Genomic DNA, 144,179 nt, shown 5'->3' with positions numbered 1-144,179 from the left:
ACTGTGCCAATTCTTTGCTGGATCTAAATGGCCTCCATTTTTTTTTTTTTACACTGATAGTCCATCCAAGTAAAACCTCCATCACTCTCAGGCTGCATTCACATTATTCTTAAAGGCATGACTGTGTGAAATGGAAAGTACTAAACCAGATCAGACTGACCCAGTATCCACTCAAGTCAACAGAAAACATTAAACCAAGTCCATTTTGGATCAAGCCTCAACTGCAAGGTATTGTGACTCCTACTCTTTGAGGTCTCCAGTTTAGAGGCTTTTAACATCTGGCTGACTTGATGTTCATTCAATAAACTACAAAGATGATTACCTTCTTCATTTAACAGTCTCTGTGGTTTATGTTTAAAGATCTCTAGAAGCAACAGCATTGATTTTTTAGCTGCCCACTCTTTAGTGATGGCTCAGAAAACTCTCATTTGAAAATCAGGAGGCATAAGGAACTTTTATTCCCCTGTTTGAGTACATTCAGACATTTTTTCCTTAAAAAGTGGTTAGACAAGCCAAAGTAAACTAAAGCACCAAGGCAAAGGACAGTTTCTTATTACTGCTTTCTCTCATGAAGTTATTTATTCATGATATCTTCATCAGGAATAATAATTATGAAATGTCTTCTCTCCCAGCTTTGTTACAAAGATCTTGAGTAACACTGTAGGTTTTCATTAAAAGAATGCTTTCAGCTTTTTGCTCTGCTCGTTTTTCCTGTATACTAAAACCTGTCTGTAAGACGCCCACTAGGACTGGGAAAAAAAGTATCCTTTGTAGGCAGGTGGTCTTTCCTTGAGCATTTTCTGATTAGAAACAGATGTTCATGAGTGTGAGGAGGCTTCTGTAATGGGAGAGTAAAGCGGAGGCCAAGGAACAGGTTGTGCTGCACGGGCAATGAAGTTGAAGCAGATCAAGTTTGTAGTGGAGTTATTCTGCACCTCATAACACATTTATTTTTAATTTGATCTGTTTCAGTTCTCTGCTAAGTACTGTAAGTTATATTGATAGCTGACAGTTTTTGAACTGGCCAGAGCATGTCCCCTCACCCTGAAAACCCTGGATACAAGGATACTGTTGCAGGGGCTGCATGGGGACTCCCGTGGCGTGTCAGCAAGGAGGACCAATGCTCCAGGAGCCAATATTTTTCTCTTTGTTTTCCTAAATCACAGTGGCCTTATCAGGGTGATTGAGCCATATCCATGTACTTAAGTGGGAAATACATTTTCCTGAGAATAAAAAAGTTTCCTCATAGTAACAAATGAGTAAGAACAGAAAAAAGAAAGTTCCCACTCAGTCAGCTGGCCAGCCTCTCCAATGTTGAGATTGTCTCAAAACACCAGAGTGTAGGGGAGCTCTCAGGAGCCCTGTGAGCAGGGTCTTGCACCAGGGGAACATGGGGAGAGGCAGAGGAGCCTGTGCTTGTTCCTGCATTGCTACTGCTGTACCTGCTGCTCTTCATCACCTTCTCACTCTGAACAGCCTCATTCCACTGCTCAGAGCCATCATCACCATCACAGCATTTCCTAGCACTAAGAACAATTAGAAGGAACTCTAAGTTGTGGGGAGAGAGAGCACTGCTGCTCTAAGTGGCCAGAGGCAGCTGTGATGATCCATGGGAAAGCACTCAGGGGCTAAAAGGTGTTGAGCGGAAGCAGGCACTAATGAGGACCACATCACACGGGCATGGCAACTTATAGCTCTGTGTCTAAGGTCTTCAATGAAACAATATGAGGTCTTGGCTTCTCTTTTCTTCCTCTTCAACCTTTCTTACTTCAACACTTAGGTTAAAATGTTTCAGTAGTTCCAGTCCTCAAGTGCCTTCTCTCTGTGTGCCAGAGACAGACAAGCTTTCCTGTAGTTGATCAGGAAAGGATCAGAGAGTGCTCTCACTCACTGTTGCATAGAAAACCACAGGATGCTCCCTGAGAAGTCAGAGGCACACGTGGTTGTATGAAGCATCGAAGGGATTCATTCAAAGGGCATTTTCTGTTAATACAGTGAAGAAATGATATATTGATATATTGGTGGTCAAACTCAGGAGCCAACAACTCAGCCAAAGACAGACTTCATGGCTTTCTGCTTTCTGTTGCTGCAGTGCTGACTTGGAGATGTACAGACCCTGAAGCACTGTTCTCTACGGCCTGGCAATGCTCCTTGGGGCCATTTAAGAGCTAAAAATCAGTGGAACCTCCTGGATGTTGGCTGTGTACCATCTTGTCCTGGGTGTTATATTTGCGAGACATATGAGTTAGCTATTTTTCCCTTACACCAGCTGAGGAATACTCTTTGGCAGATGAATTCTTAGTTGTCCCTAATGTGCCAATATCTATCCTATTTCCATTACTGGGGCCGCACAAAGTACATAGTTCAGGGGAGAAAATGTATCCTGATGTCAAACAAGTAAGTTTTAAGTGACCAATAATCAAATATTAGTAAAAAAAATAATCATAATAGAACATGGTATATGTTATTCATGGGAACGACACATTCATTAAGTTCATGCAAGGATAAGATATTTTGTTCTAGTCAGTAGCAAAACTTCCATTGATTTCAGTGGGAACAGAACCAAACTCCTTGCATGCACCATCAGACAGTTACAGCCATTTATTAATAAAGTCCTGGTGCAGCTGGGCTGATGACACATTTTTGTTGCATTGCCTGGAATAAAGTAATAATAAGCTAAGAAAATTTTACTTTGCATTCTCAAATCAAATGGGATTTCTCATTTTGTTTTGTTATATGTTTGGAGGATGTACTCCCTGATAAAGAGTTTAGTTTCCATTCCATCACACAGCAAAATATACTAAAAGATTGACAGACTCTTGGTGAGTCATGAATTTTCAGTGGAGCTGACCAAAATGTTCCTCATAAACCAGCACAAGCTTTAAGAGCACCTGTTAAAACTAGACTTACAGTTACACAAAGAATCCAGTGGAACAAATTTAGGAACGTGCCAAAACTTTCATGGTTGGTTTCACACTGAAGAAAAGGCTTAAAATCCTTTTGTTGATTTAAGGTTAGTCTGGAGAACATATTTAGGTATTTAATGTAAATAGATGCTCTGTGAGATTTTGTAAAATGTCCAGCTGTCCTAACCGAGGACACTCAAAACCTACTTTAATCACTTCCTTCAAAGTTTGGAGAAACAGTCTTCTAGACTTTCTGAGTATCTCTGGCAACTGTGAGGCCAAATGACCTTTCCAAGCCAAACAGTGTCTTATATGGAACGCTAGTAGCCACCTTAGTGCTGGAAAGGGTTTGCTAACACAAACAGTGACTTGGAGATATTTCCTGTAAATGAAAATACAGATATGTCAGCTTGACATTCACATGATATATCCACAATACATTATGTATTTATTTATTTGTAAAACTGATTTTCTTTTATGTATAGTTATTTCAATTATTTCTCAGTGAAGATACATACATCACACAAATTGACACAAGACATGCAAAAATTGAAAAGATTGTGGTTTTAATTTCAAAGATGCAGTTAATTACTTGAATACAGGAAAATGCAATCTGCTATTGCAGGCATTTTCTTTAATTACGTGATTATTTTGCATTTCTTGCAAAGAATCAAGCAACAGTCTGTGCAGCTTCATTGGACCTCACAGGCTTTTTTGGAACTAGATATTAAATTGTACTATAAAAAGCACAGGTGTTTAATTTGCAAACACTAAACAGATGGTTTATGCATTTATAAACACAGACCTCCTGCAAGAGATGCGCAAAAATTAAGGTTTGGTTCATATGCATCCCATGATTTATGCCCTTGCAGCAAGGAAAATATAAATAGGATCTTCTTCTCCCACCATGATCAACATCACTGCCAGATACAGACAGTTTTGAATGGTGTTTCTGGATAATCTTTAAATTCCATCTGCCTGCAGGAGGACTTCCTGACCTGCAGGGTGGATTTTATTAACATTGATTTCTTACGAAAGCAACAACCAAAAACAACCCACCCCAAAGCAAAACACAAATACCTCCCTGTCTGCAAGACAGGTGGAATTATAAGTCTCTGAGACTTTAACATAATGAAGGCATTTAAATACAGCTAACAAATAACAAACAATCCTGAACCTACAGGTAGGAGCTGAGCATCATTTTCCTAGTTCCCTGAATGCCTTGCTGCAGGCATTATTACAATAATATTGTAATTAACAGCAATTAATACAACAACAATGATGGCAGTAAACAATTAATGTTCATGAGAGCCCTCTGAGGCAAACTGGTGAGTATTTAATGAGAAAACTTACCTGGGGAGAAAAGGCTCTCCCTTCCACACCATCCAGTTGGCACCATCCTCTGCAGCACATAATGCACGGTGCATGAGTGGGGGTGGCTGTTCTATGCAACACTGTTTCCCACCCTCACTGAGGTTGCATCTAGCCCCTAGTATTATCTTAAAGAAAGATCAAAACTAGGCACTTTCACTTGCACGAGGCTAGAAATAGAATCAGAATTGACAGATCTTACCAGTCATTCTTGATCTCAAGTCTAAGTCACTGGACCCACATTGTGGGTGCTGGGACAAAGTCCACTGAATTCAATATAAAGCTTCCTCCTGGTTATAATAAACTTTGAATTAGGCCCCAGCCTGGTTTAAGAATGAACTTAATCAGTGGCAGAGATATGAATAAGCCAAATCATTTGACTCCCATGTTTTGTTCATTGGACTGCCCAGGAGGTTTCAGTCTCTATCAGACCACATTCCAGCCAAAAACCATCAGGCCTAGAAATGAATGTTGGCAACTACCCTCTGTAGTAAAAGCTAAGCAATGTCAAGGGTTAATTTATCCAACATAAAACTATTATGAGAACAGGTACCTATGCTCTCAGATCTGAAGAAGGGTGTAAATAGCTCCATCCAGTACTTTATTATTTTAATTCATATTTTGCTCGTATTTTAAAACACTTAAAAGAAATTAGCAAGTAAATAGTATACAAAGTTAATTAAGGATGATATTACTTGCTTCTTAACAAATGACCCTCTCTATTTCCTGTACCTGCTTAAAATACTAAAAAGCATTGAAATCTCATTACACCAGGATTTGGTAATACTGTAATGAGAAAAATATTAAATACATGACAGAAGAAGGAAGCACCTGGACTAAGTTTGCTACCATGACAGTGAACAACAGAATCATCGAATAATCTATTCTGTCTGCAGGGGCTGTCTGGAGGGCATCTGGTCCCAGTCCTTGCTCAGAGCAGGATCATCTTCAGAGGTGTGTTGGCTTGCTTAGGGCCTTGACCAGCTGAGTGGTGAGCATCTCCAAGAATGAAGACTCCACAGTGTCTCTGGGCACCTGCTTCAATGATACATACGCGTTTCTCTGTAAATACAAGCTCACAAGTGAATGTAATTTCAATGAAAACATTTAAAAAATAATTGGAAGGTCAGAAATAAAGGTAACAGCCCTAATGCTGCAGTGATTTACAGCACTGGAAAAGTCTTTAAGCAACACTACCAGCGCTATGACTCAATAACACAGAAAAACATCCCATAGTCAGGATTTCATTGCTGATGTGTATCAAGGTTGTGGCATCTGGAAAATCCACTATTTGCTTCCCCCCCTTCTCATTCTCCCCTAGAAAGTGCAATGGTTAGAATTTAGAAATGGTTAGTGGTTTGTTGGGTCTTTCAAAGGAAGGACCCGTGTCAATTTTTTCACTCAGACTGTCTATGGCTTTCACTGTATATGGCCTAATTTGTAAAAAACCCGAGTACTCACAAATCTAAGTGATGTAGGAGTGGCAGATACTCAGTCCATTTGGAAGCTGGGCATTATTTCTAGTTGGGTGACTTTGCCTGAACTCACGGGCCTAGCCTCAAAACTCTACAGATAACAATCAGGGATCAAAAGCATGGGATTTTCTTCAATCAGTAGAGGGAAAAGTAGAATTTGAAAAAGTATTTCTGACTATAATAACCCGAAGGATCCAACTTAGTGTAAAAATACATCAAAAGGTGGTGGTTCTTCAGAGCAGGAAGATGAAAGAGTAAGTCTTCAGATGCCAGGGTACAAGCACACAGATGTTTTCTTTATTCAACCAGTTCACAGTTAACAGCATGTAGTGCTGTAACATTGCAGCAAAAGATTTTCAGGAGTCTCTAGGCATTATTCTTTTTTTTTTATAATTTCGTCAGATCAATACACAGTAACAAACGTATGGTCTATACAGAGATGTAGCAATCCAGTTATATGTCATACATATTGTAGCATAAACTATGTGCCTTTTCAGAAGAGTGAACTGAAACTCAATCTACGTGTTCTGCTGAAATCACTAACACAAAAATGAAGACAGACGTACAGTTTCACTCTGGATGTTATACTACAGCAAATGCAAAGTAATGTTTTCTGGGAAATGTTTATTTCAGATACTTTGGAAAAGTTATAAGGGGAAGAAAAAAACAAGGGCGCAGGTTTGTTTTTAGTCTGAGTTAGTGGAAGTGTACTGATACAGACAAGACATTAATCTTGCCATAGAAGAACATGGAAATGCTTGGAGATGCAATGAAAGAAAGTTTGAAAATCAAGTCTACGTCACAGCTAACCAATTCAAATATAATCAAATGGTGATTATGCTTATTATTTGTACATGAAAATATATTTCCCATCTTCACTTTTTCTTCTATTTGCTTATACAAGGAACTCAAGTGAACAAATGCTTATTCACAGTAACTGTAGACCACAGAAGAATCACAGTCAGAAAAATATTTTCCTTGAAAGCTCTTTGGTGGCTGTTTGGAAACATCTTGCTGTTTGCAGGGTGGAAAAGGGAGAAAGAAGCATAGGTTTGTAGGTATAAAGAAATTTTTAAAGGATCTCTTTTTTTTAAAGTATCTCCAGGTTTCTCTTTTCAGCTTATGTCCTGCAGGAAACTATGAGAAGTTGATGACTAAGATATCTAAAATAAGACACCTTTTAACCTCATGTTCTGAAACCCCAAACATTGTTATTAACCTTGTAACTGGGCCCTGTCTCTTTAAAAAAAATTACATGTTTGAAGTCTCCTTCTGGCTGTATAAACTCTGTCTGGGGAGGAGGACATGGGGCAAGCAAAGATTTCAAACAACTAAATAAGAACAAAAACATTTACAGAATGTAAAGCCTTGTGGTTTTTTGACTCAGTAAAAACGTAAGACTTTCAAATATCGAAATTCAAACATTAAACAAAAATTGTGTAAATTTGCGTTATAAGTCATGCACCAGTATCATCTAATTACTGTGAATAATAACTTTATATCTGTTGTCTATAGTACAGCGATACTACTGAAATGTAGGAGTGCCCCTTTTGCTCTTGAACAGTGTTGTTTTCATGTTCAAGAATTTCAAAAGAACAGTCTTACTTGACATGGATGTGCTTGCTAAATGGGAGTGTGGTGCCTATAGCTTTTTGTGTGTACCCTCTGCTACAGTAGTGGACGTACCACTCTTTATTTTTTTAAAAAATAACTAATAATCTAAGTATCTTCCAAGTAACAATGATAAGATTGGCATGTTTCCAGGCTGGCTAACTTGAGGTTAGCCTGAGAAAGAAGGGAATGCATGCATATGGTGGTTCCTCTCATTTTCTTTAAGCGGCTCTAGAATCAGTCTTCCCCTGGAGACAGCAGTCTCATCCCCGTGCTTCCAGAGCTGTCCTAAGCTCCAAGCAACATGGGACAACTGTGAGGTGGCTAATGTCAGGTGGGACTAATCGTGTCTGAAGTCTGTTTACCCAATTGAGTGTACACTGAAGAGAAAGGGGACTTGGTACTCAGCTGAGTTTGCCTGCCAAGCCCCAGTCTGTGGCTGGGGATCCTGACGGATGCTGTGGCCAGCAGTAAATGTGACAGCTTGCTGTTGTACACACGCTTCACCCCAGCACTTTTTTTTAGTGGCATCTGTCTTGGCACTCTTGTGGGCAGAAAAAAGGTAGTTATTTTATTGAGGAGGGCGGGCTGAGCCGCTTGCCCCTGCCAGGCATCAGTACATGCCCTGTGCCCCATGACAGTGTTGTGTGGCTGCAGCCGCTGCCCTCTGGGTGCCTCCTGCCCGGGGAAGCCTCCGCTGCCTGATCCAGAGCTACAGCTTTCCTGTCCTGGCACAAGCATGCCAGTATGTATCCGTGACAGGGCAGGCCACTGTCACGAGGCCACACGCCAGCTCAGAAGGGTTTATCTCTCCATCACTGGGAAAGTCGGGGGCAGGCAACCTTCCTGAGCACTCCCTGCCAGCTGAGGACAAGCCAGTAGCTCCAGAGGAACATCAGCATGTTCTTACATTACCCTCTCCATCCTAGCATTTCAGGGAGACACAGACAGCCCCTTGTTGTTTTACCCCACGCAGCCTGCAGCACTGCTCTCTGGGTTGCTCTTCGCACCCGCTGGCTGTGTGGGAAAGCAGCCACGGGTGGCTGGGGATGGGGGCAGTGGCATTTCAAACCTTGCCAGTGTAATGGCCATGCAAAGCAGGCATTTTCACGTAATTTACTTTCTAAAGCTGCGAGCAGAAATAATTCCTGGGAACAAAAAGTTGCAGGATTTCTCTTTTTCCTCCTGGATGGAGGATGAAGGAGACTCAAAGGAGATAAATTCCTGAGAACGTGTCTGTGAACTGCACATGTCCCATCTTGCCCTCTGGATGTTCAATGCCTGTGCTCCCTGCTCACCTGAAACTCTGAACTGCAACATATTATAATCTCCTCATTAACAAGAAGAAAGACCTGCGTTATTCCAGTTTTACACCTGCACACCTCGTTTGAAATGGCAGTAATGTGGTGATTAATCTAAGCAGAGTGTATTTTAAAGTGGCTGATATGTTCTCTAATGATAGGCCAGGCATATACTTTTTATCACTTATCTGTATCTATCTGCAGTTCATTTAAATTCTCATGCACAATGCTCTCTTTACTAGGAAATATATTCTTATCTCTTTTAACGCTGTGTAAATATCTTCACTTTGTGCCAAGTTATGTCTAATGGCTCAAAGCAAATCTTTACCTCACGTACACTGTGGTAAAATCTTCCTTTCTAATAAAATAAAAAATTAATAGCATATTTGCCATCAAATTTATATTAGCAGGGATAGCATGCAAGGCAGAATGAGTTACAGAGCTCTCCAAACTGTGGGTCTATAAATTAATCATAGTTGACTCCAGCTGTGTTTGCACTGCTTCAGACTCACTGCTACTATTTTTATTCCAATAGGTGGTGCTGTGTTGAAACCTAAATAATTTTCAAGATTTATGCTAATCTATATGCCTTCCTTGAAATTATTATCAAATTACTATTCATACAAATTCTTACGTGCAATCTGAAGGAAATGTTCCTATTTTGAACAATAAAAACAGCCATTGCTAGAAGACAGTTATAGGCAGTTCAGTGAATTTTACCCTTATTTGCAGAGGGTTTTTTGGGTTTTGTTTTTGTTTGTGTTTTTTTTCCCCAGCAGTTGTTCTGATCATGTTTTTAAAACCAAGCAACACGGGCTCCCAGGACAGGAACATTCTTGTCAATGAGGTCCATCCCTTGTTACTTGTGGCTCTGTCATGCAATCCTTGCATGAATTTATAACGACTAATCTTAAAACATATTGTTCCAAAAACCTAGTCCTGCAAGGATAAGAAATATTCTAATCTTCATCCTAAATTTATTCATGGCTTGTTTTTCCCTCAATGGTGTCTATTAAGAAACATCATATTCTGTACAGGCCTTAGATTTACTTGCAAAACTCTTTTAATCACCTTTTTCACCAGTCTTTGATTATCCCTTCACTATGCTGATTCTAGTTCAAGCTCATAGTTCTTGAACACAGAACTGAACACTGTATTTCACACTGCATCAGTAGTTTACAAGAGAAGCGTGCATGTCTTAAGCTTGTATATCTTAACATCACATCTCTTTTTTTATGGACACATCACTCTGCAAGTTCATTGTCATCCTGCCATCAACCTGTAGACCCAGATCTTTTCATCTCAGTGCTTGCTTCTGATTGATTATGGGATAAGTTCACGGTGGTGGCTCCTACAACTTGTTCTGTCAAACTTCATTCTGTTGCAATGTCATGTCCACGAGTTCTTCCTGTTTGCTTCCCTGGTGTTTCCCAAATTAGTGTCCTCAGCAGATTTCATCAGAAAATTTTGTCACTACACTTCTTCCTATTCTGACAGGGACAAAAATACATTAACACCCTCCCAGCCACAAACCCAAGATAATTCTAGCAGTAATTCTTGCAGCAGAATCCTTCTTTCAGATGAAGGTCTCCATACATGCTATGTATTGTTCTTTCCCTTTTAGCAATTACTCAACTACCACTCTTCTTCAAAACTAGAATGTACTTGAATTAAGTGAATCATCTGTTAAAGGAGTGGAAAGATACAAGTCCCCAAAGCTCCCAGTGGGCTACCTTTTTAAGGATTTGAAAAATGTGGTTTCCTTTAAAAACTCCATTACCTCACTGTAGACTTGAACTGTTTTTCCTGGAAGTTGATGAAGGTTTTGTCATTGATTTCAATTGTACCTTAGGGTCTGATGCTGTCTCCAAGGAAATAAACAACAATGCCCAAATGACTAATGAGATTTGCTATGCAGTTCTGAACACAAAGAACATTAGATACTTAATTTGTCTTGATTTAAATTAAAAAACCCCTCAGTTGCTACCTGTTTGCATCTTAGAAACAAATAGGTGCCCCCTCTCCCCTCCATGTTTTGTAAAGCAGACCTGAAGAGCCTATCATTTGCAATTAGGTAACCAAATTAATCTCTGAAGTTTGTAGGACGTTTATGTACAGGATCAAATCCATGTTTTTTCTTTCTTTTGTTCCATGTTGTAATAACCTGTGCAGTTTACAATGACATCAATGTTTCCAAACATTACTGCTTTGGCTTAAAACTTATGTTCACTTTTATTTATTCAATTTTGTATTAACGGGATTTAATGAATTAATTAACTTTTGAAATAATTAAATTAATTAACTGAATTGTGCCTCTATCTCTGAAAACCATATTCTTTATTTTAGGTGTGAAAATGACCAGCAGTTTTAGAAGTTAAAAGGTCTGGATAACCCAAATCATACTCGTTTTCTAAACTGTTGAACATGCATCTTTTTAAAAGCGGGTACCCTTAGGTATCTCTTAAAAAAAATGACAATCAAGTTACTCTGAAACACCATAATACAAGTTCCTATTTACGGTTCCAAAATTTCACTTTGAAGATGGTACATCACTAAACATCATTTGTCATTGTTACTCGGTGGCCCTGACCTAGTTCATAGTGCCTTTATGTATGAAACAGCTGCTCTGTTGTTTTGTCTTTGTTTCTGCAAAGACATAACATTTTATCTTCTATAAGGTACTGGAAAGTTACTCTGTTGTTAGCATAATTTGGACTGTCCTGAATGTTTCAATGTTGGAAAAAAAAGACATACCTGTAGTTTTAATAATAAAAGAAGTGGGTTTTAGTTTTCTTGGCAAAGTGAAAATTATCCAGTTACAACTTAATGCAAAAATAATAACTGTGGGTATGTGAACAGTGGATATATATGAAGAAATCTGTGGGATGCAGTGTATTGTGCCTGACCAATGTAAGGGTGAGAAACTGAAGAGGCTTAGAGGCTTTCAGTCTTGTTTCTATCCATGCACAATGAATTACCGAAAGGTCTTCCTCTTTGTGCACACTGAATAGGCTGATTGCTGCAGTATTACATGGAGCGTCATTGTCTCCCCAGAGAAGGAATTAGTGAGCATTTGCCTGCCCTATACCAGGAGGGGAAAGAGGCCAAGAGCACTGTTGGGAAGGGGAGCACACCTATGGGTATGGCTGAAAGAGCTTCCTCATTTGGTTCTACAGACGTTCCACCCTTGAAGGCTCTTAGGTACCTAACTCTGCTGAAATAATTGGAAATTGGTAGCTTAAACAGCTTTAGGTATTGAATCCATATCTTTGGGAACTTGGGAACTTGGAACATGGGTTTCTTTCACCTACTGCACCTAACACCTGGATCTTCAGTTTCAAGGACATAACCTGGCTAAACCACAGTTTTTTGTGTGAAGGGAAAAACTAGGTTTTTTGATTGCTGTTCATTTGTTTTTCATCTGAGCTCACTAAAAGTTAACCTAAGGAAAAAAAAAAAAAGTTCTCATTGCTAGCTGATTTTCATAGAGCAAAAGCAGGAAGCTCTGGAGGAACCACAGGCTGGGGCAGAAATGTTCCTCACCCAGACAAGGTGGTTAATATTTGCAATGCACATTAGGTTTCCACCATGTGACACCACCTGGTCCTACCCTGGTTGCATCATCGCTGGTGTAGGGAATGGGATGAAGACTGTTCACAAACCACCATTCCAGAAGAAAGTTGTCAACATTCCCAAAATGTGTTTATGAGCATTAATAGTATTAACTTCAATGAATCACTAACCAGAATTGTGTGAGCAAAAGGGTGAGGCTTCAAGAGATCCTGGCTGTCAGATGAATCAGAAGTTGGCTTCATCTGGCCTTTTTGCTTCCACAAACATGAAAGATACAGCAGTGCAATTATTCCTACACAGTCCTTTGGAGTAGTACAATTCTGTGTGCTGAAAACCCCCAAATCAGGGCTGAGTTCTGGCAGATGCCCATGTGGAGGAATAAAGCACTCCTAGATAAGTTTGTGCATAAGCAGATAAAACCACTATATCAGCTTACTCCTGGGCCTTGCATACCCATGTTGCTTTGTATTCTTTCTCTGTCTTTGCAGCTCATCAAGGGTGGCACAAACTAGCTGGAATAACTGGAATGGATAAATATCATCCGGCTTGCTAGGACAAGTAAAAACTCATGCCTCCCAAGACGGGCTGCAGGGAGCTGGAATGCAGAGCTTCTTTCCAGATCTGAAAAGAGCATTTCCAGAGACAATATCCACAGAGAGCCTTGCATATTAATAACTAACACATTTAAGATAATTATGGTCAGATTTTTTAATTTAAATTTTAACAATATATTCTCTTTTATCTACTCAGAGGAAAGAAAGAAATAATACGGTTTGAACTTTATTTTAACTTGAAATTTCTTTAGGCTTCTTGTATGTTACATAGATCTCAGATAATATCATCAATGCTTTGCTCTAGTAAGGTGTTAGTTAAGGGACATTAATGATAAGTTTCATGTCTTTCTGATTTATCATGCATGCATGCATGTTTTAACATTGCTGCATATTTATTCTGTTTTTTCTTGGGTTTTCAGTGGTTGATTTATAAATTTTTTTAACAGTGTCCATGTGTATAGTTCTCATATATTGTATATTCATCTACAGCTATCTTTAATTAAGGTAGCTTCAATATGGGAAGCAAGTGACTGCTGGCAGAACAAGCAGATCCACTCAAATTAACCTGCCATATCAAGGCAGGGCAGGGCAAAAGTAAAATCTTCCCTGAGATCCTTCATTTTTAGCTGAAACTAAGACATAGACATCAGAGAAATATACATATCTGAAATTCTACAGTTATGTGGTGTAGGGTCTGAGTTTCATTGGGATTTAAGTCATGCCTTGGTCATATACTTCTCCACTGAGGGTGAATTTTGCTTCTATGAAACAGAGGAAAGACTAAGCATGCTGAGTGGTGTAATAATGATGTACTGGCAAAGCTGATAACTGTTTGTGGGTTATAGAGTCTCTTTTTCAGTTTAATCATAAATACATCCCCCTGGCATATAACATAGAGCATAGAGAATGCTCTTTTAAATGCAGACTGATATGAACAAAAATAATCAAGAAAAAACCTAATTAACTTATGTCACTGCCATGTGTAGTATTTGTATTTCTACATCTCTGTGATAGATCAGTTATAAGGAACAATAATTAAGCAGACAATTATGGACATATAGCTTAAAGTGATAGTGACAATGCTAAAGTAAGTTACTTTCATTTAATAATATAATCATCACTCTTCTGTCATTACAGTCACTGTGACATGCAATAAACAAAAGAAAAAAAGCTAGGTTTAAAGTGCTTGGGGGAAAAAGGTATGATCTTCAGCTTTATGAAAGAATTTATATTAGGGTTTCTAGCCCTTTTTTTTTTTTTCTTTCCCAGACAAACAATCAAGAATCTAAATAAAAAGCCGCAAAGTAATTCTAATCATGTCTGTTATTACAAATGAAAGAATGAAGGGTCTATTATTTATGTGGGTCTGACAGATTTTGACCGTTTGAATAAATGTGATTTTAAAAGTCACACTGTGTAAACCTTGATCTCAAAGAGGGGAACTGATTGGGGATTTTTTAATATACAGGTTTCTTGACAGAAACTGAGTATTTTTGTTTGGAAAAGAATTAATTACATGGCAAATAAAGTCACTTAGTTCCACCATAGGTTCCTGATAAGAAGTAACATTGACATAGCTGTAGCAGTTTATTATACTGCTATAAATCTGCTGGTGTATTTGCGTATGCAGGCAAGTGATAAGGAAGAGTTATACTCCTAAACTGCTTTGAAATTAATTCAAAGAAGATTGACTCTCCATCAAGATTTGGTAAGTCTGAGCTATGGGACTTATAGTACATAGTACACTAAATAAACAAGGCCTGGGCTCGAAACTTGGATAATATGTTAAAGTATCCTGCTTCTGGATCCTAACATGTCTGTTTCTTTAGGTTCCTAACAGCCTAGTGGATTTGTGGATTTCTTTCAAATGCTGGCTGTTTGAGATTGAGTTGTCAAAGGACTTGCTACACATCACATCAGATCCTCTTGTCATTATCAGCTGTTCAAATCTGAAGTACCTCTAGAAAAATGTTGTTTAAATATCCCATATTTTATAGAAAACTGAAATTTACCAGAAGAACAAGAGCTGGTAACTAAAAAAAAAATCTGAAGGGAAAAAACCCAACCACAAAGCCCAGAAGTGCTGGATAATGAGTATCTCTTCCTGTGCTGAGACCAGACATATCAGAGTTGATATCCATCTCTTCAGGGATCACCCTCTTCCCATATGTATGGTAGAATATGCCCAGTCACCAGTGTGCAGGGAACTGTGTAGTGAGGACAGGTGCATACATACCATGCCACCTAGGCATACATACCACCCTGCTAATGCAGTTATGGGACACAAGGCTTGGTGTCACATCAGTGCAGCTGGTCCTTCTTCAGCTGTCTCAGAGTTGGGGCAGAGTGCAAGGTGTCCTGGGGAGGAAGGGGAGACTCAGTCCTGATCTTGTCCTTGGCTGTCTGCTGGTGGTATGGTTAACAAGAGAAGGGGTGATCCTAGTCAAAGTCTCTTTGGTGAAATTGTGTTTCTCTGACAGGACTGTAGCAGGGAAAGGCAAGATGGGTTTGCTCGGCCATTGGTGACATACTCTGGGGGCAGTGATGTTAAACCAGCTGTGGGAGAAACCTGGGAAGGTCCTGGGAATCAGAACTGCAGACTGGAGACCTCCTGAAGTGGGATGCTTCTCTTGCAGCTCTGGCAGCTAGAAGTGAAGTGACAATGTCGATGTTTTCTAAGTATACAAAGGGCATCCTGCTACAGGATGTGTCTGGCCTGGCTACAGCTCTGCATCCAGGACACAGTGGGAAGCAACAGCAGCGGATGGCCATGCCACTCATAGATCCCAAGCCAGCAACTCTGGTCTGTGCTGAGCCCGGAAGCTCTGTCCCATCCTTTTCAGGGCTAGGCTTATGGTGAAAGCAAAGTAGGACTTCTCAGATGAAACACTCCCTTTGTATTTCTTCTCTACAAATGGAGACCAGTATATGCCATAGAATTTATACCACAGTGGGGACCGGAATTCATACTTGGTGGCCTAAAGGAGAGTGAAACCTCCCATTTGCCAAGCATCAAGCAATCTTTTTCCTATAAATGTAATTTTTTTTCACTTTTCTGGTAGTTTCAGATAAAATGTCAGAGTATTTGTATAAGAAGTTCAAAATGTTAGTGCCATTATGTCATGAAGGGTTTGAATAGTTATAATTACAAGTAGAATCATTCCAGTACTAAGGGGTAGAGTGCAATGAAAGGACATTGAGAACAAACACATTTTTCAAACTAGAGTTTTGCATGCTTATAAATGTGGATTAATGCAAGATACTGTAGTTGAAATTAATATTGAGAAATCAATTGAAAAGAGTATACAGAGCTCTACAGCTTTCAAACACTGTAGTTGAAATAAAGATCAACGTGTACAAGACTATGAATTATTTTAAAAATAATTTGTACAACTGAGTGATTTTAATATGCTAGTGCTACAGAGCTAGTCTACATATAAAACATGTTGGATATTCCCGTACTGCATCTCAGTTCATAATTAAGTACAGTAAGTGTTGCAGCTATAGAAACAGGGTACTCTTTTTCTTCTGGAGGGTCAGATGAATCATAGCAGTAATAGCTTCATTGTTTGTGGTTTGAACTTTTAGAGTCAAATCCTGTACCACTGAGATCAGAAGAAGCTTTGTGTATGTCTTTGGGAGAACTAAATGTCGGAAAGATTAAAAAAAAAAAAAAGATATCTGCGATCCTTATTTTCTCTCCTGTGCTTTATAGTTTTTTTGTTTAAAGTTATGATGCTGTCACAAAAACAGTGGCCAACATATAGGAATATGCTTCTATTATTCTTAGGCATCTTTCCTGCAGATTGCAAAAGTTTGGTTTTGTTTTCTCTACGTGCCTCAATGCTTCTGGTTCCATCTGGAAGCGGACATCAAAGCTCTGCAGTCCCACAAGCAAGCTAGCATTTCTCTCTTGAACTGAACCAGGAAGCACTGGAAGACTTACAGAGAAGCATGCCGTCACAGGCTGGGATCCAGGGTGCTGCAGAAATTCATTGCTCCAACTTACTTCAAGGAGCACTGGATCATGTTTTTGAAGATTGATGTTTATGTACACCATACAAACCTACCTGGACATCTTATGGCCTGGTTTTGTACTCCATCATAATACATATGCTTTAGAAGGAAGGGCCCCTTTTCAAGCACAGTATTATAGTAATCAGACAGAAAGCAGAGGAGAAGCTCATTCAAGTTAACTGGCAACATGCTGTGCACATTATGAGACCTCACTTTCAGTAGACTCATAAATTCCACAGTATTTTGAATGGGGCTGTGTTGAAGAACAAAGCAAAATGGGCTGCCTTTAAACATGATTCAGTTTCTGCGCTTCCTTTCTCTGAAGGTTGGTAACTTCTGAATTAGAGTAATTACTACAGCTACTGGTTTGCAGCAATTAGTCTCCTTCCTGCTTTAAAATACACAGTATTGAAAAGGTCAGGACAGAAACAGAGAGATTCTCTCACAGTGTGTAGCTGCCCACATCACCCTGAGTGTCTGCACACATATATGTCTAGCTATAGATGTATATTTATCTTTATAGAAGGGACCAAATGTGAATATCCCTTTGAAGTTTTTCAGGAACTCTTCAGAAAATGTTTTAAAGATGTACTTAGCTGAACTTCTACATCATTTTGTGCTTAGGAACACAGACTGCATGCAGCCATCATTACTCTTCAGAATGATTCCTTTTTAGAGGTATAAAGAAAGAAACATAAAAGATAAGACATGGCCACGAAATTATATTTTGAGAGTGAAACATTAATTTACCTAATCAGACAATTCCGATTCCTTTGCTACAAAAGCAAAGTTAAAAGACAGAAAGTTTCATCTGATAGGTAAGGGCAGAACTGGGTGAAAAACAGCTTTTTCAGCTCACTCAGGGTTTGGATTAAAGTTGGGACTGTGAGCTGAACTAACAGCTTGCTGCTGCCAAAAGGGGGAAGTCTTGCTCTCCGCACTTCCCTCCTTATGCCTCCCTCCCTTCTCCTTTTCCTTAGCTACCAGCCAGCCACCCCTGCAGCCAGTGCTGGCATCCCTCTGCCCAGGAGAGAAGACAATTTACTCCCTGGCAAAAAAGATATTATTGTTTTTCTTTTGGGAAGGTGAAGGGACTGTTTCTTTTTTTTTTTTTTTTTCTTTTTTTTTGTCATTTTAGTAAGTTGAATGAGCTTCCTCGGCAGGCAGACAAGTGCTAGATCTGGCTGCTGGGGAGAAGGAAGTGGGGAAGATGGGAATGAACAGATTAGATGGATGCCGGGGGAGCAGGGTCTCCTCCTCCCCCTCTGTGGTGCAGAACCATGAGTTCAGCTCTGGCCATTTAAGAAATCATAACCTTATAACACAAAGGGATCAGAACAAACAGTTAGTTTTGGTGGATCCAAATCCTAATTTTTGCTTATATACGACTTTTGCACAAAGACAAATTATTAAAGAAAGTCAGATCTCTCAAAACACTTCCTTTCACATGAGAAAGATGTATTTGTTCTCAAGGAAGTTTTAGGTCTTTATTTTTGAATGAAATGAGTACAGAGTTTCAGATGAAATGTCATCTAGAACCTTAACATAGGAACACTTGTTTTGAGACTGTCAGAATAAAAGATTTTCCCTTAAATTTCAATTTAAAACTTTGGCAGATTTGGTACAAATTCAGGAAACCAGATGGCTTGGCTGAATTTTGTTGGCATCTCCAAATAAAAATTACTTGAAAAATGTAACTGAGATCAAACGCGTCTTCTGGCGTGTGCCCATGTGAGGCTGCAAAGAACTTGTGGAGAGATGCAGGGGCTTTTGGGGTCTTTGTAACATTTACCTTCCTCTCCTCTGCTGTTCTCTCTCTGATTTATTTGAAGCTGACTCTGGGTCCTGGATGAGAGTTAGTTGAAGTCCAACTAAGAACTAGCCTCTTTCCAGATAAAACAGAGATTAAGTACCTGCTGATCTTGATTGCCTGTATAAATTAGAAATGACTCTGCTGAAATTGGTCAGTTGATTGATTTGGCTTTCCTGATTCTTCTCTCTAGTATGCTAATACTTGGACAACCTAATCAGGACCAATCCCTCTCTGTACTGGACGTGGTACAAGTATGTAGTGATGGGCATGCAAACTCATGACTGATTTTCTGTGAATTTCGGCTGCATGCAGTGAATGTCTGCACTCAAAAAAATTGGATTAAAAACAAAAAGTTAATCCCATCTCCAGACTTACCTGTAGCCCAATACAAAAAGAACAAAACTGATCTGTCTGAAGGAATTCTCAGTGGGGCATATTGTATTAACTTCAAATTGGTGTTTGCCTGAGACCTTCTGTCCCTGAGCTCTGGCACAGAGAAGCTGTATCCTGCAGCCAGGCTGTACCCTGTGATTAGACAGGGTCTTTGTAAAAGTCTTGAAGGGGGGAAGGAAGCAAGTGCAGACATGTGACTAAAAACATTTTTACATTGTTTTGAAACTGAAGTGAGGTGATTATTAAATTTTCCATGAGTCATCTGGCATTGCTAACTTACACAAAATTGTGTATAGCACTCTGGTCTTCAATTTACCCCTTCTCACTCTTCCATACCAAATTTTCTGTCCTCAGCAAGATGGGTCATTTTACTCAAAAAGGGATGCTACTAGGAAACAGAGCCTCCCAAGCCCTGTGTCCCTCCCTGGCAGCTTTTTCTCCTGGAAGGCTTGGCTGAGATTTCATGCCATGAGAGGAAGGATTACAGTCTTCCCTCACAGCAATGGTGTAGCTCAGGATTCACAAATGGCATCTGGCCTTACAGAAGGCAGGGAGATACGTATTACAGAGCAAATCTCCACCACTGCTGGTGATGGTGGTTACTGCCATTACTGCTGTGCTAGTGACAGCACCAAGCGGAGGCACCATGGGTACCCCTATTTATTCTCCACTGTTACTAATGAAGGGCCTTTTGTGGCTCAGTATGGGCATACTATTTTCCCTAGCTTGAATGCTTTCAGGATCTCTCCCTTTCTCTTTTTGTCTGCAGCTCCTTCTCTTGAGGCTTGTTGGTTGGACACTAGAGCGTTGGTTGCATCTTGCAAACATGCAACCTCTCGTGCTAGGAAAAGGTTATAGCAAGGCTCCCCTGAGATATGCCATCTAATTTTCCTGCTCCCAGGCTGTGAACATCTTTTTCTTTCCTGCTCTCAGACCAGAACCCGACAGTTAATGAGCTGGGCTTGGGCAGCCGAGCCTCTGCTCTCCCAGATGCAGAGCCACACAGAGCAGAAGCCTCCAGCACTTGTTCCAGAAGAGGTTTCTAACTTCTTCCTAATCCCAGACTACTAATAGTGATGTCCAAGGGCCCTGGTAACCATCTTCCTTATCTTCTTAGATCGCACAGCTAGAAAAGAGATGGGAGAGTATTGTAAACATGATAAGATGGAAATGCAGTGCTTTCATTCAGTCCAAATACCTCCAGATGAGGCTGTACAGAGCTTGCATGTTAGTAGAACCTTTAGTCCAGTCTGTCAATTCATAGATTATACATAAAGGAACAGTGTTGCTGAGACCCCAATGGCCTAAGTATATAAGGGAGGATTTAAGATCTGTAGAAAAAGGTCATATTTTATATTAAAGCAACAGATATAATTGGAAAGAACAAGTTTTTCTTAAATGTCTTTTGATGCTATCAATCCCCTTGAGTGAAGGGGATTGTACATTACTTTGAGTATGTTGGTCATAGCAGTAACCAGCTACAGTTTCCATATGAGCTGGTGTGCTGAGGTCCACTGAGATACTTAATTTTCTTCACAGCAGCCTGTGTGGTGTTATGCTTTGGATTTGTGAACAAAACAGTGTTATAACACACCCATTTTTAGCTATTGCTGAACAGTGTTTGCATAGTGCCAAGGTCTTTTTTTCTCATGCTGCGCTGCCAGCAAGTAGGCTGGTGATGGGCAAGAGATTGGGAGGAGACACAGCCCAGACAGCTGACCCCAAAGGGATATCCCCTACCATGTAACATTGTGCTCAGCAACACGGCTGGGGGGGAGTTTGCCAAGGGTTGCTGTTGAGCTGAGACTGACTAAGCATCAGTCAGCTGGTGGTGAGCGATTGCTTTTGCATCACTTGCTTTTCTTTGTTTAGTTTTGTCTTTATCTCAACCCATGCATTTTCTCACTTTTACTCTTCCGATTCTGTCCCCCATCCCACTGTGGGGGGACTTCGCTGAACTACTGGGGCTGACACACAACAGCTGGGTAATGAGTTCTTATTGTGAACACGACTCTGCAAACTCAGAGGTTAGGCCGTGGCATGGCTCCACCAAGGATGAGGATGTGCTAGTGGGAGCATACCTGAAGTGTGTGTGGAAAGCGTTCAGAGGTGTTTAAGTCATCCAAAACTTTGGTCTAATACATTCGCACCTCCCACTGCATAAACTGAACTGGTACCATCAGGATAAAAAAGAAAGATCTGGGGGAGGAAAAGGTGACAGAGGAAAAGGCAGGCATATCAAACAGGGCAAACCAAAGTAATGCAGAGTTTCTCTGAGGAACTATGGCATGGCCTGTAAATTTCTGAATGATGATTTCAGACTCAAAGGTAATGAGGGACTCTCCAGTGGTTCATTGCCTGGAGAAAGCAATTTTGATACCTCTTTCATTGCACAGCTGAGACCAAATGAATTTGTTCATTTGCCATATACAGTGCAACTGGACACTCAGAAAAAAGCATCAAGGTATTTCTTTGCAAAGATACTGGCTGTGTCATGGAGCTGTGGTAGGTTGTCTTTCCCTTTCTTGCTCAATAAGGCCATTTGCTAAAAACTGAATGCTGGGAGGTGATTGCAGGCTCTTCATGCCTTATGTGTATCCAGACTCACCAATTAACTTCTCCAGCAGTTTGCTGCCACAACTGACCTTGGAAAATGAAGCATTTCCTCATTTAAGAAGTGCTTAGAGAGGACTCTCTGCTGCTGATTCCACCTGCCAGGGAGTGACATCTGTATATCGAGGGAAGAAAAAAGTCCACATAAATTTTGGAGCTTCTGTAAAAGCCATTTCTCTCTTTTCTGACAAGCTGCGTTTCCTCCCATCTGCATTCTCTGCACAATTGCTTCTCGGAACCAGGCCCCCAACAAGGTATTGTTTGAAAGGGATAAACATAGCGAGGCTGGATTGTTAAACTTTTGACAAGTGTTTGTGATATTTCACAGCTGGCATATAAAATACCTTGTGGAAGGACAAGGCTTAAAGCTTGTTAGCAGCTCTCTGTGGAGCAGAAGTCCCCTGTTTGTTCTGAATTTGGCTTCCTCTTTTTGGTCAAGAAGATATTCCCAGGTACTCAGGGAAGGTTACTTGTCATTTTTTCCCTCCTTCATCCACTGTCTTTTTTAACACTTGACCTCTTCCTACAACACATGACTCTCATTCTGCAGCATCTCTCTCTTCCACTCCTGCTCTCACTCTGATCCAGGAAAGGGTTCAGATCACACTAAGTTATGCTGAAGTACAAAACCAAGTGTAGTCAAGAGAAATTAATTTCTCCAGCTGCTCTCAACCATTCTCCTCAGTGTTGGTGCCACTCCAGTGCTGACAAACATAGATAAGGTCTTGTGTCCTTTTAAGTTGTCTTATTTCTCTTCAGCTTCAGCACTGGCAGATGCATGCTGTGCTTGGTACCCTGTTGGCTTTGGAGCCCTGCAACCATATTCTCTCATACTGATCATACCTAACAGCTCTGTAGTGCATCACTTCAAAGTCTAGGTATTAGCGACTTGTAGAGGACAAATGCTGTCACCTGGTTTGCCCTTCTCCTTCTATACTTCTTCCTGCATGGGGAATAATCAAATTCCTCATAAAATGAGCAGGCCAGCTCCTTCTGACTTCAGTGGTCATGGTGACAGCTCCAAATACACATTACAAAGTGTCATGTAGCTCAAGAGCTTCTGCTTTTTTACAAGGACTGCATTTACTGATCAGCCAGAAAACTCTGCTCTTACTCCAGCTTTTGTGGGCCAGGAACAATCTGTCCCTAAGTCCTCTCCTGTGTTTATGATTTGATAAGATAGAGTAGTAAATGGTCAAAAAAGGAAGTTTCCAATGTGTCCATATTTCCACATAACTGGCACATGGCAAGTCCTCTGCCAGAGTATGCCTACTAGCCTGCTAACTAAATCAATCATGAATGTGGATGACTTGAGAGTCAAATATTTATGGTGGATCTGAAACAAAAATGTCCAGGCTTGCTGCCATACAGAAAAAACTGTAAAGCCTTTTTCTTTTTTTTTTTTTTTTTTTTTTTTTTTTTTTAAGTTTTCATGAGTGGAAGCCTAAAAACATACAGTAATTTAACATTTGGGATTTGGCGTGAGGTCATGAGCACCATGAAGGTTTCTTCTTAGTTTCATTAGCAGCAGGAATGCTGCAGAGCGAGTGGTTTCCTTGTTCTCAGCATGCCTGCTATTAGTGCCCATAAAGTCTCTGAAATAACTGCAAGGAGATAAACCTAAGACACAATTTTGCTTCCTCCTACCCTTCTATTTTTCAGGCTGGGCAAGAATCCTGTGGTATTTTCAGTGGAAATACTGAGAGACAAGTGCTTACAGAGGGATTTCCATCAGCTACACCAGGACAGGAACATTGCTTTGGCTATTTATCAACAGAGAAAATAAATTCTAATATCCATGCCAGTCAAAGCACTTGGCGCAGGGCTCGATTAATCCGAGAATCTGTGTTTGTGGGGGCTGGAACTGACACAAGATGGATTTTCTCATTATCATTAGCACTTTGTTTGCTATTCTTGACAACACAAAGAAGGCAGGGGTCATGTACATAAAAAGTCTAAATTACTGTTCATTTGGACTACACGAGCTTCCCTCTTTCATTCAGCAAAGCTGGCTTGCTTTTGCTGCTTCTCTGCTCACTGGCAGAGTGTCAAGGTGGTTGATATGCCTTAGACAGCCATGTACAAAGGCAAGGGCCTTGCAAGAGGCTGCGTGGACTCTGCAGCCTTCCTCCTGCTGCAGGCAGGCTGGGAACCCTGCAGCAGCACGTGCTTTCCTATTAGGCTAGAAAACAAACCAGAAGACTCAATCTCCTGCCCACTGTGTGTCCCATGGAGGAGATGACTGATGGCAATAAATAACATATCAACAGACATAAAGTTGTTTTAGTTAGTAACAGGAAATAGGACAACTGGAAATTGTTCTACCATGAAGAAGAAATTTAGGAATCGTTTACTGTTGTTTTTTTCTGCATGATCCTGTGGTAGCTTGGAAATATATGAAACAAACAGAAGCTTGCCTCCTTGTCTCCTTTGGATGGCTGCTTAAGATTATATTCTCATTCTACTTGTGGCTCTAGTGCTGGAGAAGGCATTTGCAAACGACTTCTATCATTTTAACAGGTGACTCATTTTCCATGAGATTTACTTAGAGGAAAGCCCCAAGAAATACAGTCTTTGAATAGGACAATACTAGAGGAAAATCTACTTCCTAAGGAGAATTTATAGCTTTCCAAATGGCCCCAATTTAAAAGAAATGAAAAGGGAGTATGGTCTATTGGCTACAGCATGAAATTAATGCCAAGGAAATCCTTTCAGTAAGGGCCTATATATCTTTCAGTTAGCTTGGGTTTAGCTTTCTGTCAATGTTGTCTATTTTCTAGCATACTGTGAAGACTACAAGATACATGAGACAGAAAACTTGTAGGAAATTTTGGAATCAGAGTACATGCCCATCACCTTTGCCTGTCAATGCATGTAGTCTGAGAGTCTATGCATTTTAGTTTTCTGGTGTCTAATAAGGTAACAGCTTTGAATAAAACCTTTCCAGCTGTTGAAGTGCTCTGACTGTCTGTTGCCATTTGTGGATTTTCTGGTGTTCAAAAGCAGCTGAGTTTTTACAGTATCATTTGCCCCAGTGGAAGTACTAATAGTTTTGGGGGTTTGGGTTTTTTGTTTTGGTTTGGTTTTCCTGCAGGGCTTCAAGGTTTCAGGACCCTTACAGAAATATTTTGACTTTGAAACTTCTATTGCTCTCCTGATTCAGCCTAGAGAATTAAAAAGGATTGAAGGGAAAACTGACAGAAAAACCACTTTGATACACACGGAGACATGTGATTCATATAAGCTTCATTTCCTTAAGAATCAAGACTGAAGAGTGCTGTATCTATACTTGGTATTATTCTATAGCTGGCAATGCACTTTCAGCTTCTTGTAGTAATGGCAAAATTAGTACTATTTTTATTAATTTTGTTGAAGACTCCCTCCACCTCTTCCCCTTCCCCAAATCTTTCTTACTATTTCCTTTAATCCCCCAAAACCCCCACCAATAATCTGTTCCCCATCCACTTATAAAGCTGATACTGCTTAGAAAAAAACATGGTTTTTTTCCCTCTTTGATTTTTCCAAACTTTCTTACATCAGCAAAAAAACATTGGTTAAGGAGAAATTATCCTAGGCATAGGCCATGCCAAAAAAAGTGCAATGTACCTTCTCATCAAGAAAGCATCCAGAATATATTAATTCCACCAGGCGTAACATGGTCATATGACATTTGGATAAAGCAGACAGACTTTTCAGAGACTGGAGATCTAACAAATATAAATTCACTTGGCTTTGATGGATGAACTCACCTGCATGACAGCACTTCTGGTCCTCCTGGGTCAATCCTCAAAGATATTAGACTGCAATATTCTATCCCCTGTTTTGTAAGAACATTGTGTGAAATTAACTTTGTGATATTACACAAGGAAATTAATGCAACCATAAATAGGTGAAGGTGGTATGTACAGGTATATCCTTCCTCTATGTTTTTTTAAATTTTTGTTTTGGATGCTAACATCTATTGCTGCGAAACAATGGCATTAAGCTTGCAGGATTGGAAACTGGTGCTCTCGCAGCTCTGTCCTCCCCAGGAGAGGCAGGGGCTTTGGTCTGTGGCTGCTGGTAAGGTCGGAAAGCAGCAGAGGTGGGATTCCACTGCACTGCGTGGGGTGAGGATCCAGTTCAGCAGTGAGGGAAGCTGTCTGCAATGCAGAGGTCAGATATTACTGCTCAAGTGATGAAAAACATTTTGCCTGTCTGTGTGAGGCACAGGCATCTGGCATCAGCTGAGTTTGGAAAGACAGCCCTAGTTTTCTTCTCCCACTGTGCTCTGAAAGTACAGGTAGCTGCAGTGTGACTCATGCATGTAACAGGAAAAGTTGTGTCTGTTACTGAAAGTTCAGTTATTTCTGGGTTGCAGTATAGCAACTGTTTAACAGATAAAAGATGCAAGGTAGTTTGTAGTGAATGGAGTTACAGTGACTTTATATGAGCTGAAATTCTACTGCTTAAAACAACAAAGCACCACAAAACTCTAGTTCCAGCTGCTGGAAGGGGAAGAGGCAGAGGAGCATTGTCTGTTCTTCTTCCACAGAAGTCCCTGATGCGGACTTACAACATTTCTTGGGAGTGAGCAATATAACTCGGAGGTTCTGGATGAATTAGTCAGTGGTTTAAAAATTCAGCAGAAGAGCTTGCCATTTGTTTGTTAATCCTTAAATTCAACAGATTTTCACGCTGAAGTTCTGAGCAGCACACCCAAAACAGTTAGGGAACAACATGGCTCTTACCAGGACTCTAAATTTGGAGACAAAAATTTGTTTTAAATGATATTTTGTATTAGCAAGGGAAAAAAGTGTTTCTGGTCTGAAATTTTATATGGCAACTTTCACCTCAAGGTAATGAAAACAAGCTGAGCTATAAACTCTTCAAAACTGGGGTTTATGGAAAGGCTGACAAATCCTTTACTGGAGTGATGTGGCTGGGAGCACTTTAAAAGATTCCCATGAAGCCTTATTGATCATGATCGCACACTCCCAAGCACTAACACCAGGAGGCTGCAGGCAGAAGGCCTGCTGTTTTCAATTACCATGCCGTCCCAGTGGCATGTCCGGCCGACGGAGCCGTGTTAGCGGCTGGTCATCTGCTGGGTGGGGGCCCCGTGAGCAGCCTGAGGTCAGTGTGCTTCCTGACTGGCCCTACAGCCACACTGTGTCCCATGTACCCCCAGCTGGGCCAGCAGTCCTCTGCCACATCATTTCTAATGAAAGATCTTTATCCTATCCCCGTAGGGAAGTAGGTTGGTTTGGGAGAATGTGAGGAAGGGGGAAAAGAAAAACATTCAAATTTTGGTTTTCTTCTTTTTGTTGGAATCAAACATCACACATAGATCACCTAAAATGAATTGGCTTTTAGTGAGAGGATATGGCTTCATTTCTCAGCCTCTTGCCTTTGGGTTCCAACATGAAGCCATCTGACATTGGAAGCACCAGCAAGACATGGTGATTGGACCTCAGGAAACTCACAGTGGTGTTTTTGTGCTTCTAAATGAGCAATGCTGTTGCTTGTAAAGACCTGAGGTAAAATCCTGGCCTCACTGAAGTCCTTGGCAAACATCCTACTGCCTTCAGTGGGGCCAAGATTTTACCCCGGGTCCTGCAAGCCATTAGTCTTTTGAGTTTTTAATGGGTCCACTCCTGCACAGACAGACTTCTCTTGTAAGAAAGGGTTAGCTATATTGGCTTGGATACTACACAATTTAAGACTTAAAGGAAAGCAATTTTGTAGTGAAATTAAGGGACTATAAAAGGAATTTGGCTTTAGACAACTTGCTTCTGTTTGGATTTGGATTAGTCTGCAATCTCCTTGTCTGTATTTAAAGTATATGTCCCTGCCAGCATCAATAATCTATTTTCCTTAGTGCAAGTGAAAGGCTCTGATGGCTCAAAGGTGTAGTCTGGTATCCAGTGCTGCCCTGGATTTCTTCTTTGGTTTAGGAATCAAGCTACAAATAGTCAGAGACTGCATGCTGCTCCTTAACATTTATGTGCTGCCAACAGCCGATTCATTGACACGTGGGCTGACACACTCCTCCTTTCCCGTCACTCTGCTTCCAGTCTTTCCTATATTTTTTCCTGACCCTTGAGCTGATCCAACTCCCCAAACCCTTTCTCTGCCCGTGCAGTCCCTCCCAGCCCAATCTCAGCACTTGGCCTGATTGTGTTTTCTTTGGCAAAATTTATTTTATCCTGTCCAGCAGCGTATTAATCCTCAAGCACTTTCTTGAACTTTTCAGGTTCCCTCATATACCTCTCTTTCCCCCACCTACTCCAAAATAAATAAATCAGGACTTTAGATAATGCACATCAAATATATCATTTCACCTCAGGTCACAGTGTCATGTGCAAGTTAAGCTCAGCAGGACTAGAGGTTGAAGGTGGAGACTGCAGAAAAAGCCAGGGAGGAAGAATGTGTGGGGGCAGCTATTGCTCCAGAGGAGCCCATAAAAGACCCAACAGTAACATTAGGCGAGACTGCATGGGGGAGCCCAGCTCCTACTGACATCTACTGCTGCCCTGGGGGAGTGTGTTCTGCATCCTGCCAAGGCGTGCCTCCACTTGTACTCTCCAAGCAGCTACACTCTGAAGCTTAACTTTGTTCCTCTGAAGGCGTCTCCTCCTCCACCCTGTCAGAAATGTCTTTTCTTCCTTTTTTTTTTTTCCCTTCCCAGGCAAGGGGCTACATTTTTCTCTTATAGTAATTTTGCTTATCCTTGGCTCACGTGCTGAGTTATAAATCTGGAAAGTCTTCCTGGACTTCCTTGAGCCTATGTACGTGCGAAGTCTGAGGCAAGTCCATCAGGTACTTGTCTCCAGTGCTGTGACATGGCATTAAGGACGCAGTGCTGCTTGGAGACTGCCTTGCAGAAGACACCTAACAGCAGACCCCAACAGTCTGTGATAATCAAAGATCCTGTCAGTGTCACGCAACGTAGTTCATCACAAAGTTTTGCCAGCCGTATTCTGTTTTATTTAAACACTGTCTTCTAAGTGGAAGGAGGGTCTCTTGAGGGTGGTCTCTGCTATGAAATCTTTGCTCAGAAGTGGGGTAAAAGGAATATTTTCTTGGTAAAATTAATGAATTATAAAGAAGCAGATCCTACTGTAGTGGCAAAGGACCATCAGTTACTTCATCTATGTTAAAAATAAATAAGGGACTTTTTTGTAACATCCCAGACGTTGCTTCTTTTTCAATGTGGGTAAGCATAATTATTCAATTTGGCCTTGTCTGAAACAGCCATCTGTCTCCTTTAGTGTTCTCAGTGTTAACTAAAGCCACTGAAGCCTGTGACTAAGTATGATGGAAAGTTCCCCCATGCAGGAACAGTAGACTGGGCGAGAGAGAGCTGCAAAGTGTGCTTCTGATGGAACAGCTAAGAGAGGCAGGAGAAGAAAGGAAAGTTGAGGACCTTCATCCATGGGATCCTTCATGTGTTTAAAAGTTGAGATTTAATTACTACACCACGTTTTTCTGTTATAGGAGAGTAACCCATCCTGCTTTAACATCCTAGTGGAGATACACTTGTAATTTTGCTGTCATGGAAACTGCCTGAGTTCCACATAAGTAGGGACTATAGGTGTGATTTTACAGAGCTGACTTGGTACAAATGACAGGTGTTTTTTCTCTGCTAGGATTTTGTAACATGATACTTATTGCATGCTAATTTATAACCTCCCACCTTTTGACAATGCAGGAACATATGGAAAACAATATAAAGTCAAATAGACTAATTACCCTAACATGTACTGCAAAAACCAGAGTGTAAACAACCTACTGAACATGGAGGATAAGCATAGCCATTTACGTGCAAAGAAAATTTATTTTTTGTAAATGCCTCCATGCTAGTCATGCAATAAAAAACATTTGAGCCTACCTCCAGCAATGATCACTAGTATCAGAGAATTCCTAAACATTTATAAGGAAGCTTAAAAAGCATCCAAAGATTTCTGGAGACCAAAATAAGTAAAACATACCACTGCATCAGGTCACAGTTTCTTCAAGATTGATTTTGAATGCATTAACACTCTGTTCTCCACACAGTAATACTCTTCCCAAAGAACCCAAAGCACTTGACATCCAATAAGGTCTCTCTGTGTAGCTATTTGCACCTTGGCAAACCAAGACAAAGTACCTAATAATTTGTAGTTTACACTGACAGGCAGTAGTGTATGAAGATTGAAGAGAATTATGGAGAGTTAACTTCTACTCCAACATTTAAGAGAGGAAGGAAAGAATACTGTATGTGATTTGACCTACTATAATATGCATTAAACTCTCTGTGGCCTTTTTTTTTTTCTTAAATGATGATTAATCCATTTTGGAATGTGTTCACTAGGCACCTTATCTTAAAACCTTTCCTCGTGGTGACAATATTTTTCCTAATGCTTTCAAATGCAAGGGAACAATGTCAGGACCTCAGTGAATGTTGCGGCCACTAATAGACAATGAACCAGGAAGAAAGGCAGTTGTCATGAACCTCCTCGTTCTCCTCATTTGGTCAAGAACTTTCCATCACTGCTGTGTTTGTCAGTACCCCATGGCAAACAGGGAGAATGACTGATGAAATGATGCATGTCCTGGCTTACTCTACAGCTGACTGCTCTGCTTCACTTGCATTTCCTACTTGTGCTGCCTGCTGTACTGTAGTTATATAGATTATATGACAAGTCAAATTTGGGTTGAATGGAGTGCTGCCATCTCTTGGTTATTTTAGGCAGATACACTCACAGATTGTTTTATTTTCCTGCCACTCAAGAATGGTATGAAATAACATAGAAAAACAGCTATTCTGGATTAAAACATTTAGGCACTTAGGAAGCATAATTGTGGTTTTTATATATTTAAGCATGGAGAACAGAGTACATTTGCTGGTGTATTGGATCTCTGTATAACTTCTATTAAGGGTTTTTAACAAAACTATAAACCATGAACAGTTGGAACAGTTTGTATATCATGTGAACAACATGAAGAAGGAAAGTGATATTTTTTATAGATAATTGTAGGCAATAAAGACATTAAAATGCATGCATTGAAGAGTACTGTATTAGTAAGACATGCCTATCATGTTATTTAATTTCAGTCATAAGAGGTCAAATTATTCATACTCAAGATTTGTCAAATAATTTATTTGAAAATTCTTTTGCAATTACAAATGTAATTTTCCTTCCTTCTTCTTTCTGTGACTGGAGCCAAAAGACTTACTGTAAGTACTGTCATGATAGAAATCCAAGGCCACCTTCTTCCTAGGCCTTTCCATGGTTGGAGACCAGAAGTTCATAACCTCCCTTTCTCCAATAATAGCAGAAACCAGATGTTTGTTGCTTTGGTTTTCCTTTTTTAATTGAAATATGGGAAAAAAGAAAGCCTAGTTGAATTCAGAATAAAGGAAAAACACCAGAAACTTTCACTACCACAACTTCTCCAACCCAACCCCCCACCACATTACAAAGAAGACAACATATGACAACGATTTTGAAATAATTAATAATGCAGCAAATTAATATGTAAATAGGGACATGGCCATTATGAATAAACACTAATATTAGACGAACAGGAGATTAAGTTTATGATTATTGTTACTATACTCTGGATCAGGGTGACAGCTCCTCAGGGTCATCCTATAGTTCCCTCAGGGAAGAGTTATCAGAGGCTGACTGCCTCCCAGCTTCTGGCACTGAAGCTAGGGAACTCCTCAGAAGAGCAGAAGGCCCACAGTCTGTTTTTTGGTGAATGTTAGGGATGGAATTTAAAAGCCGTTGGTTTTCTCAGTGTTCCTCAGCACACCACCATTACATCTGTAACGTCATCCTTCCTAACACGAGGGCACAAATCCAGTGGCAAATGCTTGGCAGATTATTGCCTTAGTGTTGCCACGCGTAGGACAGAAAAACATTGACTCTTGTGTAAGCACAGAGCATTCTGTGTCTGAGACCTGGAAAAGTCTCCTGGTTAGGATGTAAAAGTTCTTGAATGAGCCAACATCATTGTCTGCTGTTGCTCCTGCTCATCCCACTGCTGCTGCCTGTCCTGGCTCCCTAGCAGTCCTGTGCAAGGAGCATGAGTTCTCAGTAATGTCATGGACTTGAACTACTTTGGTTCCTTTGTTTGTGTCTTCTGACACTTCTAATATTAGGATACCCCTAATATTCAGCAACAGCCCAGAAGAGTGGCTTAACATACATCTCAAAACAATCAATCCTAGCTGCTGTCAAAGAGTGCTCTTCAAGGAATCCAAGTGAAATGAGGGGAATCACACTTTGTTTTATTTAAACTAGGAAATCATCATCTGAGCAGCAAAATAAAGTGTTTAAAGCTAACTGACTGTATGAGACATATTCCAGTTTTCATCATCATTGCTTCCACCTCTGTCCTGCAAAGACAGGGAGAGGGGAAGATGTCTCTTGTTCCTTATCCTTTCTGTTCCCCTGGGAGTACTGGGGCACCAGTTTCTGGTTCTCTGAGGAGCTTGAGAGGTACCAAGTTTCTCATTTAACAGTGGGAGCAGGAGCATAAATCTGCCTGTTCAGAAGCTGCTCAGCAGAGAGGTCACAGTTATGGCACTGCTATAGTTTCCTGAGGCATCTTCCCCCCTTATCAGCTGGTGTCATCTCCATAGCTGGTGCATGGAGCTTGTGTGCTTCATGTCAACTTTCCAAACTCTTCTACCTAAAACTTTACCTCCAAGCCAACCTAAGAAATACGGCAACTTAATGTCAGCTCCCAAAAGCATGTATGATTCACCTTGGCTGCTGCATAGTCTCCTCATTTTAACCCCCTTGATTCCTTCCTTTGTCCTTAGGCTGACATCTGTGGCTTTTGCAGGTTTGTTCTTCTGTTTACTTTTTTTTTTTTTGCATTTGTAAGTGATCACTTCTGCCTCTAGCCAAGATTTCTAGCCGTGTCAGCCAACGACCGAGTGGCCTGATAACTATCTCTTGCTAAAGGAAGATCATCTAAAAGGGTTGTGATTGTACTATGTTTACAATGTTTGGACACACTGTGGTGCAGTCTCTGGAAAAATAAGCTTTTCTTGTATAGGTTTCATTGTAGCAATCATAGAAAGAATAACAACTAATTACTGATCTGAGTTCTAGGGTCACTCCTAGTCCTAGGGAAACCACTTGCCTTTCAAAGAGCTATTTCCTAACAAGTTTTTTATATATATTGAGAAGTGAATTACAAGGAATGGCCTCAGTGTCTCATACAGTGACAGGCATTGTGGAAGGGGTTCCTGTAACACATTGCACATATTTTGATGCAGCTGCAGAAATCCTAAAGAGGGTGTTACATGGTGCTACTTTTGACAGTTTCTCTTAAAATGAAACCTCACTTTTGCAGGTTTTTTTTCACTGTAAGAAATGCTATGTGTATATATACATACACATGTTGACTGTACATAAGCAAGGAAGGAATGTGTATAACGCCAAAATACTTTGAAAATTATGAGATGACAGATCGCAAGTAGGCTTAAAGCATCCATTACTGACTGACTAACTAAAAAAAGCAGTTCAAGGCACTCCCTCTGAACAAAGCTTTATCTCCTCCTTCAGTGGTGCTGACTGTGAACACTACGGAAATCTCTGGGTGGCAATTTCCTGGACAGCCCTGGAGGACTTGATGCATTTGAATCAGAACTTGAGTGTGGGAGGTAGGGTGGAGGAGGGAACAGAGGTACGTAATATAGCTGCACTTATCTTCATAGCTATTCATCCACCAAGGCAATGACAGCATATAAAAGTGGCAATGTGATTTCACAGTTCTAATCTGGTTTATCATCATTTTTTCCAAGTGGTGCCTCAAAGCAGTCAGGGAGGGGAAATACACATTAATGCTCTGTACTGATTCATGACTAACCATGTTCAAAATGTGTAGTGTTTTCCAGAAGTGAGGGTTTTAGGCCTTACTATCTTTTCTGTAACTGTACATCATTATCTACAACTAATATACAGAGAAGTTTGGGGTTTTTAACATGATGAAGATGTGCTTATTCACAGGAAGAAGTGATCCAGACACACAGAAATACAGTGTTCTGCCTTTCTGTGCAGGAAATGTACCTTTATTTATGAAATTCATGGTTGTGTCTAAACCCATGGATAGTGTAGAAAAGAAAATCCATTTAATAGGGCAGGGTTGGAATAATGTATTCCTGTGTGGATACATTTGATCAGCACTGTATGGTCTATCTCAGGATAAGTGACAAGATATACTAAGGCAGGTGTGGGTTTTGGCTGAAAACTGGTGCTTATTTGTGATGGAAGTTGTTGATAAATGTTTTGCAATGAGAAACAGATCTATAGCTTTAGAAGCAGATATGATTTGTTTATCCTGTAGCCAACTCCCTCATGCTCAGCTTGCCAGCTGTCTTTTCCCTGTCACAGATAAATAGTTGAAATCAGGAAGACTGTGCTTTCATGGATTGACTGTTGTCAAGCTGAGAGCCAGTTTGGTCCAGATTTATGGCTGGATCAATCAAGTTGGTATTAGTAGAGCTGTGCTCTTTTACCCAGGCTCATCTTTTGACCCTCTCAGTTTTGTAAAAAATAAATGAAATATTCTAGCAACACAAAAGCAATGGATAAAAATGGATTATCTCTAAGAAGACAATGAATAAAAAAAAAAAAGGTCAAGCTGTGCATGGCTGTGGATCTTGAATGAGATATAACCAGAAATCTTTAGAAGCAGCAGTTAGCAGAACAACTCCAGTGCTACTTCAGGATTAGGAAAGGACATTTCTAAAATAACTCCGGAGCTCTTTCATTCTCCTCTGTGTACTTGGAGTTCTGATAGCTAACAAATGTTTATTAGCTGTTTGTGTCTTAATCAGTTGTAAGCATGAATATCCCACTAACTAACTTAATCAGAGTATTTTAAAATAATTGCAATTGATGCTTGAAGGCCAGAGTATAGGAAGTTGAGACCTGAACAGAATAGGATCTAGAAATGCCTGGGAAACGTGTTGATGATAGTCAAGGGCTCCTTATCACATAAGAGTGTAGGAAGGTCTGTGGCTAGGAGCTGAAACTAAAGCAGTTCAAGCTAGAAATAAGGCACAATTTTTTAAAGGTTAATAAAATTAACTTTTGGAACCACTTACCTAAAGAGAGAGTGAATCATTTAGTCACTCGACATCTTCAAATTGAGATAGATATCTAAAATCCATGCTATAGTTCTGCCACAGCTTACTGGATCTGATGTGAAGTACCAAGGTAAATTATTCTACGACCTGTATTATGTGGGAGGACAGATTAAAGCATCAATATGGTCCCCTTTGGCTTTTTAGGACTATGAATGTGCATAGCTACAAAGGCAAGGAGGAATGGGTTCAGACATTTGTGAACACTATTATCTTCCCATAAAGTGTAAAGGAGATAGCATGACTCTACAAGATAGAGGATGAAAGTGCAGTTCAGCTTCTGAACACTTGTGTTAGATTCAAAGGTGAGGAAAAAGGATCCCTGTAGTGACCCTTCATTTTATGTTCCCCATAGTCTTGATCAGAGCAACAAAGGACATCTGAAGGCACTAGTAGCTGATCACAGGTTTGACTGAGTTTAGAAGATACCTATATCGGCTTTGAGCAACTCAGTGCTTTGATTGGGATGTATACTTTTAGGATTTGTATGTTTCAGTTTACTCTAACTCAATCAGCAACCAACATTAAAAAAAATATCTCTCCAGTGTTAAGACCAGCAAGATGTGCTCATGGTCCTCAGTGACTTTCATTCATACTGAAGAGAACATAAACCAGAAGCCTCATGCAAGTGCAGATCAAGCACTCTTGTTGAAAGGTGAAGCAATGCAGAGGAAGGAACAGTGATGGTGGCCTCACTGGTGAGCAGATCCCTATTTATTTCTTCATGATGTACTGAAATACATTTAAGATCTAATTAATAGATTATTCTAAATTTAGGAACATTGCCAAAAATTTTAGTATATCTAATCTCTCTTTTCATACCTTTTCTAAAACACACAAATATGTGCTCTTTCTCTGTAGTCTTCATTACTTAAGCCAGCCCTGACTTCATTCCTACACAATCTGGGTTATAGTGCTAGATTGATAAAAAGCAAGAAGCTAATCATGAACAATGAAACAACTGAGTGTTAGAGTTTCCTGTATACCCAGACTGAAGATCACACCTGTCTTTCAAAGACTGCTGTAGGCACTAATGTTAACAAAAATGTTACTGACACAACACAGGAGGTGATTTCCCTTAACATTACCACTGAGTGCAGAAGAAATTTAGAAAAACTTTGCCCGGGCATGGTGAACTCTGCAAAAATGTCTGCAATACAACTATGTGCACAAACCCTTTTTGCACTGTGGAATGTTTGTATGATCTCAGATTTGGAAGTAGACACTGAAGGCTTTCATAAGAAGGTATTGCACTGTTTTTAAGCTGGGATACTGATGATAAAGTGGAAGGGAATATGTACACCATTCACAGAGGTACAGAAATGTATGTATACTCATAGCTTCATTTACTGTGGTGCTGCACCACTAGATGTTATGGCTGATGGATCATATGTTTGCAAGGCTAAGTGGGAAGCTGAAGCTCATTATCCACCCATCCACCTGCCTAGTTTCATGCAAGCTGGTACACTGATGCCCCTGATGATCTTTTCTCCAATTGTATCCTGTCCAGTGTCTGTATTCAGACTGGAACACTGCCAAATGCAAACAACTTCATCTTAAATACAGAGCATATGTGTAGGGTCTCACCTGCTCTGTGTGACAGTGCTATCTTATTCTCACTGGCTACCCAGGCACTTTTGCCACCTTTGGAGTGCCTCTAGATATGCTGCTTTGCAGTGTTTCTCTGAGTGACGAATATGCATTACTGGTGCCAAGACATTATGTCTAAGGAGTGTCCTGACCCCAGTGTGAGTCTGGGAAGGTGAGAAAGGCTGACAAATGCTGAATAACTACTAGTCAATAAAGCTCTGATGTCTCAAACAGCAGAGAACAAGTCTAACAAAATGCTTTGAGGGGAAATATGCAAGTAAAACAGACAGGAAGGTTTGGCAGTTTAAGAACTGAAAAAAATTCAGGGCAATAGCAGAGTCTAGCAGACAGCTAAGGCAGCATGTGCAGGCATGAGATTAGCCTGCAGTGATGGATAGGAGGGAAACTTCCCTTTGGCAGTATCTTTTCTCCTACAGTATCACTAGCACAGAGGAAAGGGGTGGAAGGTAGATGTCCATAACATTGCATCCTTAGATTTATCATTCTGATTTATAATCATCCCTTGTATAATTTAAGAGAGGACAAGGAAGAAAACACCTTCAGCCTATGTGGAGAAAGGATAAAAACATGTCTATTTAAAGCCAATATTAAGCTACTATATTGCTGTCTCAACAGAAGGCAATAGCACTTTAAGGTATCAGACAGCAACATAGGATTTTTAATCCACTTTGGGATGAGAAGTAGAATCAATAGTGAGGACTGGTTCTGTGGTGTAGGCTGGTTAACTAGATTGGGAACTTGTTTAAAATAATTCACCCATTCTCATCATTTCTCCAAGAGGTGTAATTGAAAGGAATTATTACCTGGCAGTCTGGGTCAGCAGATAACCAAGATGATGTGATAGCTTGTTGGTGGCCCATGAGAAATAGAGGTCAAATACAATTTTTAAAATGTTGTTTAAGTTGTGCAAGGAAAAACCTTTTAAGTCTTTGACTTGGAAAAGAAGTCTTCTTGCTCTTGAACATTATTTAGATGTTGGGAGCTCTGTCTTTGCCAAATATAGTTACTGCATTCAATATACAGCTAATCACTACAGTTTTCACTTATCTGTGCTGTGGGTCTTGGTGTTTTTAAAGTCCAATGTTGTTTTCTTTTTGCTAAACAGTGACTCCAAACATCCTTTATGTGGGAATGTTATTTAAGCAAAACAAATATTATGTACATGCTAAACACTTCACTAAACAGTTTCCCCTTACCTTTAATGATCTGTTGTAAAACACTTGAATGATTCATTGAGGAGAAAATCAAGATAATGCAGGTCATTTTGTAAATCCAAAGATAAGAAGCAGCTTTTTCATCTCTGGAACAAAGAGTATTTAAGCAGTGTTCGCTGTTAGTCCTGTGAGAGTTCAGAAGTGTTTGTCATCTTCCCACTACAAAAGGTCCGTTTCCATTGTTTTATAACTTCTGCCAAAACAATTACTCTGAACTGCTAAAAATTAGCAGAAGGAGGTCTTAACCCAGAAACAGTCACTTCAAATTCAGTTTGAATAACCTTGGTTAGGCTGACTTTAGGGCACAGGAGGTGAAACTGCTTGCACACTTACAAACACCTTTGATTTGTTTAACTTCAAAATAGCTTTGAATATGCATTTTGCGCATTTGGCAAACACATACATTCTGGGAGAAGAGGAAGGCAAGACATCAGTCTAATCACAGAAGTGCTAGGCTTTAAACAATAACGTCTCATTTGCAATTATTATTTTCCAGGGTTTTTCCTTTCAGTCTGAAAAATTTGTTCTTTGTGTACCACATAGGAAACAGAATGATTCATATTATTCATTTTTAATAAACATACAAGCCTTTAGGAAGCCAGTATATTACTGACAGTAGGTGCCTCTTCAGTTCATCTTGGCAATGACCTGTAAGTTAACAGCTGCATCCAGTGCTCACTAAAGTTACTGGAGGGATTTTTACTGACTTCAGCGGACTTTTGTTCAGCCTTGATGTGACTTTGACATTTGGCACTGAAGACAAGGCACTGATGAAACAATCCAGATCAAACATGTAGACACTCCTGTGAAGGTCCGGTTAAGAGGAAAGTGATGTAGTCTTTTCATGTTTGTGCCTATGGGAGTGCTTGTCCTTTTTTTAAAGGCAACTTGACATTAACACTTAAAAAGCAAAACATCATGGGGAAAATACAGATTCCTACAAGCCCAAGTCTCAGTCATAAGGGTAACATTTGGTTATGGACAGTGGATTGCTCCTTGGGCCAGTGGAAGTCATCTGCATTTGACCAGTTTCTGAAGGTTCACATGAAAAATCAGCCATGGGCAAACCTTTTACTTAACCTTATAACTGTTCATAGTATCTGTGGAAGAGCTTGTCACTTACACAGTCTTTTGCTTCTTTTAATATTTATTTCTTGGATATACAATACTTTTAGACAATACCTACTATGTCAAACACTCTGCCTGGTGCAGAAGCTGGACAAATCCAGAAACTTCCCCAATACTAAGAATTGTCCTCAAGAAAACTGGAAGCAACAAGTTGTCTCCAACAGACAAAGGAAGAAATTACTTTCCTACAGACAAAGGAATGCAGGATACTAGCATAGATGGCATTATACGGATGAAACCACTTACTGGCTATTTTGTTGCCAAAAAGATCCAAAGCATCTAATTAAGTTTTTTCCATCACAAGAGACAGCCACTGAAATATCCAGTAATTAATGCTGTGATCATACATGCTTCTCACTTCTAGACAAGAAGGGCAGTGACTCCTTACCAGTTTGGAAGCTGCTACAGCAAAGATGAGTGCAAATTTATAGCATCTTTGAGCTTCCCTAGAAGGTCTTCTATTATTTGAGACAATCATATCATTATTCTGCAAACAAAAAGGAAATGCTGGCCAACTGGAAGTACAAAATAAGACTTCATACATTTTGAGAAAAGAATAGAGGCTTTCAGATAAATTGCTTTTCCTTGCTGGGCCCTCTTTTGCTGTAGTTAATTATGAGTGGCATATACAAGAAAAGGCAAGCCAGTAAGAAAAGTTTACAGGCAACACTAAGGAAGCGTCCTAACTCCTCTGGGCATTTTAGCATATGTTGTACACCACTAACCATTTGTTTTCCGAGTGATCTCACCAGGGCACCAACAATGTAGATGTCTTCAATGGATGCTTGTTCAGGCCTAATAATTACAGTTTAAAGAACAGTTAGCTATGCATTGTCTCAGTTAAAATTAAGACATACATTTTGTTCCCACAAGAGATTTGACTGTGGGTTTTTCTCTACTGAGCATTGTGTAATACAGAGTACTGACAAACAATAGGAACCTGCAATCGAGACATAAGTTTTAGAATTGCTAATATGGCTGAACAACAAAAAAATGTCTTTTGATGTCACAAAGGTCACGAGGCAGCAAAACCCGACATGCGAGCATAATGAATTGCCAAAATACGTGAGCCTACTGCAAATAACATTTAATTCCTATAGAAATAATTTATTCTTATTCTCAGGGAAATTAGAATAAGTTAGTTGTGTATGCAGTTCTTTACAATTTAGACATGCCTTTGCTATAGGGAATGAGAGCAGAAATAGTGCAACAAGATATTCAGTTGAATTGCTGCTTCCTACAAAATAGAGCACAAAAGGAGCAGCTCAATAGAAAACTTTGCCTGCTCAGAGGTAACTTTGGTTAATGAACAAACCCTATTGCCATGAGTCATCTTGGTGAAGGCAAGGATATAGAGTTAGTGTAGGTTATATTACACCTGTCATTGTCTCTGTATGTGTTAGGTGTTTGCTCTATTGACTAAGCTCTCTCTGTAGTCCAAGGAGACAGGCAGAGAGAAAAGAGCATCTTCAGAGGGTGACTTATTCCACACATTTTAGATATGATCTTCACATGCAGTGAATCACCTTCTGGTTCTCTCTATCTCTGACAGCTAGCTTGGAAGACACCTGATTCTTTGATGGCTAATTTGAGGTGTACTCAGTGTCACATCCACAGTAAAACTAGGGTGCCTCTAAAGCTGGGCCAAAGTGGCTGGGTTTTGCCACTTGTTTCAGTAATCCCAAAGTTTAACTCAGCCTCGTGGTGAGGGTGCATGAAACCACCCAACCAGGGCACCACTCAGATGGTGCCAGGAGGCCCGAGTATCAGAAAGCTTTAACAGCATGGTCTGGTTGTGCTCTGTTTGAGTCTAGTCCAAACGTGATGGAAACAAATAACAACAAGGTGATGCTGTGGCATGTCCTGATTCCTCCTGCTACTGCTGCTCAGAGGACTCCTGCTGATCTGGCTGAGAAAGGGGGAGGACTCCCCATATGGAATAGAGTACAGGAAGAAGAGGAAAGATAGCTCTGCTTGGTCCTACTCCTGAGCTGAAACAATCCCAAACTGACCTCCTGCCCTAGAGCCCATCATGGCTCTGCCTGTGTGGGCAATGTTCATGAAGCTTGCATTCCCCAAAATGAAGCTTTACCACACTGCACTTGATCCTGACTTTGCAAAGGAAAAACACAGTCCAGTAAACATCACCAGGATTCAGTTCTATGTATTCAGAAGCTTTTAACTATTGAGAACATCAGCCCTATCAAACAAGATGTCATTCCTATTTTTTACAAAATATCCCTGTGTAAATGTTTCTTTGCTATTTAAAGCAGAGGTATGTTGGGAGAAGAGGGAGATCATACAGTGGTTTTGGTTTTTGTTTTTTCGGGGGTTTTTTATGTTTTGCTAAGTGTCCCCAGTACCAACACTGTATTGTGTACAATACAGGTATCACATAGATGCAAGTTTACTAATTGTTAACATTTAGGCACTACTAACCACTCATCATAAATGATACTGAATATAGTAAATTCAGTGGAAGGGCAAAGGAAAAAAAAGAAAGGCAATCCATACATATAATTAAGGTAAGATGTGATGTAACTTAAAATGTAAAATATTCTTGTATCTAATGATGCCACAAGTTTCTGGGTATGTTACTGATAAGGTATCTATTACTTAGAGTTATTAAGACCATAACCTTGGACTTCCTTTCTTTTCAAGATGATAGTATGGAAAGATTAACAATTCTGATTTTTTAATTTTTTTTTTTTTTTTTTTCACAACAGTTGGTGGCAATCACTTGAAGACTGCTAGGAATTTTGCTGCAGTAAACCATCTGGCAGATAGATATATATGTTCTGAATTGTTTACAGCTTGAATCAGTCACATCACAGAACTTGTATATTGAAAAGAACAACTTAAGAGGCAGAAATACAGCTAATTGAGCATGCACTTCCCTGATTGTTTTCTATGAAGGCTTATTATAGGTCAGGCTGCTGTCATCTCCATTAGCTACTCTGCTAGTGATTTGCAAAGGCAGAACCCAAAGAAACGTGATGGGTCCTTCAGAAACTATTAAATTGCCCTGGCAGCTTCATCCACTGGAAATGATTGACTGTATATACTAACAAAACATTTTTAAAAAGTAATCAGAAAGCTCTGAATTTATTAGCTTTTATTTTCATTGGAATAAAGTTGGCAATGACATTACTGTCCTAACCAGAGAGGAATTTTGTATTCATTTTTATTTTGGAGATTTTTTTGTAATCTCCTTACATATTTCTATCACTCTTGATTCCTGCTATCACTGATATTAAGGACTCAGTGGTCTGAGCTCTTTTTTACCTCCAATTCCTTCCTGAGGATTTTTGCAACAAAGATCAGAGCTACAGACTTTTACAGCTGCCAAAATCTCTGCTCAGCCTTAAAAATACGTGAGAGCATCTCCCAGCCAACAGACACCAGTTTGGAAATGTACAAAATGCATACTGGCAAATTCCTGTCTCTGCTTCTACCTACCCCACCATATTTCCTAAATCTAGAGATTGTGAGGAATTTAGTATAATCTGGATCTGCTAGCTACAAGTCCTTATATCTGTATGTATGAACCATCTGAGTTCTCTGAGCTGTGCACTAGAAATACAGTGTCAGAATCTGGATTCTGTGCATGCCAAGGTATTAGTTTTTCAAGAGGTGTTCTCATCCAGCTAAGTGACTATAGGAGCTGACTATTTTTTAATTTTAAAAAAAACCAACAGCTTAATACACATCTGGTATCACATAGACTTTACCCTGCCAAGAATAAAAATCAGGTGTATATATAGTGGAATGAGTAGAAATGCTGGCAGGCCATATTGTCTTAGAGCAGCTAGGAATTTTACCTTTTTTTTTTTTTCTTCCGAATAGAAGCTGGTAATTGTGCTAAGGCACATTTCTTACTTCTTTCTGATTTCTTATATTATATTCTTATTTCTAATATTTCTTGTTTTGTCAAGAAATTAAAACCATGACAGAAGTCATTCTTATATAGAGGGAAGTACATGGTGGAGTCATCTCCCTCTGTGGAATACAGAAGTGAGATATGAAACTTGGGAAGAAGCATTGCTGCAGGGGTCTTGGGTGTGAAATGAAGGATTATAACTGGAAAGAGGTGCCTAGGTCAGAGACAAAGCACAAAGCTGTGGCTAGATGACCCCAGCTGTGGAGCAAATAAGGTATGAGGAGACTATTCTGCTCAGATCATAAAATCATAAAATCATAGTATAGTTTGGGTTGGAAGGGACCTTTAAAGGTCATCTAGTCCAACCCCCCCTACAATGAGCACAGACATCTTCAACTAGATCAGGTTGCTCAGAGCCCCAGCCAACCTGACCTTGAACATTTCCAGGGATGAGGCAGCTACCACCTCTCTGGGCAACCTGTTCCAGTGTTTCACCACCCTCATCATAAAAAGTTTCTTCCTTATATCTAGCCTAAATCTACCGTCTTTTAGTTTAAAACCATTACCCCTTGTCCTACTGCTACAGGCCCTACTAAAAACTCTGTCCCTGTCTTTCTTATAAGCCTCCTTTTAATATTGAAATGCTGCAATAAGGTCTCCCCCGGAGCCTTCTATTCTCCAGGCTGTCCTCATAGGAGAGGTGTTCCATCCCTCTGATCATTTTTGTGGCCCTCCTCTGGACCTGCTGCAGCAGGTCTATGTCTTTCCTCTGCTGCGGATGCCAGAGCTGGATATACTGTTGTGATCAAGTCCTGAAGCACTGAGGTCTTAAAAGGCTCCACTAACTAGAAGTTTTCTCTGTTCTTAACTTTTGCATTGTCTGATGAATTTTTGTCACCCTGCTCCATCTCTGGAATTGCTTCTACATTCATGTATTGTGCCCTGCCTCCTCTAATTCTTCTCCCAGTGGCTTCTAACCATGTGTCCTCTTGAACTTGTCCATGGGGAACCAGCCCGAGTCCATAATTCTTACAGGGTGTGTGTGAGGGAGCACAAATAAGCAATATTTAAGATCTTATGGTGTCCAGAAATCTCACTCTGCCTAAATTAGCAGGATAATAACAAGTGTGAACAGAGAAGAGTGTACAGAGTTTAAGCTTTGAGAAGCTGAGTTTCTTGATTTTTATGATGAAGTTTCCAATGCATAGTTCTGGGCAAAAGCTGAGGTATCATCCTAGATCCCATTATTTTCTAAGGGCATTTCACCAAGAGTCTCAATAGGAGCCGGAATGTTTTTGGGAGGAGATCAGAAAGTGCCAAGAAACAGATCTATGAATGTCTGTCCAGGATTACTTGAATGATAAGAAACACTTGGCATCATTTCACTTGATATTTCCTGGAACATCTGTTTTGTGAAAAGAGAAGATTAAAAAAATTTCAAAATTCTTCTATATGCAAATGACCTAAATAGAAGAGTGTATTTGCACTGGGAGGATAGATGGTGCAATACAGGACCTGGGGAAACTGGACACAGTGTATATTGAAATAGTAGTCCTAAGTGCTGGCCAGCAACATTTTTCATCTGACTTCTTTCTTGACATAAACAATGAGATGTTATTGGGTTTTTGAGATGTCAAACCACTTTCAGGTTGGCGAAAAATCACAAATAGGCTAATTATAATTTTATTTGGTGGAAAAACTATGCAATCCTTGGAACCTAGGCTGTAAGAAAATCAGTTAGTTAGCATGGAAGATTAAAAAATCTTAATTTGGTGATTTGCCATTTTAGTCAATGCTTGGAACTGAATTTTTTATACACACTAGCTGTGTGAGAAATAACTCTTGAACTTTATTCAATAAGATCAAAGAAAGGAGCTGGAATTATGACAAACACTTGTCTATTTCTTTCCACAATTGTAAGAATCTGGTAGACTTTTATTCCTCTGAACATCAAATAAGGTTATGTCCTCTTTTTCTCTCAAAGAGCTATTGCAGAAGTTAGATCTGAATCAGATTTAACGAAGTAAAAGCCATTCTCTCTGTATTACTTTTCTGAAATAAGGCTATGTATGCTGACAGAAATCAATCCAGGGAAAAAGAAGGTGCCAAAGCTACAGTTAATATTCAAGTCAGCAGTACAACATTTTACTGAATCTGTAAGCTGTTGTTAAATGAGAAACAATTACCGATTGTCACTGTCAAAAGAAATAAACTGTTAAATAAGATAGGCTACTGAATATGCCTAGTAACAGACTGAAGACATTGAAGATAAGATTGGCTGCCTATGAAGGCAAACCAAATAGCACACCGGATGGTTACAACTTGCTTATTGAAACATCACATCCCATGAGTAGTGTTGATTCAAAAAACAATACTTAGGATGAAATGCTTCTTGTTGTACGATGTCTTCAAGTGTTATTAATAGCTTTTCTCTCTCATATTAGGATAAATGAAATAAGCACACTTTAATTTCTGTCAGGAATGAATTTTCTTCCAATTTTCTGAGTTTGCAAGCAGTTCAGGAGGATCTAACTGACATATTTTAAGTTTGCAAGGTATTTGAACCCTTACTTTACAAATAACTTTGATTAAGGCATCACTTTTTTTGTGTCCCAATTGCAGCTGAATTCATCTGCTGGATCATTCTTGCATGCTATTCACTCTCAGAAGTGAATAGCTGGAGTTACAGCTTGCAGGTTACCTTTCCTTTGTTTCATTATTAACAAATCTAGGCTTGCCAAAGCCTATTCCTGCTGCTTTTCTCACTTCATTGTGCAGCACAGCTGTTTTAAACTTCCTAAAAGGATTCAAGGCTGATCAGCTGGTATTTATTGGCTTCAGGGAATATGCTAGCAGTACATACTTTTGATGCTTAAGAAAAAAGCAATGTTTGTTATTAAACAGTTTTGGAAAATGTTTTAACCACATTTAAGAGGGTGACAAATAACTGTGCTTTAAGAGAATGAATTTTAAAGAAAGTTTCTTTCTGTTTCTTGAAGGAATGTTTCTTTTGAAAAGACCAGATTCGTAAACTTCTCAAAAAGCCAGTACAGCAAAAATGTTTTTGTTACTTCACTGGCTACTTGAGATTTCTTTTCTCTTTTCAGCAGTTCCCAAAAAGAAGAAGAATGAATACATTTTCCCAAGTGGAACTTTTTCACTTCTGAAAGGTGAAGGAAGAGGGAGGGCAAAATATACTGTGTTCAGTAAGCCTGAAATTCCAAAAAGACTTTCAGGAATCTCAGCTAAGCAAATGTAATATCCTGGAGCATCAGTGGTATGGAGCAGGCAATCAAAAGCGAAAGCTGGGTGGTTAGAATGAGGCTTACTGACTCTTTTTACCAAGCTGCTTCCCATGTCTTTCTCAAGAAGTCAACAGAAACTTTGGAGAATCAGTAGAAGTTCCTTCCCCTTTTGCTGTCTGTTGGTTCTGGCTGTTTTAACTGACAGTGCCAATTTTCACCTATTCATGGTGAACTTCAAAAACCCCCCCGAAACACCAACAAGAAAATAAAAAGGAGTTAACTATTAGTCTCATTACCCTGGATACATACTCAGTTCAAATGTTAGACAATAAAAAGAAGCCGTGTCATACAAATGCAAAGTACGTGGGAACTGAGTGTCTGTCCTAACTAAATCTTGATATCACCTGAGAGTGTGTTCAGTGTTTTATAATGTTAACCTTGTGTGTTTTTTATGACCTGTGCCTTCTGTTCAGATGAAGAGAATACATTTTCCCTTTACCTTCTTCAGATTTTTTCTTTCATATTCAGCATCCTGTCGAGTAAATATTTTCACATACATTAAGAAGTGCAAGGCTTTAATTACTCTCTTTTTTATAAAACCAGTAATATACAACAGAAACAATGAAAATCCATGGGGTCTAATACATGACTAGTTGACGTGAATAACTCAGACAATATGCTACTCTAGGACCAATGTGTAAATGATTTTCATGTAACATCAGGAACAAATGAAGATGTTTCTTAGTCAAGACTTATAGCAGTCTCTAAAATATAAATGATGCACCTTTCTAAGGGATACTGTAGTCAAATTTAAAAGACATATCTGAGGACATTGTGCGCTCTCAAATGTGACAAGTAGTATAGAGTATGGGAAAAGAACGATTCAGTCCTGGAACAATGCTCCTGGGTGTATGCACATCACACACCACTCCCTAGAGGTTTTCATCTTGTTCTCGGAAAACTCTGAGTAGTCCCTGTGGGGCAACCACATCTTGGCAGGGAGAAAGGGCAGTGTAATTCCTGAATTTCCATTATTAAGATGCTGCAATATTTTTTTTTTTCTATCCCAAAGAGAGCTAAAAGAAATAGGGGATGTAATTAAACATGAGGTAAAGTGGTAAAAAAGGAAATCTGATATTAAGTCTTCTGCTCTGACCAATGTGAAGGTCTAGCCTCTTGGGGTTTTTTAAAGAAAAAAATTGCACTGCAACACTAGGAAACAAACATACATTTGCCTGTCTCCTAGTTGTAAGAGACAGGAGGGGGGAATGGTTATAAATAAATTATATTCTTCTCTTAATTGCTTGTTTTTAAAACATCTTGCTAGCATACTTCTGACTATAATGTTTCCATTGGAATCTGTGGGATGTCTCTGGTTACTTCAAATCCAAAATAGTTAATGTCACAATTACTGGTTCACAGTAAGTTCATTACGTAGTGATAGATGAAATAATTTCTCCCTTTTTAAAAATCATGAGTCACTTATATTTATGTAGTTCCAGACAAATACAAGAACTTAAATGAACAACCCAGCCCCAAACCCTCTTCTCTCCTGGTTAAAATTGCTCAGCCTCAGTCAGCCCAATGGTAGAGTGGAGTTTTTGTGACCATTTTAGGCAGGAAATTTTTGCAATAACATAATTTTATTCTAATTGTATGAAGCAATCTGTCTAGTGTGAAAGTAAATGTAATTATCTAGTGTGTCTATGAAACACTTGAACATGAAACAATGACTTTTGTATGGAATACTTTAACTTCAAATGCAAAGGGGATCAAAATATACTTTCCTGATTGAAATCCCCCATTTTTTTCCACAATACTCGGTATCTTGAATCAATCTTCCTCAACGCAAAAATGTAAATCTTAAATTTAACTTAAATGTGTCCATTTTTTTTTCCTCAAAACTGGTTATATTTCTTACCCCTACTTGTACATTTCTTTGGGCTTTTACAGAGAAAGCAAGAAACAGACTTCCAATTTTCAGCTTTAATTTATTAATGGTCATTTTTCTCCCATTTATTACTGTGCCAGCATTGTTTTTCCCTCTCTACTATTAAGCTGTTCATATTTTATGAGGAAGAGTCATGTCCCTTTTTAGCCTTTGTTTTACTATATTAAATAAGCCAATTTTTTTGTATGATAGGTTTACCCTTTATTTATTTATCCTAAACTACAAATTCCTTCATTATATGTATTGTAAAAATATTTTATGAAAACCCTAGGATTTATAGTTTTTTCAAGTTTATGGAACACTAAGAATGGAGTAGTTGTTTTTCTCCTAAGTGTTCTTATATGCTAATGTCTTTCTTGTTGTTGTGTAGGAATTTGGGAAACTAATGTGAAACAGTGATTCATACAGATGCTCCCAGGTATTCCTAATTTGATTAAACCAAAGGTTATCACATCTTTTACCAGGCTTTGTTGTCATCCACTTACCTGCAATGTCTTTTACCCCAGTAGCTGTAGGAATACTATTATATGTGCTCAAACTTACTGTCCAAACAGCAGCAAAAAATTCACCAGAGCAACTAACTCTCTCCACACATTTCAGACAGCTTTAAAGCAAGGTCTTTGAGCACAGTTAAACTAAAAAGTCATGCTCTTAAGTGTTGACTTGAGTGAACCACAGTGATTACAGTGCCCTGAGTTTGACATATTGCTCAAAATTAGATCTGTCAACGTAACCATATATGATAGAAAAACAGTGCTGTATGGTTTGCTAACAATTCAGAAAAAATTCCAAAATTTCCAGAAAGTTAACAAATAGATTATTTATTATAATGATGAATTTTGTTGTGATGATTTACCTGCTTTTTTTTTTTTTTTTTTTTTTTTCTTAATTGTTTGACATTCACCTTGGTTTAAGTCTTGGCTGTGCAGAAGTGCTTAGAGGTTAAAAGAACTTATAACAGATATTTACGCAAAGGTATATCCATATTTTGTGCATGCTTATTCAGAAAGATTGTTTCAGAAATCTCAAAAAAACTCCAAAACCCTTCTGTAGTTAAGCCAAAAGTTTCTGTACCTAGTTTGACCAGCTAAAATATATTGAGCTCTCTAATGTCTTACATCCCAAGTGATCTTTTGCCTGATGTTAACAATATGAAAATATTTGTTGCTTATACTGAGGGTTCTTGAAATAATGAATTTTCAAAGAGAAACAAATTATGCTTTGGAGAGGCCTACTTAAAAATAATTTTTGTTTTGTTTCTCTAGCAGACATAAAAGTATTTTGACCTTGAACAGAAGAATCAAATAAGTATATAAAGGTTTACTTGAATATAAAATTTCATGATTGCTACTATGGGTGAATAAGCATAATTAGTCTCATACTATATTTGAGTATTGAGTCTAAATGTTTGTAAACTAAGTAATGTGGACATTTTAGCCTTAAGTACAGAAAACAGGAAATAAGGCCATGTTCTCCAATATGTGCAAAAGCAATCTCTAACAGCACTATGATGGGGGATGATTAATGGAAGTTAACATTACCTAACAGAGTGAGATAGATACACAATTCATATTTTGAAGCGCTGAAGCCAGGGATGTAGTTTACAAGTTATGTTGGAGATTTACAGCTTACAGGTAAAAATAAACATTTAGGGAAAGAAGTAACTGTTGTTTTGGGAAGAGATCTGTGACATCTGTCTTCTACCTTGCAACCATACTAAAGCGTGTAATCTCGTAATAAGGCCTACAGGAGCTGTTAAAAGTCTGTCTTTATCAGAAAATTTATTTGACAAAAAGTAATAAGGAGACTTAAGTTTATATTTTGTTATTTTACTATGCAAACATGCTATATGTAATAAATATATTACCTTTCATAATTTTAATGTGGTTATTTAAAAAGAGAAATCAAATTGTGGAGCGAGTATTTAATGGGCCTGTTTTTATCAGTGCATTTTATCTAATAATTTACAATAATTTATATGACACTATGTGTCAGTAGTTGGCATGGCATTTTAAAGAAAAACTTTACATCTGGCATAGGCTGTACTGAGTACTGAGGTTTAATGTCAAGAAAGATGCAATAAAACAGAGAAAACTAAAAAGAGCCTTTTAGCCCTTCTAATAAATCCAGACAGAGTCCTGTTTTTGTTCCAGTGACATCAGAGCACTGGACCAATACCAAGTCATTCTAAAAAATGCCTTTAAGAAACATCTCTCTGCTCTCTGCAGACACAAGATGTAAGAATACAACTTATAAGAATACATTCTAGTACAACAAATCAAATAAATAAGCAGTTAAACATTTTCCCACAACTGGAATCAGAACAGCTTACGTTTTATTTGATTTATGGGCATGAATTGAAATTTCCTACAAAACAAGCCATTGTGTCTACTTTTACAAGCTAACGAGCAGTGTGTGACTGTTTCTTCTATTTCTAAAGGGATATAAAAAGTCTCGTTTAAAATACTTTGTTTATTGCATGTCACGTTTCATTCCATATGTGCTTATGCTGGGCTGTATCATATCAAGTTGACTTTTAACTGCAACATAAAACAGAGCAAGAAAATAGGCTAATATCTACCAACTTCTCCCTTTAGTTATGTGTGTTCTCACTAGATGTTAGTGTTAATTTAGTTTCATCTATGTCTGGAGGACACCTTTGGGTGCATTTGTTAAGAGTCAGGCTATACTCATGCAGCTTCTGCTGGCTTCAACACGAGGGCTGAGATGAGTACCAGCCCTAGTGCTCATGACCACTCTCTACTGGAAGTTATCAACCACTCATTTTCACACAAAGTTTGCTTCCTAATTCATTTTAACTAAATGAGTTAACAAAGACCTGTTGCTTAAACTAATTTGTTTGATTTTCCTGAAACACTTTATAGGGCTTTCAAAAATGCAGTGCAGCTGAAAATGACGACTTCCCAAAGGGAAACAGGGAAACAGGGACATAGCTGCCTCAATGTGCTAGTAGTAGTGTGCTAGTACAGCTGTAGGCTATGAGGGAAGAGGTATCTAAGAGACTGTGAATGCCCATTAGGTACACAAGTGCTTCAAAAATCCCATCATATATTTACATAAATTAATATAATTTGTGTTTTGATGCAAATATTCCCTTCAATGGGAATATGGTTAGATGTTTAAATATTTTTGTGAAGAACCATGAAGGTTCCTTGACAGACAAAATAAATTGAAGAAAGTATCGTTATCCAGAAGTTTATGCTGTTTTCCACAGCATATAAGGTGATAACATAGTACAAATATTATTTGTTTTAAAAATTGTCTTTAGAATTTGTTTTTAAATAAAGGAAAATAAACCCCTTATACCCTAAGAGACTAGCCAATGGGTGCAAAACTTTCCTTAACCACAGTTTTTTGTCTTTTTCAGTTATTATTCAACTGGATTTTGTGATACAGGGGAGCTTGTCTGTTTTTTTTAAACAAGTGTTTGTTTGCGTGGGTATAAATATTTTTATTACCACAGACCCCATTCCCCATTTCACAGTAAGGTATTCCTTGTCCATAACTCCATGGACACGCCTTTGAAATTGCAATAGTCTGACAGCAAAAACTAACATGAATCAACTGCATTTTAAATCCACCTCTACCGAATATGGAAGTTATCACTAGTGTAAGGGGATTCATATATCACTTGCACCATACGTTCACGGTTTCACACTGGTAGATGGCTTGCCTCACTTTTTTTTTCTCCCATAAAATGTCTGTGTCAATTTGCAGTTCAAAAGAAACCACACTATTAGGATTCTTTGCAGCTTGTCTTTATTTTTTGTTTTAGACTAACTAGTGCCTTGCAACACAGAAAAACGAATTCCAGACATGAATTTTGTACACACATGTTTTTCTTATTTTCCATTTATATTTGCTCTTTCTAGTAATAACCAGTTTTTCTTTTTAGAGGTTCATCAGTTCACAGGAGATTTTAAACTGTTTAAGATGGGATGATGCTTAAAAAGTTTATATACAAAGATGTCTGCTTCCCAACAGGATCATACTGATCTTGGAATAGTACCCCAAATGGCTGTCACTATTACCGTAAGTGTACTAAGAATAATGACAAGCATATTTCTAGTGGTTCATTATTATAATTTTGAAGTGTAATCATCCCATAATAAATGTGGCTCATCAATACAGCTACCATGAAGATCAAAAATGATCTTACGTGTCCTTGCATGATCTTGTAAAATGTAGGGTCTGGGTTCTATTTTGTTCCTCCTTTCAAAATTAAATAAATTTGGAAAAAAATATTTTCACATTTTTCTCTATCTCTTGTGCATCCATAATATTATATTTTGATACAAAATATAGGGCAATCATAATCAAACTAGCATTAAAAAAAAAGGTCATTCCTTCATAACACAAGCCAACCCCAGAATGCTTACTATTTTTCCTAGCCTAAAAACTTCACTGAATTCTTCCCATTCCAGCTTCTTCCAGACAAGAACAGAATTAACCAAAAATGTCCAAGGAACTAAGAATCTCAAGCTGTGAGTAACCGAATAAAGAATTCTTCAAACAGGATGAATGAGCTTAAATGTCATTGAAACATATGGTGAAACAGTTTTCATGATGCGCCTGATTCCAAACCCGTTAAGGGGAGCTGTTCCACTGACTTCATTGGGTTTGAATCAGGCCCTATAAAAGGTGCTTAAAAAATGCTTTTAAAATCAGTGCCAACTAGTGGGGGCTCCTTTCCAAATGAATGTGATCTGGTTTGTCCAAGAAAGTTAATTTATACTCGATTGGACGCCCAGTTTCACACATTCAAGTATTCCTATGAATATTCTGGGTTAGACCTTCAGCTGGCATGTATCAGCATAATTCCATTAAGGTCTATATGTCTGTGACAATTTACATCTGGACCATACTTTTGGAACCCATGTTCTAAATCTTTGGAGATTTTCTCATCATGCCTCACTGCATTTTTCTTGTTTGGTTTTTCAAGTACCGGTTGAAGCAAAACACCACGTCCAGGAAAACAGCTTGAACCGAACTCCTTTCTATACATGAAAAAAGACAATGGAAATTATTTGAGAGGCACCGCATATGGAAAAAGTTTTCAGGAGAAATCTGGATATCAAATTTTCTCCTGTAAATTTCTTCTTCCATGCAAGGGAGATTGTTAACAACCTTGAGGCTGCAGCCTTTTTTGTGTATACTTTGATGAAAATATCAGCCACTCCCTTCTGATTAGTCTCACCAGGACAGATCTCTGACAGGATCAGAGTCAGTCAGCAGTGTGTGAACCTCACATGTATATCAGATTGTTGCAGTGACAGATAAAATCCTTGTATTGCAGAACACAACTTTACTTGCCTCAAGTAGGTGGGTTTCTGTTGGTTTGTTTTTTTTTTTAAATTCAGTACAACATTAATCAAAACATTGACATACTATAAAAACCAATAAACATTCCTTTTCTCTTTTCCAGTTTAAAAGTATGTCTAGACAAGAAATCAAAGGAGATCGTAACTTTTGGAAGCTAGTCCTTGACTTGTTCTAAGAAGAAGTAGTCTCATAAATATACATCTGCTTTATTCTTTACAAGTTAAGAAGCAAAGGAATAGTAAAGAGATCATGAGTTTGAAACCAAACAAAAATTCCTGCTTTCTTAGTTATTTAAAGTTCAAGTGTTAAAATTGGCTCAAACAAAAAACATGTTGCCATTGCTTATTATAGTTTCATATAAAAATATAGAAGAGAGATGGAGATGGTACAGTTATGGGATCTGTCACATCTGCTGATGTCACCAAATTGCATGAGGTTTGGCAGAAAGCCCTTTCTGTTCAATAAGTACTAGATTTAGAGTTAATTGAACAGGAAGATGCAAGCCTTACAAAATCAACACTCTTCAGGTATGTATGATAAATTGCCTTCAGCATTAGAAGTTTAAAATGCATTTGCTGAAAATTCACTTAGATATAGGTTCAGAAAACTTGTAACCAAATCGTATGTGTTTGACTATTACTCAGTCAAAAAGGTGCTTGACTTCTTTTGATAAATGTGTATAATATATTTTCTCTCCTACTGGCTTAATGTTAAGTATGTTAAGTAGACTACTTTGGAGTTAATTATTTACAGACCTTTAGTTTTCTGTCTGGAGCAAATTATTACAGCAATCTAATTTATGTGTATTTTAAGCTGCAAAAAATGTAATTATGACACTGATAAGAATTTTCATTAAAGCAATTTGCTTAAACAACATGGAGAAGTTGTAAGAGTTGGGATGTATTTGTATTTCATGGAATTATTTGGTGAGAAATCACACAGAAAATAGCTTTAAACTATAAGCTTACAAAATATTTTAAATAAAAAATACTTTAATAAAAATAAAACACACTTGCTGGGAGTCACAGTATATGTAGATATCCCCTGTCACTCTGCACAATGACCCTTCTGATCCTTCAGACAGCTGTTTACTTCTATACACGCTGCTCCAAGAAAGATATTTGTTTCCCCCCTCACAGGTGAAGAAATGCTGTAGGCTGGGCTTACCTAGCATTTGATATCATACTTCATGGCATATTAGTCCTTCAACAGGGAAGATGGCAATTAGTACAGAAAGTGTGGAGCGCACACACACACAAAGAAAAAAAAAGGTGGAGTAAGCAGGTTTAGAAAAGGAGGTTTTCTGAATGACTATATGGCACACCTAAAGGGACCTTAACTACTCCATCAACACTGGGCAAGGAGACACCTCTTCCCATACAAAGTGACCCCAAGTCAGGACAGGCCAGCTGTCAGTGCGAGTGAGATAAGGCAGCAGTGCAGTATTATGGTAGATTAGGTTTTCCAAGCAGGTTCTTAATGTGCTAGGCATTTTCAGAAATCTGAGTAGGTTTAAGACAAATGGTATAACTGTGTCTTAATGTATTTTCCTTTCAGTAAATTTGGTTTTAGATTGCTTTCTAAACATAGAAACTTTCATTAATACTGTCTGCCTGTATAAAAGGATGTGACCTACACCTCCTAAACTCACTGTTGTCAAGCAGGGTAAGTTTTTTAATAGTGTCTCTTTCCTTAGTTCTCTTATTTGTAAGGCAATCATGGTATTTCAATTTATTATTCACTTAGTCTTATAGTAATTGAGTTTCTTTTGTTAACCTTCTCCAAACACTGAGTCTGACAATGCACTTCAGTGTGTCCTGACTTACACTTATGAACAACACTTCCAGTTTAAAAGTGCCTCTGCTGAAATCACAAGTTACTTCTAGCTCAATCCTTATTATTAAATACAGTTTTGAAATAAAACTCTGGGCAGTGGCCACCTCTAATCTGCCCATGTTTTTTCCTTTGTAAAAACTTTTCTCTTTTTTACACTCGTTCTCTACATTGTTAAAAATGGTTCTGAGCAGCTAAATGGGGAGAGAAAATCACAAAACACTGAAGAGAGTTTTGCAGACAAAGATAACCCTTAGAAACTGGTCTGGAAGCAAACCTGGGAATTCATGAAGTTGTGTAAGGCAGGTGAAGTTCTGAAGAAAAATGTGGTTGGTTGGTTTGTTTTTTTGTGGTTTTTTTCTACATATGATGTGTTGGAGAGATCCACAGTAAGTTGAGATGTCCATACCAATGCAACCATTGTCACTCAGCGCCATGGACCTGATTTTCAACCTGCCAGATGCTTTATTTACTTGCAAAGTTGTACTAACAAATATACCTTCCCATACCCAGCAGTGCAAACACTTGCACCCACACTTGACCTGCTATTCAAGACCAGCAGTACACCAGTGGGAGATCTGGCATTCAAACATTCACTATGATGATCCACACACATAATACCACATGTTTGTGCAGGTGTTAGAGTCAGTCAAATCTGTAGCCATATGCATATGAAGGAACAGTTTTGTACACATGTAGCTTCAAAGGCCAAGAAAAGGCTTGGCTTCAGATATAGTCTTTACTACTTCAGCACGAACATAATTTCATTTACTTACAGAAACTTAATTGATGGCATAGCGTGGGAATAGAAAGACATAAAACAATTGCAAAATAGTTTGAAAAGTCTTATAATGCATGCTGGTTAGAAACAGTAATGTGCATTTTGTATTACAAAGCAGTCTGCCTTTTTCTTCTCTCTCTATACTTCGGAACTAAATAAACTCAAAAGCCCATTACATGACTTACAACAGCTCACTTAAAACAGTGAAAAAAATCACTCTGAACCTGAGACAAGTCAAGACACTGCTCATCTCTTACAGATTTACCTAGTATGTACTTCTTTATGAACACTGGTTACTGTGTATGTTTTCTTAACTCTGCTTAGTAACAAGTAATACTATTTATAGTAATAACATTTTTGGTCTACAGATGAACCTTCTTGAAAGGAACTAATGTTTTTCAGCACCGCAAATGAGCTCTGAGTAGAAGTTAGTTTTCAAAGGGAATTGCAGTTCCAGTCACACATCCACCTTATTATAAATACCAGCCCCACCAAACCCAAACTCTACATCTAAATAGCCTTGCATTTCTTTAGGAAATGGAAGTGAGGGTCCAGATGAAAATGGAATGCAGATCTTGGTATCAATGTCATAGTTTTCATTTATCTCTACTTCAAAATGTTTTCCCTGCATTTATGTAACCAGTCGGTTGGTATTAGCCATGTGAAATGTGTACTCCGGCCAAACCAAATGACCCAAAAAGGTCTCAGCTCTATTTTCCCACTGCATGTTCAATTTCAGTGTAGCTCCAGTGATTTTGAGGAGAAACTTTCCTACAGGGAGGGGAACAATCCCACTATAAGTGATGACCTCATACACTCAGGCGTGTATTTGGAAAGAAACATGTATGAACATATGAACGTGTATATATGTGTGTGTGTGCATTTCACATGCACATGCATGTGCTTCTGTGAGAAGCTGCTAGCAGCTTCCCCTATGTCCAACAAAGCCAATGCCAGCCAGCTCCAAGACAGACCTGCCACTGGCCACATATACACAGAGAAATGTAAAAATTGGAGGGATTGGGAAAGAAAAGAGAGGACGGGGGATTGGTGAGCTGTTTGTTTCTTGCTATGTACTGTACAGCTTGTAATTAGTAAGAAAGAAAAGGATCAGAAACCTAGATGTTAGGACGATGCAAGTCTATATGACTGTGCTGATTATAGATAAAAAACTTTTTAATGAACATTCTTTTATTACCATAGGGGACTTTTATCACTAGATAGAGGCTAAGGAAACAATCCTACTTCTTTGCTCAGTAGTCAAGGAGTGATGACAAGAAAATACTGGTTTAGAGTTAATTTTAATCAAGTAGCAAGGCCTTTATAGAAAAGAAACTAATGAGAAATATTCTCAGATATAAAGATCATATAAAATTTGTTAAATTAAACAAATGGATAAACAAAAGTAGGTCTATGATAAAGAATATTTTTATTCAAAAAGTACATTTTGAGAAGTTAAAGGAATAATTAGTTAAGAGGCAGGTGAATTTAAGGACAAATGCAGAGGACATTCAACAGAGATTCCTTTAAATGAGAGATAGACACAGACACACAAAAATATCTGTAAGTTACCTCCAAATTGAGAAAAATAATTTAAGAGAAGGCTCCACATCTTCACAACTAAACAAAAAAGATGAAATGATCATTTTGGGAAAAGAGAAGACTTGGCACAGAGGAACAACAACAAAAAATTAGTTCTTATATAGGACAGCAAAATCCATTAAAAAAATTCTTTGTCCATAAACAAAAAGAACAAAAAAAGCACAAGTGAGCTCATGCATACAAAGAGGCCGGTGCTGAAATTAAGGCTGATCTACAGATGTCCTCCATGATACTTTGCCTTCAGTTTTAGAAAGAGCGAATATAATTGGTCCAAGGTTCCCTTCAAATAAATAAGCAAAACTACATCCAATACATGTCTTTTGTACCATCTACCTAAAAGCCAGACAAGTCACTTTCTCAACACACAGAAGGACTATGACTATCCAGTATAGCTTTCCATGCTACAAATCAGATTGCCAAGACTCAGTTTAAATGATCTGAAATCCTTCAGCAAGGTCTGTGAATGAGGACTGAATTTCATGCAGGTAACTCTCAAGAGAAGAAAGCAAGTTTAGGTCTTTTAGGTTAAAAGGGAGAATCAAGACCTGAGAATTGCATGACAGTCAGCCTAATGATAGTAACTAGCAAGATACTGAAACATGTAATTAAACAATCAGTTTGTAAATGCGTAAAGAGGAGGGCCGACAGCAGACTTAAATTTTCAAGAGCATATCATGTTAGGTTAGTTTAATTTCCTTCTTTGAAAGGGAGTTACTGATCAGATGAAGAAGTTAGAGACATGAGACACCTTGACTTTAGTAAAGCTTTTGACACTCCCTTTGATATCCTACGAGGAAATTTGAAATATATGACCTATAATAAATTATTACAAGATATGTATAAAGCTGATCTAAGGAAGTACTTAAAGATAATCATCAGTTATGCAAGGTAAACTAGGAAGATATCCAGGAGGAGGATGAACAGTACATGTATGAATATAGTTTTGTGGAGACCAATGTGATATGAAAATTTTATTATAACTCAACGAAGAATTTTGACAATGGGAAAATTCTGAAACATTTTGTATCATCACTTTCTAGATTAAATATTCTGCTTAGAAAGTGATGAAGTAGTTTCATTAACATTTTCTAAAATGACTTTCACATTTGAAAAATTAGTATGTCTTAAAACATTATAAACCATTAAAGAATCACGTTATGTTGCATTTCTATCATCCAAACAAAAATATTTTTCTCCATATTTTAAAACATAAATAAATTCGAGAGGATTCAAATGTTGTTATAACAAGACTGATCATCAGTTGGTTTTGTATTCCTAAGAAAAATAGAAGAAATAATCAGTTTAATTTTTAGTGAGCAAGAGTTGGATTAAATAGTCAACAGGCTTTTGTAACTATGCAGAGCACTGAGCACTGAAACAAGACAGATAAAAATATCATTTGTGTTTTCTGAAAGATAGATCAGAAAACAAACAATGAATGTGGATGGTCTCTCTGTGTCATTCCACCTTTAAGTGAAAGCATGAATCCAATGACGTCTTGAGATCCTCTTGTCCAATCTTGTATCGCTGCTTAGTCTTTAGCTTCCTTGACAGTGAATGGAGTGCTGTCAAGGGGTTTTGCTGTCACCATCCTCTCCAGGGATATCAGGATCAGAAGGTAGATTTCATGATATTGAGCATACATCCTTTGGGTCAAGATCATCATTTACATTTCAGTTACTACAAAAAGCTATAGATACCTGGTGCAATAGAAATGTTTAAAATTAATCAAGCCCTGTTAGTTACAGAGATGGAAGTGTCCAATATGGGTCTCTTGACAGGGTAGAAAGCAAAATACCAAGATCCTGAGAGACCTCATGTGTAGTTAAATGTTAAAAAACTTGTTCTGATCAACAATGTTGAGTTTCTCTCTGTACACTAGCAGTCTCTTCTGTAAAGGTCCACAGCATAAAGCAAAACCCTTCGATAACCGAGAAGTTCTATATACAGGACATTACTTCATTAAAGCTGGAAGAATTTTTTTTTTTTTTTTTTTTAATCAGACAGATAGCTGTGCCAGAACTAAGAGAGGGAGAAGATGAGTATAAAGGAGACTGTAGCTTTGTAGCTACATTGTGATATACACTATAAAAGAATCAAGTTCAGGATGGCTTGGGGTGACATGATAGGAACTGGGCTTTTTAGTAATCAAACAGACCCAGGATTTGAACAATGAAGCTGCAGGGTAACAGTTACAGTTAAAAGCATCAAACAGATTCAAAGATTTGAGGGGCTTTGGCTTACAGTGAAATAAAATCTAGAACCTATTAAAAGTTGTCTAAATTTAAATACTGTATTTATGATCAGTACCTTGTGGAAGTCTATACTTCTGTGTAGAGGAAAACTCCTCTTTCCTCCTTAGAAAACAAAAATTGTCTACCATCATTGCTTGCCTCCAGTTCATAGAATCATAGAATTTTGGTTTGGGTTGGAAGGGACCTTAAAGATCATCTAGTTCCAACCCCCTGCCATGGGCAGTGACACCTTCCACTAGACCAGGTTGCTCAAAGCCCCGTCCAACCTGGCCTTGAACACTTCAAGGGAGGGGGCAGCCACAACTTCTCTGGAAAGCCTGTTCCAGTGTCTCACCACCCTCACAGGAAAGAATTTCTTCCTTACATCTAATCTAAATCTACTCTCTTTAAGTTTAAAACCATTATCCCTCATCCTATCACTACAATCCCTGATAAAAAGTCCCTCCCCATCTTTCCTGTAGGCCCCATTTAAGTACTGGAAGGCCACTATAAGTTCTTCCTGGATCCTTCCCTTCTCCAGGCTAAACAACCCCAACTCTCTCAGCCTGTCCTCATAAAGGAGGTGCTCCAGCCCCCCGATCATCTTTGTGGCCCTCTTCTGGACCGACTCGAGGAGGTCTATGTCCTTCTTATGTTGGGGGCCTCAGAGCTGGACACAAGACTCCAGGTGGGGTCTCATGAGAGCAGAGTAAAAGGGGAGAATCACCTCTCTTGACCTGCTGGCCACACTTCTCTTAATACAGTTCAGGATACAGTTGGTTTTCTGGGCTGTGAGCACACATTGCTGGCTCATAGTGTTTCATCCACCAATACTGCCAAGTCCTTCTCCCCAGGGCTGCTCTTAGTCCGCTCATTTCCCAGCCTGTATTTGTGCTTGGGATTGCCCTGACCCATGTGCAGGACCCTGCACTTGGCCTTGTTGAACTTCATGAGGTTTGCACAGGCCCACCTCTCCAGCCTGTCCAGGTCCCTCTGGATGGCATCTCCCTTCCCTCCAACGTGTCACCCACACCACACAGCTTGGTGTCGTCACCAAACTTGCTGAGGATGCACTCAATCCACTGTCCATGTAGTTGACAAAGATGTTCAACAGTGTCTCTGTCTAGTCCTATTTGTTGCATTCCAAAAGGTATTTGACCGAATGAGATCAAGAAGAAATTAGAGGGAGACATATTATGTGTCTGAGTAACTTGGCAAAGAGTTTGCAGCTAATTGAAATATTTTACTGGCTAAGATGCCCTGGCCTCTTGCCCAGTCATCAGACTCCTCGGAATAAGCAGTAAGATCATTAATGTTCAGGTTTAATACCAGATGACCTTTGAATGCATCTTTTTCTGAGAGTAAAAAGAATTGCCTGGTGCTGTAGCATGGGAGAGTGACACTTTAATTCTGTTATTTTTCCTTTCCTTGCTTTTTGCCATGCACTGCTTTTTTTTCTCTCTTTCTTTTTTCTCTTTCTTTTTCTTTTTCTTTTTCTTTTTTTTTCTTTTTCTTTTTCTTTTTCTTTTTCTTTTTCTTTTTCTTTTTCTTTTTCTTTTTCTTTTTCTTTTTCTTTTTCTTTTTCATTTTCTTTTTCTTTTTCTTTTTCTTTTTCTTTTTCTTTTTCTTTTTCTTTTTCTTTTTCTTTTTCTTTTTCTTTTTCCTTTTCTTTTTCTTTTTCTTTTTCTCTTCCTTTTCCTTTTCCTTTTCCTTTTCCTTTTCCTTTTCCTTTTCCTTTTCCTTTTCCTTTTCCTTTTCCTTTTCCTTTTGCTTTTGCTTTTCCTTTTCCTTTTCCTTTTCCTTTTCCTTTTCCTTTTCCTTTTCCTTTTCCTTTTCCTTTTCCTCCACAGATGACCAACTGACCTGCAAATGGTGATTAAATAATTTCTTTAACAACTTTAATGGATTTCTGAGCTTACTCATTGCCTTCATGTAAGTACTGCAGGTGCTCCAGACTTAAAACCCCTAAGATCTATTAAGACTTTTTCCTTTTCTGGGTTTTAGGTATGAGCTGAGGATATAAAAATCAACCAATGATGCATATGCAAGTCATATATGTAGAGTTACATTTCACTGTCTATGATCACTGTTTCTTTAGTCTTTTTTTTCCCCATGTGTCTGCCAAAAATACTTTTTAGTATTTGGTTCTTCCTCCTTGTTATGCTAACTGTGATACTGTAAATACTGTTCAGAGATTCTGGTTGCAATGGTATTAGAAAGCACTAAGAAAATCACCAAGTTCAATACAGACAAAACTCTGAGCTGATTCTTTTAGTTGTTTTTTTTCCTTGCCTTACGAAACCAGGGATTCTTCTTTCATGGCTCTTCCTTCAGACTTAGAAAACCACATTCCTCCATCACAATTAGATCTGAGCAGCACAAAGAACAATGTTTTTTGTGTGCTTGTTCTTTTAATGTCCGCTGTCTCCTTCTATAGAGAATCCTGTGCTAAGGAATTCAACACACATTCTCTACAGTCTGAAGTAGCAGCATGAAGTAGTCACCTTTCTTTAACCTACAGTCAGACTTCATGTTGTACCTGTCCTGTGCGTTATTTCAGTCAGTAGAGCCTTCCTGGTTTAGAAACTTCAGTTGTCTCCATAATGACTTTCACAATCTCATTTTCTTTGGCAAACAGGAAATCACTTTTTTTTTTTTTTTTTTTTTTAATTTCTTCCAACCAGCTCAATGACTCTTGAATGCTTGTTTCTGCATAATAGGTGAGATTCAACATGGCACTCAGTCTGAGATGGACTTGAGCTCTTCTGGGTAATGTGGGTGCAGAACCCCAGACCCTCTTCTCAGAGGTGACTGACATGACCATGGGGTTATTATATAGACAGGACAGGTAACATCATCGTTTCTTCTGATATGCTCATGTAAAGTGATAGTGGCAATGTTATCTGTAGGGATCCTTCTCCAGAAGACAGTGTTGGATCAAGTCCTACATGAGACATGGCAGAATAGCACGTAGTTTGTAGATACTGATCAAACTTGGGTGCTGAGTCTGCAATCTCTACCTGTCAGCACTGAACATTATTGACATGTGCAGGGGCAAAATCTCTAATGTCAATCTCTTGAGGAACATTAAAATTAAACAGGGAAGTGACAAAAGTGATTAAGAGTTACCTACCTATACTTCTTTATGACCCACTTAATGTTAAGTTGTGACCCACCTGTGTTGCCTCTGGCCCTTGGTAGCTATAGACAATATCAAACTACAGACTTCCAAGAAAGGGAGTGGTTGCTTATAGTATTTGCAGATTGCTCAATATGTACCCTCAGAACATTCATGGATTATATCAAATTGGGGGAAATGGTAAATGCACAGGAGGGCAGGTCTGCAATTCAGAGGAACCTCAAACAGGTTGAAGAAATGAATAGGCTGACAGGAATCTCATGCAATTCAACAACAGGAAATGCAAAGTCCTTCAGCTGGAGAGGAATAACCTCATATAGCAGCACAGTCTGGGGACAGACAGACTAGAAAGAAGCTTTGCAGAAAAGGCCTTGAGGGTCCTCGTGGACAACAAGTTGACCATGAGCCAGCAATGCGCCCTTGTGGCAGAGGCAGCCAACAGCATCTCGGGCTGCATTAGGAAGGGCATCACCAGCAAGTAAAGTGATCCTGTCCCTCTACTAAGCACTGGCAAAACACATCTGAAGTTCTGGGTCCAATTCTGGGCTCCCCAGTGCAAAAGTGACATGGGCATATTGGAAAAAGTCCAATCTCCAAAAAGAGAAGGGTTTTAAAGATGTTTAAGGGACTGGGTGGAGCACCTCATATATGAAGAGACATTGAGAGAGATGGGATTGTTTAGATGGGAGAAGAGAAGACTCCAATGGATCTGATCAATGTGTATGAGTACCCGATATATGATGGTAAAGAAGATAGAGAGACATTTCTTCTCAGTAGTGCCCAGTGGAAGGTAAAGAGGCAGTTGGCACAGATTAAAATACAAGAAATTCCCTTTAAACATAAGAAAAAGATTTTTTACTATGCAGAAGAGGTTGCCAAGAAAGGTTGTGGTATCTCCATCCTTGGACTTATTCGAACCCTGACTGGACATGGCCTGAGAAACCTGTTCTAGGTGAGCAGGGAGTTTGACTACACCATCTCCAGAGGTGGCTTACAACCTCAGCCATTCTTTATGTGATTCTGTTTAGAGCTTCTCAGTAAAAAAAAAAAAAAAAAAGCAGCACTGAAATACTGGAGCATATGCAGAGGATAATTTGGGGGCTGGATCACATGACATACATGATGGGGCTGAGAGAGCCGGGTTTGTTCAAAGTTAGGAAGAAAAGGCTCAGGGTAGATCTTCTTGCTATCTTCAACTGGGAGAGTGTGAGACATGATGGAATCAAACTCTTCTCAGAGGTGCACAGTGAAAGGATGAGAGGCAGTGGACACAAGTTGCAACAAGGGAAATTACATTTAGAAGAAAAAAAAATCACTATGAGGATGGTCAAATATTTATTTGAACCATTGTCTAGTGAGGTTCTGGAATCTCCATCACTGCAAATATTCAAAAATTGGCTGGACAAAGCCCTGAGCTACCTCATCTAAGTTGCCCCTGCTTTCATTGTGGAATTCGATCAGGTAATTTCACAGGTTCCTTCCAATAAAAATTATTCTATGATTCTGTAATTTTATGACAGTAGATGAATCAATGTACATTGCTCCTTGCTCAGAATTTCTTGTAGATGGGAAGCAAGATTTGCTGGGAGGTCTTAAGTCTTGGACTTATTCTTTTCTATTCTCCCTTCCCATATCTCAGTCAACACAAAAGACAGGTGTAGTTCTGTCTCTGATTTTTGCATAACATAATTTTTTCCTTTTACAGTTCATATAGCTGCAGTAAATATAGCTACATGTGTTCTAATAAAGACTAGAAGTGTTACACAGCAATGAGGTCAACAGTCATGGAATCGCCTGTATTTCTGCTAGTGGAAGCTGTCTTAACTCCCAGAACAGGGTGATGTTGTACACATTTCATATTGGGGACTGCCCCTGCTGTGTTCTGACTTCAAATAAAGGAAATTGTACTGGGAAAATATTAGCACAAAGAGGATAGATTTGTGTCACAGAAGAATTTAGCATTTCATGTACATGAGTATATATCATTTCAATGCAGGGAAGTATTCCTGGACATGCTAAAACTTATTAGTGTAGATTGTTCCCATCTTCTTGAGTTCACTAGCATCAGGAACAACCTGCTGTGCATCCATTTTCTTGCAGTAGCAGACACTAAAAAACATTCCAGTACCTTCTGCTCAACTTTCTTATTTGAAATAAAGAGCCCAGATGAGCTCAGTGACTGCCTCTCATTGCCTGAACCTAGTTAAAAGCACCAAAAACTTGGATATATAAAGGATTATATATTATCTTCATTTTTAGAATCAAGACTTAGTTACATAGGGAGTAACTACTGATGAAAATGTCAGAAGTTTGAGCACAGCCGAGAGTTGACCCAGTAACAGCTGAGATTGAATCAGGATTGTCTAGGTTAAAATAGACAGTATGGCAGGTGCAGAGTAGTCCCATGGGACAGACAGAAACTTACTAGTTTGATGCCTGAACAAGGTACTGTTTTCATATCACGGCTCTTTTGTAGAGGTAACAACTAGGTGAGATGAAAATGTATAGCAGTTCCCAGCACTCCTAGATCCAGGAGAGCTTCATTGTTCTGGGGTGATGCTGCATAGATTCAGAATTAAATAAAAATAAAAGCTGATAATATATAAGCATGTTAAATGAGATTGTTTGGGAGCAGATTGGAAGGAGATCGGTGTAGTAAGAATTTGCTTACTTATCAGTCTGATGGCAGAGCAGTAAGTGCAGAAACAAATATGTATGGGCAAGCAAAGAGGTATCGGCTTCTGCTGAAGAATTGAGAAGGTACAATATCTGCATGAAGAAGAACCTTAGGCATGATGGAGTCTTTCATGAAAACTAGAGTTGAAGGTTTCAAACTACTTGAAAGCACCCACTTCAAAATAGAAAGGCATATCTTCTACTTTGCCAGTTTCAAAGAGGGATTGAGCCATTCTCTGCCTCCCTGACAGCTGGGGCAAGATGATAAGCACTTGGTTATACCACAGTGTAACTTTTTCACTCCCTTCTGATAAAGCTGTTTCACTGTATGAAAATAAACTGCATCGGAAGGAGACAGGCTCCAAAACCTAACTCATCTGAGCACAGGGTAGGAAGATGTAAGGACAAGTGGGTTAGATTAGACCACATATCTAAATCTAGTGATGAGCATCCCTAATACTAACACTTCAGTCCCAATTAACTGGCATTTTGTGTCAAGAAACACCCTGTCAGAACTGCTCACTGATTAAACTTCCACTGAAATCCACTGAAACTGTGTGTCCTACAGAAACTGGAAATAAAGAATTTGTTAGGAAAGAGGACAAGTTTTTCTGTGCCAGCTTTTCTTCTCACTGCTGAGTCATGAAGAACCCCTGAGTTATTCTTTTTTAAACACTATGGCATGGGCATTTGAAAAAATAGGGTGCTTTGTTTTTGAATGTTATTTGGCAAAGTTGACTAATTTCACATAACTTTCAACTAGTTAATAAGGAATGTGTACCTCCAGGCACCAGCTTTCTGGGATGGGATAGATCTGTGTTACTCTCTAATGCCAAGGCTTAACTTTAAGGTTTGCGTAAACAATAACATTACTGTTCTAAAGATCAGGAGGTAAAATATTTGTGGGACTGCATCAGATCTATCACCTTTGACAAAACAAAACATTTGAAAAAGGGACTTCTTAGTCCTGAGGTGTTAATGGTTGTAAAAAGAAATACTGGAAAAAGAGTATGTTAAAAGATCATTGTGTTAATCAGTACAGAATAGTATCAAATAAAAACATGTTCTACTATCTGATATGCACTCCACAATTTAAACTATTTGTTTACATTTTGTGTCTGTCTGGACAATAAAACCAGTTTTCTCCCAATTCTATTTAGTGTTGATTTTTCGCTTCCTGTCTCTCACCAGGAACTCAACATTGTTATCTTTGGTTTCACTGCTCTGCATGAGATGTTTAAACAGAAAGCCACAATATTTTTATTGAAACGTTTTATAAAACCAGTAATGAAATGTCTTCTGCCCTAAGTGGTTTTTAAGCCACCGTGCTACAACATTTCCAGGTAAAACCCTAAGATGGCACCAGCTGTTGAAACGATTTTTATAGATGTGGTATTTATAGAGTCGCTCTATAATTTACTTTTTGGGTATGACTACAAAGTGTACTGCCCAGTGTACTGAGCAGCTGGATTTTGGGACTTAAATGATCAGTCAAATTCTTCCACTGTTAGAAGTTACTCCTTGTGTATTAATGTATAAATGCAATAACTAAAGCTGGTATTCACCTCCAAATCATATGGAAGTCATAAAAACAACTATTGCATATTGTCATACTAAGAAGCAGATTTACTATAATTCCAAACAATTGTTTTGGTTCAGCTTTCATCCACACAGAGCAATAAATACAAAGTAAGGGACTGACAGTAGAGTATACTTCATCTGTTTTGCATAATTTACCTGTAAACTGTTTGGTCCCCCATTGGAAATATGTTTTTGCATCACTGAGCTGTCAGGGTGAATTGAGGAAAGAAGTCCCTTCCCACAGTGAATAATCTAAATTTCTGTTGCCCAGTCAGAGAACAAACCATTCAACCATTGAACTGTCTGATTTAATTTTAAGGATTAGAAAGAAAATATTCCATACTGCTCCAACTGCATGTTGTCTGTGTGTTGCAAGATGAATAGATACACTTTTGGCATTTCAAATTTTTCCACTGATGGCCAAGTGTTTCCCAATGGCATCTTAGCTATTTCAGTTTTTAAATCTTTGTTTGCACTGAACTTTATTCATGCTCAGTCTAACACATCCAATGAGTATTCTATGCAGGATACATAATTTTGTCTGATCTTTTATAATGTGCCTGCAGGAAATGCCCCGTTAACAAACAATAAAAGAAAGATGTTTGTCTGAATAAGGAACAATAGGGTAACTGTGGGAAATAATTAGGAAAGTTCCACCAGAGTTGTAGGAGAGCTTACCATGTGAATATAAGGAAGAGAATTAATTAGGAGTTTTAACCTGCTATGCTTTTCTTCTGAAAGACAGATGTTCCCAAAGGAGCAAAGATCTGTGTACATCAGTGACACTGGTTTTGTTAGAGGTGCTTTAATCAACATAACTGGCTAAACCTCTCCAGACTCTAGACCTCTAGCTGCTGTTTCATATTCAGAATTTGATAGTAGCATCTTCTTGTCCATTTCTTCATTGTTTATCAGAGATACTGTCTACCACAAAGCAATCTGTTCATTATCAGATGCCAAAGCCAAAAATTAGTTTGGAAAGTTAGCTTATATGAATGAACATGAAGGAGATGCAAGGTCCATTTTACTAGGAATAAGTTTCAAAAATATGTACCTCCTTATTTTAAGAGATTTATTAATGTAAACTAAACTGAACAAATGACAAAATAAGACTGTAACTGAGTATCTTGTTATATTAGGATCATATTGCCTAATTTCTGAGGCTTTTGTGGCCTGAAGAAAAAAAAAAAGTTATGTTGATCATATCATTAACTACCTTCATAACTATATATTAACATAGTGCTATTTTAAAAGGGTGTCACAAACATGAATATTGTATTAATGGCTAGGAAAGATATTGTACCAGCTCACTTATCTTTGCCTACTAGTGACACCTACAATAAATTGAATGAATACGGAAACAAGCTGAAGATTTTCTGATTATTTTTTTCTTTGGGTATTAGAGTTTATTCTTCTTTGGGCTATGAGTAGAATTATCAGTTTGAGGCAATAAGATATTTTAACTTCTCAGTTTGCAAAAATTTAAAAAGGCAAACTTCCCATTGGTTGATTTTTTTTCTTGTAGATTAGGCAAGATCTAAGAATTAAAAATGTAGATGAAAATTTTGTCTAGCAAATTAAACATTTTATTTTGCAGTGTTACATTCTTTCTGCTTTTTGAATACTGAGTGTTCCATTTCACAGTGGTCTTTCAAGAGATCTGATTTCTAGAGAAGCTGCATAACAAAAAATGCCAGTGAAAAAAAATGGTGTTTATATTACTTATGTGCTCAAGATAATTCTCAGCAATATTTCTGGGTAAAATATGTGATAAAAATTTATGTTTTGATAAAATTTCCAATAACATTTTCTGACCTATAAAAAAGAACATTCTGAAAAGCGTATTTTGGCTGTGATACTTTTCATTGATGCATAAAATGAAAGATTGCAATTTTAGGAGAACAAAAGGTTATTAAAACAATGACACTTTCTGAATCTAATATAATGCATAAAATCATAAGACCACTACTACTTGGTGGGTGAAAATTTTGTTTTTCCAGATGTGACTAATACAAATGTTTTACCAATGAAAGTCACATTTTTAAGATGGGATATATGATTAGATACGAGCTACGATTCCACTACAAAGCCAAATTTTAAATCCTGACCTCAGTGATGTTCTGATCCAGAGTCATGATTTAGTTTGCTTGGGATGATTTGTAGAAATGTCATCTTTGGAGATTGATCCAGAGGTCACTGATTCTAATACAAAGACTCTAATTGATTTCCAACATAAAGGAACACCAGACTGGTGAAGCTATTCTGTCCATTTTTTTCTGTCATTCCAGCAAATTAGAAAAGCTGAACTAGTTCTGGTGTTGGAGGTAAACTGCGTGCAGCTCTATCACTTTTGGAGAGTTTGTAAGCACTTTAAATGACAACCAACTTTATCCCTGTGGACCAGTAAGCAAAAGATGGTCAGAGCAGAAAACTGTATTCTTTAAAATTTTTCTTCTTGCAAAGCTGTACCACTGTTGTCCCCTTGCATGCAGCGGTAAAAATATCAGGTATTAAATTCAGTTCTATGTTATGCATTATCATGTATTACTGAGCTTGTAGTTTATTCATTATAATACCAGCGTGTTATTACATATCTTGGATCTCTGCTGTGTTCTGAATCAGGACACAGGCAGTGAAAATGTAAAAGCCCAGTTTCCCACGCTCTGCATAAGCTATTGTTATAAAAACAATTAGTTGGCAAGACTAATATCTGGAATAAAATAAGTTGGATTCTTTGAACACCTGCAGGAGAAAGAAGATCTGGTGATTTTTTTTTTTTAAAGTCCCATGGAATCCTTCTAGTGGTGATTGTTATCCTAATCATGTAAATGGTCGCCTAACCAGGAGATGAGTTGCCTTTCTGCAGTGCACATATTGCATTTTAGTGATCCTCAAAAAGAAAAAGAAATATTGATTAAGTAATATTTCAAAAAGATTATTTGTTTAGATATCTAGCAGGCAAGAATAGATAATTAATACTATTAAGTCTAATATACCATGTTACGTGACATAGTTGAGGTAGTTAAGGGCTTACTCATAACAGCTTCCAGCTCATGTCTAGCAAATGTGAATGTCAATTCATTGTATACACTTATTCAAGCAATAATTTTTTGTACTATCTTATCACATTGACATTATCATCTTTCCACTCGGCTTCGCATGGTTTCCCATTATTCCATGCCCAGTTTCAAGTGATGCGTGCTGTAATTATGTAATGCTGTATCATCATTTATCACCTGGGGCACAAACAAACAGTAAAATCTTTCACTGAGAATGCAATTAGTGACTAAAGCTAACTGAGCACTTTCCACAGTGGTTTGCAAGTCTGATAAGAATGCCACACAATAGCAATTTAGGCTACTTGGCAGTGCATGATAGAGTTACTGTGAGCAAGGAACTGTTTTGATTTTGCATGAGGAAGTTTCTTGTATTATAACAGATAGCTGTACTGTATAATTAATAAGCTAAACCTATGAAATATGAGAGTTAATAGAGAAAAGGTCTCTCTCTCCTAACGGAGTTACCTATGAAATACATAGTAGAGAGAAACATTCAACATGGTGTCTGCTGATCCACAGCAGGGCTCGTCTGCAATCTATAAAAACACCATCTGCTTAGCGTGGGGAAACCATATGCAGCTCACTAAGATATAAACTCCTAACCAGAATGTTCAAAGCTGTGCTTAGCCACACAACTCCCCATTAATGTTAATCGGAAGTGTATGGTTTTCATACATCCCTTTGAAAATTATATCCCATGAACTACTTTGAAACAATATATTCCCAAAAGCATTGACTCAGAAACCAGTACTTCTGAAGGAAAACTGTAGTTGCCATAATTCTGAACCACTACAGGTTAAAAATGTGGACATTTTCCCCCAAAGATCCATGGGGCGCGTGGTTTAGAAAAGAGCAGTGGTTTTCGATTTTAAAAACAATGCTAATGAGACCTTTTAACAACCATTTAAGAACCAATTTTTCTGCATAAGTTAATGACAAACCATATCACTGGAAGAGGAATGAATTCTGGAAAAAAAAAGTGTTTTAATTACTTAGAATTAATGAGATTTACTCCCTTTAACTGTAACTGGACAGTTTTTGTTTTCTGCAAAGAGTGGTAGAGATGCTTGTTTGTTCACATGGTGTGAACATATGAAGCATGTTTATACATATATGTGTTTGAAAAAAGATGTTTCCGTCTCACTCTCTTGAAATTTCTTTGAGTTCTTTCTCCATTAGAAAATAAAATAAATAAAAAAAACCGCCAAACTATGTAGTGAGAGACCAGCAACAATATTTTGTCATTTGGGTAAATAAGGCTTTCACATTAACTGTGACTGTGGAATGGCGGAAAAACTAAATTTCACGCTTCATATAGTTGCTAGGACTGACTGATATGTGTTTACATGGAGAACAAAAGGGACTGTAGCTGTTCTTATTGCATGCCTTGTTCCTGATCACACATCAGGATGGCAGCCCTGCAACTTCACATTCCCTCTCTGTATCATATCTGGTTCACTCCATTCAAAATTGATGGTGCTTGCATTATAAAGCATTACAATAAGAGCTGAGCGCTTTACCAAATTTTGCTGGCCTCTGCGCACAGATAAATGCCACTCAGAGGAAGACATCCTTACACATCGAATGTGGAGAATAATAAATTAAAAGTAGGAATAAAAAAGGTTAATTTCTCATTTAAGTTACTTGACTTAAATTCTCCAACTCTGTGTAAAATATTACCTAAGGCCAAAAGTAACATCTGTAACCTATCCCTTAACTGCCATGTTCCTAGTACAACCTTCACCTGCTTGGGTTAAATGAAACAAAATATTATCTGTTCTCTGTGAAAACATTAGGGATGCAAATAAAACTGTTTCATTCAATTATTTTGTTTGCTCTATTCCCCCTCCACTACCTTGGGATAGGCAGGCATGAAAACTAGATATGAAGTAGGGCCCTAAAGTTAAGAGCTTTGAATTTCTAGTTTCAGCTCAAAATATTTTAAATCAAGTCTATTCTCGTCTGTCATTCTTACTACAGACTATTTCAACAAGAGTAACGAAATTTCTGAAAATGCCCTGGGAAATGCCTCCCAGTTTTTCAGGTAGACTTTATTGCAATAATAACCAAGAGAAAGGTGTTTTTTTCTTCCTGTATGAGGAGGGAATATGAAAAGTGCTTGCCCACAACAGGAATCTTCAGACATTTACAAGTCTTCTGTCAAGATTTTACTTCTCTGAATGAATCCAGTGCAACAGCTCTGCTTGCTTTCTTTCAAACACACAAATAGCACGAGTACATCTGTTTTGCCTGATCACTGACAGCTCATCAATAAAAAAGCACATTGCGCAGCCTTTATCCAAATGAAGTGAAATATTTAATCTAAAGAGAAAGAGCTTCCTTGACCTTGTCCCTTGCAACTTTGCGTGTTATTTTTATCCACTCCTAATTTTAAAAGGATAGAAAGAAAATAATCTAAGTTCAGCACAAACAACAAGAAAAATCAGAGGAAAGAAGGATATCAAAACCCAAAATCCTTTCTATGGAAGTGGAAAGTGTCTTCAGTCCCCAAAATACAGTTTGTTAACCCCTAAAAAAGTTAACAATCAAGACGCTATAGGATAGTTCGAAAGATGGTAAGACATTGAGCACTTCCTTGGGATCATTTTATGCCCTCTGAAGTGGGATTAGAAATGCAATGATGGAAAAAGAGGAGGTGATCACTGTGTGGCCATGGTTCTGTTGCTCACTTCAGTGTTTGTTGCTATTAGACACATGACAGCAAAGCCTATTGCAAATTGGCTGATTGTGATAGGACGACAGTGTGATGCAACACAAGATGCTGAAGACATAAACAACAAGCATGTAACTGCAAGGTCGTTGTCAAGAATATTTATTCTGCTATGCTAGAATTGTTATTGTTTAACACGTTTGTACTTGGATTTTCTTCAAAGCCTAATAAAAATTATAACTGGAAAAGAAGGATACATTTGCCTTCATGTGCAATCCTCTAATGGGAAATTGTATCTGGACTGTCTTCTGCATAAAATATTAATATCACATATTGTCTCTGAATTACAAAACTACTTTACTTGTGTCACCAAGTTTCAATATTGTGCAGCAGGGAGAAAAAGAGGACATCTCATTCAGGTTTCATGAACTGAGGAGAAATAATGTCTTTCTGCTCTCTTTTAAAATAGATTGCCTTGAGTTTTTAGAAACCTTCCCCAGTAAAAGCTAGATTATCTAATAATTTAGATAATTACTGAATTCACTGAAACTCTGTGGACTTTAAGGGAATTGTTCTGGGTGTACACATAAATAAGTGAGATCAGATTCAGGTCCACTAATTATCCTTTGAGCTATTGTTGTTTCAAAATGATATGCCCTTTGGGAACTAACTTAAGACAAAATAATTACCTCTGTGTGAGACTTCCCCTTCCCCAAAGCTTGCACTCTGGACAGGAATATAGGAGTAGGGGATAAGGAGGGAAGGTGGTGTTTCACATCTCTGTGCTCCTTGCTTTTTTTTTTTTTTTTTTCAGTTAAAGAAATGACGAAGGAACTCTAGAAGCTCAAACAAGTATGAACAGCATCCAGGAAACTCACTTTAATTCTCCTTTTTCCTATGGCTCACTTTCTTCTTAGCATAACTTTAAATATATATATATATATATAGTGAAACATCAAGTTGTTGCAGTAATAGAGGCAATAAAGATACTGAATGAATTCAGAGTGGATACTTACAAAATGAACTGGAAAATGTAAACTTCATTTATCAGTTTCCATTGTCACCTGAAATTGCAGGTTCTTCGTATTTTGGACCGATTTCTTTCTAGTGAACTGATCTGTATGATAGATATAAGAAAAAGTCTGTAGAACATTTCAATTGATCTTCAAAAGATTAGAACCTGGAAATGTAATAGGGACAGAATTTTAAGAGGATAAAGCCATAAAGGTCTACAGAATTGAAATGTATTTCTGCAGAAGTAATTCTGAAAACAGAGTCTAAAATAATGATCTATAGCTACTGAGTTTCATTAGCCTTTTATAGGACTTTTCCATAATGGCAATCACGCTCTAGGACAGAGCACAACATAAAAGGCAATCTGCATTATCTCTTGTCATTGTCAAATTTCAAACCACAGTGACTGAATCAGCTCTCCTTTTTCTTTCTGTGTGTAGCAACAAGAGAAAGGGAAAAAAGAAAACAATGTGTTTTCACCCAGTGTTCCATAGTCAACACTGCTGACTCATTTGCAAGTAATAGCTGATCACATCCTGAGCCACAGTCGGACTGGCACTACCTTTCAAGCCGGCCTTCACGACTCAGCAATGGAGAGGATAGAAGAGTCAAAATAAGGTAACAGTCAACCAACCAGATAAAAGATTAATGTAAAAAACAGAAGGGCAAGTATCTAAAAATAATGCTGGAGTAGTTGGAGAAACATACAGCTTCCGTAAAACTACCAAAACTGCCTAGTTTATTAATCTAGAATTGATTCTATCATATCCCTGGAAGCCACAGTTGAGAGAAAGCCACTTCCACCAGATTCTAGCAGGACATCAGTAACCCCATGGGAGCAAGCAGGGCTTAAGCGTGAACTCTTGGTTCAATTGGCAACAATGGTAAAAGGGAACAGTGAGGCCAGTGTTTGACCTTACAGACTAAAGTCTATTAATGTTAACTGGAGTTTTTCCACTGATCTCATCTATCTTCTGACACCAGCTCAGCATCAAATTAAAAAGAATCAAGTCTTGTGGGCAAAACTCAGTGCATAAAACTGATTATCTATCAGTAGTCTTTCCCACCTTATAGGAAACAGAAATAATTATATTTCCAGCTAATCATTAGGAGATGATAACATTTCAATATAGCAGAATACATTTTTGTTTCTGTTTTTTCTTTTTCTATTTACCAACTACAAGCCAGCTAACTACAACTCTAAAACTGTGGACTGAGCTGAAGAAAGTCCATTTGAATTCAGAAAAGCAAAACATCAGAAACTTTCACTAACACAATTTCTCTGTTGCAGAGACACCAAACATGATAAAGATCTTGAAATTATTGATAATGCAGCAAATTAGTTATGTCTATGAGGCTTGTCAGAAACACTATTATTACAAGAGCGGAGAATTAACTTTGTGATACATCAGTATGGCTTTTGAAGCTAAGAAACAAATATAACATTTCTGTGATTCATTGCACGTAATGGACCTATCCATACTAGTAAAATAAAAGTGCCAGAGCACTCGAACAGGAGCTAAAAGTCAATTGTCTATATGGAGCTGTTGAATGGTCCTTGGCCTACTTTTTGCCTGAACCAACTAGCGCTCTCCCTAAAAATTTCCAGATAAGGTTTGGAAGTTGTCATACGTGTTGATTTACAATGAATTCTGATCCCACACCTCCTTCTGTGTGGCAGGAAAGGGGGTATGAAGCACATCTCAGTGCACAGTCATACTGAATAACCTATTGCAAGTTGAAAGTTAAAAGATGTACCAGTGTTGCAGCCGGACAGGCAATGTCTTCAACTGGCGACAGTGAGAAACACTGATACTTAACAATCATGTCCTGCTTTACCTTAAATATATTTTGGTCTACTATGAACTAGGAGTATCTGATAGTAATTATTAAGGTTTTAAAAAACTAGGCTCACTTAGGTACACATGTCCCAGGAAACTATCCAGTCTGTCTTCAATATAATTTCATCATTGTCCAGGTTTCCTATACTATAAAAATAATATTTTTATAACTTTCTTCAAGGTCATATTGCTGACATAACTTATTAGTTTGACAGACTGTTTTATAAAATAAGGTGGATCTAATTCTGCCTAGAACTCAGTGGGTTTTGTATCTGACAGTGGGAAGCATTTGTCACTAACCTGACCCTTATGCAGAGCAGGAGAATCTGAAGCTCAGAGGGGTTAGAGAGCAGGTCAGAAGCAGAGCCCAGAATAGACTCTAGGGCTATATTTCCAGTAGTAAATAAAAAAGCCTAAGGACCCCTCTCTGGCACTGAGGTCAGCTGGCCTGGCTCATGTACAGCCTCAGATTTTATACTCTACAGAACAACTGTGTTCACACTGTCTGTTGAGAATGGTCACTGGACTGTGCTAAACCCTCAGTTGTGTCCAGGCATTGCTTGGGAGGGTGCTAGCTGGCCAAAGTGGACTATGGGCCATGCTGGTGACAGCAATCTATTGACCACGAGATAGCGATCAGACCCATGCCTTGAAGCAGTTTAGTTTACTAGCAGAGGCAGAGACTGGTTGTCTGGTCTCCCACCCATTCTAACTACAGGAAAGCTCAAATTTATCTAAATATTAAAGTGTGCTTGACTAGGTTCTTGCACAGAACTAAGTATATTATTTCAGGTAGGCCAGAGTTTTTAGGAATGTTAAAATGTCTGACCCATGAAAAAAATTTGTTAGTAAATTCCTACCTTTTCCGATATAATAATTCTTCACTGAGGATTTTTTTTTCCAAGAAACTGTAAATATATCTGACAATCAGAAACCATGTTATTAAAACAGACAATTGCAGAGAACAACTGGCATTTCATATACCAATGCAAAGGTTGGAGGGAATGTATTTTTGTAGTTAGACTGCTTATGATTTCTTTGCTGGCAAATAAAAACTGAAGTTTATCATCTTCAATGGACAATGATGTAAAAATGGCTCTGCAATTATTCAGACCATGCTCTCATTTTCATTGATTTAAATCTGATGTTTTCAAACAGTTTATTGTGTGATACAAACAGCATAAGCAATTTATGCTAAACAGAGTTGGAAGAAACCTAGTTTTACTGCAAGAAGTGCTTCTTGTAGCAGAAATAAACATTTTAAAAGCTGTCACTTATGTGTATGAAATTATTTATATCCTCAGCTAATGTGGCCTTTGGAAGCACCATATATATGTATATTTGGGACATTCAGAGTGTTTTTAAACTGGTGTACTTTGAATTGCTTACTCATTTCTCATTGTTAACAGGAATTATGTGGTCAACTCCCCCCAGTACATACTGCACTAAATAATAGTCTCCAATCCCTTCAGAGATAATAAAACATATTTTAATCTGGCATGAACAAAATTTAGTTTTTTCTTGCAAAGAATCATGTGCACATTGCTTGTAGAAAAAGAAGAATAAGATGAAGAATAGTCTTAAAGAATATACTTGGATATAACCTTTCCTTGAAATTTTGATCATTAAGTTCGGGTTGTTGCTGAAAAACTGAAATGACAACAAAGGTTCTTTGGCAAAGGATCTGAAGTGGGAATAAGAAAGCTGAGGGCTTTACAGTCAATACACCATCGGCCTTTTTTATCTGTACCACATTGTCCACTGAAGGAGGGCATTGGTTTCACTTTGATTAAAAGCAGATGTTTAAGGCAGATGTTTGGAGTTCAAAAGAATAGAGCTCACGCTTATGAAATGCTTCCCTGTGAGGCACTCAGGGCTATGAAAACAGGTACAGAGTGTCCTCAGGTTCAAATTACAAATATTCCATGTAGTGGGAAAAAAAAATAGAGCATACACCTAATACAATACTTCCCTATAGGCAGAGCAGGTTTTTAGGTTTTAAGACTGTCTGTACGGTTCACTCTGATTATATTTGTCCTGTTTGGTAACTGTTCAGAAAAAAAACAAAAGTCTGCTCTGCATTAGTACTGTACCCTGTTGTCCCCATAGCCCTGTGGTGTCTGTGGGAGGAGGTGGGATCGGCAGGATGACAGATGCCTGCTTCCAGGCTGGAGAAGGGGGAAAGAGCGGAGTGCTGTATGTAACCTGAGGGCATTTGTCCTAGCTGTATTTTTGGTACTTAATGTCATGTAGTGATCTTTTTAAGTAACCACTCATCTATACTAAAAAGCCTCATTATTTTACAGAGCAGTATGTAAGAGAATCAAATTGTTAAAAGAAGGGGAACAAAGCCTCAGTATCACGATCATGAAGGCACCCACAGCCCTGGCTGTCCCTGCCCACCCTTTTGGGGCCTCCCCCAACATGCCCACAGCCCAGGACCCCTTTTCAGCTCCTCAGGCTTCCCTCAATCTTGGCACTATCAAGACCCTGCCCCAGCAATGCTGCAGCAGGGCCAGCCTTCAGTTGCCCACAGCCCTGTCCAGCTGTGGTCAACTGGCTCAGTCTGACCTATCCCCATGCCCCACAGCTGCCCTTGCTGGACAGGTGGGACCTGCTAGCCCTGGCAACCCCTGGCCCCATCTCATGGGCTGAGGAAACCTCCGGCACGTGCAGCACCCTGAGCATCAGTGCAGGAGCTCTGACTACAGCAAACTAAGTGACTTTGAGGCCACCGGGCAGAGTCTGGCCACTTCCATACTATTAAACCCTGTCAGACCTTGGAAGCAGGATGAGGTCATACAAAATGCCACTTGGGGAATGGTCCTTGTCCCACTTTGCCTTCCAGACCTCCTCTGGTAAGGTTGGCTGTGGTCTTCCAGCTGCATAGGCATCATCAGCTTCAAAGACGGGGTCTTTTACCAAGCCTGCTTTTAAAAAAGCCTGAAGTTTTAGAGCTGTCATATTTCAGATCTTGTGGGCTTTAAAAGTGAATGACGTTTGTATGCCAGGATAGATTCCCTACTGGAAGAGCACTATGTTTGCTATAAACATGAACATTTGAAATGCTCCGAAGTCTGTGTAAGCAAACTTGTCTGGCATTACTTGACAATGCATGTGTTTTCCATTTGCAAATAAATTTCTGACTGTCCCGCAGGGGTTATGAAAGATTCAGAGGAACAAATATTTCTTTTCCTATAATATTTTACCTCATTTTAGGACAAAAAAAAAGTATAATGTGAATTATTTTAGTTGTTTCTATAAATATAATTATATTGTACTTTATAAAACCTTTTATCCTTTTTGGGAACAGGGTAATCTGTTATGTGTTATATTGAAAACACATGAAGAGGGTCCTCAGTGGACAAGCTGAACCAGAAATGCTTTTTGTTACCCAGAGTAGCTTCTATGTAAGGAAGAGGAGGAAACCTGAAGGCAAGAGGAAAGGACACAGAGAGCTGCATATTCTCAGTATTTATCCAGCAACTGTGCACAAGCTCAGAAACTTGATGTAGGTGTATAATGTTCTACTGGGTTGTACAATCAGGATTAATTTTAAAAGTGAATCCTGACATTTCAGCTTCATAGATTTTCTCACTTGCTCTGAGTCTATAGACCTCTACAAGGATCTTTTATAATTCAGATCTATCTCACTGGATAGTAATTTAGAGAAAATAAACAGAAGGTGGACCAAGGACTGCAAATTTAGGACTGCCACCAGCAGGAATAACACAAAAGGTAAGATGTGTCTGATTGAGACACAGACAGCACATCAAAAGGTTAGAGAGAAAACCAGAGGAAAATGGAAACCCTGAATGACTTCAGGTACATCAGAGACAACAGGAGGCTCGAAGAGATTGTGAATACGTACTAGTCCCAAAAACTGCCATGGATGGGGTCACTAGAAGGACTCTTCAAGAAATGTGTTGGGGGACAGTTCTGAATGAGAAACAGGTTGGTCAAGTCCAGCTAGAAACAGAAGGAAGTACACCTGTATCCAGGGTAGAAAGAGAGTATTTTATGATGGGCACATGTATGGTAAAGGTGAAAAGGCCTATGTGGCTTAGGTTGACAGTTTCATGGGGGAGTTGTATAAGAGGACAAGAAAGTGATACAAATATTTAATAAGAAATAATTTAGGAAGTTACATGGGCAAAATTTACACTATCCTATTTCCATCCTATTCTATGGCTGTGTTCATTATTACCATTCAAAATTTGTACTCCAACAAAGATCCATACCTCCTACTCCCACAACATAGAAGTTTCCAGAATGAACTAATCATCTACTGTGTTCCTCAAGCAGTTTTCCTATTTTTGACTTTGATTTATTGAATTTGACACAGGTGCTAGGCCCTGAAGGTCTCAGTAAACTGACCTATGTAGGCAGTGTGCAAAAAGCAACAGGCACAAAAACTATGGGCAATGAAACTCAGCTAGTTTCTCCCTTTATTTTATTGAATTTATTACCCAGTTTAATCCAAAAAGCAATTTAGTCAGATGTGCAACATATGTGTACTCAAAGGCTGACAACACTGATATGTTGATAAGACATTCAACCCAAAATTTCACCACAGAAAGTATCATCTGGCTCAGGGGTATGTGATACATGAGAACCTGACTGTGATTCAGCTCAGATAAGATGAGCAGAGGAAGACAAGTTGGAAGAAATTGATAACAAAAGTAGCTTCAGCCCCTCTACTGACAGACCAAAGCCTTTCATAGCTAAAATTGTTCACAACCTGGAGAAGTACCCAGGTGCTGTCTAATGACAATTCACACTAGGAGCTCAGCCAGGTATTATCAGTGCTGATGACTGGCAAGCTGACTTTTCTTCTTCAGTACAGAGGTTGCCACTGGTCTTTGAAACCTTGTCACCTCAAGATTAGGTTATTGCAATATATTTGTTATGAAGCTACCCTGTGAAACTCTTTGGGTTGGTATTTGCATAAAATGTAATACCTTGCTCACAGAGATAGTTCCTTGCTAGAAGATGTTTTGCAAGTGGCATCTAGACAGATTTTTCAGCCAAATGACATGTTTTCTGCAAGAGACTTTTGTCAGGTGTCACTCTTACAAGTAATTTATGTGATGATAATTAATAATGTTAAGGATACACGAATACAGTTGAAATGAGATATTTTGCCAGTAGCTTCTCTGTGAAAGTAAATTTCCTTCAACTTTGTTACCCACAGAAATCCAGTAGAGTAGTTTTTAATTTAAAAAATGGAAACAGTATCGGGATGAAGAACCACAGATTTTTTTAAAAATGTAAGCAAACAGGGAAGGCAGCCAAATGTTTACAGAAGCAAGGAAGTATCTTTTGAAGACATTCTATCAGGAGCTCAAACTGAATGTGTGATGCATATCAAAAAGGACTTTAAAAGAACAACAAAAAAGAAAACAAATTGGTAAACAGCAGAGAAAAGGTGGCTGTGAAATATTTATTCTTCAAAAAAATCAATCTTGTATTAAAGCTAAAAGGAAAATAGAAAATATAAACTTTGATGAATTAAATGCAAAACAATTATAATATAGGTCAAACCAGATTCTTAGAATCAACTTGTTAAAGGCATAAAAGTATTAATCAAAAGGGATTAATTAGAAAGTAAACATACCAGAAACTAGAAGCCTGACAGTCTGCAGGGTTAATAGATGGTCAAGATGCGAAAGGTTTACTCAGAAAAGGTAAGACCATAAGAGCAGAGCTAAATTAATTCATTACATTCCTGCTGACTATGAGGAACATGAGGAAGCTCCCATCCTGGAACTGTTATTTCTGGGGGATGAGTCAGAGGAGTCATCTCGAGCAGAAGCAGCAGCAGAACCAGCTTAGAAAAATGTTCATTAAATGAAGAGTGATAAGTCACGAGGCCAAGATAACAGTCATCCAAGATCTTTAAAGGGACTGAAATATTACATTGCCAAGCTATGAAATGTTGTATACAGTCTATCAGTTCAATCACCATCCACATAAAATAGAAAATGGTTTGTTCTTAAACAGGGACTCATATAGATTATAGCCCAGTAACCCTAATTTCTATACTTGCAAATTTGGAAAAATCTGTCATAAAGGTAGACGTAGTAGGCATGTAGCTAAATTAACACACCAGAAAAGAGTCAACATGTTACTTGCAATGTGTTGCTTCAAAAGCTTCAAAAACTGCTTGTGTTCATTGAGGAAGCAAAGAGGCATATACATGAGATCAGGTTAATACAGTGGACCTGGGTTTCCAGAAGGCTCTCAGATCACCAAAGACCATTAGAGAAATTAGGCTATCACAGGTTAAGAAAAAAAACCAAGTCCTCTTATGAATTGCAAAGATAAGCAGAAATAAGATACTGTTTAAAAGATGGGAAGCAAAGAACAGGGAGTAACCAGACAGATTTTCCCAGCTGAAAGAGGTAGAACTGCCAGCTAAAAAGGCAGATAAAATTCAATAAATGTAAACCATGTACGTCTTGCATAGCATAGACTGTATGCAGGTTCTTAATTAGATATTACCACTCCCCTCCAAAAAGAATCAAAAAGTCAACTTTTTCTGTGAGTTATTTTCTGGGGGAAAAAAACCCAACATCAATGCCCAACATGAGCCAAAAAGACAAATGGAGCATTAGAAACTATCTGGATGTGTAACAAATCAGGAAACTAGACTATGTTATGGCGTAAGTCTGATGTGTCCACTTACTGAGTAAGTGGACGTGAAGCTTCTGTCTCCTTGTCTTAAAATCTGTAGTAAAAAAGATACAACTGACATCAACAGGAATAACAACAGTGAAGAATGGTTATCATAGAAGTAAGCTACCTAAACTTCCCAGTCTGGTAAAAGGAGGGGAGGCATTTGAAATCAATCTTTGAATTATGAGTTTCACAGAGAGAGTGATTAGGTAAAACTAGGAGGGATCAAAAGAGAAAGAAGTAGTTTTTTACACAGTCCATAACTACAGGTTGCTGAAGGTGCTAAAAAGCATAAGTAAGTTCAAAAAGTGACTAAAAATTATATAATTACTCTGTGCCCATCACAGCTTACTTTACAGAAAAACGCTGTTACAAACTCAGGAAGACCCTGCACCACAGTTATCCTGAAGCTGGGAGGACATACTGGGAGAAGTACCAATGCTTCTCCCACCTCTTGTACATTTTCTTCCAGCATTTAGCACTGGTCTTTGCCAGAGACACAATAGTGGGCTCCTTGCACCCCAACCCCAAATGAAATATGTTCTTATGTGCCCTAGTGGGACAGTTTTCTCCCCTTGTTTGGCTGATAGCCCATTTACACGGATTGTAATTTCCACACTAATGACAGAATAATTAAGAGAAAGATTTGTTTCTAATTTCAGAAACATTAATTTTAAAAGTAGAAAGTGTACTTTGGTCTTACACATTTCTATGCTTTATACCATAAATCACCCTCAAATAGTTTTTTTTTTATTTCTCTGTACTTTTCTCACCTCTTCTTCAAATAAAAATAAGTAAAAAATCCTCTAAGCTAACCATTTGCCCAGCTAGCATTGTTAGGTTGGGTTTTTTTACATTTCTGCAACAACAGTCAGAACTATATAAAAGCCACAGAATTGACAGGAGGGATCTAAGATGTGAGCAGAAGGTGTAAAGTAAATAAGATAGCCATCATGAAGTGGGATCAGTAAAAGAATCTCACAGAATATCATATTTTATGGCCATGGCTTTTTACTTTTGGAGGTAAAGGTAAGTAAAGTAAAAGCAAGTAGAGTTGATATTTCTGGTCCTGAACTCATCCTGCGGTTACTGAACATAGGAAAATAGTGACAGCTCAGTGAAAATCACAGCTCCCACTCCATAGTCTGAATTTTTGTGATGTGACACCAAGAGGCAAAGCCTGTTGGAAAAGGTTATAAGAATGGCTCTAAGCAACCTTTGTATCCTCTGATCCTAAAATATTACAGAAAAAAAGGCAGTCTGTGATCTAAAATGGTGCAGTCAGAAAATGGTCCAGCACACCAGCTCCTTCACTTGAAACTGACTCGAGGACTTAAGTTACCAAGACTATTCTCATACCATCAGTATGACTGTAAGCTGAACTGTTGAGAAAGTCTGGTGAGAAAGTCTGCCCAGGACACCGAAAGAGAAGAATTAGTGTGAAGAATAATTTTGCCATCAATAGATACTCAGGGAATTGTGAGAATAAGTATCAGGATTTCCTCAAATGTCAACTATGAAATATTGTAATTTTCTTAGGGCTGTGCACATATAAGGTAATTCCAGGTGTACTTTTTCAGGCAAGATTTCTCTGAAAGTAAAAGGCATCAGAATGACAGGATTACAAAAGATGATCTGCACACAGAAAATAGCTGCACCTGGCATGATGAAATCTTTTTATTTTATCGCTACTAAAAGATGAGCTTACAAATTGTGGGTTAAAGCTGTGAGCAAGTGGACCATACCTTAAATTAATTGTTTTTAATTTCCTGTGGGGTAAGTTTATTACGAGGTCCCTGTGAATAAGTTTGTTATTTAACAATTCATCTAGCACCCTCCATGAGGCTTTGTGAAGCTGCAGACCTGAGATCATACTGTCTGTGGACTTTGCCTTGTTCACAGTGGGAACAAGCACCATCCTCATGACAGCAACTCCGGCTTCTCTAGTGTGTGTTAATTACATTTCCTCTTGTTCATTGGGTGGGAAGAATCTGTGTGTTTGTATGTTTTATTACTTGGTCTGGCCTATCAGCACATTCTTGATGAATTAAGCCTTTGGCTATGACAGAAAGAAGAGGCTAAAGAAAACATGAGTTATGAAAAGTAAACAAATTCATTTCTTTGCAGCTTCATGTAGACTATGAGTTTGGAGGCAGTGGACATTGCCTTACATTTCCCCCTAAACTACCACAGCTTTTTTCACATCCACAAAGGTTGGTGCCAGGTCTTCTGAATGTTTGCTTGGGGACTGAGCCTGTTTGTCTTGACCAGTACCACCATTTGACACCTAGGTCTCAGTCTGAGATGTCAGTTTCTAAAGATGATACAAAGAGGACATTCTTCATTAACGCTTTCTTTTTTGGGAGAACAGATGGGATACTTTGTTTTCCTAATAACAGCAGGTTTTGCCAGTTAGAAGCAGCAAAAATCTATTTACAGCTAATATCCTTTGTTTACTGTCCTTCAAACTGATTCCAGGGCTGTTCTTGATAGGCTTTTTGACTTCTCCTGACCCCTGATTGAGTTTTCATACTTATTTTGCCCAACATTATTCCTTTGTCCTTGGTATACCAAGTCACCTAAAGCTCTCTGGAAGGGACACAGTCTAGTTCTGCATGATTTACATTCTATTTTGGAAACTGCGGTCAGCTATTTAGAGGAAAGAAGGTCATCAATTGCATAAAATAGGTCATTTGACCTGAGTGGGAAGTGATGTAGTAAAGGATAGATGAGTTTTACACTAATTTGGGCAATAGAAATTTCATTCCCTTTTTGCATAAAAAGAAGCTTAAAGAGGAACTATTATAGGATAGGTTTGTTATTTGTGGGTAATCTTATTATTACAATTTAAGCTTCATTACATCTGTTCAGCAAGGGGACATAAAAACACAGGAACTGCCAGAGCAGATGAGATCAGTGATCCTTCCATTTGTCTCTTCTTCCCCTGAAAACAGCTGCTTTAGAAATTTAGTAAGTAGCAAAGGTTGATGTATAGGAGTACAAGTATAAATCTTGCTTACCCTGTCAGTCAATCTTGAGGAGTACGTTTTTCATTTTCCACTGCAGTGGAGTTGACTACTTGACCCACCACTTTCAAGAATGATTTAGAATAATAATTTCCAACAAAAAAAACCCCCAGGAAACTCCATGCTGCTCTTCTGAACGAGACTGATCAGACACTTATGTCCAGAGGACATGTAACAAAATAACTGCTAGCAGTTCATCACAAGCCACAGCACTCTGGCAAACAGGGAGAAATGCAGGTGCCTGAACACAGGCATCTAGTGACATTTTTTTGAGGCCTTATGTTATTTGGCACAGGATGACATATGAACTTATGGGAGACTTGTATCTTTTCGAAATAGTTGTTGGAGATTAAGCAGGACATCCTCAGGCACTAAAAGGTCATTTGTCACCTACATTTAGGTAGCTGGACGTCTCTTTCGGTGTAGGAGGCACGTTACTGGGTTAAACAAATTAATATCCCTGTTCTTATACCAAATGTCATCTGGGGTAAGCATCAACGACACCACACCTCATTCCAATGTAAGTCTGCTCTTATTGGAAAGTGGCAATAGGTTTGGCACTGTAAGGGCATTTAGTCCCCTCTCTGGGAGAGTGCTTAAATACTTGCTTAATCATAAACATAGAAAGTCACAAACCTTCAAGTCTCAGACTTACAGACTGATAATTAAGCTTAATATTAAGCATTTGCTTAAGTGCTCTGCTGAATTATTATCAGTGTCCTTCATTTCACATGTTTAAGTCCACTATGTATCTGTAAAAACTGATCTTTTTAGAATGATAAAAAGACACATCCTACAATTCAGTTTTCTACGTGAGTCTTTAGAGATCATAACTTAGTTATGGGAAAACATTCTAAGAGAAGATTATAGTCAATGGAAATTTTAGTGCTGAGAGCATTAAACATTTGTGTTTTCAATGGAAAAACAGTGAGACTCAGCAGTTATGCCTTGATCTTGAGTTTTGAGGTCAACTCTGGTCATGAATAATCTTTTAGTGGTCTTTAGATCAAATCAAGGTCAGTTTAACATTCTTGTCAAACTGAACATCGCAAAAACAAAAATTTTAGAGGGAAGGGTGTAAATCCACAAAGAATGAAACCAAGGAAAATGTTTGCAATAACCTTTGCAGGAGTGAAACTGCCTAACATTGGGAACAGTTCTGCATGTTCTACTATCATCACTGCAAGTCAGCAGAAAAATAATTGGCTGTTAATACTAAAGCACTGATTTTCATATACTTATTCTACAGAGTTGTAGATTTGCATGTTTTTTAAGGTCCAGTCTATTTTACTTGAAAGAAAGCTAAATTAATTATTTTGAAGTCAAGCAAACTCCTTTTTGATTGTTCTAATGAAATTTATCTTTCAGAATACCCCTTGAACTAAGCATTTGATGGTTTTCTCATTGTAAAGGTAACATTTCCATTATCCATGAACATATACTTGAGTCTCTACTAAAGAACAAACAAGGAGGAGTTTTGGAAGGTGTGAAAACTGAGTGGCTAATGGACACCACTGGGCAAAGGGACAGGTCTTCCTGAGAGAGCTGTTTATCACTTGGCTGTGGATTAAACAGATGCTCCAGGAAGTGTTTTTGCAATGAAGTTCATGTTACTCCATCATATTTACACTTCAGGATAATGGCTGTCTGCATTTGAATTCATGGAAGTTAACATGTTCTGACCTTACTCTCTTGAGAATAAAGTTACCTTCAGCAGGTATATAATAAAACAAAGCAATGTTCTTTTTTCCATCTTTATTTAAACAAACCTTTACAGAAAAGGTTTGATAGCAAACAACCTATCTATGAATGTTTACCAGTTAATGAAAAATAAATTTAAGAGTCCCTCTGTAACACTACTAAAGTTACTGAGAATGTAAGAATGAAATGTTAATTTTAAAGCCATGGAGCCAATGTACATATGTAGTGATTTATATGACTTAATTGTATCCATATCTACGTATAGGAGGAACAATCTACAACATATGTAGATACATGACCCATGAATCCTTTTTTATGTGTTTAAATACCTAGTCACAGTATTGCATCTAATTTTTCCATTTGCCACACTCCAAAAATACAGAACAAATCAAACTATGGTGTTTGACTGTATATATCAATAATCATTCTATATGCTATAAGATATACAAACACTTAATTATTTAAAATCTAAATATCTGCAGTGGCTGGAAATTAATTCATTCTTATTGAGAGCTAAGGCTTTACAATTTAAAAAATCGAGCAATTTCTAAGTAATTTGAGTACATCACAAAGCATTTAAAACATATCTTAGCACCATATTTTCACTCTCGAATAATTAAAAGCAGTCAAATTGTCATTTACCAAATTTATGCCACAAAAATGTATCTCTTCACATATGCAGAATTATGTCAAATACCAATCTCCGGAATAATTTTGGGGGCTAGAAATAGCTTAAGGGCAACAAGAATGAGAGGGTCAGACCAAAGTCCCAGCTTTACATTAAAACAAGCAGACAAAACATGCAACTGAACAAGTTTGAGGATCATGGGTGTAGTATGAAATGCAACAGATGTAAGTTTATTGATTATTCCAGAAATTTTGAAGAGGAAATTATTTCCCATGTGTTAGATTCCTTTACCAAACGGATGATACACTTCTAAAATTTCACCTAAGGTCCAAGTCTCATTCTTTTAAATAATTTTTCACATCTTCTGTGATGCTGGTATCATGGTAGACTAGATGGTATCCTGAATACAGTAGGTACAAGGAAGTGTGCTGTTCATGGAAGAAAAATCCTGTGTTCAGCTCTGCAAATGATTAAAATTTGAGTTCAACAAGGATTTTTGCATGATGATAAAGACTTGTCCATGAACACAGAATTGTTGGATGAGTGCCTGTGCTCTTAGTTCTTGACATTAAGATTTCACAATGACTTTGAGATGTATACAAGGTTATTTACACAGTTTGTGTTGGTATTTTTTGCTCTAAAGATTTTTCATTGGCTCTGCAAAACAGAAAGAAAACTCTTATAGATTATTATTTACAGCCTGATGAAATTCTGAATATTATTTCTATCTCTGAAAAGTTAACATTGCTAATGGCAAGCTGGTAATTATATTTATTACTTTACATATCAAAATATGATTATCTGTTCTTGTCTTTGAACTGTGAGATGTCTCTCCTCCCTCTTTGTCCTTGTTATGTTCTTGGCAAAAAACACACCCCCAAAACCCCAGATCTTTTAGAACTTTTAAAACTCTCATACCAACTGTTAGTTACATTATTCTAACTTAAACTTTAAAGTACCCTTTATTTAAAATCAAAATAATAAAAATAAAAATAAAATAAAATAAATAAAAATAAAAATTGAGGTATTCTGTTTATCTTAAACACAGCTGGAAAATTCTTCCCTTTCTACCTTGGTTAACCCCAACTAACTGGCACTGTGTAATATGTCTGCCCCATAAGGGAATGTTTATTGAAATCAGATTACATCCAGTACAACTCCTTAACCAAAGCAAAAGCAAAACTACATAGAATGATATAGCATATCTGACTGGCAAAAACTTTACCTACATTCTATTTCAAAAATGTTGGTTAAGATTTTACCATTGGGGAGCTCAAATATGATGTGATCAAAGTCATGAACCTAACTGAGAAAACAGAATCCAACATAAGAGTCTCAGAAAGACTAATTAAAACCTCCATGCTCTCATAGAGTGAGCAGGGACATGACCTAAATGCTGTTAAACCCTGTAGGATTTTTTTCTGTGACATGAATGCTGGGTAGATCACATGCCTAAGTCCAAACTCTGTAGACCTTACACAATTTTCCAGGCACCAGTTCTGCACTATGTGTCCAAACAATTATGATAAGCTATCAGATATCTGGAATGGATTGTTCCATCCTTACACATGCAAAAGCCTAACAGGATTTTGAATTATTGTGTGTGTTTCTGGTGCTTCATATTTCCTACACACTCAGATAAAAGTGGTACTTTAAAATCTTTTTTTTAATTATTGTTTTCAGGAGTCTAAAATTAGACACTCATAAAGTTTTCATAGCAGGAACACACAAGAATCTCAAACAATTGCATCACCATAAAAATGTCTCCCCACCCAAAACCTCTCCAAAGCCGAATTGAAGGCTCAGAACCTGTTCTGAAATACACAAACTACAATTTCTATTGGCTTTTCATGAAACTGCATGCATATCTGCAAAGACAAAAGCTGGATTGTTAAGATAGAAAACAGGAAAAGATGATCTAGAACAACAAAAATTGTGCCTAGGATAGACATAATAAATATTTTTGGTCCATGTCTGACCCACTAAAAGTAGCTACTTGGGTTTAGAGACTCAGTTTTCAAGTGGCAAGCCAAGTGAGCTTCTGGAGCCTGCTAGATCTTCCAATGTCCCAATGTTTTTTGTATATTACCTTTAAATGTGATGTAAGTTTGTGTGTGAGTGAGTGAGTGAGTGTGTGTGTGCGCGCGTGCGCGTGTGGGGATTAGAATTTATCCTGCTATTCTTTACCTATGCAACGAATTGTTTTTGAACTTCTCAGAGGTGTTGCCTTGTAAATGGTTAGTCACAATGTTAGGGGGATGTGAGAAAAATATATTTTAAGGCAAATAACTTTTTTTCACCTTGGTGTCAACAAAAGTTGGATTTTGCTCACAGTTTATTTTTTGGGTGGTTTAAGGGGATGTTGTTATACTGAAAGGTCTTTCTGTTAAGTAGATATGAGAAAAATGGAAGTTTGCTATTCAAGAGGACAGCAATCGATTTGCAGAGGGCAGAACAATGGCTTTTGTCAGCTGTGTGCCTTCGCAGGAGGAGCCTAAGGACACCCAGGGGATAAAGTAAAATGGGCAGGACACAGTGTGCTTTTTTCCAACCAATTCCTTGTACTACTAATTTTGGGCAGTGTCTAAGGGAATAAAGTATAAATGACTGAAAGATTTATATAAGACTTCCTGAGGAATCAGGGGACTGGCACATCTACTTAATGTGAAAAAAGGCAGTAATGTGAACCCTACTGTCTTCATTCCCTGTTTCCATGTTATTAGATTCTTAAATTATATTTTCTTTAAAGGTATGTATATATCTTTAAGAACTGAGCCTTAAGCAAATCCAGCAATGGGCTAAACTGAAAATCAACTGTTTCCAGAAATGTCCCATGGAAAGTATAACACTTTACAAAGTAAAATCTACAGTCGAGGAGATGGGAGGGGAGATTTTCTTGGAGGTCTTCCTTGAGGAATTAGGGTTATGTTGAGAGCTTGGGCCCTAAAACATCTGATTCCTCTCATGCCATAATCTGGTAGTGAAAACAATCTCAGGACCACATGATAGGATTTAGCATGGATAAAATCTCAAATCTATTGAAAATCCTTGAGTAAATTCCTAGAAATAGGTCAGTATCATTAGGAGGGTTTGAACTTTTAAGAAAGTTTGGGTACAAGAGACTAAGAGTCCTGTCACACTTGAAATCTGAAAGTGATTAATTTTCCAAGACTTGTGAATAAAACAGTGAACATTTATTTTCATGTTTTATTTTTAATTTAGTTGCATTGTTTTAGAAAAAAACATCATTAGAAATGTCCTGAAACAAAATCAGTTAATAATGGGGAAAACATTGTCCTCTGCTGTTTACAGAGTAGAAGGGAGGTGAATGAATGAAGACTGTAGAACTGAGTAACAGTAGAAATACAACATGAAACGGGGGACCCTGGTGTCAGAGAGGAATTGTTAAGGCCAGGAAAGTGGGAGTAGAAAGAAGACACAATAAATACCTGGATTTTTGTCAACTGAGCTAAAGATGGCTAGAAATTTTCTGACAAAATATCTTGTCAAAATGAGTGTAATTTTCTGTATAGACACACATATAGTTTTCTGTTCAGAGACACATGCCTGGGAAGATCTAATACACAGTTATTAAGATGTTCACTAAGATATAGCAAACAGCAATCAAGGTTTTTGTTGTGGTGGATTTAGAGCAAGGATTTGACTCTCACTCCTACTGAATGTTCCCAGGAGGCTGTGATGGGTGGGCTCTTTCATTAACCCCCTTCTGTGACTGTTCTGCTTTCCAGACGGGAACAGGGGCTTGAGCTTTAGTGTTTCACACCCTAATGAGGGTTAGCATCTGTTGCTGGGGCTTTTGTAACTTGATTAAGTATCTACAGGATGAGTGAGGGAGTGAGCAAGCAACTCTGACTCTGTGACTTGCTAATAACATTTTTTTTTATTCCCTCCAATAATGAAGAATCAATTGTATATACAGAGAGGAGAAATCAGAGAGACATTATGGTCATTGCCTCCCCTCTGAAATACCTATCTGAGATATTGGTGCTCCAGTTCCTTTGCTGAACCAGGCTGGATAAAGTGTTGGTCTGTGGTATTTCAGCTAAGTGCCCTAAGGATATTTAGGTTAGGACAGGTGGGTATTATTTAATGAACAAAAAATTTGGAAAATCTTGGGTTTGTCCTGAGAAAGAATGTGATTTTTTTTTTAACTCTTGAGAATTTCTATAGGACAGGTAAACTAGTTCTTTGCTCAAGACCATTCAATCCCACGGTTTTAACTGTGCATTCAAATAACTGAAATGCATGAGCAAACATGAGTCAATTAAAAACAGAGGATACAAAAAATGCTCTGTAAAGAAATACTTTGGCATTTGCCATATGCTTAAGCAAATCAGGCATCTGTGCACATAATAACTGGCATGTGCACTCAAAATTCCAATGTGTTTTATTTTGAAAATCTATTCTTAAACATGTTTTTCAGAAACATATCAGAAGGTTGGTATCCTGGTTGAAAAAGTTTTCTTAAGCATTTCTTAAAACTCACTTGAAATAACCAAGTCTGTGAAACGAAGTTGGCAGTCTCACAAGTTCGGACTTTTCTGTATGAAATCACTTCCTTCATCTGCTTAGACAAGCAGTGAAAAGCAAACCATTAACCCATTTAACAATAGTAACTTGCTTAACCTGATGCCTGTCAGGTTTTTTTTCACCTTGAAGAGAAAGCTAATTGGCTGGACAAGATATTTTATTGGCTTCCCTTGTATCCAAGCCCTTCTTCCAGCCTGAAGGTAACCTTCTATGCCAAAAAGATAATTTTCTCTCATTTTTTGAATAAGGAAGGACCAAGTATGAGGGCCATGATATGGACCTCATCATTGAAACCAAGTTTTAGAACTGACAGGGAACTCTCCTGTTGTCATTAGTAGCATACATGAGGGAGGGTGCACTAGTAGAATATTTTGTCTTCTCCCAGAAGCATGTGAACTCAGCTGTTGAATTCATTTTGTCACATATTAGCAGCTGCTTAGTGCAGAAAAGAATTTGGCGGTAGGTACCACTCCACAATCAACTAGAACTTGGAGACAAGCTATGAAAAAGTACCTCCAAAAGTAGTTTTCAGTGTTTGCAGGAAATAGGTACACTCTTCTTCCTTACACTTTTACCTCTCCCACTCTCTTTAACCTTCCTGGCAAGAGGCAACAAGGTCTCATATTAATGACACAGAGATGGGTGATAACATCATCTGATGGGTGCTATGAATTAGAGCAGATAAATGATTTAGTTGAGAAGGATTATTGCTGGGCATTTCCGTATATGTTTGGTCCTTCAGAACTGCATTAGGAAAGAACTTCTGCTCCAAATATACCTTACTATTGTAAGCTTAAGCCGTTGCAATACAAATGCATCTTCCTTGTTTCTACTTGGATTTAATACGTAAAAGAAGAATTTTCCTCACATGAAAAATTCTGTTCTGTTGCCACCATGCATCTCAACAATATTTGCATTATGTACCTGACTGCTAAGGAAAGCTCTGACATGTGTCACTTATATGCTACAAGAAGTTTCTATACACAGTACTACTGTCGGGTTGATTTGTTTTTCAGATAGGAGTCTGAAATCCCAGCAGGCCAGAGTCTTAGTGGGTGCAAATCAGGACAGAATTAGTCAGCTTTATGTTAGCTGAAGTATTGATCAGAAGATACTAGAGTATATTCTTGAATTGTATCTCCTGATAGAGAGCTGATTCTAGAAACAGGCTTTCATTCTCTTCTTCATATCATAATACCTTTTAACACTGTGTAGCTTATAAAAAAACTGTTACGGTAGCTGACAAGCTTTGCTCAGGTACTCAAGTGTTGCAAGCTTTTTTCATCTTCACATCTGCTCTTTTGCTAACGTTCTTAACCACCAGCTAACATCTGCTAAATAAAGTATCTCTCAATGGGATTTAAAGGAAAAGTCTTGATAATGTATCAAGCTTTCCTGGAAAGAGGATGTTACTGCCTGGTAGTGTTATACACACAGTGCTTGGACAATGGAGGTTTTTCATCCCTCCCTTTAAAAGTAAATATGCAAAAGGTTCTGGTCATATTTCCATTTCTCTTTCCACCCAGTAGGAGTGTAAGAAAGCAATATTTCTATGTGGGGTGCTTGTCTTAAGCCAAGTGTTCAAGTTGGCTCAAGTGGAGGTTGTGTAACACATGTCAGAGGGATGCTTCAAGTTAAACACATCATCTGGTTGGATACAGAGTCAGCTTCACACAGATCTGTGCTAAATTAGGGCTAGGGTCTTGCCTCTATCATCTCCATTATACACTTGCTCTAAAGGAGACCAGAATGCAAGTTATCTTTCAAGGCAAAGTGCCCCAAAATAATAGATTTTTTAGGAGAGGCTGAGAGTTCTGCAGAAGATGAACTGCCAGGCCTGGGTTGTCCCGGCAGAGGTTCATCCTGGCGCTCTCAGTACTGCTTCACAGGATGGCTCCAGCCCCAATCCCCTGCACTTCAGCCCCTCTTCTCAACCTCTACGGATCTAGCACTAACTTGTTATACGAGAGCTTTTTGTTTTACTGTAACTTCCAACACCAACATGCAGAATCTTGCTTTTATTAAAAATGTGCTTTTATTTCTATTTTCTGTTCCAAACAATCTTTTTGGCATGAAGAGCAAACTCTGTCTCATCAAAGGAGAGCAGAGTATAATACAATCCATTCTCATAACAATGAGGGGAGGCAGAAGGTGGTGTTTAGATATGCTTGTAACTTATTTGCTTTGTGTGCCACACATTCCTGTGGTTGACAGGATGCCAGCAGTAGAAAGAACACTACCTGTGAAATGAGGGGCTGCCTTTCATCTTGAGATCAGAAAAGTTGGGCTCATGCACTATAGGCAGTTTTCAAAAGGCTTTTACTTTGTGCATGAAGTGCAACTCTACCAGTTCTGCCATGGTGATAAAAAATTGCTGACTGATGTGGGAGAGGACTGGGACTTAGAACACATGTTACAAGATTACATGTAGAATTGTTTGCATGGTTTCCAGAACAGTTTTTCCACCAAAAATATCTATTTGTTAAAAGTCCAATCATTCTGGGAAACAACACTGAATTAAAACACTTGTTTCATAAGAAAACCTGAAAAACAGTTTTGATAAGGTTGAAATCCTGCTGTAGGACTCACTGGAATATTTTATATTATAGCATTGATAGTGAAACATACACAAATCAGAGTCAATGTTATTTATTTGCAGGAAGTTTCCTATTTAAATTTATTTAAGCCATTGCCAGATGCTCCCCAAAATGCTAGCTCATGCTTCTTATAGTTTCTCATAAGTCAGGTCCAGTCTATAAATGACTGACATTAATGATCTCAAAGTAAAGGTCCCTTCAGGTGTCTGTGGTACTTTGGCCATGCACAGTAAGAAATGGGATGGTTCATCTGTTGTGTCCTGACAATGTAATCCCAAGAGATGGAAATCTGATATCAGCTGGAACTGTATTTCTGTTGTTTCAAATGTAGGAAAAGCTATTCTGGAGAATAGGATGCGATACAGTAAACGGTGATAGGAATCTGGTTTAAAGGAGGATTTATAAACACCCAGGTATGTCTGTTTAACATTGTTTCAAAGATTTGTGTTTCAGTAAATTCAAAAAGCTCTGGAGGTAAGACTACCATCATGAACATAGATATCTTAATGATAGATTTTGGATAGATTTTGCATAGCTCTTATTAGGGACATAAATCATGCCAGTTGCAGGTAAGAAAGAAAGGGTCTGGGGTCAGAGGTATTAACTTGGAAGGCTCTGGGGTCTTAGATGGTATCTCAGATCCTCTGCTTCAAGGAGCTATCACAATTTCCTATTGGCCTAAGCCAGAACATTTCTGGCCTCTGAGTAATTTTTACAGGAATTTATTTGCAGAACAAAAATAACTACAGAATGGAAATAGGCAGGTGCACAGACATTAATCTGTGATGCCCTGATCAACCAAATATAAGGTGATGGTAGGGTAAAGCAGGAGGCATTGCTCCTCTGTGTAAGTATCTTGATCAGGTCAGAGATTGATAATATTCTGGTTGATAACTGAAGAAGGGAGGAAAAGAAGGACACTTTCCTAGACTACCCTTGTACTAAGGGTAGAAAAAATTCCCTGTTAAAGGAGACCAAGTATGAACCCTCAATTTCTCTCTGGTGGAGACTGTCTTTCTCCATTGACATAGATTGCCTAGACGATTCTCCCTATACAAAAATTGGGCTTTGGGACTGGTCTGAGCTGTAGACTAATCAGTAAAATAAATTCTTTTATTAATAGCCACTAAAGTTGTGGTCTAAATTACAGCAGGAGTGTGCCTCTTGATGTCTATCTATGGCATGCCATCTATTGAAGACTCCGGAGCTTGCTGTGAGTCTTATGCCCACCCTTTTGAAACCATCTTTGGAAGTGATCAAAGGTTCTCTGATATAATATCAAACTGGATGTTTTGGGTCTTTGTCTTCAGTAAACATTATAAACTCATCTAAAGCTAAAGTGTTCTCAGTATATACAGCACCAGTGAATTTTCTTACTTGCTGACTCTAAATATCAAGGAAAGAATCACAACTCAACAGCATTTTCAGAACTTGAAATGAGTTTATTGGACAAAAGGGAAAAAGGGACTCATAGAGGATAGAGTGGTTCTTTGCTCTTGTATCTTGAAAATTGGTGCCACTTCTAAAATAATGTCTCATCTTCTATAAAGCAGATTCATGACATTTTGGAGAAAGGAGTTGTTTTTCTCATATAACATCTCACATAGTGTGCTAACCTCTGACCATAGCAACCAGCATCTTTCTTTTTAATTTCCAGTGAGACTTGCAAAACAAATGAAATATTGTTGACTCCAGTAAGAAAAGGTGTTTGGAATTTCAATGTACCCTTTTCTGAACAATTATGGGAAAATACTTAGTGGAAAATGCTTCTGCCTTCCTGAGATTTCAAAGATGGGATGTGAAGTTCCTGAAGTCTGTATGAGAAATGGTATTAAATACCATTTTTGGTTTGGGGCAATTGACAGAATAGTTTTCATTCAGTTTGTATATTGGTTATTTCTGGTAAAAAGCCAAAAGGAAACTACTCACTACTGAGAGTACAGGATGTTGGCCAGAAACATAACTCCTCACAAAAATTTTAATAATGGATGGATACGGGGTTGGGATGGATAGACCATTAGAGACATACACTTTTACCTAGAATTTTTATCAAGTGTTATCAGAAACAGCATACTGCTTTTCTCTTTGGTGTTTCACCAGTTTGTGTCAGCATGCAGTCCTTGCCAGAGGACACCTTCACCTTTGCAGGAAATGCATCATGCAGATGACTAGCAGGTTCCAGAACTACTTACAGTTGAGTATCAGGCACACTGTGAGTCATCACGTAGCTGTGTAGTCACTCATGAAGAGAAAAAAGCCCAGAAAAAAAAGAATTTTAAAGAAAAAGGAATCCTTATTTTTAGAATTTAATTCTGTCATTTCCACTTGTAGATCTGTATGTTTCAACCTATCCTATTACAGAATAGTTTACTGCAAATCATAGATCAATAAGATGACTCTGCAAAGTTTTGTATCTGAATAAAACATAGGGTTATGCTAAATGCTGCAGCTATTATGCAGAATAGTAATATTAATAAGTAATATGAGTTAACTTGATTTAGATATTTTTGTGAAGGCTTACATGGAGACTATTGTACTCAATAGACAGTTGGATTACAAGAAAGGAGTCATTGTAACCTGTTTCTTTAATCGACTGTTTATATGGAAAGCCCTATTCCATGTCTGTTTTTATAACTAACACTATTCATGTAGATAAACTTTTCCTTATCCATCAAGGCTATTCTTACACATGGACCATTAATGTGCTTACGTAAAGGGTGGTCGTTTTATGTTTATTGTATTCATCAGATAGCAAGTGTTGTGGAAAAACCCGCCAAGCTGGACTTTGTCCAAAACATCTTCTTGGGAGGAATGTTGATGTATCCATACCATTACCCCCAAAGTTCAAACTTGTCCAGAGACAGATTTTGCATCATTAAGTGGAGATTGCTCATGTGTTTGATTCATGATTGATCATAAGACATGAGATATGCTCAAATGGGAGTCACATAATTTGATCCTGGCATCTTAAGATTTATGTTTGCAAGGCTATGAAAGACTCATTAACTTCCTCCTTGGCTTTCAAAGAAAAAGTTATATTTCTTTGGCTGAGGTTATCTTTGGACGGAAGGCTCTGTCATAGCTGTTAATCAGCAGCCTGCCAGATATTAAGTCTGTAATACATAGTTATATTTTTTAAGTATTCATTCAAAGAAATTCCTTCTCTTTCTAAATTTAAAATTTGACATCAGTTTAACAGACAATATGCTGGATACTCTCACACACACATCGTATATTTTTCCTACATTTTTCCCCCAAGTAGTCAGGTCATCCAGTTTTAATCTCCCAAACTCTAACTTTTCCATTTGTGATCCTTCAGTAGGAGTTCAGGTCAACATTCAGATTATGTCTTCTGTTGCTTTCAATGGTTTAGTGACTAAACAGTCTGATTTCAGATTTATAACTCTGCTCTTACAGCCACCTTTATAGTGCCATATACAGTTATTACTTCATTATACCTGCTTCAGAAAATCAACAGCAAGTGAAAACAAAGAACTGTAATGCAAGGGTTGGAATACGTACACACAGTGTTGAGACATGCATAAAAGAACCAAATTTAAGTGGAGTAATTATATTTTATTATTCTTTTCTTTTCCATCCTCCAGTATTCTCTATTAAGTATCTGTGCACTTTTCCCTCTGTGAATTCTCTTTCTTCTTCTGTATTGCTATTCTCAGATATGTTGCTTGGCCTTCTAAAAGCTGGCAAATTGGGCTCAGAAAAACACGTGGAAGTTCAAAGCTGGTCTCTACATATCCTCATCTCTTTGATCTGAATTCCTGTAAGTACAAGCTTTCCCAGAGACCTTCCTTTCCTTCCTGGTAGCTGACTGGAAAATATTGTGAGAATCCTCTTTTGCACTGCATTTCCAAGTTTTCACTTCTGGTTCTGTCTTGAATTAGCAAGTGAAAATATGTGTGGAAAAAAAAAAAGTCTATGAAATGCTTTTTAGACATCATACAATATTTCCTTTTCAACTTGCTTAATTTGCGTTCAGCTCATGCTTACAATTGTTCTTGTGTTCCAAACCATTTTGTCAGATATCTGAACAATTTTGTCTTCCTTTTGTCCTGCACCATGCAAATTAATAAATTTTCCCCAGTCTGTTTTTCTGCCTTTGTTTTGTATCTTCCACCTCTCTCCTCAGTCATAGAATTCCCTTTTCTCTTCTTCCCTAGCCTTGTCTTAATGCTGGATCTCCTTCTCAAAATGATAGATCTCCTTCTCAAATACTGTATCTCCTTCTCAAGGGTTTCAACTCTTTATTCCTGTTTTCCTTATATATTCTGTAATTTTTCTTATGATGGGTTTGTGCACCTATTTATCTGACTCTTTTATGTTTTACTTATATGCCTGTCTGGCCATGCATGGATTTACCCACACAGAAAGTTTAAAAAGTTTGCTTCCATTCTCATTGTTCAAATCACAGACACAGGGCAGGATACACATGCCTCATCATGCAGTGGAGCAGCCTCTGCACTTTATATCCTACTGTTGCCCACACAGCCACTGCAGCAAGACTGCTACATGTAAAACAGCAGTTTTTTTTTTTTTAACTTAGCCCTCATCTTGCGTAGTTTCTAATACAAGTTCTGTTTTCAAGTTACATGGGTAAAAGAATGACTGCCTTCATGAAAGCCAGATCTATATAACAAACAGAACTTTTTCCTCCAGACCTTAATAGGGAACCAGCCCAGGTGTTCCATAGCACAAAATCACAGCTCTATAACTTCAGTTGTATAGCTGTAGGCATCGAAAGGCAGTACAAGAAAATCCAGGCAGAGAGACAAACTAAGGACTAAATGGAGAAAAGCACAAGAGAAGTGATGAAGCAATGAGATTAATGAAGGAATACTGCTTTTTCCATTCAGGTACCTGATTGACACTCAGAGCTTCATGATAAAATCACCAGATCAGCCACAGTCTACATAAACAAGAGGAGGGTATTTGTTTAATTTCTCATTAACGACATGAGTGTGACACTGCAGAGACTGTGTGTCCCTGTTAACATCACCTGATGCAGAAAGCACTCCAAACCACTTGGCAGAGAGATGCTCTACTTCTCTGTATGACACTTCCTCCCCTTCCCTCTCTCCTTCACTTCTTCTTTGACACTGTATCCAACTCTGGCCTCAAGCACCAGTCTATAAGAACTCGGAGAATAATGTTTTCTTGCTATATTTTCTTGCCCCTTTGGGGCAGAGATCTGTGTCTGATGGCTAATCTGCTGGTTTGTATTTGTGATGTTTTTTGTTCTTAGACATAATTTAGCCATAGCTACATCAAGCATAGAGTGGAATACGGTGTTGTGTAGTATGTGTGTATATATATATATATAGTGATCTGTTAGCATGCATTGCACAGTAGTAGTCTGCTGAATGTTACACTACTGAGTTTCTCTTCCCCTAGCTCTTCACAAGATATGAGATTTCAGACAATTTGACAGAAACAGGATCCGTCTCTCAAAAATTTCCGTTCAATTCTTTGTTGCTATATATCATTCTTTAACACTTCAGCTCAGCAGCCGTGAAAGCCTATGTCCCTACTTGCTAGGCTCCATTTCCTCTTATTTTCATTAATTCCTGACAATTACAATGTTTGTTTAATTACATAACATGGCAAATTATGTTAATCAATTCTGTTTACACCCAACTGGTATCCTTCAAGATACATGGATATCCGTAGTTGGTGAAAAATGAAGAGACAGAGGTGATGAAATTAATTCAATAATTCATCATACTAGAAGCTTGCCCAGACCAAAATTTCCTCTGCAGACTCCTGTCCAACCTGAAAAGCTTGTATCTGAGATCCGCTCTGAAACCTTTCCCTCAGGGAGGCTACTGAACTACTGAAAATGTCTCTAGAGGGTCTGAGCTCTTTAGAAACAGTTGACAGCTTATGGTTGTATTTCTTTCTAGGTGCTTTGAAAAAGGAATTGTTCTCATCGTTTTTAGTGGCTGGACAGTTACATTGCCACATGCTGTTCTCTTCTGCTGAAAAATGAATCGCAGTAGTAGGACAGGTAAGATCTGCAGAAAAACACAGAGGGGAAAGAAAGCATATTTCAGTATCGTGCTACCCTACCTTTCAGCTCTCTATTTCTTCTACACTCCACAAAATCTCTGCACAAATATCTACCTGTTTGTTTTGTACCATCCCTAGACATTGGTATTAATCTTTCTGGAGACTCTTTGTAGGATACAGTAGGATACAATCCAAAATACAGTAATATAAATACACATTTCCAAACAGTCCTTCAGAAAGTACCAAAATATTATTGCTTCCTTATGTAAGTAAAAAAATTCTGATATATGTATTCTGATGCAATTTCTGTGGATTGACAGAAAGAATTGTGTGTACAATATTACCTCACAGCCAGAGTCAGATAAAGACTCATGAATTAAAATTTATGCTTAAGTGGTATATAGTGCAATTCACCCTGGAATCTCACCCTGAAAATGTATGTCATTTAAAATTTGGCACTTTGTGATTCATTTGACAGTTGCATTGACTCTGCAGATCCTGCCATACCATTGCAGTAGGCTGAGGCAGCATCATTGCATATGGAATTTCCAATGAAAACTTGAAACAAATTTAAAATCTGGCGAGAAGGGAGGACATTTTTTTATACATACTACATACATTATTTGGAGCAACAGGCTATTCAAAAGAACAAAGAAGCAGCAACTGTTTTCAACCACTTCTCTTTCTTACAAACATATTTCTGTTTGTCCAGGAAACACACCAGTAAGTTCCAGACATGCTCACGTAGTCTTAATATTGGCAAAATTACAGTATCGCCAAAGGGGCACATTCAGAGGTAAATTGATTTCACTCTTCTAATGGAAAAAATGCATGGTATTCCAGAGTCTTTTGAAAAAACACAAAAGTGAAGCAGCATCCCTTTACATATTCATTGGAATCATTCCTAAGTGCATAAAAATGCTTAGGTGATTTTTAGTCAGACCAAAAAGTTATATCCAGATGTGAATAAACGGCTATTTGGATTGCTTTTTTAGGTGAAAAATTATCTGTGCACCACAAAATAATATATAATATATACCAGACTACCCTCCTCGTGTCATCTTTGTGATGAATGAACATCATGGGGAAGAGGAAACTTGCTTTCTTCTTATTTTTCCTTCCATACTTGCAGATTTATATTGAGATGAAAAATGAATCTCTGATTCATTTACTGTTAAGTTGGTTTTGAGAGATACAACCCATCCATTAACACTGCTCAAAGACATCAGCAATTTGTGACATAAAACTGTGGTTACATCTGGGCAGAAACTGATGGAGAAGGGAGAGAGAGGCATGGGGCTCTGTTACCTGCCTGTCTTCCTATCACACAGCTGCTTCACAGGCAGCCAAAAGACTGTCAGTCTAGTAGGGTGTGCTTAAATGCAACCCATGTGCTCCAGAGTGTAGTATCCAGACTGCCCATGAAGGATAACTGTCTACATGTGTGCAGGGAAATTTGACTTTGAGGGCATCTGTAAGGCCAGAAGCAGGCAGCCTGGGCATGTGAGGAGATGCACAGCTCCATCATCTCTCCAGAGCTTGTAAAAATCTTTACAAACACTTTCCAAAAGCAGCTTCATGTAAAAGGCAAAGAGGTAGGTTAAGCAAAGCAAAGGTAAATCCTTAAATGCAATCCAGTGTTGTATTGCTGGGAACCTCTTTAACCCATGTGGAAAATCTCCACCGCATCAGCTGACACATTGTTACAAGAAATTTTTTCTATTGCCCATTTTCTTCCACATTCTTAAGAAGTACATTTTACCTGCACATGTGAAGTAAAAGTGGCGCAGCACTGCTACATGCATCCAGTTAAGCTCTCACTTCTTAAAGGAAACCTCAAAAACAATCTCAGCAACCATAACAGTTGTTCTGACCCAGAGAAGTGTGAATGTGGACATGTGTTTTTCACTTTCCCTGTGATTAGCATATCAGAAGACAGGACCAAAATATTACCTTCCTAAGATTATACTTTTCTCTGGGTGTATCTTACCTGATGTGAGACAGGTTGCTTGCTTTATATACCTCTTATACAGACTAGTGATATTTCTAAAGAATAGACAGCCATCACACTAGAGGGAAAAATCATGGCTTTTTGCTTCACTTGGCTGTTATAGTAGTCAGGAGAAGATAGGCCCGAGTTTGTTTTAGGAGGAAAACTTCACATCCAGATACAAGACTTCATGCTTGTGAGGCCAGATAAAGTTAAAAGAAAAGAAGTGAAGTGAAGGAGTGGGCAAAACTGATGTAGAACTAATTTCTCAGATCCAGATGATGAAGAATGTTTTTATCTATGTTTGCATTACTTGTAGGAACCAAAATGAAATATTTGTGACTTCTGCTGATGCTACTAGGACATCCTTGGAAAAGGACAATGTTAGCAAGGTGTTACCAGCGTGTTGGCAAGCTTTAACTGAATAGTACAGAAAGAAATTCCAAGGCCTTTGGCTTCCAGGTAGTCCAGATGATTTTGTTTCCTTTTTGGCAGTCTCACAGAAAGACAGGAGAGGAAGCACTACGATGTCAGCTGGGCTGTACATGTCTGTCTGCACAGGAGTCTTTGGTGACAAAAGGTCATTAAATATCCAAACTGAGGATTTCCTTCTTTCTTCTGTGGTGGGGTTTTGTTTTTTTTTTTTTTTCATAATATGTAATATCTCACTTATGGTAGACTTGGAATAAATTTTTTTAAAGGATTCCCTGGAAACACTTACAGATTTTCAATTTGAAAGAAACCATTTGCAACTATCTGCAGCAGGTATATTTGGTACACTTCCCACACTTCTCTAGAAGAAGATTTGAAATCTTCCAAATATTTTGTGGAATAATCTCAAACACCTCCAGGAACAGCAAGCCAATGACAGCATGGAAAACAGATGCCTGAAATCCAAAGGCACTTTCAGAATGATCACCAGCCCTGTCAGCTATCTCAAAAGTGGGAAGGAGATAATTTTGACTGTCACTGATAATAAGAACAGTTGGAAGAACAAAAGGCATTTTAAATCAGCACTTCAGCACAGCTCCCTTATTCCCAGCACTAAAATAATTGGTGCAACACACGTATCACACACAAAAGACCTGAGATAGATTCCTCTGACTTAATTTTCTCTGAGGCTTTGCTCTATACCAATTATATAGCATTCCTTCTCTTACAGGTCTAGCTGAAAAAAACTTGTAGGCCAGGGTAGTAATGAAAACTTTTTGGTAGATTGCCCGGTTCACCTCACTCAGCCAAGATGTACTCCTTTACATCCAGGGCATTAAGCCAAGGTTTTACTCTGCTGTTTTTAACAGCTAACATCAACACCATTACTGAGAGACCTTGCCTGAGAGATCAGGGGCTGTGGAGTTCACCAAAACTTTCCCAAAACTTTCAGTAGGCAAAGGCCCAAAGAAGGTGTTTTCCCCACCTGTGAAAAAGCAGTGAAGAAGCTCATAGAACCATTTTCTTTTGTTCCTGCCCCAAATCAGCAAGTGCCCCTGCAGCCTGGAGTGCCCTGTATGTGACCTGAAACAAGTCATTTAATCCGTCTGTGCTTTAGTTCCACATCTGTAAACTGGAGATAATCCTTCTCCACTTCTCCAGGCAGCTTGGAAGATAAATTTGTTAATTCTTGGGAGCTGCTCAGTACTTTGACAAATTGGGCTCTCTGCATGCAAGCACTTAGAAAAAATTCTACTCCTGAAGCAAACCTTCTTCTATCTGACAGCCGAAAGATACAGGTTTGAACATACTAATCCACTGGGCCTTAAGACTTTAATCCTCCAAATTCACCCTAGTGATTATTATGCCTGGTTGAGCATCAGAACTGAACAAACAAATGCTGAATAAAGTCAGTCTGCCAAAAGATTTCATTTCAGACATTTAGGTTTTGTTGGGGTCCCCCCCCCCATTCCCCCCCATCCCCCCTCAGGCTCTCTGAAGAAAAAGAAAACAAGCTGATTGAATATTAAGACAGCTGCCAGACTTGGTTTTTACCACAAATACCATGAAAGAACAACCATGGAACTCAAACCCCAAACATCTTGCTGCTGTGGGGGAGGCAGGAAAATGAACAAGAACAAAGACAAGTAGAGAAGAGCATTTCAGGACAGAGAAAATTCTGATAAAGGTGGTCTCGATCAGGTCCATTAAAGTATCGTGCATCTTCACAGGCAGCATAAGGCTGGCGCATAGGTAACGTTAGTTGCCACTGTATAGATACAGTAGTCACCAGAACCATGTTGGTTCTGTGTTTCTTTCTACTTCTTTTTGTTTTACCATTTTTTGTGACTTAAGTTTGCCTTAGTGTCCTGAAGAGATGCACAGAGAGGAAAATGCTTTAAAAATAGACAATGGAAATTTTGTCCCTATGAATAAAATAATACTATGGAATGGGCAGACCTTTGAGTCAGTCTTGTTTGCTCCCCAGATGTGTAATGAGTTTTGGATCGACTGTGTGTGAGCCATACTGTCTGCTTGATGATTGTGACCATAGAAACATATAACCAGATCACAAAGGACAATTGATTTCCTACATCTCTGCATATACCTTCCCCTGCATTATCTTGTCAGATATTACTGCCTATTTGTATAAATCTCATCACTCACTTTTTTAGGTCCATGAAATAGGTCCATTTTAAAAAGTTCTCTAATTGAAAAGCAAATATTTTAAAACATAATTATCTGGAAATACAATACCATTATTCAGGAGAAAGCATTCTGTAGCAACCATTGAGGACTCAGAAAATACAAATCACCATGTATGTTTAGGGCTAGGACTGAGGGAGCAACATTCTTAGTGTCGAAGAAATTTTATTTTCCACCCTGATACCTATAAGAACTCATGCTCATCATTTGCTTTTAACATGGCAGTATCACTGAGGTTCAACACTAACTTCGCATTTGCGGGTGGATCTAAGGTTCACAAGTTTGGTGTGGTTCTAATCAGCAACATACTATTCAAGTACTATTTATGAGACCTTGTTGATACAGAAAATGGGGCTGGAAATATTGTAAAAACACACTCAGTCTGGTATGGAAACAACTTCCAAGAAGCTATTTTTGAGCAATTTCCACTTCTTGTCTTGCTCTTAAACAGGAAGCAGAAAGAATCACAACAGTAACTATGTTTAAGTTCTTAAGCTTTCAAAAACCTTGCAAGCAAGTTAAAGTTTCTGGCATAGCTACTGGGAGATTTTACAATCCTCATATTGTGCTTTCCTGACCAAGAATACCTGTAAATTAAAAGGTGCTTTCAGCAGAAGGGCTTTTTAGAAATCAAAGACTACATTCCTGTCTGTGACAATCCTTTGGCAGCAAAGAATTTCTATCAGTTCTCCACACTTGGAGAATTTGGCTGAGAGGTTCTTGTCTAACGGTTTCTTCAACATATAACTACATGAATCATGTTGTTTGCTATCATCCCAAAGATGCAAAGAATTGTCCACCAAATTAATCTTCTCATTTGTAAGTGTTCAGGATTTTACTTCAGGCTGGGATGAATGTTTGTTTGGATTAATAGAAGAAACTCTGCATTTTGCTTCAAATATACAGTTAGTCCAAGTGAGTGCCAGTAACACTGTGGGTGTGACGTGTTTGTCTTATCTGTCCTTGGCTGATAGTAAAGGAACAGACATCTAGTGAGCAGAATAGTTGTTATGGAGAGAAAAAAAAAAAGAAAAAACAGCTGCAGCTTTCCTTTTGTCAGATAAGGGAAGAAAATAAAAAAAAGCATCTTGCACCTGAAATTACTATTAGCAGGAGAAAAGGTAAGAAAAGGCACCTTTTGTATCTCTCCAATCACTCAGCATGTTCCACTCATTTTACTGGAGAAATCATTTTGTCAGCTAATTGTGTTTATAACAATAGCTGATGCAGTGCATGGGAAGCTGAGCTACATGTTCACTGCCCTTGTGCCTGCTCAGGATGTCCACCACGTGCAGGCAGTCTCGCAAACCTTCCCTACAGAGGGGATTTCTGTCAGTGACCTTCGCAGTTCTCATGCTGGACTATTTTTGTTGGTGAGGTTAATTTAGGATATAAACCGGAAAGGAACTTGTTACCATGAGGGAGGGAAAATATAATATAACCTTTGTGAAAGTTTTATCTGTGGTCCATATCTCAAAGTCATAAAAATTAATCTGACTGATATGCATGAGATTGAACCAGGCCCTTAAAAACAACCTTTAAAATTTACAGCAATCTCCTCTTTTTCTTTTGCCCTTCTTTTTCCTCTTCACTTGCAAGTGAATTGGGTTTCTCTAAATGTCTTCTTATTACTCCCCCCTTACTTAGTTCAAGGGTATGGACAGATTTGTGTTTTATTTAGGAGACAGCATTTTATTTAGGTGATGGGCTTTAGTAGAAAAAGCAAAAATCTAATGATTTTTTTTAAAACTTCAAAGAGTTATTAAGAAACACTGTACAAAATATGATTGTATGCTAGATAAAGGAGTTAAGATGGTTAATGTCAACACAGTTTTACAAAAGGAAAAACAAAGATAGATGTATCTTGTTGAAGAAGATCTCAGAAAAGTTTGCTGAGAAAGGACCCTAAGAATTGAACTAATCCCTCGTTCCCTTTCTCTGCTTTTAAATATTTACCCCAAGTCACTGTGGATAGATTACAATGATGAAACTATATATGCCCCTCAGTGCCATTACCTTAGTTAACTGAAGAACATGCAAGGACTGAAAGTAGTGCTTATTGTCTTCTGCTTGCTGCAAGAAAATACTGATACCTGTACAGGCATACACGCATATATGTGTATATATGTGTGTGTGTGTACATATATACATACACACATACATGTATGCAATTATTTGTTCTTTGATGTTAAAACAAGATGTTTTAATCCCCCAGGAAAGGGCACTTCCTCCAGATGTCCACACTTTTCAAGATAGAAGTCTAGATGATGGTGCAGAGTGAGGATGGGAGGACTGCTGTTTGGCACCTGCTTTCTGCATAACTGAACAACAGGATTTCTCAACGCTGCGGCATTGTATCACATTTCGGAAATTGTAAAAATCTACAATGAGAATGTTTCTGCTGGAATTTGAGAGCTCAGCACAGAGAAGTGAGAAGACTTTGGGTAGTTCGGGACTGAAGTAAGCCTTTAATTACCAAAGCTTTTCAGAAGTTTAGGACCAGTTTGATATTAGTCTTATTTTTCTGGAAAGATGAATGCATACCAATGCTAGACTGGAAAACAATCTCCTCACTTTTTTAAAGTGATCTGATCTGCATCTTTCATAATATCTCTGTAACACTATCAGCCCTCCCTTAAGGAAAAACACCAATGGGGAATCTGCCACATCTCAAATAGGCTAGCTCAAAAGAAACAGTGGCTAATTAATCTGACAAAAATGTTGTGCTGTTACTGAGTTTTGTTTTGCCTTTCTCCCACTGTTTAATCTTCCTTGTTCCTCAGTGAAGCTGAGGAAGTAATCTTTTAATTATATTCTGGATCAACTAAAAAAACCCCTCAATTTGCCACTTGTTTCTCAGTAATATAAGCACTGCGGTACTCCTCTTCTTGCTTTTGTTTATCCTTTTTTGAAGTTCGGGTAACAGAGCTGGAAACAGATAGCAGTCTCAGTAATATCGTATTAAGAGATAATATTATCTGCTACTTTTTCAAGGTATTAATCTGTTTATACATCCAAACCTGATGTTTACCCTCTAAGTATTGCTGTCTCTGTAGGAGCTCATGTTTAATGTGTTACCTACCAAAGAACATGAAATCCATGTCAGCATCACCACTTTGCAGGATGTAATCCCTTTTATAAACAGGGTTATACACCTAGATAAATGACTGTGCATTTTGGTGTGCTGAACTGCTTATTGTACAACTGAACGTACTTTATCAAGTTAGTTTGATTGCTAAGTGCCACTGATATGAAGAAATGTGAACTCTCCAAAATCATTCATCTTGTCAGACTTAACCTAATTAAAAACTGAGCATGAAGGTGGCATTAACCACCTAGGCTCAAGAGATAGCAACAAGCCCTTCCTAACAGTAATTCATGTTTAGGACAAACAGGGTAAATCACAATCTACAAATGCCTGATTTTCCTCCATTGTATGTGAAGGCAGATGATGTCATTTGCTTGAACTTCACTCCCAACTTACAAGGGATAAAATGGATCAGATGATCCCAATTTTAAAACTGCTACCCTTGTCCATTACAATTCTTCTGACAGTTTTTCTTTCTGAACCATGCCAGGAACTTCTTCTGTCTCTCTCCTCCCCTGCAGGTAATAATACTGATGAAGTAGTAATTTTAGATATTTTAACAAGATCAGTGATACTGCACTGCACTGCCAAGACCAATATTCATGTGGAGATACTGTGTTTTCTCTTCTGGTATCACGCTCTCTGGGTTTCTCTTTGTGGTTTCTTGGAATATGTTTTTTTTTCCTGTATTTTTACAAAATGTAAAGTGAAGTTTATGTTTATGAACAGAGTCTTGGAGACCAGAAATATTTATCTCAGAAAAAGTCCAGTAAGGGCACCAAGAAGGAAAGTGAACATTGTTCTGAGAGTAACCCTGAAGGATCCCACACTCCTGGGAGCGTGAACAGTTCTGACTTTTGCAGTGGTCCACCTCGAGGTAGCTCACCAGTGAGGTGCAGCTTTGAGAGCTTTCTCCACCTGGAATTCAGCTGACTCCCTCTGTATTTCAATCATAAATTGCAACAGCTATCAGAAGATAGAAAAGATTTTTAAACTGTGGTAGTCTGGGCCAGATTTGAAGATATGACCAAGAGTAGAGAGGTTTCCTTTCCCATATATTTTTTGCATCCTGAAGGTTTCAACCAAAAAAATCAGATTACAGAAAAAACAAAATCTAGGCCAAAATCTTCCCACTTACAACTTGGCAAACCTCACTGATTTCCTAGCCAAAACCTGATGCTGTGAGACCCAAACCCTAAGACTCTAGCAGCAGAGAAAATAGAAAGGTCATATATTTATCCACGGACCACTGATTTCCTAATTTTATACTCAGTATCCTAAATTATGAGACACCAACAATGCTGTCCAAGCCTCTCTGGCTATGAATGTATTATCAACTGCATATCACACATATACTTTAGATCTTTTGTAAGGAAGCATAACATTTTTTTAAATTTTCTTTTTTAACCGTACACTGAAAGAGCTTCTGTAGATGTTAAAAATGACGTGGGTCTGAATTTGATCAAGACTTTAGGATTGTTTTCAAGGAAAGAGGATACTGTGATTAAAGCAATGGACTGGTATTCTGTCACAAAATTTCCAGTTTCTTCTAATAGTACTTTTTAAAAGTCATTTAATTGCAGAGGCAAACCTTTAATAAAGGGAGTTAGGGCACTGTGATAGTATAGCAAAACCTATAAGGCAGTATCCATGCTCCAGGAGTAGAATTACGCTGAGATACCTCACTTTTATAGGTGGTTATATGACACATCTCCTACTGGAAGGAGTTAGGCTTCTGCTGTGGGATAGTCAGCAGCCATGGCCGGGAGCTGGGATGCTTCAGAGAGACAGTAGGAAGTGCCGAGAGAGATGAGGATTTGAAATTTCCTCTCCAGATTGAGTTGAGTACATGTTTCAATGCCATAGTTAAGCAAGATTTATCAGGATTTCGCCTTCACAGTGTGAAATGGCTTTGGTTTATCTGTCTCTGTGAGTTTTCTGTCAGGACTGTTTATGTATTCTGCATCAGAACACTGCTGGAAAAATCAAATGTATTCTACAGAGCAGAATCTTCCTTTTCTATCTGCATGTCCAGGGCTCAGAAATACTGCCTTTCTGATTTCACATTGGTCTGACTTGCCCTGGAGATATGAGCAGTATTTTCACACTGAAAATCTCATAGCCTTTTAGTGTGGTCACTCTCTTGTTATCTCATACTGCGGAATCAAACCTCTACATGCTGAGGAACATGCAAATACCAGGGGTACAAGGTTCTGGAGGTACTCTCCACTCACCAGCTACCATTCTGACCTCTACCATCTTTGACTGGAGCTAGCCATCTAGGTAGTCAGCCTAGAAAAGAGAGAGGCATTACTGATCTATTCAATAGGTAAGGCATTAGATAGAAATTTTTCTTCCCTGAAATTTTAGGCAAGGTTATGCTAAATCTCTTTGCTGGATATGGGGTCCTACACTAAGTACACTTAGACCTAGACATCTGGTTGCCTATGGCTGTGGTGCACTGAGCTTAGTGACTGAGCTGGTCCCTTCCGATCCTATGTTCCTAGAAATAGCATGTGAGCATAGGAGCAGGATTTCTTTTCTTCCATACCTTCTTTGTGATGCCTACTTAGTTTGTAGGGTTTTTCACAGCAGACACTATTTGCATGTTTGCATCATTTCTGGCATGAGGCTTCAGTCACGGCTGGTGCCTGAGGTACTATCATAATGTAAATAAAAAGATGACCCTGACATTTCCTGGAAATCTCTCCTTAACATCTGGGTGCACAAGTAATGCACAATTCATTTTATACAACAGCACAGCCTGATCTGTACATGTCTTGACAGGCTCAGCTACTGCAGTGAGACCTGTATCTTTGAACAGACCTCAGGTCTTCACTCCCACATTAACCCACCTCTAAGAAACATGTTACACACCATTAAAGGCTTAGAGAAAATAACAAACTGTCATGTGCCATGCCTTATCTTATGGACATCAGCAGATGAAAGCAGAAGAACTCACCCAACATTAGGCAACCTTCTCTGTGTGGGAGGATGCAAGTGGCCGGGGTCACCAGATCAGCACACACACAGTGGCAGGAAGAAAATTCAGCAAGTGCAGCGCTCCTGGCCCAGCCAAGTACGGAGAACATGAGCCTCGAATTAACATGCCAGTCAACACTGCCTCTCTTTGATGTCATGCAAGATGGCAGGCATCAGCCACAGGTATGAAAACATGAAAGTCGAATGCCATCAATCACAGGGGAGCAGCTGTCTCAGCAAACCAGACAGAGCAAAGGGTTTCCATTTGGCTAAAACAAATAAAATTTGAGAGAAAGAAATAACTGCAGATGTACCTAAGTCACAGCTGAACTCTACACTGCAAAAGATAGGACAGAAAACACAGAAGAATGACAGCTCTCAGATGCACATTTTATTAAGATTATTTATTACAACAAAGGGGTTGGTAGGGAAAGGGAAGGATACTTGCTTTTCTACTGCCTTTCTGTAAGTTTCTCTGAGACTCTATTTGTCATAGCAAGCAACACACTTTCTGAAAGGCTCTACACATTTGCTCTGCAGATGTAGCTTCCATTTTTATTATCACTTCAGATTGGTTTGTCTGAATCCCTTTGTTATAAGCATTAAGACCTAGATCACGTCACTCCCCAGGGCTGGGAAATCTGGATTTCTCACATTTGATGACTGTCTTGGGATTTCCTGGATCTACAGTGTAGATGTGCAGGGTTGCACATGTGCTACAAAAGATAGAGCGAGCTAAGGAGTGGATGCAAACCTGCCTGATGTTTCCCAGTCCCTCTGCCTCAGCTGGCAGAGCCACTACTCTGCATTATGCCACACTTTAAAGATACATGTCACAAAGCCAGCATTAGTTTAGCTGACTTCTTTTCTTTACCCCAAGCAACACCTGATCCAGAAAAGCTCTTCAGTTCAGGTTTACATGTAAAAGCTAAATAGTCCATGGGACTACTTATAACTCAACATGTACTTCAAGTCTGGCAAAATCCCTCTGTGAGAGACAATTCCACTGTTTACACAGGTGTGTTTTTCTGAAAGTGTCCATAGACTGTGATACAGTTATGGAGGACAGTGACTTCAACGTGTTGGCAGATCAGGCCCTGACAGCAAGCCTATTGGGCTACTAATTTAAACGGATGAATTAAGAGAAGTTGGAGCGAAGAATAAAAATATCCTGTTCTCTATCCATTTAGTGTCTTCTCAGAAGCGTAAGGTCATAATTAAGTTTTACTTTAATGCTGACTTATTCTGATTAGCTAATGCTTTCAGCAAGGCAATAACTGAGACAATAAATGTCATGTAGGTGATACACAGAATATGTATGTGTAGCACTAAATACCAACACCATGTTTTCTCAGGAAATAATTGTCACTAGAAAAACAATATCTATTTTCTCTGTGTAAATTTTTATAGACTGCCTGCATGATACATCTAAAAACAGGTAACAAAGTATCTCACTATAATGGTTTAGCCCCTGCCAGGGTCTGAGACCACGAGGCCGCTGCCCCTCCCCCACAAAGGGAGAGAAATACAAAGCCCCGATCTGAGATAAGGACAGGTTTAATACAGCAGTGCAATAGCAACACAACAAACAACAACAATAACAATAAGAATAACAGTAATAACAATGAACAGAGCAAAATATCTACCAATACAGCAGTGAGAGAAAAACTCGGCTGCGCCAACCCCACGCAATCACCGATTCTTCCCGCGCTCTGGCTCCTGGACGTGATGTCAGCATGGCATATGAATAACCCGGCTAGAGCTTCCTCCCCCACTGCTGGGGAAACTTAACCCTATCCTGGTTAAACCAGAAGACTCACGATATATGTTAGCATTGTCAGCAGAGATTTGGACCCCTTTTTCTGCGTTCATTGATGTTCAGAGATTCCTTTCCTGCTTTGCACCATCTCGCCTTGATGTAGGACTGCAGAGAGAAGCCAGCCAGAGACTGAAACACTCCAAAGACTTCTGCAGTATTACGATCACATTTACAGCTGTTTCAAATCATGGCAGCCTGTCTGCCCAGCGACACGGACTACAGAGAGCACATGAGTCTGTCTTCTTTCTCTTCACTGGTGCCCCATTGACAACTCAGTCTAATGCAAGGCTTCACGCTTCCTTTCAAAAGCCCTGAGAAGGACTGGCTTCAATTACCAAGGGCACTTCAAACCACGTGACTCCCACATCACTTATGTCTTGCTGGAAGGACGGAATTGCCAGCTTCAAGTAAATATTGAGAGTGCAGGAAACAAAGCTTCCTGAAGGACAACCCATGACCCTGGAGCTCACTCCTCGAAAGGCACAAATGACCAGGAACGACTGTACCAGGGCAAAAGGCAGCAAGATCTTTCACTTTGTTCCACAGCGGCAGCAGGGGATCGAGGAAAGAAACAACTGTTCAACTAAATAAATAAGAAATGCACTGCAGTGTGGGGAGCCATATGTTTCTCTAATAGGTAAATACAGTGAGCAGTTAATATAGCTTGCCCTTTGTTGATAGGGGCCAGTCACATGCATAAAATAAAAGGCAGGGTTTTGCTGGGTCTGAGAAGTGTTCAGCATTTCATAAGACCGCACATTTTATGTGTTACCAGTTCATCTGAGGTCAGAAGCATGTGCTTTCCTTCAGTTTTTGCTTGCCCAGCTCCCTTACTATGTATAAGGACTTTTCCTGTTCACTTAATTCTCAGTAGTAGCACAGAGTACATAAGATTCAGGTGCTGTATATTGATTTTAGTTTTAGTGGGTAAAACAGGTGACTTTCTTTTTAAAATGTACCTTATAATGCTGTCAGGTTTTAAAAATACTTGGTTGTCATCTTTTTTCTTTATACTTGGTCTAAGTATATACTGATGAACTACCCTAATGGAGCATTAATATTATTTATGCCCTTGAAACTGGCTTGAAGTCCCAGTTCCTTTACTTTACAAAGAAAACAGACTGTTATTTATGATGTTGTAGACTGTTTTTTTAATACTTCACATTGTATCTGTTATTCTAAAGAGTAAGGCTATTTATGTACTTTTTCTGTATTTAAGGAAAACATGTATCTTTTAAACTGCGTGCTTTTAAGGATAGAATTGTCTTTTGTGCACATGTAAGAAAAGACTCCAAAACAGCAGAGATTGTTCTGTCTGTAGAACAGCACAGTCCTATGGCTGGTTACATTTGAGGATACAGTAGAGCAAGTACTTCCACAACTACTCAGGTCCTTTAACTGTAAGCAGCACAGAAGAGCAAGGGTTACTATGAAAGCTGTCTGGAGAGTGATGCCCTCTCCACCCACTGCTTGATGGAGTAAGTGGGATGGTTTTCCCCGACTTCTGTGACAAGCACCTAGGAAAATCCCATTGTTTGGCTTTTTAATTACGAATTGAAAAAAGATCTTCTTCTAACTATTGAACATTTTTTCGTATTTAAATATACAGTATGCTTTTTAGTGAAAATACAAAATATTTCAACATACAAAAGCAAATGTTAACATCCTTTTTTTTTTTTTTTTTTTTTTTCCCCCTCTCCTCTACAAATCGTAATTCTTCTGGGTCCCCTTTATTAATCACATAGTAAACATGTATTACACCAAACATCTTTGGAACTGAAAACAAAACATATAGAATCATAGGATATCTCAAGTTGGAAGGGACCTATAAGGATCATCAAGTCCAACATAGTTGCATTGTACCCAAGTACAAAGAAACTTTACTATATACTTAACCTTATTTGCATGCTTAAATACTAGGTATGCCTTGCATTGCAGTCTAGGTGGGTAGCTGCTATCACTGCTGAACCCAATTCTCCTTACATTTTACATCTTTTTGGAACACTAGGCTTTTTTGGTAGAAATATCTGGGACTCATTAACAAAGATTGTACAAGAACACATACGTCCAGCTTCCTTTAACCACACACAGAGGCAAATTGTTTTGTTAAATAACAATTGTCATTTCAGAATGAATTATGATTTAAGATGCATTATGTCATTTGTTTTCATGTTGTGCCATTTGGTCTCTGTTCAGTGAGGAGGCCATGTGCTTTCTGTGGAATCAGTTCATTCTGATGACCATCCATAGTTCTAACCTCATGCTTTAACAGAAACTGCTAAACTTCTTTAGTCACCTCTAAAGTAAGGTGTGACTTGAAACATACAACCCTGTGAGCCAGCTGGCCAGGGGAGTATTATTCCCTCCATCTCTCCATTTTCATTGCTACATGAGGTATCTGGATACCTGGAACACAGCATGTGACAGTAAATAATAGATGTAGGAAGTGGCTTGGCAGACAGTGAGTGGAAGCTTGTCTTTATCTCTCTTAACACAATCAGACAGAAAACAAAAAATGTATGCAAGGTGCTACACTGAGCTGAAACAGTGAAATTCTCCAGCCCAGAGAAAAAAAAGAGTGGCTTAAAATACTCAGTGACCCAAATATTCTCCATCAATGCCACTAAATGAAGTTATAGCTAAGGGTGTTGTCTAAATGCACAGAAAGACATAAAGAGACAAAGAAATAATCTTGCCAAAAATTACAAACCCATACCTGAAGAATATTTCTGCTGCACACACCACCCCCACCCCCCCACCCCCCACCCCCCCCCGGGTCAGATTATGTGGTTTGACTATATCCGATTATATATTTTAACTAAATTGTTTCTGTTTTTTTCAGTTCTCTTTTCTCCTCTTAAAACTCTCCAATTTTTTTAGCATGGGTATGTTTCCCGTCCTGGTGAACAGCATGTAAGGGGAACCTGTGTATTATTTCTGTCTTTATTTGATTTTATACAAAGTAACAGTGTTCCAGGAGACCTACCCAACTATTTGAAAACATTACTTAAAAAAATCCAACCACTGAATTTCTACAAGTTGTTGCAAAATATAATCAAACAAATTAAAAAAAATAAAAAGGCTAAAAATCACCCTTACCTCACCACACATCTCCCACCCTGTTCCCCCTAAAACCATGGGAAAACATTAGAGTTTTTGCAATTTTCTTGAAAGGGATAATATATGTGGTTGCCTTCAGACCAAAGATGAAATACATTCCAGACGAGTGTCCATCCCAGCCAGTGGCTTGCCAGCAGTCTGATGCTTCTTATGCTAAGCAGGTTCCAGCCTGTGAGCCTCATCTAATTGCTGTGATGACAGATTCACACTGGAAAAGAAAGGTGGTCGTTCAAGCAGATGGTTCCATGCCACTAAGCCAAAGCCAAAAAACTCCTCCACAAACCAGCAGACCAGTGACTTTTAATCTCAGAGTTCAAGGACACTGTAACTCTATAGTCCTATTCACATCTGGAGGAAATGAGAGTCTGGTATGGAGCGGAAAGCACGATGTTGTCCACAGCTCACAGTCAACGCAGCTGATGGGCCAGCAACAGTTGGGGACCATGGCAATCTCATTGCAACTCCTCCTTCTGCATGCTCGTGGAAAGCTTCACCCTCAGCAAGCGGGTATCTACTTTTTGTTCTTCACCCCCTTTGAGTAAATGCTCACTGCAGCTCATTTGTGATTTATCATCTTTTGTAGCTTAGCCAAGTTTTGAAGTCAAGTTATTGTTTATTTGTTTTACTGTTAGGGAGTGTTTTTTCTTATAATTTATTTTAGAAATTTTTAAATATACATAAATTTAAATATGGTATAAGAATGTCTTCTAGATCTCTTATGTGTCTTGTGTCTGAGAGCTCATCCTCATAGCCATTAAACAAGTTTTAAGATACCATAATGAGTGAAGCATTTTGATTTCAGAGGGACAAAAGTATCGGTAAAATGGTAAACACAAATTAGGGTGGAACATAGCAGGAAAAGGATGCCATGGACTCATGATTCAGTTGAATCCAACAAAGGTCAGTACAGGTGTGACTGAAATCACTTATGTCCTGGATATGTCAACTGCAGATCACAACTAAAAATGAATTTGACTCTCAATTCACAAGGAAAGGGAAGCTGAGAGTGAGGAATGCAGCATGTGACTGCGTACAATTACCTGTAAGTCTGTAGTCCAGAAGTTTTTACTAAAAAGGTTTGGCACCTATGAATAGATTTAAGTATAACTGGAATTTGAAAAAATATTGGTTTTTTAATAAGAAATTATATCTCTATTTAATTTGGATCCCATTAACAATGCAAAATAAATCCTTCTTTTTTTTTTGTAATCCAAGTAATGCCTTTCCCTCTTAGGGTTTTCTGTTGTTGTTCATGAAGATATTTATATTCAGAATATTTTATGATTTCTCTGTATCACTGATTTTATTGACATATATCTCATTTATGTGAAAATATTGGGGTTTTATAAGTGTCTTAGTTGATCAAAGCTTCACCTTTTTTCCATAGAAGAAGCTAGGGAGGGGCAAAAAGCAGAGAAGAGAGTATGCCATATATCCCCTTTGGTGAGACATCCTTCATGTCCACATTAGTGTCTACAATAACAGAAAGTAATAGACAGATTTCTAAGAGTCACAAACCAATTCTTTATGGCCTTGTTCTGCTCCTCCAAGATGCTATATGATGTGTGATATATAGAGGGCACAGCCAAAAGTCACAATTCATTTGATTCAAATATGAAAAAGAAACTCCTGAAGAGGAGAGTGTCAGCTGAGAGATGGGATGGGATGCAGTTCACCTGACTATAGAAGACTCATCTCACCAGTTTTAGACATCAGCTGCAAGTGAGCTGAATTGTGGTCTAGAATTGTTCTCTAAAAAAATAAGGGAACCTGGATGATTAGCTCAGGTCACCGACACCTATGTTTGCTCAAATTAATTCTACCACTGGTGTCTGCAGTTAGAAGCCCAGTGACACAATGCAAATCTCTTAAGAGTTTCTTTAAACTGGACAGCTAAATGATAACTCTTCCACAAGAACGTGTTTATTTCCAAAGATACCTTTTGCTACCATACAATCGGATTAACTCTAAAAGAATAAGCTTCACTAAAATTCTATATTTTATCTCCTCTCCAGCTCTGTTGACTTGAAGATCTTTCTACTTTCAAACACCAACAATCTCCTGGATGTTTGGTATTGCCTCTCAATAGTTGTACTGGCTGTGGACAGGGTGCTGAGTTGAAGGCTTGGCTCTCATAAGTGAGTGGTATAAGGAATCAACTAGTCCCAGCACCATCACATCTCTGTTTCCCGTCAGGGTTTTTGTTCTGTCTTTCTGTATTACAAGTTTTCTAAAGTAAGAGCAACTTACCTAGCATAGGTCTTAGTCATGATGAGCTCCAGGACTGCTACTGCAATAAATAAGAAGTACAATAGCAAAAAGTTCTTCAGCTTTTATTGCTCTGCTTTTCCTGTAAAACCCCTGGCCAGCAGGAAATATTTGAATACCTATTTTGTTCTTGCTTAATGGCAGGGGTACATACAGTTCAGTGGCAGAACAGAGAATAGGGTGCAGGTCTCCTGCCTTTGAATCCACTCCTCTGCCCACTACTTTGCATTACCTGCATAGAAGCTCTTCTAGTCTGAAGTGCAAAGAAAGACGGTTGTAACATCTTGTTTGTGGGATCAGAAGACTCTTCCCAGTTCCTCCATCCTGTTTTAGTTCTCATCATGGGACAACATATCCAAATCCATAGAATGTTAATGTCAAGCAAAACAAGGAAGGAGTTAATATCTCTGACAGGAAGAGTTAGCCTCAACTGTTGGTGGAACCACCTGGTACTCATTAAGGAATAGTTGTGAGAGATGGGTGGGAGATAAAGTAGATAAGTTTTATAGTGTAGGAGAGAATGAGCAAGAGGCAGCATTGGGCTAGTTGTAGAGGTAGTAAGCAGAACCAGGCATTTGAAGCTATGGAGAGGGGAGATTTATAGGCTTCTTCAGTAGACAAAAAGCTACTTTCTTCTTCCATCTGTAGGTAATGAGATACTGGTAGGGCGTAAACCAGCTAAATGCTGATGTAGAGAAGATACCAAAATAGTTAGTGTGAAGGTGACCGGATATATGCTTAAGACTGAAGCAAGGATCCTGCATTAATATTCACTGGTGTTCCAGGACTTGACTCACGCCCCTGTTCCTGTTTGTTGTTAACCTTTTGAGGGTCTTATTTTTAAAAGAATCTAAGGAATACCACTGCCTGCCAAGTGGTCTGGTAATTTTTAGGAGACAGAGCTGGCCAAACAGACTACTCATGAACAAACACTTTTTCTTTTGCAAAATACTTCTTGCCTGAAAAAGACGATGTTTCTCCGCTTCTATTAGAGCAAGCTAGGTATTATTAATCTTTATTCTCAATTGTTAGGTTGTCTGCCGCTTCCCTTTTCTGCTCGCCTATTTCCCAGTTCAAAATCTACTGTGAGAAGTGTATAAATCACAGTGGGTAGCTAACCCTACACAAAAAATTATTTTGCAATTTTGTTGTTATTTCCCTCCCAAATAATATATTATTTTTACTTGTAATGGAGGGGTGAAATAAGACTGCTGTATTATTTCTCAAAGGTCTTGCTGTCGGACAACAAGAATACAAAGTCTGAGTAGCAGAAACAGCTCTGGGTGCCAGCTTCTGCCCAGTCTCCTCTGGAGGCTCCATGGAAGGCAGTAGTATCAGAGCTGCAGGTGAAAGGACAGATCATTTCTACATGCCTTGCTCTAACTTGCGGGTGTTCAGGATCATCTTCCCTGAGTCAGCCTTTGTCACTGAAGATGTGGTAAGAAGTAAGTGTCCAGCTGAGGATGAGGGTCCTTTCAGCCTCCTGACTTTTATCTGCTTGCCTTAGAGTGTTAAAATGCACAGCATTGTGGTGAATACATTCAATTTAAATTATAAGACCCTACTCTTACTGTTCCTTTCTGGATTCTGTTACCTAAGTCTTAAGGGATGATACACATGCATTATTGCTGCGATAAAGTTTATCAAAATGCAAACTTCTAAATGGATGTGTTTTTCTCTACTCATTAATGCTGTGGGATAAACATTGTTGTCAGAGGCGTTGTTTTGTTCAGTGGTCATTTGGCAACAGTGAGTGCCAAAAACACAAAACACAATAGCAAACGTGCTGGCGCACTTATCTATTCCCATGATCTTTTGTTAAGCAATTAAACTCATATGTCTTAATGCCAGAAGAACTGGAATAATTTGAGGAATACCTTTTGCAACATGATTTTTGGGGAAGAGGGAGGGGCAGGTTAAGAAGATTGAATCTGCCCTGTGCAAGTGCACTCGTTGTTCTTCCCCACACACCCAAAATATGAGGTTCTTTTGACATGTTACTTTTGTTTGGGTTTTTGGACTGCCAGGAGTTTCAGAGTAGGTCTGCTAAAGCCCTCTAGAGACCCTGTTCCTTCCCCTTCCTCTTCCTTTTCCTGCAGCTGATCAAACTTTTTTATGTTGGGGATTGGCTGGAATGATTTGGTCTCTAATTAACTCAACTAATAGTAAATTAATTCAATGAAATACGGGCAGTAATTCTGGTTTAACAATTCACTGTTAACTTAGGTGCTTTCTTAAGTGGAAAGTCTTAATGGAGCCCATGTCTGCCATTAGACTGCTTCCAAAATGCCCTGATTTTCAGAGCATCTCACTTTTTTTCCAGTGGTTTAAAAACACAACAGTGTGTAAGCTGGCCCGATGGACTAGCAATGACAAGGATGAATGATGTATTTTTAGGAAATCCGAGTATGCTATCTGTGCCTCAACAATCCCATGTTGGCTGTGGATACTTGTTTCAGCAGATTTCTCCCCCAGTCCTGCACAGAGACCAAGGACTCAGCCATGCCCTGCAAAGCTTCCTGTTTACAGCTGTGCATCCTCCAAAAACAGAGTGCTCACTGCTTCCCACATCTCAGGAGCCATAGACGGATCCCGTAACATCCTGTGCCTTTCCGTCATCTCAGCGCTGCTTTTTCTGAGAACTGCTGGGAGAAGTTGCTCACAGGATTGTTAACAATTGTTCATCACCTTCTGGATGTGTCAGACCATCAACTACTCTGGGTCATCAGGCTTCACTGACAAGGAAACAATATCAACAAAACATTTGCCCTTTGTTCCTGCCGTATATTGAGTTCACTGTGTATCACAGTGGACAGCATGCTTCCTACACAGAGAAAACCCACCGCCTTTTGATTTGAGGCTGAATGTTATATTGCTTAAAGGGCACAGACTGAACCAGGACAGAAATGTAGCTCAGTACCAAATGGTCCTGGCAGCTGCGCAGCTTATCTTTCCTGTTGGTCTCCTTGTGGTTAGAGCCAAGGCCAAGGTATGTATGCCGTCTGGCTCCTGCCAATGATGTAGCCTCCTCAAGGAGAAAAATAGTCCAATCTCCAGCTCCCTCTGAAGAGGAGCCCAGATTAAGACTTCATTCCTCTCATTTCTTCCTCTGCCCTCTGCCCTACAACTCATGCGTATTGTCCTTGGCGGTTACTTAACAGTGTTCAAGAGAGAATGAGCAAGAATGATAAATTGGAATATAAAGAGTAAAATCCTCCCTAGCGCGGAAAAAAAAAAAATGAGTTCACTGGTACTACAGGTAATAACCTTTTCTGCTGAGGGCTGCCTACACAGGCATACTTTGGGTCATGGAAAAAAATAAATTAAAGCTGAGCATGCTCTTTTTTTTTTTTCCAGAAGTAAGGTAACTTCACACTGTGTAACCCAAACCTGACCTCAGCCTTGCACCCACTTTTAATGAGAAGAAATCTGGCGCCATGAGAAGTGGGCTGCACCACTCCAGCAGCATCCCGCTCCTCGGGGACTGGCAGGGAGCTGCTCTGATCCTTCCCCTAGTCCTGTCTATGGCAGAATTCTGGGACGTCAGTGCCTCTATGTGTGTCACACACATCACGTAAATAAAGGTCAGGATTTGGCCTCAGTGTGCAAATCTAGATTTACCCTGTAGTATTAAGATTGCATGAAGTTTTGAATTCGTATTGCTTTTGTTTAAAGGTTACCTCTAATTAAGCCTTTCCAAACATTTGGGATTATAGATCCCTCACAACCTTTCCATTGTTCTTACAGTCAAAATAGAAGCAGCCGCAACCACGCACACCACATTATTAAAAGAAAAGGACTAGTTTAAACTAAAGACTATAATTGCACGCCACTAAGTAAAATGTATACTTTAGAAATTCTTTCCAACATATGAAATGATTCAATAGAAGGTAGAATTTAACACCAAAAAAAGTTGCTATAAGCTGCAAAAACTCTCCCTATTGAAGAAAAAAAAAATTTCCAATATAAAAAAAAAGAAGGTAAAATGCTTGAAAAGAGATTGAATAAATCCCAAATCCACTGCTGAAAGAAAACAAATTCTTCAATTTAGAGTTTAAATTAATGCAATAAAAAATGAACTGTAAGTTAGGGGGAAACGTACTTTTCTTATTCTTCAAGTAAAATCAGTAATGAAATCAAACAGTAAACAGGTCTTCCTTCCTATATGTACTCTCAAAAATAGTCAGTGGATGCAGAATTTGTGTGAGACAGGGTTTGGGGAAAAGCAGTGAGCTGTTGCCAAAACTAGTTAGCTCTACTAACTTCTTGATTTTTTCCCCGTCCATCTGGAATACACATATATACTGTCCTTCTCACTGAAAAATTACACACACACACACACATAATGTCAAACAAAAAGAAACCCAAAGGGACAATGCAATAACCTAGCACATGGTCAGAATTTTAATGCATCTTTCTTGTCTTTGTGTATATATGCAGTACCTTTGTAGGAACAGAAATATAAACTTTGTTCTTAAAAACCTTACTTAATTGATTGCTGAAATGCTGACACAATGTCATAGAACCTTAGAATCATACAATAGTTCAGGTTGAAAGGTACCCTTGAAGGTCATCTAGTTCAACCTCCATGCATTAAGCAGGGACATCTTTATCTAGACCAGGTTGCTCAAAGACCCATCCAACCTGGTCTTGAACTCCTCCAGGGATGGGGCATTTACCAGAGCTCTGGTCAATCTGTTCCACTGTTTCACCACCCTTATAAAAACTTTGTTCCTTATATCTAGTCTAAATCGACTCTCTTAGTTTAAAACCATTACCCCTTGTCTTATTGTTATAGGTCCTACTAAAAAGTCTGTCCCCGTCTTTCTTATAAGCCCCCTTTAAGTACTGAATGCCACAATAAGGTCTCCCTGGAGCCTTCTCTTCTCCAAGCTGAACAACCCCAACTCTCTCAGCCTGTTCTCACAGGAGAAGTGTTCCATCCCTCTGATCATTTTTGTGGCCCTCCTCTGGACCTTCTCCAACAGGTCCATGTATCTTCTGTGCTGAGGGCTCCAGAGCTGAATGCAGGACTCCAGGTGGGGTCTCACTAGAGCAGAGGGGCAGAATCACCTCCCTTGTCCTGCTGGCCACACTTCTTTTGATGCAGCCCAGGATAATCTTCTGGGCTGCAAGCGCACATTGTCAGCTCATGTCCAGCTTTTCATCCATCAGTGCCCTCAAGTCCTTCTCCTCAGGGCTGTTGTCAATCCCTTCATCCCCCGCATCCTGTACTTGTACTGGGGATTGCTCTGACCCAGGTACAGGATTTGCACTTGGCCTTGTTGAACCTCATAAGGTTCACATAGCTCACTTCTTGAGCTTGTCCTTGTCCCTCTGGATGGCATCCCTTCCCTCAGGTGTGTCAACTGCACCACTCAGCTTGGTGTCATCTGCAAACTTGCTGAGGGTCCCACTGTCTAGTCATTGATGAAAATATTAAACAATATAGACTCCTGAGGGACACCACTTGTCACCGATATCCATCTGTACATTGAACTATTGACCACTACCCTCTGGATGCAACCATACAACCAATTCCTCATCCATCAAACAGCCCAGCCATCAAATTCATATCTCTTCAATTTAGAGAAGGATGTTGTGGCAGACTGTGTCAGAGGCCTTATAGAAATCCAGATACACAACATCCATAGCTATCAAGCTACTATAAAACAATAGATTTAGTGTCACATTGCTTTATTGACGTTGGGTCTTTGATATTACCACCAATAAGGTAGGAGTCAGTTTGCTAGAGTGATCTTGGATGGGAAGCTTTCCTTTTGCTTGAAGGGAATTTTAGACACCAGCTGAGTGTTCTGTCTCACAAGGATATATTGGACAAACTGTGTGACTGAGGTATATACATATTTATTTCTGTGGGACTGTTCTGTGATTTCCTTTAATTAGGTGGTATTATCTTGTTGCTAGATCACAGTAATGGCAAAGGTGACTCAAGTTCCCTGTGAATTTTTCTGTGACGGAGTCCCCTAGGTAATTCAGGAAAAGTCCAGCCCAACCGCATCCCACAGCTATTGTGTGATTGTCATTGAGTCAACAAAAGGGTCTGACCCTGAGTGAATTTACACAAGGCCAAGATAAACTTATCAGTTTCAATAACCTTCACACTTTTTTCTTCCTTCCTTCTATTTCAATGCATGCTAGTTTCACTCTGTGGTAGCACAGATGCCTTGTGAGCCACTGTGTCCTTCCTTTCCCTTTCTAAATCTCATTACTATGTTTCTTCCTCCATCCAAAATTTTATTTACTCTGTGGAACTTGCTACTACAACCTCTTAGAGAGGCCTTGCCATGCTGTGGCTCTAGAAAGGATGGCACAGCTACCTGCAGGACTGCAAGGTGGTGCAGACTGGCACTTGTAGGGTTTGCCAGCTCTCAGAAACAAAAGCGTGGAAGAGACCTACAGCCTCATGCTTAACGGCATAGGTCAGCTTCTAGGTTAGGGCAGATTACTTTATGTTTGTCACTCCAGATCTCAGACACTGTCTTCTGAAGTATAAAAGACAGCTCACCTGCTCTAACTGCCAGACTGCCCCTTCCTGTGTTCCTCTCTTGTCTTGTGAGCCGTCACGTCACTTCAAAGACAGCAATTATTTCCAGGCTTCATCCACTACTTCATTCTTCTGTGAGGACAAAAGGGAGTATTTTCAATCCCAAACGATGGTAATTTTACCAGCCTAACCTGAGGTTAGGGTTCTAAATAAACTTAGCTGTATTTAGTCATGTTTGAGTATGACACTGCACCACAGTTAGCTGGTCTTTCTAAATCACATCAGCACCAATTGCCTGACTCCTTCACTGATGATACAAGAACTTCAACAGGTAAATTTGGCATCATCTATAAAACTGAAATTATTTGGGCCTGAGTTATCCAAAAGCTTCAGGGGGATCCATTAGCACAGGGCACAGACTGTTCACTGTATTCACTATGTAGAGAAAACAAATGATCTGGAATGAAACAATGAGTGATGTAGTTTTCAGTAACAAATATTATGTTAAAGACCACACTTTAACAAACAAACAAACAAGATCTAGAAATAAAGTTACAGAGGTCTCTACCCATCCTTTTTCCTTTCAGCTGACAGTTCAAGCTCCATACCAGGAAGCAGGCGTATGCTCAGTGCTAACTTTGCTCTGCAATGCTAATTAAGTACTGTCTCTGGAAGAGGTGCTTTTCCTGGGGGAACGGCTGTTAGACTAAGGTCATGTCTGCACATCTCTGGTATTTGTCTATGTGTCACTTTTATTTAAAGAATATGGAAATAAATGCCAACATCCTCATTAACATTTCCTCTATCTCTGTTAAGCAGTTTCTTCTGTTTAAGACTGTATTTGTGAGCTTTCTGACTGCTACATTTACCACAGTAATATGGTAGTCTACAGTATTTAATGTCATGTTTTGTTGAAAGTTCTGGACATCCAAGACACAACATCCATGATGTCTGAGAACTAAGTGATTAAATAGGCAACACTCCCTAGCATGTAGGTAACCCCACTGTTTCTTATGAAGTTATCTGAATATGAGTTTGTCTCTTCTAGCACAGTCCTTTCTCCCCCACCACATCACAGATAGTGACAATTCATTTCCAGAAACTATTCCTGCTTTTCTGACAGTAGAAACACTGTTACCATCTGCATTGTTTTTTATTAAATTCCCTTCTCCATAAGGAACACTGGGACCTGCACTTAAAATACGTATGTCCATAAACATGTTTTTTAAGTATTTAGGCTCTGCATTTAAGCATGTTTTACTGTAGACTCACTAGTCAGGGCAGGATCTGTTGGGGTTTTTTTTGTGATATCCAGCAGCTCCTCAGTTCCTCTCCAAATATATGCAGTATTTTTAAGTCTTGTGTTTTACTGGGGTAAGTTACATCCTACTGACAGCCTTTTGTCCTTGCTACTTGACAATGTACTCCAGTAATTTTTTCATTCTCTCTCTTTCTGTACCCGAGGCAAGTTTAGCTGTGGACCATGCTAGATGGTTTATAAAAATTCCATTACGGCACCTCCCAAGGTGAAGGAGTCTTGGTGGGGCATTTGTCATATGGACTGCCTGAAGACCAGAGACTGTGTCTATGGAGACAAAAAATGCCCCCAGTGAGAAAGCAGATGAATGAAAATTCTTGCCCTGACCTTTTCCTACCATGCAAGCAAACACCCGCCAGACTGAGGAGGAAGTAGCAGCTGTACTGGTGCGCTGCAACAACCTAGCAGAGGAGAGGAATTAATCCAGGTTAGTTTCCTCATTAATTTCCTTTGTCATTCAGGTCAACGGGAAGCACTCTACAGCTATCAGAAAGATATCTTGATTTAGTGTATTTAAGAATAGGGAATGGAAGTGGAAAGTCATGGAGTGAGAATGCTCAGGTAGAATGAGTGCACACAATTTATCTATGTCATCTCTACTGTGAGTTTGCTTACGCAAAGTATAGTCATCCACGAAGGGCTCAACCTGTGAAGAACACCATCCGTCAGGGCTCCAGACTCCAGTATAACACAGTAAGTCTCGGGGAATCTGGTTTCTTCCTTGCTTAGAGCAACATGAACAAAAGCCTAACCTTGCCCAAAGAATGATATACCTTTCAAGCTTTTCTTCCCCGTTGCCTGTTCTTCCCAAATAATCAGAAATTTCTGAAAATATAAGGTAAATAAATTCAGAATTTAGAGGTGGAGGTGGCTGATTAATGTTACTTTCTCAACCTCTGCTGAAATTCTGGAGAAAAAGTCATCCTAGAAGTCAAAGACTGCACTGAGGTTTTGTTGTTTTCTGGGCCATTTTCCCCTGGATCTATGAATGTAGGTCTCATCAAAATTAGTGGAGTTGTATTCATTTAACGACACTAAGAAGAAAGCCCTTCCAATCCCTCACATTATTGACAACATTAAAAATGTAAATTCTCAATTCTTAATTATTTCCCACTTCCATTCATTTCCAACTTCATAACCTGTGGCAGGTAATTCTATTGTAAGACATGTCCTGGCCGCTGAGGGAACAGTTCCAGCATATGTTCATATCAGTCTTTTGCTCTCCTCCAATTTGTTATCAAATCTATAATACAGAAAGAGATTCATAATTTGACCCTCTTTCTTTAACATTCTACCCCTTGGTGGAAGATCTGACTAAGAGGATGCACACCTGAGAAATTGGTAATTCAAGCTACACCAATTTCAGAACAATATCCCAAACATGTATGACTCAACCCTGCAAAGGCAGCACAAACCCATCCAGCAGTGATTTTTTTCCCAAAAGCATGACAAGCAATTTTATCAGATTTCAGATCTCTACCTTTTAACTTGTTCGGTTTTGCACAGCTACTGTAGCGTGACTTGCTTATGCCTCAAGCTCGGCCACTCTGGCCATAACTCCATCGTGTGAATACTAGACTCAATGCAAAAAATGTTACTTCTGTGGTAAGAGTTAGGAACCCAAGATGTCCCCAGCTGAAGGTTAAGTCGCCTCTTCCTTTCTTACTCCAGCTTAGTGCTATTGAGACAAAGTTGTGAGTTCTGTTGTGGAAGAGAGATTTATAACACATGGCCCAAAATCAGTTGTTACCCTGTCCAATTACATATTTTTTGAGATTGATCTACTCCCCACTGAAGTCAGTGGGTGGTTTTCCACTGAATTCAATAGCTTTTGGATTGAGCCAAAATGAAGGAATGAAGTACTAGGGCACTATACCACATATAAAAAGCAAGGCAGTACATTAAGTGCATGTGTTTTTTCATCACAATTGATGTTTCAGCCTGTTAAACCACTGCCTCTCCCCATATCATAACAAAAGATATCTGGGCCTGGAAAAGAAATTATTTCAGTGTTTTTTCTTCTATTGATTTTTTTTTTTTTATGTATCCAGACAGTACATGCCAAAACGTGACTCAATTCCTGTTTATGTAAATTCATAGACGATCTGTTCTGAAAAAAAAAATGTCCTTAGTACTTTTCAAAAGCAATCACCTAGCTTTTCCAAAGCATGTAGGTACTTTCAATAAGTATTGATACAATCCTATAGGAAATTACATGCCAGCACGTACACACATATTCAAACCCAAGCAAACATCATAAGAATTTGCCTTGATGGTAGTTCATATGTCTTAATATCTGTTAAGATTAGTCATCTGCAGGTTTAAGTTTTGTTAAATGTACAAACTATGTGGCACTCCACCCTTGTTACAACACCAATTTGCAGTGTCCAGCATTTTTTGTGGTTTAAGTACACAGTCTATCAGGCCAGTGGTCTGTAGCAAACAGTATTTGTGTAGTGGGAAAAAATAAGAAGGGAAAACAAAAAAGAATTATAAGATTTTGCAGACACTGAGGTAACTTAGTCAATGGATTTTTTTTTTTATTTAAGTAAATATACTGAAACAAAGTCAAGCTCTGAAAAGGTAGAAACTAATCATGCTGTCACCCTTTCAATGTAAATTCACCCTTGCTGCGTATGTACTTCATAGTAAAGCTTTATATATATGACCAAATAACACTATTTTTAAATAAAACTTCCCTCCATTCAGAGGTTGGATGGTGCTCCAGGGGTAAGAGTGAGTGTGTAGTGTAGTGATGGCTGTAGGAAGAGGTGATATCAGACTGGGTTGTTCCAGCTGAATAAAGTAGACACTGAATAGCTGCAGGTCAGTGCTGACGGCAAGAAGGAACCAAATTGTGGAGCAAGACCCTACTTGATGTCTGTTGAAATCTTTCATTGAGAGGAGGATCAAAATCCTACATGATAACATGCAAGAAAAAGAGATCAGTTTTGAAACTCAGGTCTGGATGGTTTTAGAGAATTAAGTGTCCATGAGATTGCCGAGGAAACAAACTGAATTCCGTAGTTACCTCCCTCATTTCCACCTTGTGATTATCCATACTGCATGCAGGTTAGTTTGCCCATGGATTTTTTTTTTTTTTTTTTTTTAAAATAGCTCTTCCCAAAGCAAAGTCCTGGTGTAGTTTGTCAGGGGACTGCTGCTTATATGAATTATGGACAGTGTTTCATGCAAGTTTGCCACCTCCTCTCTGGTTTCATTTTCCACCATTGTTCCCATGAACACTGTGCCTTTCAGTACCCACTCAAGCCACCATGACATGTCAAGATGTGCAACAAACATGTCATGGATACTCTAGCTATATATTTACATACAGAGTCCAAAGGACACTTCAAATGTCTTGTTCTGTGGGTGTGTTCAATCCACTGTAGATAGGACTAGCTCTGAGCAATGTGAATTTGAACCGTTTTGCATGACTTGGTCTAGGGGTGAAAAAGTCCTTGCAACAGAGGCCCTCAAAAGATGTACAAGACCTGAAGTACAATGGAGACTTAAAAAATTGAATTAATCTGAGTATATGATACAGAAAGCATCAGCAGGTTTTAATAGCAATCTCTGTGGAAAAGGCAAGAAGTGACAGCAGGAGACAGCAGGAGCTGTCTACTCCCAACATACACCGACTTAACCATTCACTCAAATGAAAGGGGCTAAAACTTTATCAGTATGTGTGAAATGAGAGAGAACTTAATGTGTACCATCAGCATAAAAATGTCCTCTGCAGCAGAGCAAGTAGAAGAAATTAACGTAATTGGAAAAACTGTGGAAGGAAGAGAGAGGAAAACTAAGATGCATCTCTGTGGAGCTGGCACTAGGCCTCCCCAGCCTTTAGTTTGTTATGAGTAGCTGGGATATATTCTGCCTCATTTCACTTCTAGAGGAAATTACAAATCCTTACAAACCCCACAACAGTCATGCAGCATCATATATTGAAAAATCTGAGAAATCTTGATGCTTTCTGGGATATTTCCAGATCCCACTTAATGCTTGACTCATGATGGCAATTATCCTCTCTATGCTAGGGATACAGTAACTAATTAAATGGGCTCATGAAAGCACATTCAGAATCTGGAAGGAAAGCATAACTGATGTGATTATATTCCTGACATATTCCTCAGTCCAAAGCAAGCTTAAAACTGTTTAAGTCCAGAGTTCAAATTAATAGAAATCAAGTGCCAGGGATTGGAAGTACTGCAGTTTAATATACCATTTACTTTAAAAGATTTTTTGTTCTTTGGAGGATCCATTCTTTATATTTTATGGTGTTTGGAGGCAGAGTTGTCTAATGACTGCAACTAAAAGCTGTCTGGGTTATAAATACAAGTGAACTACTTAAACATCATTCATTATGAGGGAAGACTGATGGCTATCTTGATTCATAGTCTGCCAAGTTAAACTAAGGGCAAGGTACTGGACCTCCTGGAAATCAAATAAACTGCATAACCTGAGGGGACCCAAAGGACAACACTAGGTAGAGTCATGCTTGCACCCTGTCTTGAACTCTGAGTTCCTAATAAAGGGGATGATCAAAGCTCCCATGCTCCTAATAGTAATTCAGCTGCTTTGGTATCACACCTTCATGTCCTTCCTATGTTTTTTTTTTCTTACAATCTACTAAAAAGAATTAAAAAAAAAAAAAAAGATTAAAAGAGGAAAAAAGAAGAGTTCAAACTATCCCAGAGAAGAGAATATGGACAAAAATAGTATATTTGTACTGATATTGAATCAGGGAGTGATGGACTAGAATTTGCTGAGTAAGGAGCTGTGTAAAAAGGATCAAAATGTCTTCAGGCTTTTCCTACATCTATGTCTGAGTCACTCAGTCTCATGTTACCCTATTGAACTTTGGAGGTGGTGCTGTGAAGAACACACTTTTCACATTGTGAGGAGAAGAGGGAAATTCCTTACTCCACTCCAATTAATAATCAAAGTCCTCCTTCTTCCCAAAGGCATTTGCTGGTATTTCAGTTGCTGATATATAAATGGGTATTTAAGAAAGAGGAAGAGAGTTGCTTGGAAAGTGGGGAAATGATGCCCAAGGACTTACTAAGAAATCTGTGATTCACATTTTCTGTTGTCACTGTTTCAATTAGCTGCGAATCCAGTTCATATAAATACATGTACATCTATATTTGTGTACATGTGGTATAAATACGTATGTAACATATACACTTTATATCCTATGTGCAGATGTGTGTGTGTGTGAGTGCATCAAAATTTATAGCTCTTTAGAGCTTTCTGAATAATTTTTCCTTTTACTTTACAACTTTTTATCATTTATATTTAATCAGGTAAAGGCAGAAGACTATTTTGTATCTTCTCAGCACAAAACAGAGACTAGGATATCAGTAGTATTTTACAAGGTGATATTCCTCCTCCACCTCCACACACTTTCACACACACATACACACATAACTTACATCTAAAAAACTGGAAGAATGCTACAACTCATCTGAGTCCTTTCAGAAGCAGAAATAGCTCTCATTTAGTGTTCACATCATGGGATCACATTGTCACATGCAGTTTATGTGGCTGATTATACCCAGATGACTTCACAGCCTTTTGCCAAAGACCTTAAGCTTCTTTAATGCTACTATTAAAGTTTTCCCTATGCAGTTAAGTTTCAAACACTTAAGAGTATGAAGTACTTTCATTACAGATCTCTAATGCTATATTTTCCACTCTGATACACACTTCCAAGAACAAAAATATATAAATAAATAAACCCCACATGTGACAACATGTCTTGAGAGTCTCAATACTATAAAAATATGTTTTAGCTACTTCTGTTAATTGATTTTTAGCCAATCTTTAAACATGTCTGCAATTGCTACTGTCTTCTCCCTGAAATTATAGCCCTCTCTCTGGCTCAATTATTTAGTCTTTCAGAAGTTTGACACCAATTTCTCAGTGCAATTATTTTGTTCCATTGGACTCTGCTGTAAATCACTTAAATTCTAAAGCAGGGAGGCATGTTCACCTGCTCAAAATGCTACATCAGCTGAAAATATACAGGTTTTTTTGCTTCAATAGAACTATCACCTTTAGGGAAACAGCAAGCCATTCCTTTTATGTCTCATCTTAAAGGTATAATGCTTCTTTTTATTCATTTTATACTGTGTGTTATTGTTTTTTGTTTTAACCATAACCACACACAGAAACAGATGTGTTTGCCTCTTGTAACAGAATAAAAGTATATTTCAAAGTAAAGAAGGAGATGCCTACTATTACAGTCTTTAGTGCAAGTTTCTTTTATTTTACATAAAATAAAATACCAGTCTTCTGAAGTCAAGGGGTAATGATTTTATTCTATGAACTTTAGTAATGGAGGCTGAGCTATTCAGAGCTATTTGGGGTATTTAGCTACAAAACTGCGGTTAAATTAATGAGAACTGTATGGCTAAGACTTCTGCTTGGTGTTCAGTCATAGCATCTGCTGTAGGATCCTAAAAAACTGGAAAAGCTGCTGTCAGCTTTGAAAGTGACTGGGTTGCTTAGCCTGCCCACTTACCTCAAGCCTTGTTGGGCAAAGGGTAAACCTTGACATAATTGTTGTGCTTTCCATTTGGCAATAAAGTATGTAAATAATTCCATGTTATTACAAAGGCTAGTGATTATACATCTTGCCTGTCACCACAGCTGTAGAATTGATGTAGTAACCAGGTGGGGGATCGTCACTGTCTTACTCTCCTGAATTAAAGAAGCAATACTCAAACAGGAATAACAGAAAAAAAATTAGAGAAGTTGCTGAAGAGAGCTCTGAATCACAGTACAGTGGGCTGTAACACAGAAAGTTAAGTCTGACAGCTGCAGAGCAGTAATATCTCAAAAAGATTTGTCCTTTCTTCTGTCCATGTTATCTTACATTTGAACATTTTGGCTTTATTCTTCTATTTGCAAGCTGATAACCCAGTGTAGGCAGGTTAGACACTGCCCTCATATTTTCAGTTATTGTTATAAGCCTCAAAGTGACCCCAAAAGGAAAACAGAAGGGAGTTAGAAAACATCCAGACAAAATATAGTGTCCCATCAAATTTGTCTAGATAGCTTCAAGTGTTACAGCACTCACCACTTTGCTGCTGGAACATGCTCACACACAATGGACACTGATGCAACGGGGCCAGGGTTTCACTCAAACTCACTGAGGTTCTCCCTATTTTTGGTGTGAGCTGGTTCCCAACAGATGTGCCAGAAATATTTCCACCCCACAGAAATCAGAGGGAGGTTGTCAAGGGCCACCAAGCAAGGGGTCTTAGAGAGGAATTAGTATGAATTCTTTCATTTCCCTATGGGTTGGTGCAACCAAGCTGTGCCCTGAGGAATACTGTTGCAATCTATTCACTGAATGACTCAATGCCAGAAGTTTTGTCTTTTGTTATTTGTAAGATAGAAGGCAATGCAAATACAATTTTCCTTGTGATGAAAATGGAATATTTCAAAAAAGGGTATGATGTTTCAGAGCCCTTTTAGCTTAAAAAAAGAAAATGAGATCTGAAGGGATATTAATTGGGTAAAGTAATTTAAAACCTGATTGCAATAGACAAGAAAATGGAAACTACTACTTTTCTGGAGATGAATGTTTATTGGGAACGATATAGCTCCCTATGCACTATGCAGCTGCGTATGGTCTTACCACACCAGAAGGGCAAGAGGGAACTGCTGGGGCTCCACCAGCTGCAGAGAGACTCTGAAAGTCTACAAAGCACAGGAACCCACAGGAAACCAGGGAGTCAGGCACTTCGCTAATCCCATGGCTCTTCAGATCAGGTGAGAACAAAAGAGGCTGAGGAATCAGCAAGAGCACTCTGGAAGGAGAGAATGGGGACAAAAACTATTTCTTAAATTTTATTGAATAAAGGGAACAAAAAAAGCTACTATTGGGAGCAACAGAGTTACTAAACCCAATCTTTCTAATTGCCTTCATGGAGGAAAAAGTTCCTTATTGGGATCATGTTGGATACTTGCAAAAGTGTTACCATTTCCTATCCTTAGTTTCTAGAATCTGGAAATACATATCTATCAACTGGTCACACAATTCATACAATCTCCTAAATAAAGATTTTAAATATCTCAGTGAATAAAATCAATAGAGTTTCAGTTAAAACAAAAATAAATAGAAATTATTGATGATAAGCTATTTTCTTACTTTTCTTTATTTATCACATTTTTCTCTAGCATAAGTGCAGGACCAAGTTATTTTCATGGATAGAGTTGTTCTATACAAACATTCCCTTTTATGGCTCCATATTTTGTACATAAAATGAAAAAGTTTTTAACAAGTGTAAGCCTTTAAGTTCACATAGAATCATGCTTTGTAGTAGGAAAGAACCTTTTATTTTAAAAATACTAAAAAATAGAAAATGAAGTGCTCTTAATCTCTACCTCCCTGCCAAGTTTTCTTTCCCTCCTGAGTAGGAAAGTTCATTTATTCAGTGATTATGAAATGTAAAAAATGTTTTCTTTTAAGTCTTCAGGATTTTATCTGCCTCTTTAAACCACACGCCCTGCTGTCATTGTCAAAGGGTCAAAACAAAGAGATTTTCAAATTGCAGGAGCAGGTACCAAGGGAAAATGTAAATCTTTCATAATCCAAAAATCTTTTTTTTTTTAATACACTATGGACCAGATAGATAATGTCAGCATTTTTTCATGAATTCTCAGACCACACACCAACTTCAGTAAAGATATAGCCATACATATATGCGTGTGTACATGGAGATACAGAGCATGAACGAGAACCGTTTGGAGAAATATTTTTGTTACTTCTATAAAATGAATAATAAAGTCAATAAAAAGATTTGCACAAAGCAAAGAAGAATCAATTCTGGATTCCTTTATAACCACCAGGAAATTGTGCAGGTATACTTTTTAAATCGCATATGATTCCATCTCTTTGCTACAACAACTCAGGTGCACAAATTAGGGACAAACAAAACTTGAAAATGGTGACCCATTTTGTCTGTATACATACTCAGTTTGCCTGAATCCTTTCATGTCTTCTTTTCCTACTTTTTTTTCCACATTCCATTTACCTGTTTTGTCATCTTTCAGTGCACACCTCTGACCATCTTCCCAGAAAAGAGCAGCCAAAAGATCCTTCCAAGGCAATGTTCTCCCTTCCAGTTTCACCTTAGGAAGCTATTTGCCATCACTTGGGTTGTCACCATAATGGCAAATAGATATATTCTCTTTTATAATATGAAGATACTGAGACCCAAGTTTATTCAGGTCCTTTGAGCAAGAAATCTCTATTGCAGTAGACTGAACTCCATCTCCAGTCTCCAGTTCTCTCTTTGGTGAACACATATCAGGCTCTAGGATCTTGAAAAAAGTTGATCACTGAGAAAGAGGATTATGACAGGTAACTCACACCTATTGCTACTCTTTAGGAAGGAATCACTCTTAACTAGTATCAAAAGCTAGAGCTGGATTGAGATTTTTATAAGAAGCAAGGCAGAACACCACACCAAGAAACAAATATGAATATTCTTCTCTCTAATGCTGCTGTCAGGTAGATCTGTGCATTTGTCTTCCATTTCTTCCTGAACTAGCTTTGCAAAGAGACTTCAATAAATGGTGGTGGCGGTGAAGTTAAAAGATCTTTCTGTAAAGAATAGTAGGGAAATACACTTCCCACCTACGAGCTCCACTTGGTGCTCAGTAACAGAAGACTCATGACGAAAGCTAGTTTTGGATCTCCATTTTTTTCATCGTATGAATCTAAACAATGTTTTATTGTACTCATATGGTGTTTTTTCATTGAAGATAATAAACACAGGGCTCTAGTCTGGGCTAATCCTTGGCGGTTGTATTAAGGATTGTAGTAAGAAAGAGGTCCCTCCAACGAGTAAGTCAGATACTTGTCTAAGGGCAGGATGGAGAGTACTCCAGACGTGCCAATCTTCCTGCACTGACTCCAGAGGGAGCTTAGATGATTTGTTCAGATCAGATGACTAACCTACACATGGCTAACATCAGGTCAGCCTCAGCTTGCAGGTAATATTCCAGGTAAGGTATGGTAGAGAAGAATACAACTTCATCCATTCTTCCCCCACTAACCTCTTCCATTGTACTCCTGAGGGACGAGTCCCCTCTGTGTGTTTTGTGAATCAGGGCATATTTCAGTGAGGAAGAGAGATGCACTCTGCCTCCTTTGTTCAATCAAAATTCCATAAAGTTCTAGCACTAATTTTCCACAGTTATCTTTTAAGGAACAGGCTTCAGAAAGAAAAATGATTATCAGACAGTTCTGCAGGACAGACCAGCTCAACATTAAGTTTTCAGGTCACAAAACAGAAAATGGTCAAATTGTGTGAGAATTTTCCTTTTGAATTAAAAAGCTAGTTGTAAACTCACATGCGGTTCTTATAACCTAGACTGTTGTGACAGCCATGCCCAAGTGAAATGGAAGTTATAGGAATCTTTATTTTTATTCTGCTAACAGCTTTTTGAGGAAAAAAATTAAGATGGTTTCCAGAATAGTTCTGTGTGAAGACTGACTGTCCTTGCTATAGGCTCTTAACTCCATCTGAATAACTTTATGAAACACCACATAAAAGCCAATGAAAATAAAGTTTGGAGCATTCAAACCGTCCTAAATTTAGATGTCTGGTATTTTATGTCACTACTAGTTACCCTACCCTTATTTTAATCCTCCATCCATATCAGTTCTATTTTCATCTAGGTTAACCATGTAGCTATTCTTATAACTTTGTCATTCTTCCAAATAATATCACTTCACTAAAATCACTTCTTCTACTAAGACAAGCTATTGAATACTGATATAGCGTTAGAAGTTTCAAGCATCTTCAAAAGTGTTTAAAATACATCTGAAAGACGTATTTTTTTGTATCATTTCGCATGGTAAAAAATGCCACCCTGCTTTATGCATTAAGCAGTTGATTCCAGAGAACCGTTTGCAATTATTGTAGGTATACCAGAATCAAGTCAATTAAAGCAGTTGAAAATGGCATATTATTAGCTCTCACTCACATGATGTAGTATATTCAGTCTACCATTTAAACTGCATGAGTCATAAGGTATAGAACCAAAGTGAAGGAAAAATTCCTATCCTTTTAACAATCAGCTTTTGTTCTGAATGGTTATTTGAATTTAAGTGTCTTTTTTTCATAGTGTGTTTAGAGACACCTCTCCTATGATGATAAAAGACAAACATTGGGACTTCTTTGTTTTATGTGAACTACTTATTTCAACATCACAGTAGTGGGATAATTTACAGCAGACATGTTGACTAATGTACAAGTTTACACCTCCTAAACGTGACAAGCTGCAGGTATGAAAACTGGGTGGTGTCTTAAAAGGATATAGCATTGTTTGGCCCATATTTAATGTATTTTATCTACAAATGCTAGAATACTTACAGAATTAAAAACACCTATTACATTTTTGTAAGTTTATAGTTGGTTATTGAGCTATTCATCCAAGTCACTCTCTGGGTTTTGGGGGATGGGGGTGAAGAAAAATAAAATAGTGAAGAATTTTCTCATATGCATGGTGTAAGCCCTCTTTGCAGCATTTCCAGCTCCTCCCTGAAAATTTAGAGATACCCTTCTACTGGTGATGCTGGCTGAGGGAGACCCTTAAGATAAAGTTATACTCCTATAGTATAATATATAACTCAAGGTTGTGTAGATTATCTTCCTGATTGCAACTAATGTACCCTACTAAAGTAAAGCTTATGTTCCTGAAGGTATTTAAAATCCCACACACGTACTTAAAGAGTGTTGTGGAAGAGGTAAAGGTGATGTAAAGAATCTGTGTGTGATCTCAGGAATCTTTTCCTCACTTGGCACTGGTCTAAAGGATGTTAAGCTCAATGGACAGACAATGAGAGACTAAATTACATTCAGGTTTATCCTTTCAAATTTTTAATCATTGGGTCTACTTTTTCACGTAAGTTTTTCCAAAAAAAAGTTCCTATCCGTATTTAGGTAGTTATAATCAAATTGTGTGATTTGATATCATTTGAAGGGGAAACTGTACCTTTACCTACTAGGTGGAGGAAAACCCGGTACATGACAGTTTCTGTTCCACTTTGCTTACCAGAAGGAGAACCTGCTGAGCAAGTTCCTTTTCTTCTGCATTAGAAAGCAAATGACATTGGAAAGTCCTGTCCCAATTGTTCATGACTGTTCATGACTGCAGGATTTTGTGCTCAGAGCTGTGCAGAATTCCAACACATTCACTAAGAGTAATAATGAACTTCTAATATTGACCAGGGGAAAAAAAAGCGAAATATTAGTAAGAATCCCTCACAGACACATGAAGGATATCCATAGTACAGCACAATGTAAGAAGAATTTGACATAATACTATATTACAGTATGAATTTTTTCTCGAGCTGCTCAGAATTCTTTTCAGAATAGGAAAGTAAGATTCCAGCGATCTGGATTTTCATGGAAAGCATTTAATTTTCCAGGAGAAAAAAAAAAAAAAAGTTTTGAAAAACTGAAATAGAATAATTTGACTTAGATAAATTCAACTAGTTAGCAGAATATCAAAATATTTCTTCTCATTTGAAAAATGGTGAAATGAATTAGCTTAGTATTTCTGAATAAAATACTTTATAATTTCTCTTCTACAATGTGCTTTGACCTTTTGTTCCAGTTTGGAAAGTAAACAGGTGCTGAAATGAATAAATGTGACAGAAACTCCACTTCCATTCAGCTGTATTTATTTCCACATGCAGTATAGTTAAATTCTGGAGGGCCTTTTGCAGCATCCTGCACTCCAGAAAGAAGAACCAGAAGGAGTGGATTTGGGAGCACTCTGCGTTTCCAGCTAGTGCTGGCTATTTTACAGCTAATGGAAGTGGCTTTTACAGAGATCAGAACTAGTAGCATATACAGAATTTATGGCCACATATCGACATACATGTCAGCTGAACAGTTTCAGTTTTAATTTGGAAATGGCAATAAAAATAACAAATAGAAAAGTATTTTTAAGCTGCAGAGCAATCTCCTTTGTCTTGTCATTTTCTGACCCATTTCTTTCTGCATTTCTCATACTACTTCCTTCTCATAGATATGCCTCTTTTTTTGTTGTTTTAATGAGAATATAATACATAGTATCTGTCTCTGAAATAGTTAAGCATAGGGCAGAGGGAAGTGGGGGCGATTAAATTTTTTTGTTAGTTTGTAAGTTCAGTGCAGAGATGGGTTTAAACCACAGACTTGGCACTGGATTTGATGTAAACTTTAGGGAGGACAGTGCTGCTGACAGGCAAAAATGCAGTTTGTGAAAGCTCCATAGTGCTTCCTTCCCTGCTCTGCAACCAGAATTACTGCAGGGGTGCACAGTGCAAAGGGAGAGGAGACACTGGTACAAGCAGTTTCTTGCATTCAGCAGAACAGGCCCTGGCTGTGGGAAGCTAATATTGGTTTTGAAAACAATCTTTGGGAGCAGTGTCGATTTCTCAGGAAGCTCTGCAGGTGGCCCTAGAGCTGAGCTTTTGAAAGCATAAAGCTTTTAGGCATCATCACACAGATCTGCTGTATACTTACGCCTGTTCTTAGAGTGGATGTAAGGTGTCTAAATAAAAGGTTGCAATAATAATAATAACAATGATAATAATAATAACAACAACAACAAGTTATAATAGTGCTATTAACAAAAGCTGTGAACACTCTAACTTACATGATCCTTAAAAGGGAAGCTCAGAAACTAATGTGTAGAAATAGCTTTTTATTGGTTTCTCCTTTCTGTGATATTCATGAGTCACAGGTCTGTCAAGAAAAAAAAAGCTTAGACCTGCCTCCTTTTAATAGTTTAGCTGAAGTTGGAGAAAGATGATGCAAGCTGTTTCACCCACTGCTGACCAAGCTTCTTACTCAGGACACGACAGAACTTGACTGCAAAGTCAAGAATCCCTGTAAGTGGCAGAATGGGAAAGGGCTATCCCTGGAGGCGGCTCTGTCTTTCATTGCCAGCCTCTATAATTATACACTGCCTTTCAAAGCAACTTGTGAAAGCTGTCTTTGCAGCCTGCTTCTTTTTCCCAGGCCCTGGGGAAAGTGCATCATAGCCATTCCCTGCCAAATCCAAACACCTTACGAACAAGCATTTCTAAATATGGCTCTGCAGTAGAGCTGCTGGGGGAAAAAAAAAAAAAAAAGAAGATTAAACTTTTTTTTCCCCTGAAAAATGGCGTTTTGTTCAACCCACCAATCTTTACAGATATATCTGGATTGTGATGAGTGACTCACCTGGAAAGTTTTTCAGGTCCATAATATTACTGGAGAATGGGGAGTCGAAAGGCTTTATTGTAGCTGATAGCCCTAAATCTTCAACATTTTTCTTTCCATTTCCAGGTCACTAGTTAAAACAAACGGTGTTTGCTTGTATTCGGCAAAATCTTTCAAAACCTTTAACCTCTTCATAAAGTGGAAGCCGTCTCACTCTAGCCCTAGTTTCAACGATGCTGCCAAAACCATGAGTAGAAAAGTCTTTGTGCTATTACTAATAAATGCATATTACAGCATGGATAACAAAGGATAAATGTATGTCCTCCTGTGTGCTTATAAGCAGGGAAAAATAGCTATTTTTCTCTTGAAGGCCTCATGTGGTAAGAAGCCAGATAATTCCAGCTTGTATTATTGCATTCCTTGGGAACATTCCTGTACAATACTGCACTGCTTCCCTGGTGCTAAGTGATAAGGACTGTAACTCCTTGACTTGGTCTGGTGAACATTTGTGTGAATAGATTCAATTTCTTAAGTGATTGAAAGCACACTGACATACGTATGGACTGCAGAGGCTACCTCTGGGTGGGGGAAGGCAAACATAGATGTGTCCCTTGATTGCTCTTTTCTCAGCTGATTCAGGTTCCTGAGACTAAACTTGTTGTGTTATCCTTTCCAGTGACGGTGCATTTTGGAAGGATAAAGAACTATTTTAAGTTCTCATTTATATGGTGTGCTATAAAATAAGGCCCAAGGTGGAGGAACAGGGGCTCTGTTTTTTAACAACAGTGACTTAGAGATTTGCACATCAGCCATCTCTCCTGTCAGACAGATTTACAGTGCCTGGAAATGTTTGCCAACAAAGATGTTATTGTAACTCCAGTGCCTGTTCAGGGAAGTTTATGAGGTAGAGTTAGAAACTGTTCATATTGTCTTCCTGCACTTGATGTATAGGAGAGACAATATGTCAAATGCATTGCTGAATTAAAAGCAAATCTTCCGCAACATGAGGATTTTATCTAACATCAAGTACCTCACGTTCTGATCTGTTGCCTCCACTCTTGACCTAGAAAAGAGCTGCCATATTTAACCCTCCTTGCATGACTGTGGGCAACTCAGTTATCTTTTCTGTGCTTTTGCTTGCACAGCTGGTAAATAAGGGCAATGTTCAATATCTGGCTCAAATTATTTGCATCTGTTCAATCCTTTGGAGAAAGTTGCTTGGCCTTTCATAAGATTGTTTGTGTTTTACAATACTAGTAACTGACTTTTCTCCCTCAGATGCCATCAAAGATGTGCCACTAAATGACAGGTCATTTCTGTAAGTGGTCATAATTCCACTGGGATTCACAGTAACTGAACATTTGTTTGGATATCGTTTTCCTTTCCAAAATATGCTTTTTTTTTTTTTTTTTTTTTTTTTTTTTCCATACTGACCTCTTGGGTTGCCATTTTGGCTTATTCTAAACACCCATCAACTGCTAATGCAGCTATTCAAGACAGCTCATAAATCTTTATCCAAAGACAGTTCCACATGTTAGTGGAGAACACGAAGTAGCTCTGCTTCTTCTGCTTGTAATTCTTGGAGTGTACAAAAATTTCTTATGTGTTTATACGTCTAAAATGCACCTTAACTAAATCCCTCCTGTGGCTTTCGCACTGAATATGAGGTTTCTTTAATTAGAGAGATTTTAAATAACTTTGCTCCTTTTTTTATTCTCTTGGAGGAAGTTAAGTAGGCTCCATAGTAAATATCCTGCTCAGGGAAGATCCCCTGCCTCATTTCTTCTACACTTTGCACTGATTGTGTTAAGTCTATACTCAAGAACCAACGCTTTCCTGTGGATACATCACTGACATTAGCTGCACATTCCTTGGATAGCAGCAAAGTATTTGGCTGTCTAGACACAGCCAAATAAGAGCACAAAGCTTACTTTGAGCAAATCACTAACAACTTCTGTTGGCCAACAATGGGCAGAAAGGTTCTCTGATCCCTTTAGCTGTGGTGCATGGGAGTAAGTCCAGGCTCTACGTGAACTAAGTCACTGCAACATTTTCTTCTCCATCATTTCCATTCTAGGAAGAAAAATATGATCGAGAGAGACTATAAAGAAATGTGGGAACACAGCCAGAGTAGTCACTGCTAAATCTCTCATGTTGGTGTGGTCATTTTTTAATAGCCCAGGTGTAACATAATGTTGAGGGATATACAACAGGCAGATGGTACCTGGCCAATCGCTCTGTTGGAATGGTTCAGCTTCTCTCACATTACTGTCTAGTTTTATGTTTGGAACATTACTTTGTTTAGGCTGAAAATTTAGCACTGAATATTTTTTCTACATGTGGTGAAAGCAGATTTTCTTTTTGTGATGCATTTGGATTTAGAAGTAAAGTTTTGAGAGGAATTGTTTTTTTGCCTACTTCCTTGGTTTTAGGAAATATTTGCCCAGAGAATTGACTCTTTACAGTACCCAAGAGCCAGATTTAACCATATGCTCTATTAGAAAGAATGAGTAAACTGTATGTATTTCAGGACAGCAGATAAAAAGGACATGGTGAGAGGAGCTCCATTCAATGTTTGAAGAGACTTTTCAGGCCTGAATAAAAATTGGACTGACGCACTATTTCCTGTGATTCTATTTTGGTTTTATTTGTTCATTAGAAACAAGCAGAATGCTGCTTAATCAAAGATTCAAAGTCATGGCACATGTGGATCATTTTTCAGTGCTATGTGTAGCAAATTATACAGAACACTCTTGGTATAACAGAAACTGATCATTTAATCCATTCTGAATAGCACAATAATGTAGATTGCCATAGTACGTTCCATTAATGTCAGCTAGAGAAGTTGACCTTGTGAGGTGTGTGGACTTTCCATCTGTTTTGTAAATGATTTAAAAAAAAAAAAAATTAATGATCTTCATACCAAGAAGTCTTGAGATTACCAGTAATGATATTACAAAGAGTACCCATATCATTTATTTTCCATTGACATTAAAGTCACTGCATCATTCTAATTATAATGCAACCCATAATAAAGACCTAAGTGCTTGGATCTTTGCAGTTATGTTGAAAAACAGATGCAGGAGGCCTTGTGAACCAATGATTGGTACCAATGGGGCAAGTAATGCTTCAGTCCATTCAAAGGTTTTAAGACTGTGAAGGCTTGTGAGGAAATGACAGATAATAAACTATTTACATGAAAATATGTTAAACAAGCAAGAATCAGAGCCAATAAAATGAGTGCATTCATTCTGCTTCGTGGACCTTCTCCTGCTTCTTCTGCTGGGAATAACGAAGAACCAGTGTTGCTTCACTGCTACTTTGTTATTATAATGCACCATGCTGTAGAGCATTGTAGAGTGGAGAAAAAAAGAGGTCCCACAGCAGGTTCTCTCTTCCTCTCTCTCCACCCACAATACTTTTTTTAGTCCACCAAATATATTTAACACAAGGTCCTCTG

Source organism: Strix uralensis, chromosome 3, assembly GCF_047716275.1.
Source record: "Strix uralensis isolate ZFMK-TIS-50842 chromosome 3, bStrUra1, whole genome shotgun sequence".
In the NCBI taxonomy this organism is placed as follows: domain Eukaryota; kingdom Metazoa; phylum Chordata; class Aves; order Strigiformes; family Strigidae; genus Strix; species Strix uralensis.
Note: the sequence above shows the minus strand (reverse complement) of the source record.